The sequence below is a fragment of the Dryobates pubescens genome, chromosome 11, assembly GCF_014839835.1.
Source record: "Dryobates pubescens isolate bDryPub1 chromosome 11, bDryPub1.pri, whole genome shotgun sequence".
In the NCBI taxonomy this organism is placed as follows: domain Eukaryota; kingdom Metazoa; phylum Chordata; class Aves; order Piciformes; family Picidae; genus Dryobates; species Dryobates pubescens.
This window is the reverse complement of record NC_071622.1, coordinates 23,960,007-24,104,185: the sequence shown is the minus strand read 5'-3', so window position 1 is coordinate 24,104,185 and position 144,179 is coordinate 23,960,007.

The following is a 144,179-nucleotide window of genomic DNA, read 5'->3' as shown; positions in this document are numbered from 1 at the left end:
TCTGCTTAAACATGTCCCACCTGCTTGGAATATCTCCATTCTTGTTCTTAAAATGCTTTTCAGATTACCCTATTTTTCACCTCCCTTATTTTCATCATTTGCTCCTTAAAGAGGCAAGGGTTGAATCTACCTGAGTCTCTGTCAGGGTTAAATGTTAGCATCTACTTAGCTGAAGGCTCATTCCTTATCTTGATTTGATGGTAGAAATGGAACAATGGGATAATCCAATCTACTCACTATTCTAAATAATTCAAGTCACTTTATTCAGATTCCTAAGCAGGGGCTGTCAGCAGTCTAGGATTTGAAATGGCAAGTATTGCTTCGTGCTGAACAAAACTCAGATAACCGACAGCCCCTTCAAATAGGGAATGCTTCATTTTGTGATGCAAAACAGATAGCTTGGTTGGGAATAATATTGTGTATCTGTATGCAGGATTAAATCCCAGACAGAAAGTGTAAGCAGATGAAAAGATTGTATTGCTGGTCTCTTCTTCTTACAGTAGAACTGAGTATTTCACAGCTCTCAAGAGAGTAAAGCAAGTGACTAGTTAATGCACAGGCTGTGTTTGATATGCTCAATAACAATTTTCAAACTTTCAGCCTCCTTTTTAAAACACAAGCAGATTTTTTTTTTCTGTGATTAAATAGCTTTCCCTAGTAAGAATATTGTGATAAGAGATTTACATATCAGAGAAAAGTATACCTCCAGCATAAAGAAACAATATTCCTGACATTGTCAATAATCAAATTGCTCAAGAACTCAGGAGTTGTGCTGGGTTAACCCTGGTTGGACACCAGGTGCCCACTGAAGCAACTCTATTACTCTTCCTCCCTCTTCTCAGCTGGACAATAATAAAAGGCTCATGGGTGAGGATAAGGACAGGGAGATCTCTCACAATTACCATCATGGGCAAAACAGACTTGACTTTCGAAAGTAGTTTTAATTTATCACCAAACAAATCAGAGAAAGGTAATAAGAAACAAAATAAAATCTTAAAACAGCTTCCCTCCAACCCTCCCTTCTTCTTGGGTGTAAATACTTCTGATTAACTACTCCTCCCTCCTCAGCAGTGCAGGGGATGGAGAATGGGGTTTTTGGACAGTTCTCTGCTGCTCCTTCTCAGGGAGTGGACTCCCCATGCTCTTCCCCTGTTCCATTGTGAGATTTCTCTCACAGGAGACAGACCTCCATGAACTTCAGCAATGCCAGTTCTTCCTGAAGGCTACAGTTTATCAGGAGATTTCTCTGATAGCTAAAGTAATAAGATGGTGCTTGGGAGCATGTTCAACTCTTTGCTGTCACACTGAATCACAATGGTGTGCTCTTCAGTTTCTGCCACAGTTATCCATTTTGTAACCCATACCTCTCACCTACACTAAGCTGGAAAGCTAACAAGGAGTAAAGGAGCCTTGCTTCGTGACTGCAACCTGGACTCAGGGAGTTATTAGATCATGCACAATATCTCTTTCTTACTTCAGTAGAACATTTCTTATTTCATATAGCTCCACATTAGGTGTTTGCATTTTCTTAGTTAAGCCTCTGTAAGTGACTCTCTCATAGCTGCATCAGGATCCCTAAATTCTTTATTAAAAAAAAAATAAAAATCCAACCTTCATTGGAGGGGAAAAAAGATGAGTATTAACTTACCTTACATTCTTACTTCCACTGGCTTTAACTTGCTTTCTTACTTGTCATGATAACTGTGACCCTGGGTCCTCTGTGATTAACAGCCTGTGTATAAAAACCTGATAAAAACATAGGATAAAATCTACATAACTGCTTACAGAAAGTACACTCTGGTGAACTGTGTTTCTGTGAGGGCAAAAAGTCAAAGGGAAGCTTGAATGCTTTTTCTGGTGGAGGAAAAACCTCACTTCTTGCTAATATTCACCCCTGTTGTCTCCTTGATGATACTCTCCAGCTCCTTAATATTCAAAGGTTTTTTTCCTTCCTCCACCTTTCTATATGTTCTAGTCTCCCTCCTGTCTCTGTCTGGGCACAAGCAGAGAGACATCCCAACTCTTGTACATGTGCCATTGGTGAAGCATCATGTTCAAATGCCAGCACCTGTACCACAGGCTTACAGTTGCTGCAGTAACAGCTTCTCAGCTGACTGACTTTTGCTCTTGGATTGCTGCAGGCTTTTCCATGAGCTTCAAGGAAAATGATTTTATATGTGTGGGTTTCTAACATGTTCTTCAGTGCATTATTCACATTAACTGAATAAAATGGGACAAGCGGTGAGATGTAGAGAAGCAGGTGTGTAAGCAAAGAATCACAGAATATTAGGTGTTGGAAGGCACCTTGAAGGATCATCCAGTCCAACCCCCCTGCCAGAGCAGGATCAGCCCGAGTAGGTCACACAGGAACACATTCAGGTGGATCTTGAGTATTTTCAGAGAAGACTCCACAACCTTTCTGGGCAGCCTGTTCAAGTGCTCTGTCACCCTCACAGAGAAAGCTTTTCCTTATGCTCATGTGCAACCTTCTCTGCTCTATGTTGTGCCCGCTGTTCCTTGTCCTGTCATTGGACATCACACTGAGGACAGCCTGGCTCCATCCTTCTGACACTCACCTTTCACATATTCGTAAACATGAATGAGGTCACCCCTTAGTTTCCCAGTTCCCTCAGCCTTTCCTCATAAGGGAGGTGTTCCATTCCCATCTTTGTCCATTGGACTTTGTCAAGCACTTCCCTGTCCTTCTTGAACTGAGGGGCTGAGAACTGGACACGATATTCCAGATGTTTTGCCTCACCAGGGCAGAGTAGAGGGGGAGGAGAACATCTCTCCACCTACAGGTCACACCTCTTCTAATCCACTCCAGGATGCCATTGGCCTTCTTAGCCACAAGGGCACATCCCCTTGGTGGGGGTGGCTGAAGACTCGCTCCCTCTTTCCTGTGGCAGCTGCATCACATTTGTGTCCAAGATAAATAAATGGGCTGGTGAGAATTAATTTGTTTGGAAAGACCTGTTGCTGTAGGATTTAGAAAGTGCGTAGTTTGAGGTATTATCATTTAATAAAATTCCCCATGAACAATCATTTTGGAGATATCAAAATAAGTGCATCTTGCTTATGTCCTTGGACAATACATACTTTATCATTCATTCCACCCAATTTATTTTAGTGATTAGCATCAAATAGAAGTTATATGGTCAGTGTAATTTCCACATTGGGCCTTTAGGTGCATTTTCTTTCAGCTTTCCTTTTTTTTTAGTTTCAAACTCTGAAACTTTTTTTTTTTTTTTTTTTTTTTTTGCTAATTAAAAAGTATGTTGAGACTAACCTGGAGTTGCGTAAATCAATAATGCTACACAGAAAAAGAGAACAAATTGTACCTCTTATTTGCATAATGGACAAGAGCTAAAATGAATTCCTCAGGTTAATGAGGGTCCTCAGGGTTGTTTCTGAGGATATACAGCCTCCTGTGACACCAATATGTTACGGATTGAAAAGTACTGCTTAAAGCCAAACAAAGGAGGTGAAAAAAACAGGAGCAAGCTGGTTGTGGGGGGACTCAGTATACTGAAGCTTTTAGCTTTAGTGCATTGATTTTTGGCTGCCTGTATTGAGCTCCAGCATAAGCTGAGGATACAAATTCAGATTCACCCTTGCTTTGAGGTTCAAACTCTTTTCTAATCTCAGCTGGGGATTTGGCTAAGGCAGAGCTGAGTTCCCAAGTTTCTGTCACACTGACACATTAGCTTTGTCTTTCTCAGAAAGAGAACAGTGCTTCCCAGAGGGAAGGAAATACAAACACCCAGAAACATGCGGGGGGTTATGCAACTCTGCTAGCTTAGAAGAGGTCTGAATCTTAGATGAGACAATCATGGGGCCAAAAAATGCTAGGAGCAGGCAGTTACTGCAGCATTAAAATGTATCATATTTCTTATTCTGTTTCTCCTCCATTATCCTTTTATTCCAGGCAGTTTGCTTCCTCTTTCTTTTATTACTTTGCTGCAAATTGGTAATGTGGCTGGAGGAGGCAGGGCACTGACACAGATGCCCATACATGCATGGAGAGGAAAAAGGGCAGGAGGAACCTTGCTTTAGCTGGCATGCAGAGTTGTAGCAGCTTTGTGCAAATGGGATTGATTTTGGAAGCTTGTAATATGATTGCTGTTGGCTACACTCCTATAAAGATGCCAAGAGGTGGATTCAAGACAAAAGGAGAACCTTTTCCCTCCCCACCCAGTATAAAATGTCCTGTTCTAAACCAGTGGAAAGCTGGTAGTATTAAAAGTTCAGCTGAGGAGAGCCAAAATAATTGGCTTTTTCCTAAGCCTTATTCTTCATAATGAACTGTATTAACTGAATTTTACTTACACTTTTCATCATGTAAAGGCCATAAACGATTGAAGAAGGGCTTCTAATGCAAATTTTAAATGATCTATTAGCACATTTCACCTAATGTCTGACAAAAATTATGATGCATATTAAATACAGCATCATGACTACTGCTTTTTTCCTGTTTAATAAGCATCTTGAGCATTGCAGCAGAAGAGATGATCTAATTTAGAGAGGTGTTCTGTAGGAGGGAAAGTCCAATGGTCAAGTGAAGTAGGAGTTTTCCAGTTTACAGTACTTGTGGAGACTGGAGCCACTCTCGCTTTCTAATGCTCCAAGACGCAGCTTGGAAAGGCATTTACTTGTAGCACAGTTGTTGCAGTCATTGATGTTCCTGTTGTTGGTTTTCTGATACCTCCTCTTTCATCAATGCAGCATATCTCTGGAAGTTTAGAAGTAACAACTGCTCTTCCAAACTTCCCGTGGGAGGTACAGCCCTCCTTACCTGCTATGACTCATCATGGAAAGGTTGTAAACTGATGATGATGGACATTTGGAGGGTAATGATTAAGCGACTTAAGAAATAAACCTGATCTTCAGAAATCCTCTATTTCAGCTTAGGGCAATAAAAAGCTGTATGGGAATCTACCTAAAAAAGGTAAGTGTTTTGTGCATGGAAGGCAGATATTTCAGTTAGCAGTGCTGAAATGTATAAACATCTGTATGATCACACTGGCCACCGGTTTTAAACTGACAGCTGTGGTTTTTTTCCATGGAAGGAATACTTTTCAGACCATGGATTGTGAAGTAAGGTGCTGTTCCAGAATTTACACATTTTCTCTTTACAGAAATATTAACTTTTTTTTTTTTTTTTAAACTGAAAGTAATGAACTTTTCTAAACAACTGAGTAACTTATTTTATATATATATATTTAATTCTGCATGGGTAAAGATTACATGTGGAACATAATTTTCAACCCAATAGTTGATTTTGATTAATTTTGATTGAGAACATGCAGTTCTGTAAATAATAGCTATCATTTCATGCCATCATTTGGTGTAACGTTTCCCCTGGGAGGAAGTCAAAAAATAATGGCCTTATTTGGCCCTTACAATTATTTCCTTCCCTTTCTATTGTGACACCATAATGCTGTAGGACAGTTTGCCTGTTGTGATTTCTTGCAGTCAGTGAACATGAGAAGTATTGTTATGCTAATGGTCCTTTCACCATAATTTCTCTGAAGATTACAGTTGCAAATGATACCCTCCTGCTACCTCCTTCTCTGAATGAATTACACCCTTAAAACAAGTGCTGCTTCCCCTTTTGACCATCTAACTTGCCCATAGCTATTTCTAAAGGGAGCAGTATAGTAATTATTCACTTTATTCATTATCATGAAAATCTGACTTGTCAAAAGAAACATGATTAGTACCTTTCTTTAAATGGCAAGAATTCTCATAAGATGCTGTGTAGATGAAATAGCACATAAAAACACATAAAACCCCTCAATAGTAGTCTAAAAATATCAGTGCATAGGAGCAGTGAGATGATGAAATGATGCATGCAATGAGATTCGAGTTACAAGGGATGCCTACACTGCACAGGTAACTTGGGCTGTCACATTGGTTTTAGTCTTACGCCCCCCCGAAGAACAGTGTGCTAGTTTAACACAGTCTTTTTCCCACAACACAGAAGTAAGGGAACATAACACATGCACAAGAACTCTCTGAGTTGAGATTAAGAGTTGAGGTAAGATAAGAGTTTAATATAAATGAGATCTTCAAAACCCACCTGGATGCCTTCCTGTGCAGACTACCCTAAGTGATCCTGCTCTGGCGGGGGGGTTGGACCCAATGATCTCTCAAGGTCCCTTCCAACCTCTAACGTACTATGATACTGTGAATGCTCAATTACCTTAGCCTATTTGCAAAAAGCAGCAGCAAGCAGAAGCCAGAGAGCTACAAGCACAATCCAGGTTGCTACTCCCCCATCCCTCCCTGTCTGACTGCCATCTCAGTGGAAAAGCCAACACTTCAAACCCCAGAACCCAAAGACAGGAACAAGAACAGGAAGCCTCTCCTGTTGCAATCTGAACTTCAAGCCCTATCATACTTTGCTGCAGCCAGCACTTCCATTCTGAAGCTGGCATGCGGCAGGATGGTATGAACAACAGTGGATGAAAATTCAACCTATCACATACAGTCTGTAGCTAGAGTCTGAGACCTTAAAAGCAGAGTGACTTACAGATGCAGGTTTTACTTCTACAAGACCTGGGCTCCAGCTCCTCCTCTGGTGGTGTCTGTTACCTGAGGAGTTTTGTTCTATGCCCCTTGTGGGGTGGCCAAACTCTGTGGGGTCTGGGGAAGATGGACAGAGTGCTTTGGTGGGAGAAGCTGGCAGATGTACTGCTGCACAAGCAGCTTTAATAATGGGGAGGATGCAGTGTTCAAGGAAGGGATTTCAGTAGAGATGTGCACTGGGAGAAGCCTAATATGGGTGTTTAAGCCCAAAGGTTGCTGTCTCAGCAGTGCCATGGCCTGCAAATAGTTGTGGACTGCTGGATTTATGCCTTGTTCAGTCAATCTGAGCACTAAATATAGCTGAAAGAGTAAGGATTATTAAGACCAGTCATACAAGTTTTAGTCAAATATGTATAGGCAATTAGATTCTGAAAATCTATTCAATGAAGGTGTATATTTCATGGTTGGAAATTTCCACCCATGCTTTTTGTTATTAAGCTGGTAATTTACAGCCAATAAAATCTCTAAATGTATCAGAAGAGGAATTGCTGATCTGAAAAAGGGAAGCTGGATGACATCTTTTTTCTGTTTCAGTGCTACAAACACAGCCTCTAAAGAAACCCCAGAATCTCAAAACATAAACCAAACTAACCTTGCCCAAAACAAACAAAACCCCTCACAGACAAGCCCAAGCAAACAGGAAAACAACTTCTAAACCATTCCTCCTCCCACAGTGTCAGCTTCTATCCCATATCTGCTGGTTTCTTATCCTGATGGCACTATTTCTGCCTACTTAAGTAGCATGGTATGTTTCTTCTTTTGGAGTGAATAACTCCAGACCAAATTTTAGATTGTGTCCAGGAAATGGACAACACAGGTGTGAAGTGAATCAGGGTGCCCTTGTCCATGCATGAGTGTAATCCCTAATTTACTGGGAAATAGGGCTTGCTATATCGAAAGTCAGCAGAGGTAGCATTCTAGTTTAAGAGGTCTAGTCTGTTCTTCAAGACAGAATATATATTAATATTAAATAAACATTTTCTTTCATAGAATATTTGCTTAGTTAAACTACGTGCACACAGGTATATCTCAGGTCAGGGAGTGGGTATTGTGTTTCTTATATGGACTGTGTAACAGCCTTCTTCATACTGTTCTTTGCATCTCGCCTGTCTTCTATAAAGCTAAGAATTATGGAACAATTCCTAGGGGTTTGCAGACTTCTGAAAACTGAGTCCTAGCAGAAACTAAGTAGAAACTTAGTGAATTAAATTGTCCTGATGCCTGTGGTTTTAGAGTTTGTAAGGCTTCATTCTACAGAAGGAAAAAATAAAAAGACACATTAAGTAAAGAGAATTCTGCAAGCTGGAGCCAGCAGAGCTTCTGCTGTGCTTTACCTATCATTTTTCAAAAGATGTTTGATCTTTAGATAAAACATTTGTTAATACTTTAAATATTTCAGCATATGATCTGTAAAGATATTCTTTTTTTTTTCCACAGTAAAAACCCAATAGTATGTCATAATTTTACTTAAGTCTTAAACTTCTTGCAGTATGTGAAGCTAAATGTTCACCCTAGGCATTCAATAACAACAATGGTAACACAGAGGAATCATGAAGTAAGAGGAAGAAATAAGTGTGGGAGAAATAAGATAAAGGTTTAGTATCATTTCAGAAATTGGATTTAACTCTGAGGTCTCTGACTTTCTGCTAGCAACATGAAAAAGATAATCTTTTTATGTCATTGATAGGGAAATGCTGAATGCAAGGCACAGAAACTAATTAGAAAAAGAATTAAAAGATGAAAAAATCCTTTCAGATATAAAATCATGTTATTGGATAAACCAAGGTTCTCTCTCTCTCTGTTTTTTTTTTTTTTTAATCAGTTTGCAGGAAATGGAGCAAAGCAGGGCAAACAGAAAAGAGTGGCAGGGTGTTAACTGAGACCTGATAATTAAAGTGAAGCACAGTGAAGGAATGGATATCCTTTCAGCCTTCAGCATGAAAATCATGATGGGTGCCACCTATGGACTCTCAGCGCATGTGATAACCCTGGGAAGCTGCAGTGACAGCCTCAGTGACACACAAGGCTGTGCCTGAGAACAACTGTTAGCAGGTGGGAAGTTTCATAAAACTGGTCTGTTGTCTTTTTTCTTTTTATAATTGATCTTTTTCTTTTTTTCTGTCGCTGTCTTGGAGCCTGGATTGTTGATGGGTACAAAATGGAAAGTATGATAGTCGGTGATAAAAGCATGGGTGAGCAAGCAGCAGTTGCAGGGAAATGGCAATGGTGCCTTGTGCTAGTCTCATCTGAGTGCTGAGAGATTAGGTAGATTAAATGAAATAGATGCAAGCTAATTGAATTCAGTGATATAGGAGATGAAATCAGAGCAGTACAAAATTAGGCCTAAGATGAGGATTGTACTTTTTATCAGTGCTCTCTTTGGATTGCCAGTCAGAAGCTCTTTCAGTCATTAGAAGTGAAGATAAAACACATGCTTCAAGACAAAGAGCCACTCTCACCATTTGTTTTTTTGCAGCTAAACAACTTTGCAAAAGATTTTCAGTATTTTGCAAAAATAATCATTTGAGAATCATCTTAGACTGAAGTTACTTGGATTTTATCTTTTTTTTTTTTTTTTTTTTAAAGTAAGATGAAAGTCTCTTAGGGAGTTAGAATGTTCAGCAGTGTAATGATGTCTGTGACAATGCAGTGGTGACTCATTCTCTAGATTTTGTTATCGGCTCAAACAGGAGGTGGTGGTTAAACTCCTCTTGCCACCCTACCTCCACCCCTTCAAATAAAGGTGTTTTGTGGAAGAACTTACATTTTAGATATGATGAGTTTCACATCCAGTCAGCAAGATAAACTACTAAACTAAAGAGATGGTACAGAAAATAAAGCAGATATGAAAGTTGGAAGGGCATAGTGGGGAGAGTGGAAGTTTTAAAATGAATACAGCAAATTGAAAGCAAAGCTGTAGGTATGTGTTGTGTTTTTCTGGGCTTTGGATTTAAGAGAACTGTGAACTGAAGTCAGAGAATGAAGGGTTTGATTTGAATATGAATGTCTGACAGGGTCTGAGCAGCATGAAAAGGATAATTTTAGCAGCGGCTTTTTGAATAGACTGGTTGGGTACAAGCTGAGATATAAGTAGGCTAGACAGACTACAGCTTGGATCAAGAATGATGAGGGGTTGGAAACCATGAAAGGCAGGTGAATTTCATCTAAGCACAGAAACTTTGAAAGAGGGCTGTGTGACTTTCAGCAATACCCCGTTTTGTAAATTTTGTTGGCAAATTGGGGTTTTTTTGGGGCGACAAACAGAAATACCACTCAGAAATACCAATAAGTATGTGGAGTCAGAGGATGTAGTAGAATATCCTAGATAAGACCAAAATATAGCCAACATTGTCTAGATCCAATCGCAGAATTATTGAGGCTGGAATACACCTCTGAGATCATCAAGTCCAGCCTATGACCTAACACCACCGTATCGATTAGATGGTGCCACTATGTGCCACACTCAATATTTTCTTAAACACATCCAGGGATGGTGACTCCACCACCTCCCTGGGCAGTCCTTTCCAGTGTCTGATAACCCTTTTCGTGAGGAAGTGCTTCCTAACATCCATCCTAAACCTGCCCTAGTGCAGCTTCAGTCCATACCTTCTTGTCTTGTCAGTAGTTGCCTGGGAGAAGAGCCTGACCCCCACTTTTAACGCCAGACTTAGAGCAAAGATTTTATTTTTTTTCCAGACCTAATCCCTGCTTGTGCTTTGCATGTAAAATGTCAAAACAAATGCAATGATTAGTGAACTAATTCAAATAGTAAGAAAAGCAATTTCTCCCCCTCCTACTTCTGCAGCAAATGCTTTTTAAATTCCACAGTGATAAATGACTTCAGAAGAAAATACCATACCAAAGTTTAGTAGGGGTAGGTGAACAATGGAAAGGGGACTGCACCACAAAAACTTCTGTGTTTCCAGCCAAACCATTTGGCAGATTAAATGCTTCTGTCTACCCCTTCAAAAATTTTCTGTCAGAGGCATTTCACTTGCTACACAGAAGTATTGTTTACCTTTTATTTAAAAGCAAACAAAACCTCTCTTTTAATTTATTCACTTTCAGATCCTACTTTCATTGTCAAAAAAATAAAAGTCTGCCACTGGCTTCACTAGAGGCATGAATTAAGTTTAGTTCACTCTCTCTAACTTCAGTTGGAACATCTGCAAGTTTAACAGTTGCTACAAATATGTCTAGGGTCTAAGGCCTTTGCATACAACAGATCTTGTACAATTCTACCAAAATCCTTATTTGATTTTCTGTTGTAGGATGATGCTGTAGAACGATTTTTATATTTTTTTAACCTAGTAACCACTGAAAATGGATATTTTTTTTCCTTTTTGACTGAGGAGACACAGGTATTAATGTAACCAAAAATGCAAGAGGCCAAATTCATTTATACTGTGATGTAATGAAATTAACATTGTTTTAGACTGTATTCAGTGTGTTTCAGTATACTGCCTTTAAATATCATTGACTGGGTGTTTTTTCTCACTTCTTCAGTACTCCAGCCAATGTTGATTAATTTTTTAATGCTTTGAAATGGAAACTATTCAGTGTTCCTCTACCTTATGATATTATTATATTAACTATCATGCCATGCACATATCACATGTGTACGGTCTCATGCTGCCTGCAAACATTAGGTAAAGTGCAGTCACATATTTAATTCTAAAAGCATAGATATGTTTTCAGCATAAAGTAAAATGAATAGGATAACAGTGTTGTCTCAGCAGTCCAGTTAGAACTTGTCTCCAAGAAATATACTTGAAACTCAGGAGAATTGTGTCATTTCTTTCCCCACTAAGAATAATGAGACCTAGTATGAGAATTCTAGCTAAAATTAAACTTTAGTAAATGCCAGGGAACAGTATAAGTTGCAGCTTCCCTCCTCCATTGCTTTTCAAACAGCACAAAGAAATTTGCCATTCATAATTTTAGTGCTCTCTACAGAAGGATCAGCATAAAGGGAGAAGCCTGATTACTGAGGGAGAGAAGGAACTGAGATGATGCCTGCTGTTTTTTTTTGGTTTCACTGATAAAGTAACTGTGGAGTGAGCTAAATGTTCTTAGGGACATAAATGTAGAACAAATCAACTTAGTACAGAGTAGCTTCAGGTCAAATGCAGTGTAAATATCAGCAGTTTGTATCCCAACAGAAGAAGGAAATGAAGCCTTAGGACATCAGTACCCTGTGCCTGAAGCACCATTTCTCTAAACTAGTTTTAGTCTAGGTAGCAGCCATGTGCTATACAGCTAAAAACACAGGCTATAGATAAAAACATAGCTATTATGTAGGAAATTGGGGGGTACAGAGGCTTCCCTAGTCTTTGATATGGAATAGAATTGCCTGAAGAAGAGCTTCATCAAATAGATCAATAGAACTGGTCTCATTTTTTAATCACAGTTTTTCTGAAGTGAACTGTTAGTTACACCTGAATGAAATCTTATGGTTACTTAAATCTGGGCTTTCTCCTTATTTGCATCACCACTCACAGAGAACAAGCTGAGTCCTTTGTCCCTCTTATGCTACTAAATTTCAGTGATTCAGCAAAGAGCTGGAAATGCTTTAAAAAATGACATTTCTTTGACAGAAAGCACAGCACCTGGCTCTGATACAGTCAAGATTGTCCTATTCCCAGGAATAAACAAGGGTATCTGAAAGTAACTGCAAAGTTATTAGTTGCCCTTTGAGATGCTATGAGGCCAAGAGACTCAAAAAGCACATTGAAAAATGGGAAGACTTGAGTTACAGACATAAGTTTAACACAACATGTTTCAGGAGTTGAATGTATAGTACCTGTGATTTTGTTTTATTTGTTATGACTTCTGGATTATTTATTTTGATGTGTTTGAACCAACCAGTATCACCACTTTTGGACCTTTTCCTGCAGAAGTGATAAAGAGGAAAAAATAAAGACAAGGAAGTGTTGGGTTTTTTTTTTCTTTTGGTCAAAATAAAGACTTAGAAGCCACTCGTTACTGGAGAGAATTTGTCCTCATCTGGCATCCCCTCAGAAACCGTTTGTGTGCCCTCACGCTTCTGCTTGTTTCAGAAATCTTTTGCTAGCTAACATCCATTGAGAACCTGGCAAAATTAGGAAGGTAGCTCTGAGACAGGGCTTTCTACCAATTCGTCTAATGAAAACAAGGCCCTGAACGTGTGAATTTAGTTTTAGTGTCTTTGGCCAGCAATAATAAAAACTGCTTTGAAACCTGTAAGGGTTGCAACTCCTGGGCTGAATGAATCAAAGGATAGGAAATACTTCTTAGAAGATAACAGCCTTAGACATGCTCAAAATGGAATTAATCATCCTGCTCCAAGAGAAGACTGAAATGATGACAGAAACAGCTGTTCAGGTGAACAACATCTGAGAACTGCTTTGTAGGCTAACTCCATTAAACTGGTGGAGCCTAATGGGAGCAATAAATTCTCAGCATTTGACAGAAGAGTAGTGCACGGTAAATCCAAGTATCTTATGTTTGTGCTTTCTTGTGGCTTTATTGCTGCATCTGAAAGGTGGACATCACCTGGTAAATCCTGAATCCTCAGATCACTTTTCCTCTTCGTTCAATCAACATGGAAAATTCACAAAAATGCAATGGATGAAGTTTTGCTTTTATGGTTATAAAGAAACAGGAGAGCATAATGACATGTAAAAGCCCACGTGCTATGCAAACAAAGGTGGGGAAAAGGCATTTCCAGTTTGCAGTAAGTTACTTCATTTTAGTGGTGAAATTTCAACATTTTTTAAGTTAAAGAAATGATAGACAAAACTGTAATAAATCACAGAACTGTCAGGGTTGTAAGGGACCTTGTGGATCATCCAGTTCCAAACCCCCTGCCATGGGCAAAGGACACTTTCCACTAGATCAGCCTGCCTAGAGCCACATCCAGCCTGGCCTTAAAAACCTCCAGGAATGGGGCTTCTACCACCTCCCTTGGCTACCTGTTCCAGTGTCTCACCAATCTTATGGTGAAGAACTTCTTCCTGACATCCAATCTGATCCTCTCCTCCTCTAGCCTGGAGGATACTACCTGATATCCTAAAAAATCCCTCACCAGCTTTCTTGTAGGCCCCCTTCAGATACTGGAAGGCCACAACAAAGTGTCCTCAGAGCCTTCTTTTCTCCAAACTGAACAATCCCAACTCTCTCAATCTATCCTCATAGGAGAGGAGCTCCAGCCCTCTGATCATCCTTGTAGTCCTTCTCTGGGCATTGTCCATTGCATCTGTATCTTTCTTATAATAGGGGCTCCAGGTGGGCTCTCATGAGAGAGTGGTGTAGAAGGGGGAGAAATAGTTGAAATATCTCAAACTAGTTTTACAGAGATTAATTCTACTGATACAGAACCTTTTGTTTTTCCAAGTTGAAGTAAGGGTAACCAGTTTTTTGCACTAAATATATTTCTTAATGGAATTGTCGTTCTGCTTGGTTAAAAACAGTGCAGTTGGAAGATACAACAACATATTGTTTACCAGCTGGGAATGTTTATCTTCACCTGATAACCTCCAGAGTTCTTATTTGTAGTAGGAAAATCTCCAGCATTTTCAGAGTAGTTCTTAAGTAGAACATCCTCCCTGTTAAAGGATGGAAAAGGGAACCTCTCCACATTATGAATTACTTTACAGGTATTTTCTAAGCCACACTTTTTTTTTTTAGGTACTAAATTCAAGAGATCTCTGTATTCTTCTACATTCAAAACTGTTATTATGAAAAAAAAAATCTGTTTTCTTGATGCAAGTTTTATGGATAAAATATACTGTTTAACAGCACCTTGTCTCTGACAAATTCCAATGTGTATGATGTTTGCAATGTGAGACTGGAGATGCCTGTTATATATGTTACACAACGATAAATGCTATTGTTACAAACTCTAGAAATCAGTGATTATTACTACTTTAAAAAGCAAAATGGAGTTATGAGCTCCAGTCTTTCTCTTAAGATTGAGTAAATACGCTTCTTTTCTAATTATTACACTGTGTTTTTGATGGCAGGACTGGAGAACCACCTTTTCCAATGCATAGTCTATTTGTACATTCCAACTAAAAAAAATACAGAGTTGAAACAAAACCACATCTTTTTCTGTTTTTCTAGTTATTTGTGAAAAGATCAAATAATCCAATCAAGGCAGAACAAACTTCCAATTACCTAATATAATTATATTAATTAACAAGTTTTTATTTTAAAAGTGTCATTTCCTCCTCTCTGCTTAGAAAAGAAACTCTGAAGTGCTATGTATTAGAAGAGAAGAGGACAGAGGCCAGGACAGCAACTGACATGTGAGTCTGACAATACTTCCTTGTACCTGAGTTTGGAGTTTGTCAAGTGTCCTAGGCAGCTTTTTAAAGCTATAATTGTAAAGGAGAAGTTGAGCCACTGTTCATGAGCATGAAATAAAAATGCTTCATTACTGATGCACATTGACCAATAGGTTTTGGAGCCATATGTTTTGTTTGACTTACAGAGACTAAGAAAAATCCATGCTACAGCCTAGCAAAACATTTACATTTCTCATTTTGCAATTAGGCCTCAGAAAGTTTTGGAGATGGAAGATGGTTCATACAACATAGTTTAGGTTTCACATACTTGTCATGTTTTGATGCCAAGTGTTAGGATCCTGTCACAGAATCCTCTGGCAATAAGATAGTCAGGTCTGCTGTCACTTCATACTATATAAATTTTCATTATAATTATTCTTTTATTAATGTTTGGTGAACTGAAAATTAGAGCAGCGTGACATTGGTTTCAAAAGAGTAAGACTACTTTCTTCAAGGTCTTTCATCACTATTTTAATAGCTTAAGATACTATGGAAGATGGTCAGATCTTATGCTGTAAGATGTGGATCATATGTGAGGGGAAACAAAGAATGTTTCATCTCTTACTTAAATCTCCTTGGCTTTGGTAACTTTGTGATACTGAACAAGAGCTTTGTAGCTATATTGTTTGATGCTATTTCCATAAATCTGTGGTTTTCCAACTTTGTTGTGGAATGAAAGCCAGGAAATCTGACTGAATGCATTGTTACCTTTCAGGAGCCTATGTTTTACTTCTGCAAAAGCCCTGCGACATTACTATCTTTAAGCATCCTTGTCATTAAACTGGGGCAGGAAAAGAAGGAACAGGAAAGGAACACAAAGTACAACTGTGATCTGAAGATCTCCCTGGAGAAGAAGAGCAAGGTACTATTTGGGCTGCCAGAAGGTGAAATCAGAGGAATGTCTGGTTTTAGCACATTGGACACAATTTAATTCTGTCATCATCAGCCAGATGGAAAATATGCTGACAGGCTTTGATCTACCCCTGACAGGATCAAAGGGCACTGGGGTCACAGTGTGATTAGTTGGCACAACAAGGGCACCTTTGATAAGCAGGCCTGTTGCTAGTTTAGTGTGTTCATTTGTGTGAAGAATTAATGGTGGTATTATTTATGGTATATTTTAATCTTTAAAAAAAACAACAAACCAAAACCAACAAACAAAAAAACCAAAACACAAACAGTGGCTTATGGCTAAAACACTGCTTTTAGTATTGTGTGTTAGGGTTGCTCTCTTTAGTGATGTGTTTTACAGTCACATTATGTTGTACAGCCAGCCAGCCAGAATTATTTGGCTTTTAATGCATGAAGGGAAGTCTACCAGAAAAATTACAGAATCCATGAAGCTTTCCTCAATGATTAAATATTGAGAAAAAGAAGAAAAAAAAAAAAGTTTAAAAAAATCAATGTAGCCTTTGGGCTTTTATATTTCTGTGAAGGAGGTGTTTTGTTTTCTGATGATATTTCAGATGTTCTCACTGTTTTGTAGACTGTGTGTGCGTGCGCTTCCTTGGCCATACTGTGGGAAAAAACATGCCTGCAATGTCATTGTAATGAGGTTGAGGTGTTCTTTGTAGATACTTTTTAGTGTTATGTCTGTGATGTGATATGCCCTAACAGAGAGAAGCAGGTAGTTAGCCATTTGCTAGCTGTCTATGTGAGCGCAGCAACATGCCACAGTCAGTCACTGCATTATTGAAACAGTTTCAACTGATCGTTTAAGCATTTTATTTGTGCATAAAAACAAGACTGGAGCAGTTACATCTATCCCTCCCTAGATATTCTTCTCGGGTCTCTCTTCTGGCAGGAAGCCCTTGGCTTATAGCTGTAATACTTCTGGCCAGTTCATCCCACCTTTCCTTATGGTGCTTTTGAAAAGCTGGTTCAAACATTTTGCCACCATTGTTAGTTTGCTTAACTAATCCTTTAATCCTGTTCATAGCTTCTGTTAGAGGGTGAGGTCCTGATAATCCCTTCAGGCAAATTTGCTTTCCTTTTATTATCTCGGCTGCTGTTCAGTCCATCCTGAGTGTTTGTTAGCCATAAAAACATGGTGAATTTTTATCTAATTACCAAGGGAGTAATTGAGGACTTTTCACTTCCAATTTTACTTCTGTCAGTAAATATGAACTCAACAAGTCATTCTGCATGCCTTTGTGGTTGGTCCCATGAAGCACATGCTACAGCTCCATTTAAAGGAGAGTAGTCTATAACTTTAATGAGGACCTGGAAATCTCTTCAGAGATAGAAAATGAAGCACAAGAGTTAGAGGATTTTGGAAGAGGCTGTGTTAACATGCAATACTAATACCTTGCTGGCAGTAGATCCAATTTAAGTACCAGTCCACAGTTTTTTAGAAAACATCTTCTCAGCTACTGTGTAATCTACATCTTGAAATTATCCTAACTTAATATAAGCAAACTTGTCTTTGGTTTGATTGTTTTTAATTATATCATTTCATACCTTAGAGGCATTGCCATGTGCATAGTTCAGTCACTACTACTCAGTGGAGGAGGACAGGAATGAAGAATCTAATGTAGTAACTTACATCAGGCCTGTTGCTGACAGAGTAACTGTGGCCTTGAGGGCTGTGGTATTCTTATGACAAACACTAAAATTACCTTCTGAGAGAAGCAAAAATCCTGTGGCCCTTGGTTAAAAATGCTTTCAAAAAGGATATCTCTTTGTGAGGTTGTCATTGTCTAAATGATTCCTTGAGGAGGGATTAAATGTTAAAACTAGCAGTTTAAGGCAACTGCTGAATAACATGCTGTCTGCAAATATCCTACTGAAGAAATTTCCCTTAGAAATATGTTTTCTATGGCAAGCACTGACTAGCCATTAAAAAAAACAACTAGGTTTGCTTTCCTGCAAGACAAGCTGGGAGGCCCCAGTCAGTCTCATTTTCTGCCAAGAGGGAGGAAGTGGAGCTGACAGGAGCTATCCTGACAGACTGCTGCTGGCCACCAGGACAGGTGCTGTTGGTCTCTCTAAATACAGCTTTTTTTTTTTGCCTTTTTTTCTTTTTTCCTGGGGAATGCATTGTAAAATTTTCAGCTTTGGTCTTTTTCCTCTTTCTAGCATGCAGGCTGTTGGCAGTGTTATATTTATTGCAATTTTGTTGTCTTGGCAAAGAATTGAAAAGTGTTTGCATGCCTCAGTAGACCAGTGATAGACTAAATGATATGTAGCAACAGCAAATGTTTGTGCTCTTTTTCTGCACTGCAATCATGTTTCACAGGTTCTATGCTACAAAATGAGATGAATATTTGAATCCACTACCATAGTTCAGTGCTGTTCTCCAGGAGGGCAGCTTGTACCTACAGTAAAGGGAGCCAAGGAATGGCCTGGCAGCTTTAGCATGACCATTCTCCCAAGGGACTTTTTCTATAGCCTGGAAAAATATCTTGAGCCGCAACTGTAATTAAAGAGGATTTCATTGCCAGGGCCTGTGCTGTGAGTGCTAGTGTGCTCCTCATTCCTCATACTCCAAGCTGTTTACATTCTGTGGTGATGGTCTGATAAAATGGTGTTGGAATTGTGCTGCAGAAGTCTCTTTGGCTTTTCAGCAGAGACTGGGGCTGTCCAGATATGCTGCATTCAGCACAGAAATATGCATTTCTTTAGCTGAATGTGCCCTGAAAAGAGTCTAAGTTTTCCTGATAGCACTATAGGAGGCAAAACACAAGGAGGAAAAAAATATAAAAAATTAAAAAAAAAAAAAGGGGGAGAAAAAACAGGAAAAAAAAAAGGAAAAAAAAAAAAGGAAAAAAAAAAAAAGCCAAAAGTTTACATGTGCAGAAATAGTTTCTACAAATGCCTGCCATGGTGCATTCTTTGCCTGTAAAAGCTTCACTTGTTAAAAAAAGCAGGTGGTTAATGTAGAGAGAAATGTATTTTTCCAACTGAACATTAATGACATTGCAAACCAGCATTTGTTCATTAGAAACAAAATTGCCAGTTGTTCTAGATATTTTTTGTTCAATACTGTGGCATCAGAAGAGCCAAAGAAGGAATACAGTGAATATGTGAAGCTGGCAAATTATGAAAATTAACTTTTCAAAAGCTATGAAGAATTATAGTTTCAATATTACCTGAAATACTTTTTTTTTTTACCTACCCTTTTCTCATAGCTTTCTTAATTTTCTTAGAGCTGTTTTCCCTTTTAACTCTGTGTAAAAAAAATATTATCAAAGAATATGAAAATATGGAATGGTACATTATATTTAGCTAATATACCTTTCTGATTTCAGATTATGGTTGATGAGTTTTGTAACTTAAAAACTTAAGGAATTTAACACAAACAACAATGACAAAAAAGTAGACAGTGAAATTGGAACCACCAAGGTGCATTTCTTCTGGCACAGAAGAGAGTGTAAAACACTGATACAAAACACTGATACATTGCAACTGATTTCATAACATTGTCTGCATTGAAAGTCCAAAAGCAGCAATTATTTCAGTTAACCAGATCTCCCTTGTCTGACTTGAGACTGCTTGGCACCAAATGAACCATCTGTCCAAGGAAATGAGACTGAATTCTCTGCATGTGGGTAAAGGCTTCATCTTTTCCGCTCCTGCCTCTCAGGTCAAAGGGACCAATGGAGCGTACATCCATACAAATATTGTAATTGTTGAGTATAGTGGTGTAAAACTATCTTAAGACTGTAACACAAGGAAGTTTCACATTTTGGAATGGGGAGGTGAAATATTTTAGCATATAGGTATATCTTCTAGTACAGTCAACCATACTATCAAATTACTATGATGCCATCACTGAGAATACTAGACTCCTGTATAATGTGGAGGAATGTGTTAATGTCCACTCAAGCTGAATGTTTTGTGAAAAAGCATTGAGTGTGTACGTAGGTCATACAAAGACCTGCATGTTTGGAGGGCATCCTCAGGTAATAGTGGGAGTAGATCAGGTACAGTGGTGTGAATTTTGTTGTTAACCATCTAACTTTCGTTAAATATTGATTTAACCAAGTTAAACTTCTGATTGACTTCATCAGCGGACAAAACCATATCACATGCCACCCCTGTTTTATAACTGCTGCACTTCTGGCATTGAAGAGGATGCGTGGATGAAAGATGGGAATGTATTTCGTTCATGTATTAGGCATAATCCTCAATCTTAAACACGTACTGCATGATAACATTGCATGGCATGTGACATCTTCACTGACATCCTGCTGAAGATGTGGAAAACGAGTGTCTTGGAGCATTACTCAGGGATGTCTCACTGTAATATGATCAGTTTGTGTTTTATTGTTCCGGGTTTATGTTTCAATTCACAGAGAGAACTGGAAAACTCTAGCTGCAGAGTATGGAACATCCTCCTGTAAGGAGGGAGCACAGATCTAAACACTGTTTACAGAGACACTTAAATACCTTGAGGAGGGGGAGAATAACTGCTTAATTATAGACACAATAACAAACACATCTGCAGGGAAATGCAGACTTTCTTGCACAGAAGCATCACTATGCTATAATCCACATACTCTTAATTGCTATGGAATAATTTTAAATTATGCAGATAGCTAAATGAAACACAAACATGCTGTTACCTTTTAATAAGGACATCTCATAGAAAATTCTAACACTATTTAGAAGTGATTGAGGCTATATGCTATATTTTTTTTCTCTTTTAATCTTTTTTTTTTTTTTTTTTTTTTTTTCCCTATTAGCAAAAGGTCCAAGGACACATAGGTCTTTGCTTTCTGGTGTTTAGTTTTCAGAAGCCTGCATTTAAATTTCTGCACGGTCAGTCCAAAATGCACACGAGATCTGTGATTATTCAGGTAAGCTCTTACATATATTGATTTTCAAAACTTTTAGTGATAAACTGTTTGATTTTTTTTTAAATATATGGTGGTTTAGTTTTGGGGCTGATTTTTTTTTTTCTTTTCTTCCCCCCCGGCCCCCGCCTTTTTTCCCCCCTTTTCTTTTTTTTTCCAGTTTTTCCCCTCTGATATGCTAATCTCCACTATACTTATGCTATATCCCAAGTACAAACATTATATGTTCTAACAGACACAGCACTGCTGGCAGTAGCCAATGTTTCCACCAGTTTAAGCTTCTGGATGCCTCTCAAATCTCATTTGATCAACCCATGGAAATCATCCTACAACTAACTATACCTTTTGGATGTGAATTGCTAAAGAAAAAAAAATGTTCTGTTTGAAACTTGGAGGGGAGGAGAGATAAGGAGAAAGAGAACAAAAGATAGAGGAAGACACCAAAAAACTTTGTGATCTGACTTCTTCCTTGTTCTATTTCATCAAATTTTATTTTTTTTTTTAATGTGCAGTAAATCCTTTTATTGGATGTTTCTTGTTCTTAAATGGCTTCACTACAGGGTTGCATGGGTTGGTAGGAATGCCTTCTCCAAAATCCATTAACATGATTCTTGACTGAATGCAGGCCAGGCATGTTAATCACCATTATTCTTCAAGAGTGTCAGACTATACCAGTCCTCTATATGCTAATTTCATGTCTAAGAATAAATGTGTTCCTTCTTTATATATAGGAGCAGATACCTCACTGGAAATCATGGCATATTGTTAGCTTAAAAATATGCTTTAGAAAATAAAGAAATTTCTCTACTGTTGTCAAAAGCTTACTGACAATATTATAAACACAAATTAAAATTGTAGTATCATCTGCATCTTTCTTATCTAGAGGATAGTACAATTCACAGAAACATCCACTACTTCCCGTACTGCTATGTCTTTTCTTCCTTAACACATGCATATTAAAGAGAAACTTCACATTTTTTGATGTGATTGCATCAGAAGAAAAGATATAGTCTGATTGATGCCAGTGGGGTTTGACAAATAGCAACTCTACAGAAATTATACAAAAAATTTCTTTCCATATTTCCTCTCAACTGTTCTGCTACTTTGATGAAATGGTAATCTCTCTAATCCATTTCTCCAGATAGAAAAGTGTTTCAGATACATACCCTTCCCTGCAGTTATTACCATGATGGAACATTTATTATCCAGCAAATGAGGCATCATATCCTCTGATAATTCTCCGTAAAAAAATAAATAAATAAAACCAGCTCAGGAATAATTCTCCTCTATTGTGTATACTGACAATTGATTAAAATCAGCTTAAAAAGTTTTGTATATTCTGCATAAGAGAGAATGCAAAATGTTTCATTGATCAATATCCAGAGCAGAAATATATTAAATCTTGTGTGGTGGCTTGACATACCACTTATGCCCTAAATTATTGAGGTTGCGGGTTGTGGAGTTGTGAATTATTGTTTTCAAGTACATGAACCCTGGTCAATTTTGCCTTGAAAAATATGTCTGTAATACACTAAATGATTGTGGCTTCTGGGCCTGTGTGTTCCCAGGCTGTTACAGAAGAGTGAGAAACAGCTGAAAAATAAAAAAGATCACCACTGGGCTTTGGACAAAATCAGTCCCTCTATAACTATTTGCTTTATTAAAACAAACAAACAAAACAAAATAAACCAAAACAACCCCCCAAAAACACAAACAAAAAAGAAACCAAACCAAACAAACAAAAAACCCAAACCAACCAAAAAACCCCAAACAAACAAACAAAACAAGGCAAAACCCCAACAACAACCCAAAATGAAAAACCAAACCAAAACCAAACTCAGGTAGATTACAAGGACAAGCCTAGATGGGAACTCTAAACCCCTAAAAATACACTGCTTTAATAATCTTTTCTATTCAGTCACTCATATTTTTGTTTAGTCAGCTTAAAAGGATGTAGGTGAAACTCAAGGTGCTCAGCAGAGAATAGAGAGGGAAGTTAATTTGACTGTGAGCTTTTCACTGTTTGAAATCAGTGGTTTTTACAAAATTGCTTGAGTAAGATGAGAAAATATTTGCTGGGTGTCATGGGTTGTTTGCTTGTCTTCCATCTCATTTGATGTGTGTACCTGCTATATGCAAATGTGTTCAAGTGTAGGGCAAGAACTGTTAGTTAACTTTGGCCATTTTTAAAATGGATTTCTTTAGAATATTATTTCCTCAGATCCATATTATTTCTGCCCTCCAGATGTAGCTTTAGAAATGTTTAGTTTTTGTGACGCTGTGTAACTAAAATAACCTCACTGAATTACTGCTCTTTTTAAGAGAAGTTTTCGAACATAGTTGACTATTACCTTGAAAATACAATTTTTGAGTAGTAATGATTCTTAAGTCATTGTTGCAGATTCCTTTCCTTCCTATGTCTGATCTTGGAAAATAAATTTCAATTATACAGACCACTACAAAACCATAATTGCATAATGAGAAAATTGAAGATATTAATATATTTTAACATTTTGCTTCTGCCTTTTGTTTGCTTAAAGCCAAAATGAATTATCAATTTTTTTGCTTTGTCTTTAGCTATGGCAATAGGTTACATATTTTGCACTATTACAGATTAATGTTGTAGCACTATTGTCACTGCCTCTTCAACCAGTACATTGGGGAACTTCCAAATATGTATTTATATTACAGAATACACTGTGGATGGAAGTATTACAGAATGAACTCTGGATGGAAGTAATACCTGTTCCTGAAGAAAACAAAACTTGCCCAACTTGAGCATTTTCCAGGTAAAGCATCTGCTTTAGTGATTCCTAAATTCAGATAATTTTTTGCTCAATGTTACCCATTTGTTTAGGCAGAGCAGAGTATGTGCCCTAAGAAAAGCCTGCTGACTCAAAAGAGCTTTACCTCAATGGCATTTGCAAGAAGTTAACAAAACCTAAAATAGTCAGTTTGGAATCAAGCTTACCTAATAAGGGTGAAAAAAACCCCAATCCAATGATCTCAAATCTAAATAGTTACCATAGTAACTCGTGCTATGTCGTATTATTCAAGGACAGATTGCAACATAGAGAGTGTTCATAATGTCTTCCTTTTTTCAGAACGTATGTTTCTGGTTGTTCACACAACATTTCCAGGGCTGAGTGAAAATGCCAGATCTTTTCATTTGCAGCAAGCTAACATTTCTCTGCACTCTCCAAAAGTGCAGAGTGACATATTTTTGAGATCACTGGAAAAAAATAGTTTTATTTTTATTGTATTCAGGTAATCAGCATAATGCTGTAAAATAGTGCTATTAGTTTCTCTTTTTCTCACTCTGCCTTCTTTTAGGGGGCAAAGGGCAGGGTGGTTACCCTCTGGACACAAAAAATAGTAGATTCCAGACCAGATAGAAGGATATGGGTCTCTATGAAACAAACAAGCATTTGAAACCACGGGGGGGGGGAAAAAAAAAAAGGCAAAGTATCAGCTGACTGGTTCTCCCACAGCTTTTCATATGTGTTTTTTTAATAGTGTTACTTATGCTAGGAATATGTAAATTAGCCAGTTCAACAGGAAGACTCATTTATTAGTCACTTTATGGGTTTTCAAACTCTTCTTAATTTTCGAGGATTATCTTCAGACACACATTTACCAAGCTAAATGTTTATGCTCTGGGTAAAAGTAACTTTCTCTTCTTTCTGCCCACATTTTGAGGCACAAAAATGCAGCTGGATACGCAACTACTAAGGAATATTAATGGAACTTGTGTCACCTGACTTTGAAAATCCCAGCCAGGGTTCAAATTAAGTTCTCTCTCTTTCTCTGCTCTCTTCCTTTGTTATACAAATATTGTCTTAAAAACATTAAGATAGATGTTGATATAACTGTGCAGAAGAATGATATTGAATAGAAGGAACAGTGAGGCAATCTGCAAATATAGGTAATTCTAATATGCTTTGTCTTTATAACTGATCTCATATGTGCACCGTATTGAATATTTGGATATCATCATATAGTAATTTTTGTTGATTAATTTTACATTACATGAAGTATTTTTCCATGTTATCTAATCTCCATGTTACAGATAGCAAATCTTTTTCAAATGAAGTATTCCTTCCAGCAAGTGCCACTCCACAAGCATGAACTTGGCTATCATTCCCCTTTGTTTGTCATTTTTATCATGGAAATACAATTTATGTCATTTACACATAGTGTGTATGACACCTGTATGTCATAAACCATGCATGTGTATCATTGCTGATGCAAACTTGCACCTTCATTTACACTTGTAAACATTATTATGAAAACTCGTTGAAGTCTGCCTGAAGAACATGACCCACATCACCCACCTTCTACATGCAAAAAATATTCTATCCCATAATTTTTCTGTTTGAAAGGTAATGAAAATGTTTTAAAAGAAAAATTAGGTAAATATCTACACTGATGAAAGAGAAATATTGCATGTGTAAGGAACATTTGTCAGATAACTTCTGTGCTGAATTTTATTTCAGCTGTGAGTGGACTTCTGTGGAAATATAATCATATTATATTGAAAACATCCCCATAAAATTCGCTACCTTGACCATGCAATTAGCCCACTAATGGGCAAAACCAGTTGTTTTCCCATATAGGTTTCATTTCCACTAGTAATAATTTAGATCCTGGTATATACTAATGATCAATATTCTTGTAGTTCTTCAGTTTTACACAGGAAAAGAAATTAGCAATAATTGCTACCCTTTACACTAAGGAACCTAAGGAACAGGAGAAAAATCTCTGTACAAAAAGCCTTCGAAACCAGTGACTGTTGTGGTACACATCTGTGATTTTCCCCCTGCACGTATGTATCAAAGGTAGACAAAGGAAGTTAAGTCAGAACTAGGGATATATTTTTGACCATCCAGTTTCTCTGACAGAAACTCTCATAATACCGAGAAAGGAGGCAGGGAGGGAAAACCTTATGTGTAAACCAGGATTCTTCTGTTAAATTGTGACAATATAGTAATTCAGTAGTAAACAATTATAGAGAATAGAGTTTTCTCACAATGGCTTAAGTAAATCTGATTTGGGTGTTGTGCGTGCAGTTGTGAGTTGCAATCTGAGAGTTCATGCAAATGTCACAGATTTTTAGTTTGAATATTTTGAAACATTCTCTACTGGGATCCTTGAAGTCAAAATGTTGCCTTGCTGGTGTTTATATCATTACTTTTTTACTGCTGCTTCTTCCTCCTTCACCTCCATTTTTGAAGCAGAATGTCTCTGTAGCCAGCTGATAGAGTTCATGGTGATTTTGAACTTGGAGCTACCTGTATTTATTTGGAATATATAGCTGGCAATAATGACTCTTGAATCTTAAAAGCCAGTTTTGAGCATGGCTGTCAACAGCTGGTGAGTTTTTCTCATGTACTGCTGGGCATTACTTGTTTTCAGCACAACTGTTTTCTGAATTCTAAGAGAAAAGAGAGAGAAATGACGAGGGTAACATTACTGACTTATTTGAAACTTTGTATTAGTAGAATATCAAAAATGGAAAAAAGAAAGGTGAGGAAAAGGATTTAAAGAGGAAAAAAAGAGCAAGGTAAAATCATTGATTACGTTGAAACAAAATCCATTCACTCTCTGCCTTATGACATCAGTGTTTAATACACTCCAAAAAATAAACAGAAAATTAAACACTAGGTTTACAATTCAACAAATAGAAATAAAGGTCTTAAGGAGGTGAGAAACTAAAGCAATATTTTGGCTGTACATATCTATCAATTTGCAGATGATTTCCAACACCTGACATGTTTGCTTCTGCACTCCCAAATAAGCCATCTGCCAAGATCTTTTGTTAAAGCCAGTTAACTTGTATGGCACTTGTGCTTTTAAATCATCCATAGGGATACTTTCTGGTGTCTTTTTATTTTCTTTCTTTTTTTAAAAAAAATTATTTTTAGTTATTATTTTTGGCATAGTACTTCTTGTGGTGGCCAATGTTTCAATCTTCAAATCAAATTGTTGAGCCTCACTGACAGGAATTTTTCTAAAGTGATCTTGTCCTCCTCACCACAAAAGGAGGTCTACTTGAACATTTAATTGCAGGAGCCTTAGCAGAGCTTATAGAGATCTTCCTGATGCCTCTTTGAAAGTGCTGTTTTGTCATGTTAAAAGGACTCTTACGTAAAAAAAAAAAAAAATCTGCAGAAGATATTCAAGAAAATACATTCATTCTGAAATGAAACTTTGTAGAATTGCTCAGCAGCTGGTGTACAATCTGAAAAAGGTTCTTTCTTTTATTAGAAACACATAATGTTGGCATTCCCATTACTGCCAGAAAAGGTTATGCCCATATGAAGCAAAGAGAGGGAAGGAAAGAAGATAGCAAATTTCTCAGCTTTCCATTCCTATGAAATACTGTGACTTGAAGAAAAACAACATTAATGTTCATTATATTAAGGGAAGCATCTTCTGTACCATCTATTTCCAAAATAGACTGGAATGATTTGTGAACTTGTGGTGGGCTTTTTTTGTGGCATTTTGAAACCTTGATCTGTTCGTTGAAATAAATTAGTTGAACATGGTCTTTGCTATGTTCAAAAAGATCTGCTGTGGCGGGGAGAGGGCAAGGAACAAACAAACCAAATGCTCAGAGCTTGAAGGTTCAATGTGTAGGTTTCATTTTAATTGGTTTAAGTTCCATTTTAATTGTTTGTATAGTTCTGCCTTTGTGGTCGTCTTGACTAATTTGGTAGGTAAAAACCAGTGTAGCTTCACTGACCTTAACTTTAATACCTATGACTCTGTTACCAAATATGAAGTTTGTAACGGCAAAAGTAAAAAAAAAAAAGAACATGTTTAAAATTCCAAATAAGCAGATAATTTTCTTACTTCTCCCCCCGCTAGCCCCCAATTTCCTTTATTTGCCATACAACTGATAAAACTCAAAGGGTAGGTCTTTCCTGTCATTAAATTAATGCCACGATCTTAATTTATCCACACTGAGTTGATTTTTGTGCTGTATGTCTAGCTATGCCATTATAAAATCTTGGAGAGTAGTTCTGGGGTGGCATTTCCCATTACATCCAGAACAGCTCATTTTATGGTCTTGATACTAAATGAGCAAACTGCAATACAGATAAAACCATGTTTATCTCATATAGACTTGTTTTCCACTGAGTTAACCAAACCCCATTACCCTCGTCACACATTTTCCTTATGTCAATTGAACTAACTACCACAAACATAAAGATTAGCATCAGTACCATTATTCGTAGGGGCTAAATTATATTTACATAGGAAACCCCTTTATTCTCTCTCTGTGGCAGACGAAGGCATCTAGACTTTCAACATGGGGAGCATAAACATGCTTCCCCACGAGGACTGGTCAAGACAGGATGAGTATGGAGCCATGAATCTGCCAGGCTGTATCCCAGGAAGGCTGTGATCAGTAGCAGACAAAGGGTGGTGAAGGGCATCCTTTCTTCAGGGCTGTCAGGCTCGCTCTGTGCCTCTCATCTGCCTAGTGTTATGCAGTCTCTGGATACATAATTGAATCCTTAAAGTTCAATTCTCTCTGCACATAATGTGAAGACAAATTATTTGAAATGCTACCACTATCTTCATTTTGCTCCAAAGCAGTCTCTTTAGTTGCAGCTATATCTTCCACTCTGTCATTTACTTTGTATTTAGATTTGGGTCCAATCCATTAAAATTCAAATATCTTCACTTAGTCACTTGGATCCAGTTTAACTGCCCAGAGAAGTCACTATTAAAATTAATTATTTAACTAATCAGCTTCTTTTTTGAGTGTCTGAATATGTATGGCAAATAGAATCTTCCTTCCTCAAGTCAGATGAGTTAGGGTATTTTGGTCAAGCATATAAAATCTCAAAATCATATTATCTTCATCAAGGTGCAATGATGCTGGTTTAAGAGAGGTGGGAGATGAAATTGTGTGACATTTTAAGAATAAGCAATGACAGTTTCTGGAAAACAAGCATATTCTTGTAGAATTGTATAACTACAACTATATGAATGGATTAACACTGATGCCACCATTCCACTGCATGTATATTTAGCAGGGACTAAATTTATTATAGATCTTCTATTATATTTTTTTTCATATCTGTGAAATCTGAATGATTTTAATCTTCTATTTTTAGTATAGGAAATGCAGTTAAATTAAAAAAAATGAAATATTTATTTTAAGCTGCTGGTGACAGTATCAACAGAAGAACTCACCCTAGGAACAACTGATTTCTGTTTCATCTTATTTAATGTGAATCTGAAGCAAGGCATTTAAAGGTAAGGGAGTATGTTAATACAGTTCAGTCAGTGTGAAACTGGCATGAAAAGAAGATGAAGGTGTAATACTGACTTGCTAGTTCAGAGAAAAATACAAACCCTGTTAAATGCAAACATTCTTATGGCTGTTGCATGGCACCTGCTTCCAGATGCAAGTCATTCCTGTGGTTTTGTTCAAACCAGCCACTGGGACATCCTTGTATTTTGTGTATCTTGAATATTCATGTCAGGGGACTGAAAATACTTGAGTGCTAGAAATTCAAAAGAGTTATCAGTTCTTAGGAGTTATCTCAGGAGTCCTGAAAGGTTGTGTAAACTTATCATGGCATTCCTAGTGTTCATATTTAGTTAGACAACTATACATGGCAATTTAATGTGACTATGCTCTCCTCTGCAGGACACAGCAAGAGAAAGTGCTAAATCTTTCAAACTGTGGGCATAGGTAGTTACAAAATTGGGAAACACATCTCAATATATTAAGATATGAATTAATAGATTTTTTTTTTTAAGGTAAGAAAAGGCAAGCTCTGACAAATCCAGCTGCATAATTGGTCCTTTTTTAGTCTGTCTATCTGGAAATGAATGTAGAAATATACATTAGGTCAAATCCCAGAATTAACATCTGTGTTGCAAGGTACTGATTTTCTGCAGGTTCTTCCTGCTGTGATGGACACCCCTATGCCTCTGCTGTATGTGTGGCTGGTGACAGCTTATCTTCATCTCTAGCTTTTGGACTGAGTGAGGCCAGAACTGTGTTCCTGTCTTCTGCTTGTGCCATGGCAAGGCTTCAGAAGGAGTCTGCTTTCTTCACGTCAAAATGGCTGCTATCGCTCCCTGTAACTGAAGCCCAAATGGAGGTCATAATACAGCACCTACATACAGTTTCTCAGATGTGAGCTATATATCCATGTGTCTGTTTGACACTTATCTAACCTGATGCAGAGTGTACTTGTTCCTCTGCTTGTTTAATAGGTTAATCTGGCTTGATTGCTAAAAAACACTTCATGATCATGTTGCGCAGCTTACATCTTTGTTTCCTGTTCTAGAGTATCATGATTATTATTCTAATTAGGTTATTTTAATCACAATCAATACACCAAGGAGAAGCATCAGACAGCTAATATGATTTATTACGTATTCCAAGAGCATTTGTCTTAGATTTGGCATTTCTGCTATCTATCTCTAGAATGCCCCTGCCTGCTTGACAGCAGCCTGTCAGTGCTGTTATGATTGCTGTATGCAGTGACTTTAACTGCCATCTTTTCAGGCAGACTTGGAGAGTGATCGGTCTGCACTATAATTACAGCGACATAGGAAATCTTAACACTTGCCTGTAGCCTTGTCAATTGCAAAGGGATGCAGTATCAATACATATTGCAGTCTGGTGCTGTGCAATTTAAGTCTCAATATTGAAGACAAAAAGTAAATAAGGGTGACCATCTTTATGTATGCCTTACTCACTTTGAAGTTTTCTTTTGTAACTGCTGTTTTACAAAGCACTCTGGAGGAAGATCAAGAGCTGTCTTCATAACATTAAGTATTCTTGAAGGTACCTTAAGTATCGAAGTAGTGGTAGAGAAATCCAGTAATGCTAAAGATTTTTATAAACTGTCTTTCAAATCTGTGAAGGCAAAGGTCAGGTGGGGTTGTGGTTTATTATTATTAATGAATATAGGAACAAGAGAAGATATTAAGCTTTCATTCAAAACATATAATATTTTACAGCTGAGTTTCAAGGCGTCTTTTTCTCTACCTCTAATATGGGTGACTTGACCCTGGTTTTATTGATTAAACTTTTATTCTTCCCCAATGAATAATTTAAGTTATGAGCAGTAGTCTGGCATGATTAACAGGAGCCTATGGGAGGATTTAAAATAATACACTCTATGGTTCTCCTACTGCACTGAATTTCTTCTGCATCATGCCAGGCTGATCAGGTTGAAAACTTTGTAGCATGTTTAGCTTCCTTGAAGAGACCCAATGGAATACCAAAACCTTGACTCTGATGCAGGAGAGCAGTTGTTTTGGTTCCCTGATCATCAACACAGTTTCCAGCATTGCTGGAGTTCTTTATTTGTGCCTATAGTTTAGCTGTTCTGATAGAGTTGTATCAGCTGTGCTACAGTGAAACACCACTATAACCTTTCACTATTACCCTGAATGCAATGTGTATCAGTTCTCTTGGAAGGCCCCTCATACTATCATGCTATTGAAATAAGGAGAGACATTATTTCACAGGGAATTTTTATACATCTGGCCTATAGGTAAACCTGTATTGTAATCTACACAGTGCTGAAGGACAATATTCTGACTTAAAATCTGGCCTTTAATGTAGTTCTGAGACTCTGTACTTGTGAAGCATTAATTTTATGTTGCTCATAGTGGTCACTGCACTCTTACTAAGGTTTTTTTGTTCTGGGATGTGTTTTTGTGTCATAGTGGTACACCACAGCATTGGTTTGTAAGTCCTGAAAAAAATTGTAGCTCACTAGTAACTGTGTGACTATATTTTATGTAAGAGACAGAAAGATACGTGCAGGTGGCACAGACTGAAAACCAATCTCAAACTGCAAATTATGTTTAGAGATGTGACTTGAAATATGCAAAAAAACCCACACCAAAACAAACTGAAAAGCAAAACAAAGCAAAACAAATCCCTTACCATTTAATCACAAACTGCAGCAAACCTGGGGAAAACCACCAGAAATAATTATACCAGCTCTATAGAAAACATCTGTTTTTAACTGCAGAGCTGTGTTAGCTGTCTTGATGCTAATAATCCTGATGTCCAGGTTGTGTGAAGGCAATCACTTACTGGCAGCTGCCGCTGCTGAATCTGTTGTGTCCCTCTACACAACAGTTCCTACAGCCTCAGTCTAAATGTTGTTCAAAACTCTCCTTGTGGTCCTGAAAAGAACTGTGAGCATACTCATGGCCTCTTTCATTCTCCTCCTTTTTTAACCTGCTTTTGATTTCCCCATCTTACCATGGCAGATACAATCCTCTTTGCTCTCTGCAGGATAGGAAGCTCCCAATCCCTTTAATGACACAGAACAGCAAATATTGCCATTAGTTCTACCAAAATGAAGCAGGTTTCTAGTGGTCATCTCATATGGGCACTGAAATCATAGAGCAAGGAAAGCAAGGAGCATGGTCTGCTGCCTCAGGTATGTTCACTCTCCTAGGTACAAGGAGGTCGAGGAAGAGGAGGAGAAGTATCTCCTCACAACCTAAGCACTGTTACTACAGGGAGCACTTCTGTATCTTTTTCCTTCCATTTAAAATAATGAATGCATTTTGCTTTGTTATTTACATCTAAATTACAGTCTCTGCCCTGTGGCAAACTCTGTATTTCTTAAATGCTTTGTGGAATGCCTCATTTAGGAAAACTTTTGAAATCTCTTTTTAGAAATGTTTTTTTCCTAAAGAAATAGAAGTATGTATTTAATAAAAGGCTATTTTTAAGGAAAATATGGCACATTTTCCCAGCAAGTTGTTTAATGCACAGGCATATTTCAAATATCAGAACTTGTCAGTTTCCAGACGGGTTCAGCAGCATCTTGTTAAATATTTTTAAGTGTTTTTTTGTTTGTTTATTTGTTTTTTAGATCTTGCAGTTAATTTGGGGTAAAATCTACCATAGCAGAAACCCATTTAAAAGGACAGTGTTCAGGGCTATCCCAGTCTGAAAATTTCAGAATTGATTTAAAGATCAAATTGGACAATATACTTCAACAAATCTCTCCTGGGAAGATGAAATGTTATTAATAAATAGAAATTGTATCACATGAAACTTTAGGATAATCCTGTCTCTATCAACCTAACAACTTAGAAGGCAAGAAAAAGAAAAGAAATGGCAGGTTCATATCTCCTAACCTTCATGGAGTATCACCAGTACCACACTTACAAGGTTATCACTTTAGAATAGTTTGTTTGTTTGTTTTTCCCATCACATTGTCAGTGTAATATGAAAGCAACAGCCATCTCAGATGCTTTTCTTCTTACTCATCAGAGATTAGATACACACACCAGACATTCCAGTGTATGCATACTGGGGAAGAGGATTATGCCTTACATGGATCATAATCACAGCTGATGCTAGACATTAAAACTGCAGGACTAATAAAATCTAAATTGCAGTTTTCTGGAGCAGTCTGCTGGCCACACTGTTGCTAGTAATGTTGCATAGAATGTTTAGGAGTAGCTCAGTCTCTTTACAAATCATGGTTTGTAGTTCAAGCCTTTATCTTAAGCCTTTCTGATAGCTTGAGTTTGGTGCTGTAAAACATTCTGACAATCATTATCCTTTAGTAATTTCTATAGAAATATCTACAGAGGAAGAATGTCTCTTTCCTGTATTTCAGAGCAGGCCAATTCTACATCTCAGCTGTGATAGAGAAGTTCTACATGTCTAAGAACTTTTAACAATACACATTTTAATGTTTCTTCCTAAACTCTGGCAGACCTATAGGGCAATTTATTAATCATCTAGGGAAATTTGGAGCCTGGAGGCTGTGAATTGATGTTCTTTTCCAGTGATCTGCAGCAGTCACTGTGAAAATACTTAAAGAACAGAAAATAAAATACCATGCAAAGATAAAAATGTGTTTTATGGATTGAATTTGCACTTGTGATATTGGTTGTTATGTATATATAGATTTTATTTTTTTTCATCTTTAGTGCTGTAATGGGCTATAAGTGCCTTTGTACATTGGAGCTGTAAAAAATAAATTGATCTCTTTTTACAATCATTTGGTGGTATTTTATTACATATGGAGCTATTCAGGCTACATAAGACAAGGGAACAAATTCTGTGCTACTCTTAGTTAATGCAGTTGTAGTACATGAGGTTGAGGGGCCAAATGCAGTTCAAATGAAAGCCACTGGAAAACATTTTCCTAGGAATTACATGGAATTGTATTTAAAATCATAACTTCAGCTATAGTTAACTTTACCTCTTCGCATATATTTGAGAATTTGAATGCAACAAGGAAAAGTGCATGGATTAAAGAAATGAACGGCAAAGGCAGTTAAATTTCAAGGATGAATGCTAATAACTAAAATGTGATGTTTTAATTTGTTTTTTTCTTTTTCAAGAAGGAATAATTTCTGGTGCAATGTTTCTCTGTATTTGTGGTAAAGGCGCCACTTTTTAATTAAAATGCTTGAAGTTAAAAATTTCAGCATTGCCTGTAGGTTCCCTACTGTGCCTGGGGACTTGTTCCACTTTTTGTGAACATGTGAATTTCTAGCTAGTGTCAGCTGAGATTAATGATCATTGTGTGCTATAGACAGTGTTAATTGGCATTAATTTCTCTGCCTTGTTTCCTTGTGTTAGTTACTTGGTGCAAGGTACCAAGTACTTTTCACAGACTGCAGTGTAAAAATGCCAGCTATACAATATCCTGTGTCTGAAATGTAATGTAATGGTACTGCTATGCATTTCATCGAGTTTTACTCTGATACTAATTTAGTTCACAAAAGTTATGGGTAAAATGCAGTTTGTTTGAACTGCAAGCTGTCGTGAAAGACACATTGCTTTCAGAGGCCCTCAAATAACAGAGTAAAGGTCTGGAATTACTTTAGGGGTTCTCTCTGGTTCTGTTTCATGTAATTCAAGCTGCTTTTTCTGCCATACCTTTTCCTTTCTCCTGTGAAGTAATAGATTAACAGAATAATTCACATATAAATATTTATTATTTCAGTTTCATCACTTAGCCATAAAATTGTTTAATTTCTGAAGCCAGGAAGAGTTTTCTCTTTCTTGTACTTGAGAAATAAAATCAGCAGAATTTTTATCTAAAATGACTTCATATCATTCTACCTTTTGAAAGCAGACTTTTAAAAAGAAATCCCCTTTTCAAAAGAACTTATTTGTAAATTTGAGTATTTGCTGAATTAGGTTAACAATTTCAATATATTGACAATTTTTTAATTTTGTTTTTTTTTTTTAGAGCAAATAAACAGAACATTTGTGACTTTATTATCAGGTAGTCATGTTCATTATTACTGTCTGCAGGCTTACTCAGCATGTCCTTATTGTAGTCACATAATGTTTTACTTCTGAATGAATCTTATCACATTAATAATGTTCCCAAAATCATGACATTGTCCTTGAAACTTGTCCTGTAAACCTAGCATGCTTTTCACATACATTTAGGCATTTGCACAACCTTTTGGACCTGTCCAGATTTTTACTGGGCCTCAGATTTTAGTCCACACTGAATGAAATCAGATTCCTTATGTGTGAGACTATGTAAATATATCAAAATGGTGAAACTGTTAAACTGGGTTATTTTAGTGCTGTCCCGGTCTGAGCTAGAACAGAACTAATTCTGCTCAGTGATTTCACTTTTCAGCTCATTCTCTGCGAAATAACTGCACTCCCTGAAATTACTGGCATGTTTTCACAGGCAGTGTCTGCTTCTAGTAGTGATGACCCTCGATAGTTACTGCCAGGGTCAGGTATGTACAGAGGCTCTTGCTTATACTTGCTCATACAGAAACCAAGGTGCCTGTTAAATCTTGTGTATCACATTTGGATGCTAGAATGTAAGAGTAGGGAGGAGCAGACAGGACAGTGACCCTAAACTTAGCAATAAGATATGTTATTCCATATAGGATATATTCAGTGTAAAAGTCAGAGATGATGAGGATCAAGTTCTCTTCTTCAATGGCCTGTGTTCAGGGAGGACTATGTCCAGTCTACCTTTGATCCTCCATGTGTTCCTGAACGTAGTTCCAGAATCCACCTACTAAATCTGGTTTTGGTTTACTTCCTGCTCCACAGTGATGGTGGTGGTGTAATTACCATCAAGGAGGCTGAGTTTGCTATTGGTTTTCTATATATTTTTATGTGTTTAATGTTATCATCTTTTGCTTTCATTCAAGGTAGTTTAGTTTCCTAATCCATAAGTTTCTTTCCCTTATTCCCTTCTAATGTAAGTTTCTGATTTCTGTCTGTGATTGCTTTGGTCTTCAGTCTGGACATGGGATACATGTAAAGACATTGACGGGGTGTGTTAGTGAAACCCTGCTCCAGGTTTCTGCCTGTTTGACATGGCTCCTATAGTGTGCTGGTAGACTGGCATTAATTAATGGCGTTGCAGCTGAGTGCATAGGAGACTGCACTTTTAAACTTTCTCGTTGAGCATAACTCCTTTGGGAAAAAACTTCTGGGGACTGTTCTTGTGAGAATTTTTTGGCAAAATCATTTCAGCAGCTTTCAGGCTTCTACAGAACTGATTATGCCCTTTGGGAGCAGAGTTTTCAGCATTATTTGTGTCTCGCCTTGAGAAATAAAGAGGACAAAATGAATGAGGAGAGACAATGACATTCAGAGCTTTCTTTTCTCACCATTAAGCCTTCTGTGAACCTTTTAGGAGGATTTGGGTGCCAATCAAAGAGCATCGACTTCAAGGGCAATTGTACAAATTTGCTTTGACTTTGATACCATCTGAGATATCAGTTGCTAGGTCATATTCACATTAGCCATGTAATCCCACTGCATGAACCTCCTTTTTCTTCCTCTCTACCTTACTTCCCCTTCTGTAAAATCCAGTCAGCCATTTGTTTCATACAAGATCAGTAAAAAAACCAAAGAGCTAGAACTCCTTAAATGAAGATGTACAGTGTTCTACTAAAGGACAAGTAATAGTTATGTACTTATCATTAAGAAATTTAAATATAGAGAATAGCTTTATAAGAAAGTAGTGAATATAGCATTGCAGAGTCAAAGATCATCGTTATCAAAATAGGAAACTGGGGTGGCATTTGAAACTAGTGCTCCTAGAGCTCATTATCAATATTTTGTTTTGTCTTCTCTGTTGTTCTGCCTGAATACTTTATAAAGGGAAGAAATGATGAACTTAGTATTTTTGAATGAGTAGCATAGAAAAATGAGAAGGTGCACGGCAGGGATGATTCTCTTAGTCTGTTATGTGGGAAAACATTCACAATATGTTGAAGAAAACGCAATAATAGAATTCATTTATTTTCTATATTGCCTGGATATCAGTGGAGCTTTCCAATGTTTAGTATATTTACTGTCAGACAGGAGTGTGTATTTTCTTTAGGAGAAAGAAAAGATATGTTCCTTTCAATAGGATAAAAAACAACTATGTCTCTCCAAATTCAGGATGTAGATTTTTTTCCCCTGCAATTTGATTATTAATTCTTTCTGAATGAAAGGTTTTGTTACCTCCAATAACCCACAGGGCACTGTGCCTGAATGGTGTCATCTCTGTTATCACTCTTGTGGAGCAAGGAATATAGACTCATAAACATCCCTGAAGCCAGCTGGGATTATGTGTCAGTTAGTTTTGAACTGTCTGTATCTGGAAATATTTTGATGCCTGATAGGATTGACAGTCATAAAATCTAATGAATGAAGTTTTTCTCTTACACAGTTACAAATTGGAAAGGTACTGATTGCTAAGGTTATTAGCAGGTTCAGATATTTTATTACTGTAGAGTGTACCCTCACAGTGGATAAATCCAACTTCACTACTACTTAGAAATCTGTGTAGACTGCATGATGCTATATGAAGGAAGTGGTTAGTAAATGTCTTTTTTATTGTAAGAAAGGGGCACATAAATAGTTTGTCATTCCTGTTAACTGAAAGATCATTTTCAGGGTATTCTTTGAGGCAATAGCAAAAAATGTGTCTGCTGTCTGTTATGTAAAACTCTGATATTCTTTCTTATGGTTACTTGTTTTGACTGAAGAGGAATTGCCAGAGCTGAGAGAGCATAAGATATGTTATTACAGAGAGGGGTTTAAGCACAAAGAAAAGAATAAAAAACGAAGTCCTTATGTGAGCCCTTAGTATGTGAGGTCTGCCTATTAATTCTACAACAGCTGAGTGAGCATACATGAGAGCCATTTATAATGTGTATTGCTGTGTGCCTTCTCTGATTGCACACTTTGATGATGGGTTAATTGAATGGTGTCAAGGAGGGCAGTCCTGGTCATGTAAAGAGACTGACAGGATGATGGTAGCGCTCAATACTTCATTACTTAGAAACAAAATCAGACATTCTTCATCGTAAAGGCAGTAACTACCGGGAAATTAAGAGCAAACAGTTTAACATGCAACAGTTTATGAGGTAAGGAGGTTTTATGCTAATGGAGCTCCACTTAACTGTGCTTTGCTTTTGATCCTTCTGTGTTATCAGAGAGACCAGTCGTACCATCACACGTCCAGAGGATTTTCCTGCTTTCCTTAAACCCAACCTTTGGACTTTTTCTATATAAATCCTTGCCCTCATGACACGGTGTTTGTGAAGGAGCCTTACACACTGGGTGCAGGCGACGGCAGCAGGGGGCTGCCGGAGAGGACACTGTGAGGAAAGGCTGGAGTTGCCCAGTGCTGGGCACAGCCGGTTCCAGGCAGTTCTGCAACAGCCTCGCGACAGGGCACAGCTGGGCCCCTCGGTCTGTATGGTGCCTCTGTGAAAGTATGTTTAAGAAATTATAAAATGCCACACAGGAAGTGAGAAATGAGGGAGAAAATATTGAGAAAGATGCCCATGAAGAGCAAGGTCAGAGAAGGAGGAGAGAAAGAGGAGGAGGCCATCTGTGCACTGGAGCAGATTCCTCACAGCCTGCACAGAACCCACGGAGAAGCAGGTTCTCCTGACAGGAACTGTGGTCTGTGGAAGACCCATGCACTTGCTTGGTGCTTCTGATACCATTCCTCAGGTAATCTTGGCTCCATACAGTATTCCTGACACAGTCATGCAGATTCTTTTTGCCATGCAAGATTTTGCTTCCCAAAGCATCCCCAGTACTCCCTTTCAGTCACCTGTAAAGTTTGGCCATCTCAAACTCCACCTAAACCACCAGTGAAATGCTGCCATCTGTAAATTTTGTGAGCTTCTCATCCTATGATCTCTCATGCCCAGTAATTTCTCATGGCATGTGCAGTACCGCCTCATTATGCTTAGGTGTGCTCAGGCCTGGGCATGGGTAGCAGCCCTAACTGAACACCAGCCAGGTGGTGACCATCACTACCCAGACGTGAAAGGTATTACAGTTCTGTTTCTAGCCTGTTAGCCTCTTTGAACTACCTAGGGGCCCTACAAGAAGGATGGAGAGAGACTGTTTACAAAGGGCTGTAGTGATAGGACAAAGGGTAATCAAAGGGCTTCAAACTAGGGACTTTGGATGTTAGGAATAAGTTCTGCACCATGAGGGTGGTGGAACACTGGAACAGGTTGCCTGGGGAGGTGGTTGGGGCCACATCCCTGGAGATATTCAAGGTGATGCTCTGGGCAACCTGATCTAGTTGAGGATGCCCCTGCTTACTGAAGAGAGGGGCTTGGACGAGATGACCGTTGGAAATCACTTCCAACCTAGACCATTCTGTGAGTCTATGATTCTACCACCAGCTTCCAAAGATGTGTATGCCCAAAATAATTCTATGATTCCCTGATAGAAAAAGGAAGAGAGGCTATTGTACATTTTTAATGACATAAAATATTGGATGGACAGACTGCTGTTAGACGATATCACACTCTGATGTTAAGGTAAGCAAAAAAACTGAGCAAGGGCAAATTATCTCAAATTTTAAATTTGAAATGTTCAGCAAAATGAATAGGAACAAATTTGCAGCAATAATGAATCATAATTCCAGTATATATATGGAAGGCCAAATTGCAAGACAGGAGTTGTCCCCTAGCACAGGAATTGTTTGATAAAATTTACTACTTATTTTACTACTTTCATACTTGCTGGGTTCTTCTGATCTGGTCTTTGGAATATCCTCTGTAATCCATAGGTTGTGAAATAGGAAACTTCTAGGCCGAGAGTTTGAAAAGACTGGGTTTGCTATCATTTTGGTAGTAGTAGTGAACGTCAGTGTTCAATCTTGGCTTCCTCTAGGTGGCCAATGGCAGTTTAGTTTCTTATCAGCTTTACCATTTTTATAACTTATTGGATTTAAGATTGCATGTGAGTTTTTCAATTTGACTGTGCATTCAAGAAACCATTTGATATTTTATTTATTTCATTTTTTTAACCTGTCCAGTTGCTAGGGATTTTGCATTGAATTGGGCCTTTGGAAACTACAGCTCATGTAAAGATGAAAGGATGGAATAAATCAAATCAGAAGCAGCATTAAAGATTTTGGAAAACTTAGTTTTAACTCTCAAATCCCTCTATCTGCTGTCTATTGGTGGTGATTTTTGCTTCTTATTTGCTTGTTTGTTTAAGATTTCATTTTAGATCTGAAGCCCAGATCCAAATGAATTTTCTTTTAGCAGTCCCCAAATTTTCAGCCTTAAGAGGGTGGAATTACAAAGAGAACAGTTCTGGTAGTATTTGCTTAGGTTGCTTTTTCCTCATCTGCCACTTACCGGCTTTTACCACTGTTTAAGGCACTACTTAAATCACTGATGTATGAAGAAAGAACGTGCCTAAGTTTTGATATTATATTCAGCCTATTCTTTTATCAGTCTAACATCTCTTTATTCTATGAATTCTTTACATGTTGGATGGAAATTTTCACTGAGCACTTTACAGTGGTACTTTTTTTGTTTCTTTTTTTTTTTGCTAGAGAATTCTAATTGGTGTAAAATGGTTTAAAATTTTTCTCTCTTTAATTCTGCGTTCCTGCACTTGCAGTTTTCACTTTTATTGTGTGGTCTTCCCAGGAAAATCAGGAGTCTTTGATATCAAAACATTTCTTAAGATTACAGAGACTACATCAAAACATTTGTTGGAATCCAGGTCTGGCAGGAAAGCTGGCCAGATTGCATAGTTTCTGGCCAGCCTTTTTGGTTGTGACAGTGCCAGGTTCGCGAGATACTGTGTAGCTCTTCCCAGACTTTTCAGGCTATTTTGATCCTATGGACCTTTCCTTTGGACTGGATGTTGCAAGTTCTGCTGTCCCAGATCACTCAGTTTGACAGTCCCATCTGCAAGCTGAGATGACAGCCCCCTTATGGACCTGCTTCTTATGTTGCCATATGGTGGAGAGTGGCTGCTGGGCTGCCTAACACTGTGCCCACCAAACAACGCATCTTGCAGTGTGTCCAGGAAGCAATATCCCAACACCACTAATTCAATCCTCCTTTCTCTCCTAGCTCCAATGTTAATTGCTGATTGTTTTTTAAAGGATATTTTGAAGTAAGAGACCAACCACTTCAAAGTGTTAAACAGTCCTTTGAAAAACAGCAGGTCTTCAATGTTGCTGCAATACACATATTCACTTGGTGGAGGCATGTGCCTCTTAGAAGTGTTTCAAATGGCCTGGTTTGGGTCTGGAGTAGAAAAGTACTTGCAAACAGTTTAAATAATTGTTTGGCCTGCTCTTGTGTTAATAGAAAAAGAACTTTGGTTTTGATTGTTGTGGGCTTTTTTGGGTTGTTTTTTTGGTTGTGGGTTTTTTTGGTGGGTTTTTGTTTGTTTGCTTGTTTGTTTTTTGAAAACTAGCTTCATGGTAAAATCTTTGACACTTTCAGAGATTTTTTTCTGGAAGGCTTAGTCTGGAAGATAACTTGATTCTCTGTAATGCTGTGTTTTATGTCCTAAAAATCTAGGGTACAAATAAGTAAAATAGTTTCAGTAACTTTATTGGATTACAATGGATGGTGAAGGAACATTTTGCAGTTTTAAGGATGAAAACGAGAAAGTTGGGAAGTTAGAGGACTGCTGAGCCCCTGGAGATGTAATTCATTGGATAGGACTCTCAAGCTGAATGAAAGCAAGGAAAAGGTTTGCTTAAGGAGAATGCTATAGTAATGTTTGTGAGCCTTATGGGAATAAGTGGACTGGACCTTAATGTTCTGATGGGTTTCTTGCCTATTGCAAAGGTACTTTATGTATTTCATTGTGTAAAAGGCTATGGTATTGTTCCCGGAGAACATCTATTTAAGGAACAGGTAATTGTCATCTACAAAAAATATTAGCAAATGGGCCAGCTGCTATTTCTCTCTTGCTATGGCAGGAAGGTATAGAAATGCATCAGCCCTAGCAGACTTGTGATAATATTCCAGAGTATTCAAATATCCTTAGAGCCATTTGGTGTTTATCTCGAATTCTAGAGGTGTAGACAGTACTCTGAATTTGTAGTTTTCAGATGACTGGGATACTGTGAAGAAAAGTTATGAAATTTTGCAGGCGAAATGCTGGAATTTTTAGTGGTATTTTAATCCCAGGAATCTCATTTTATTAAAGTGAATTGTTTTTGACCTCTGCTCTCCCTGCTTTGACTTCACACTGTCAGGTTACAGAATTCAGCATGATATATCATGCTAGCAGCAATGCAAATAGCAAGAAACCCCTACTTTAAGGAAACTTCAGGAAATCACTGGATAAGTGGTGAGTCAGCTACTTTCAGATTAGATTTAGATTAATATAATTAACTGCACTGTCATATCTTTCACAAATGATTTTCTAGGGTTTTGAACTAACAGAAAAGAAGAAAAAAAGCAAAACAAAACAAAAAAAACACCCCAACCAAACCACCCAAAACCAGCAAGCAAAGAATCTATTACATTTCATATTACCTTGAAAATCAGACTTAACAGTTTCAATGTGAACTAGTAGTATAGCTAGGTCTTAATATTCTCCAACCATCACATATTTTAACTGATTTGACTTTTTTGTAGATGATGTCTTGGGTTACATATAGCACAAAACATAACACAATGTAATGACGTTCATAAAGGATCTTTTTTAAATTGCTTATCACTCATGGCTGTGCATAAAAGAAACAATAAAAGAACTAATGAAAAAATATTCAAGCTGAATAATGTTATCAAATAGTATTTTGGCTGCTTATGAAATGTTGATTTTTGTGGGGTTTTTTGGTCGCTTTTTTTCCCCCCTCTTGCATTATGTCCAGATCTGAACTTTCAGAAGACATCAGTCTCTTTGGGAGTGCATTAGGAACAGTGGGGTAGAATTGATCAAGAGCTTACTTTCCACAGATTTAAAATCAATAGTGGGGACTTGAAGGAAGACAACTGCTGTCCCGTGCATAGAGTATAAGCTTCTTCTCTTTGTGCCTGGAGCAACATCATCATATTTAACAAATAGATTCTTACTTTGACTCAGTAAAAAACAAGATGTAATGTAGGGAGTAACAGTTACAAATAAATTTTTCAAATACATAATCTATAAATGGTGTATCTTAAGAATCAGGTAAATAGAAGCTAATTTGAAAAAAATCAATGTCATATTTCTTGTGCAGATCCCAAAATTCAACACAGTTCTTCAGGTGCAGTTTTATGAATGCTAAATACAAGAAAATAATCACTTCTCATGATCCTCTGACTACAACCTTGCTCACAGGGTGTATGTTTGGTCGCCTTTGGCATGTGACCAGCTCATGTTCATTTTCTTATCCATCAAATTCCCCAGATCCTTTTCTTCTTCCCCAGACTATCCTATTTATGGAGTTATCTAGTCCTTGGTGGAGGAGCTTTGCATTTGCTTTTGCTGGATTTCATGAGAGTCCTGTTAGTTCATCTCTGAAATTTACTGAGATCCCTATGACTGGCAGTCCTGTCTGCCCTTTGCTGTGCTGAGTACTCCCTCAAATTGGTGTCATCCTTGAAATTACTCAGAGTGTATTCTGTCCCAGTGTCCAGCTGGTTATAAAGACATGATGCAGTGTCCCACTCAGGGGTGATCACTGAGGAATGCCACCAGAAACTGGTTGCCAGTTACCAATTTCCAAAGCTGACACTCTTCAGAAAACTCCTGTGCTAACAGCATGAGTAGCTTGCCTGATATGCCCATAGTCTGACAAAGTTCTGAAGAACTGGATTTATTCACCTGAAGGATGAATCTCCTCCTTTGATGTCATTTAGCTTATTTTTGATTTTCCCAATAACAATCACAGAATCACAGAATTGTTAGGGGTGGAAGGGACCTCAAAGATCATCCAGTTCCAACCCCCTGCTGTGGGCAGGGACACCTCACACAGTGGCAGGATGCAATTTGTCTTACTACTTCCAGTACTTGAAATGGGTTCTTTACATTGACAGATATTTAGCATCATAGTTCGAAATGGCAAGAGAGTTGTCAATTCTGACCCCAAGATGCAGGGTATCTTTAAACAAATGTTCAGTGTCTGTGAACATCTGAAGACAATATTCCATATTGCAACCTGGTGAATGTTTACACCAGCATGTTTTAAATGGTTTTGTGGTTGGTTTGTTGTTTTGTTTATTTGTTGTTCATTTGTTTATCTTGTGTTTTTCTGGCTGTGTAAGATGTCTAGATTACTATCATGTTAAGGCTTACCTAATGCCTCTTCATGGGACATTAATTTCTACCTTGGGGACCCACTTCACCATGGCTTTCAAGACCTGCAGGCATCCTTAATATTGGAATGTGGTGTTTTTAAGAGTTAAAATAGTGAAACCATGATCACCTGCTGTCACCTGACCCCTCTTCATGTGCCTGGGGCACAAGAACTCGTATATGTCACTTGACTTCTGCTTCTGGTCTCAGTTATAAATACCATCTGTTATCTCTTCTAAGGCCTCCAGGCTTTCTTTAAATAAGGGTGAGTGCAGAGTCTTGGGTACTCCAGAGTGATTTCCAATTCCTAAATCTTAACTGAGAAATACGGCTAAGATCTTAACTAATTCATATTAGCTACAGCTTAATTTAGATTTTTATAGTCAGTGTTTTAAATTGGTCTCTGAATTACTAAAAGGAGGGAAGAAAAGAGTTCAAATGTTATAAGTGAGATTTTGTCCAGATGATACATACAATAGCTGATAAAAGAAACACATCAGTATACTATTGGACCTTCTTGTTGCTTACTGTGGTAAAGTCTCATTTTCTTTAATGTTTGACACGGTATAGTTCTTATTATTCTTTAACCACAAGACAGTTGGTCTCCTTTCCTCTGTTGTTTTGGAGACTGCTTTTTCAAGGATATTGACTGCTTGTAATCTTTGCCTTTTTTTTAAGGACAAGTTAATGAAAAGTTTAGACTCACCTAGCTTCTCATTTTGTTGGAATTAGTTTGCCTATTTGCATTCTAAGAGCAGACCTAGTAGGGTGTTTTTTTCTGCTGTTTCCTTTGCTCTTGTTAATTCTATTGCTTTGGGCCATGTTAAATTTGCTTTTGCCAGGAATCATCTTTGAAATCTCTCATTATTAACAGAGCATTTGTTCTCTCCATATGTCCTCTAGGACATTTCTAAATGGGCAATACTCTGTTAGTCTTTTAGGCTGTCACATATACAATTACAGTATCATGCAGCTACAGTATCATATTGCTTTTTACTATCACAAAATATTTTACAGTCATGTTGGTTTTGATACGTATTACTCTTATAATCCTTTGTAGGTCTTCTAAGGTTTTATCACCTGGTTTGTGGAGCTGTTCCAAACTGCTTAAGACAGAGTAATTTTAACATCTTATATGTTTTAAAAGATGGATTAACTTTTCTCTGTTATCTTATGTGGGATAAAACATCATCCCAGAGTTTGAATGTAATGCTGCCAATCCTCACTTTCTGCATTGAGCTGTTCATTTTTCCTACAAATTGCCACTTTTCTATTTTTTAAACTAGTACTAGTATTTTTATTAAAGAACAATTTAGTTTCAAAAGCAACCAGTGACAAGAAATTCCTGATGTATTTCTACATTTTCAGCATCATGAAAAATACAGTAAGGGAAAATCTCCCTGTAATTAAACAGCAAATGAAGGTGGAATGGAGAATGACTCCCTTATGTCTTGTTCTTGGTTCATTTCCTGAGACACTATCTGTTAACTCTGTGGAATATTTTGCTCTGAGTGCCACAGGGCAGTCAGCCAGCTTGCCTTTGGAGGAAGTGTACTTACAATAATTTGTGTAATGACCATTTTCAATCACCAATTGCAGTTTGGAGGAGCCAGCATATAATTAACTTGTTTTCAAAATTATTGCTCTTGTAGATCCTTTGGTAGCTTACATGTATTTTGTGTATCTTTTTTTCCCCTGCAAGTACTAGAAGCTTTCTGTTTGGGGCTTTTATGTATATATATATATTATTTTTTTTTTTCATTTTTTCTTTTGCAAAGTCATTGAAAGAGATTTCAGATTTTCTTAGGCAGCTGATAGTTTCTTTCTATTTTGCGTGTGACATATTAGTTTGCTTGGAGTTACGAATATCCGTACTTTTATTTCACGGGACAGTATCAAGCAAGAACTGTTCAGTGTGCTGCCTTTAGGTCTGCCAACTGGTAGGCTTTAGAGAAGATAAACGATTAACAAAGCCTCCAGTCTGGTGGCTAAATGCAATCCTGCAAATGACTGCAGCTGAGACTGAAATACAACTCTTACGGTCTCTAGGCAGCAGCTGAAGACCAAGAGTGCCAAAATCAAGTTCTTATGTCACTTAGAATTCTTTCATAATTCAAATCTCATTTTTGGTGTATCTTTTATCTAGTCATAGATAATATATACTGCCCAAATATGGTAGGAAACACTCAGCTCATATTTATTATTTATTAGAAAGAAAGATTTAGCTATTTGAATGATAGCATTGAAAATGGACAAATGTAAGACAAAGCCAGCTAGTGGTTTATCAGCTTGCATGGAGAAAATCTTTTAATGTTATTTATATTTTATATTGCTCTACTCAGCATTTTTTGAGGGTTAAATGTTTTGGTGATTTACGTGCAATAAACCTGGGCTCTATTCCAGGATCTCCCAAAGGCCTTTTTAGTGACCTTGGGCAAGTTCATGGCACATAAATAATGGAATTGAACCTTATTTCTTCTTAGGAAGGACAGCAGTGTAGCTATATGTATAAATGTTTATATTCTCTTTTGAGATACTGCCAGAAAAGAGTCCTGTCGACCACAAAACAGCATTGTTTATTGGAGTGGATAAGACTGAATGATGAAGATGCTAACGCTATCTACTCTATCTGCATACTTGTTACTGTGACATAAACACAACACTTCCCATCAAATACACTCCTCATGATATGAATCAAGCTCTTCTATTACACTGTTCTACGCTATTCATCAATCTGCCTTCCTGGTCTTGACTGCCAAATACAAAATGCTTGCTGATTTTCAGGGTTGTCACTTGACAGCAATCTGCTCTTGGTTTAAGTAATAGGCTATCAGCAAAGCACACAAATAATTACAGACATTTAGAACTGAATTCTGGGTGTATACTTTGTACCAGAAGTGCTATCCTGGTATACACTTCTGCAGTCAGTGAGGTTGCACTGAGTACATGCATAGCATTTGGACCTTCATTTGTCATTAGAAATTAACTGAAATGTTCCTAGAGAATCACTATGTGGACAAAGTTAGTTTCACTATCGTGCACAGGAGGGTCTATTGCACTTGAGGATTTTTACCTATCCTTGTACAGTGTATGAGGTTTGTAATTTCTTTTTATTCTGTTTAAAATGTTGAGTGGTTAGGCACTCCATACCAATACAGGAAGTCTTCATTGTGTACAGTGTGGTGGAGATGCTGTCCCTGGAGATGTTTAAGGAGAAATTGGATGTGGCACTTAGTGATGTGGTCCGGTTGATGTGGTGGTGTTAGATCATAGGCTGGACTTGATGATCTCAGAGGTCTGTTCCAGCTTCAATAATTCTGTGATTCTGTGTATAGGTTAACATGGATTTGGATTCTAAATGATCAGCAAATGCTATTGATGAGAAAGATCAATTTGTCTGGCTAACATTTTTGTCTCAAGATGGGCAGTGTGGAGGTTTTAGTACTGGAACCATGACTGTTTGACACTGAAAAAAAAAAAAATCATTCTTTTTTTCTCTCATAGAATTCTATCAGAAAACAAAGCTGAAACCTCCTCTGTTTTGTTGGCTTGGTTACTGTCTTTCTAGGTTGATTAACCCATGTGTCAGTCCCGTGATCTGCTAAGGGACTACGTCTAGCAGTGAGCAATCAGTCATCTGGGCCTCATGTGAAAAATCACAAAGAGCCTGTTATGTGTTGGAGGTGCAAAAAGTCAAGGTTTGAAGTACAGAAACAGCTGTAAACATCACACTTTCCTAGGTGTTTTGTGATGATAGGAAACACGATGTACTGTGAGATTGTTTGCTACACATGTACAGTACCCTGCAAAGCCTGTGTATGTTTATTGCAGATGTTTAATTGGACACACTGGAAGAAAAATAAAAGGAACAAATGTGAGAATCATTGTATATTTTGTGCACATATTGAAGGGAAAATGATGCTACAAAATTTAAGTTACTATTTTGGAAGAAATTTCTGTTTTCTTGAATGACATAATGACTCTTTTGAGTCAGAGACACTTGGTTCTCCTCTGAAACTAACGTTATGTAACATTAAAAGGGTGGTCTTTTCCTCTTGGTAGCAAAGCAGGACTGTGAAGATACATAAACAATTTTGGAATTTCCTAGTGATTGACTGGGAGTGAATTGCTGACAATCCCTGTGCCTGTTTCACTTGACTAGGAGGAAAATATTAATTTTCCTATCTTCTAATATTGTGAACTTCATCAGTTGAAAAGGATGTTTATTATTATATGTGTAGTAAGACGGGACTGAACCACTTGTTGGGGACTATGCTGCTGCAACACACCAGGAAGAAAGAAAAGAAGTGGCTAGGAAAACCCAAAAAGGATAAGATTTAATTTAGGGGCTTTAAATCTCATGTTTTCACATTTCCTCATTCTCCTTCCTCAACCTGAATCTATGCCTGTAGAGTAACTTAATAATGTTTTGTTTAGTACTTCAGAGACCACTGAGAACAAAGAGTTCCCCACTAACTGTTCAGTTCCAATGCTGATCTGTAACCACACTAGAGGCAGCAGTCCTGCTGCTACCAAAAGGGTATTTTGAAAAAGCTCTATGGCTGAAATGTGTTTGTTTTTCTTCTTTCTTACATTCTCTCTTTCTTTCTTTCTTTCTCTTTCTTTCTCTCTTTCTCTTTCTCTTTCTCTCTTTCTCTTTCTCTCTTTCTCTTTCTCTCTTTCTTTCTTTCTCTTTCTCTCTTTCTTTCTTTCTCTTTCTTTCTCTCTCTTTCTTTCTTTCTCTTTCTTTCTCTCTCTTTCTCTCTCTCTTTCTCTCTCTCTTTCTCTCTTTCTCTCTTTCTCTCTCTTTCTTTCTCTCTCTTTCTCTCTTTCTTTCTCTCTCTCTTTCTCTCTCTCTCTCTCTCTTTCTCTCTCTCTCTCTTTCTCTCTTTCTCTCTCTCTTTCTCTCTTTCTCTCTCTCTTTCTCTCTTTCTCTCTCTCTCTCTCTTTCTCTCTCTCTTTCTCTCTCTCTCTCTTTCTCCCTTTCTCTCCCTTTCTCTCTTTCTTTCCCCTCCCTAATAACCAGTTCTGGAGAAAATACAACAAATCTTAATATTTAACAGTTAATGCTAATCACCCAATACTTGTTCTGCCTGACAACTCCATCTTCAGAATTTCACATTACTGGTGGTCAGCTTTGAAACTGAGATGTTGTTGTTCTCTAACTCATGTGCTGAAATGTGCTTTATTCTCGCTGAGAAGCTGGGCCAATAACATCAGATAGGAGCAGGAGAGCACAATGAAAAAAAAAAAAAAAGTAATTATATTTTCATTCCATTTCCTACTTTAGGTAATTTTCACATGATCTCCTTATGTGTGGCTTCATGTTCCACTCTCATCTGAAAAATACCCAAGATTTCAAACTGCATTTGAGTTGATCTGTCTCTCTGCTTCTTTGATAATGTAGTTTAAAGGATTTGGTCTGGAAATACTTACATTACTCTTGTTTCATCATGGCACTATGTAAGGCAATAATTATCTTTACCTCAATTTCCAATCTGTAAAATGGGCATCATAGTATCTGTTTTATAGAGCAGGCTGTTTGGGTTAACTAATGAACTCTGGAAAAATGAATACTGAGTTTTTGAGTAAAAATGCTATTTGTACAATAAATGAAGAAATGGTATATGTTAGCTGCAGTCTTAAATCCCAGACTGTTTGAGGTTTGACAAAAAATAAAAAGACAGATTATTTTAGCATTTCAAACTTGTCCTAAATGAGAGGGCCCAGAGTGATCAGGGAGGTGTCCAATTTTTAGTAAAAAGATGGTCATAGAGTTGTGCAGCATCAAAGTTACTATGGTGTGCATGAAAACCGATTTTCTGATTAGTTTAGGAAAAGTTGAGATAATTCAGTAGGAAGTGAATAAAAGTGTAAATTGGTGACAAATGAACAAAATGAAGGACTTTCATGTCAGTATTGTAGCTGGTTTTATTCCTGCATTGTTGCAAACAAAACCTGTTCAGCTGTTTGCATTCATTTCCTAGAAGACTAGAGACCTGAAGGATTTGATTTTAAAACACCCTTTAGATGGGAATTATCTGTGGTTTTAAGGTTGTAGCTTTTGGGTTTAGTTTTCTCCATAGGGAAAACAGAACATTGATGACCAATGAATAAAGATCTGTTCTTCCATTTAGAGAAGAGCTGCTCTGACTTTGCTGTGAGTTCAATAACTTGACTGTGTTTGTTTTATTATATATATATTTCTATTTAATCACTGGGCTCAATTTTAATCTTTTATTGGTTCTTTTCTATGCAGTGCTTTGGAACTGCTTATTAGCTCTATCCTTGTAATCCTAGATTTTTGCTGTTAAACTGTTAAATGGGAATTTAGCTTTAAGACTTGTGGGAATTCATGCTGGCTACAATTGTGTTATCTGTACAGCTGGCTTTATATGATCCTTGAGCCTAGTGGAGAATTGAGAGTTGAGAAAGGTGGATTAGGAGACATGCTGGACAGCTAGTGTTGTTCACAGCTGGCAAAGTGAACATTTTATTTTAAATGCGGTTCTAATGGCCACTGAGTGCATCTGATGTCAGGACAGCATGCAGGAGGGGCAACATACAGCAGACACTGAAACTCCAGCTGCTGGATGGAATTGGAGTCATTCTGGGAATTTCTTAACATACTGTTGCTTTTTTCTATCACTGAATTGAAATTCTGCCATAAACATTCTTAGATTAGTTAACATTTTAATTCAGATCACTAGTGAAAACAATCCTACCGCTTTTAAAGCTTAATGATAAAGGATCTAACTGTTAGAAGTTACAGTTACATGTTGAATAGATGAATTGCACTGGGAAGAAGGAAAAATTATTCCCCAAGAGTTTCTGCCATAAGAAGTCTTTAACAGGAAAAGGCATGTAAGATCAAAAGCAGATCTGGGTGACTTCGAAGGTGACTTTATCAAGTGCTGGCAGGAGACTCTGGTGTGGTGTGGAGAAGCAAAATAGCACTTCTTGTGATGTTAGTATAGACAGCATGGTGCTAACTAACCAAGTTCACCTGACTAGCAGGTGGGCAGTTCTTACTACCTGCAAGGCATTAAGTTTCAACATTGGTGTGAAACATCTCAGGACAAACATTGTCCCATGAAGGTAGATACTTATCTACAAGACTACAAGCTCTAGCTCTGTGATTATAGCAGCTGATAACCAGATAAGGTCACAGGTTCTGTGTTCAAGAGCTAGGGCTGACTCTAATGGTTTTATGGGTCTTTTGGTGGAGTAGACTCTCACAGGTGACTGATGCAGCAGTTTAGAGCCAAAAGAGCATGCAATTTACCATGGGACCAGGACTGACACATGTATGTACCCTTGGGACTGGGACTGACACATGTATCTAAGTGTGGTACTGGGGTTGACACATATATCTAGTAATGCGACCAGTTCTGACACCAGTTGAATGTATTGTAACCATGGCAATGCAATGAGGAACTGTGGCCATGTATGAGATTGGAAAAGGTATAAAACCTTGAAGGTAACAGGGAAGTTTAAAACTTCCCCACTGACCACGGTCTTCAGGACTGGTGAGATTTCATTTGGATCTGTGGTGGTAATTATGCTTTTGCAGTTTCTAACTTTTCCCCCTGTACATGTAAGCAAAACAAGATTCAAGTGCTTTTCCCAGCCAACTACTTGGTTCCTTCTTGATTTCCTTTGGGAGATCCATAAAAGAACCATCTTTTCTACAGAAGCAGGCACTAGCAGGAGCAGTTTTCATCTTAGGGACAGAGGGTCCACCCCTGTCAGACTTTGTACCTTTACATAAATTTCAGTCCTATTTAGCTCAGCACTAAACATAAATATGTACCAAACTGAACACCACAATACCCTGGGGTAGGAAGTGTTTCTGCCAGTGAAGAAGTACAAAAGCCACCATTCAGTGTACTCATGCAGAGATCAGGCAGTATTGTCACCATTGGCTCTATTAAAATATCAGACTTTGAAGAATTTGAGCTTTTTCGCTGCTGTGCACTTAGTTAATACATATTTTTTCTACTGATGCTATTTATTGTTCTTCCCAATAAAAAGGCAATTCTTGAAATATGGATGCTTTGGATCTGCTAATGAGATATCTTACTAAGGGTATTTAGCTTGTGCTGCAGTACAGACATGTGTGTGACTACAGAAACTGCTAAGAAAGCTGGATACTACCAGGATGATATTAGGCTGTACAGGACAGATTTATCCTTACTGAATTCTGTGTTGTCATGGATACATTGCCATTGGTACCTGAGTGAGCTAGTTTAAAACTAGCTCAGTTATGTCAGTCATATACCAGATTCTGCAAAGTTTTGGTCTAGACTGAAAATGAAGGAAATAAGGACCTTATTTCAAGCACAAATATAGACTGCATGAGGAGCAGCTTGTTAGAAGGCTTGAGAAGGTCTTATGGATGTCAGTTGATGAGAAACTTGATGTGAGCCAGCAATATGCCCTTGCAGCCCAGAATGCCAACCATATCCTGGGCTGCATCAAAAGAAGTACGACCAGCAGGATGAGGGAGGCGATTCACCCCTTCTACTCTGTTCTTGTTAGATCCCACCTGAAGTACTGTGTCCAGTTCTGGGGCCCTTGACACAAGAAGGATACTGAACTGTTGGAATGGGTCCAGAGGAGGGCTGGAGCACCTCCTCTATGGGGACAGGCTGTGCAGCCTGGAGAAGTGAAAATTCTGGAGAGACCTTATAGTGTTCTTCCAGTACAACAAAGAGGCCTATAAGAAAGCTGGGGAGGGACTTTTCACAAGGGCTTGTAGTGATAGGATGAGGGGGAATGGCTTTAAGCTGGAAGAAGGTAGATTTAGACTAAATATTAGGAAGAAGTTCTTTACAGTGAGGGTGATGAGACACTGGAACAGGTGCCCCCTCCCTGAATGTGTTCAAAGCTGAGTTGGACAGGGCCTTGAGCAACCTGGTCTAGTGGAAGGTGTCCCTGCTGATTGACAGCTGTCTAAACATGAGCCAGCAGTGTGGCCAGGTGGCCAAGAAGGCCAATGGCATCCTGGCCTGCATTAGGAATAGTGTGGCCAGCAGGAGCAGGGAAGTCATTGTGCCTCTGTACTCTGCATTGGTTAGGCCACACCTTGAGTCCTGTGTCCAGTTCTGGGCCCCTCAGTTTAAGAAGGACATCGAGACACTTGAATATGTCCAGAGAAGGGCAACAAGGCTGGTGGGAGGCCTTCAGCACAAGCCCTGTGAGGAGAGGCTGAGGGAGCTGGGATTGTTTAGCCTGGAGAAGAGGAGGCTCAGGGGTGACCTCATTGCCCTCTACAACTACCTGAAAGGTGGTTGTAGCTAGGAAGGGGTTGGTCTCTTCTCCCAGGCAACCAGCACCAGAACAAGGGGACACAGTCTCAAGCTGTGCCAGGGGAGGTTTAGACTTGAGGAGAGGAGAAAGTTCTTCACCGAGCGAGTTGTTCGTCATTGGAATGGGCTGCCCAGGGAGGTGGTGGAGTCACCATCCCTGGAGGTGTTGAAGAGGGGATTGGATGTGGCACTTGTTGCCATGGTCTAGTCATGAGGTCTGTGGTGACAGGTTGGACTCGATGATCCTCAAGGTCTCTTCCAACCTTGGTGATACTGTGCTCATGGTGGGGGGATTGGAACTAGATGATCTTTAAGGTTCCCTTCAATCCAAAGCATTCTGAGTCTATGATCTTGTATAGTGCAAGAAGTGTTGGTTCACAAGTACCAAGAAGTCCTGCTTTCCTCCTCTCATTACCTCTGATTTTTCTGGTTTCATACAGAGAAATACTTATCTTGTAAAGCACTGTAGGACAGTCTTAGGCTAAGATCTTTCAAGTAAGACATTTATTTACATTAGGTATTTGACAATATTCTTGTTGAGAAGGTACTTTTTGGTAGTTTCTTCCCCATGACTCTCTTATTCTGCCAAATCTCATAATAAATATTCTGGGGGAAATATACTGTAAATATTTGTATTTGTTAATGGAAATTGAAACCACGCAGCTAAATCTGCTGCTGAATTGGACTAAATATTTACCCTTCTGTGTAGATTTTAGGTGTTTTCCAGGACAGAATAACCATTCTTAGTGTTCAGAAATAGTAAAAAGTGCCAATCAAGAGCTGTGGACACTTCCTTATTATTGCATGAGAAAGTTTGAAATTAATATGCAAGATAAGAGTGGTTTCTAAAATGTAAAATTTTTCTGCCTGAAAGTATTTTAGTAATTATGATACAATGGTATCAATTTCTTGGTTATCTGTTAATTCAGCAAACCTCTAGGTATCTCTTTATACCACATTTTGAAAAGAACATTCAATTTACTGGAACAGGCCCAGCTTAAAGAGTCTAAAGAGGCCAAATGGACAAAAAGTAGGAGAAAAACTAAATGTAAAGAGAACTAAAGTTTACTTCTAAGGCCAAAGAACTAGTCAGCTGACCCAGAAATATACCTATTGCTTCCTAATCCTCAGTTAGCACCTAGCACATAGACAGACATAGTTTAAACTGGAAATACTGACAGCCATTCAGGTGGACCACATGAAGCTGGCTGGCAGCAGAATCACAGTGACAGGGTGACATGGTTCCTAGCTTTACTGTGACTCTGCTTCTGGTTTCCCAAATGGTGCAGGAAGGCTCATACTTTTCACTGTCTCCAGACCCCTCTCAGGTGTCTGGAAATATCTCCGCACCAGCCCAGCAGCTAAGGCCCAAAAACGAGGGGTCTGGTTTCAACTCTGCATACATCACAGAGGAAAGACTGACATGCCCATCTACCAGGAAGTGGGATAGTAGGCACATCAGGTCACCTCTGTAGGAGCGCCTGCAATGCAAATCTAACTTGTACAGGGGACTTCTTTCCCTTTGGTGGAATTTTGAAAGTGACAACGGGGAAAGCATCAAACTTTCCCCAAAGTGAGGCTGTAATCCCCTCTGTTATAGTCTATGCTGCTTGCTCTTGACAGGGCAAATCAGCGCTATTGTGCTTAAATATAAATGGCATAGCTTTGCATATACCTGTGCTAGTGAATTTGTCTGCTGCACCTTTTATAGAAGTAGTGACAAAAGGACAAGTAATGACATGACTGCTGTAGATTAAATGTGGAATAACTTGCTGAGCTACAGCTCACTAAAACCAAAGACCCTGTCTTTGATTTACTCACCCAGGAAATAACTTAGAGTTTAGAATTGCTTTTCTCTTCTTTTTGGGACACAGAAAGGCTAATATTTTTATAATAACCATTTATTGAATGTCTGACTTCATAATCCTGACCTAAGCACTGAACAGGAGACCACTACAAAAAATTTATGCTTCAAACCAGCATAGTATCTCAAACTATTATTGAATTGTAGCTCTACAATATAGATCACAATAAAGCTTGTAACATCAGTGAGTTCTTTGCAGCTCCTTCTCTTTAAAATCTCCTGTTACACTTTTAAATCAATTTCTAACGGGAAAACCTTTTTCCCATGGTAGTAAATAAAATGTTTATGGAGAGGAGAATCCTTTCCTGCCCCAGTGTGCCTGAGCAATCTAGGAATTGCAGTAGATCAGGCCTCTGTCACTTCCACTTTGAAGGAAAGGATGATTTGGTGTATGCTCGAAGGTGGCCCCATCCACCACACAAATCCTCTCCAGGCTAGATGACCCAGGCTTGAAGTCCACACAAATACTCTCAGAATTGCCCTTAAAATCCATCCTGACATGGGCAGTAGAGCTATGTTTTGTGCTGCTGGTGTTTCTCCTACCTACAATATAAAGAAAAAACATGTTGTAGTTAATAAAGCTTTAGTTTTATGGTTGCAGTGGGATTTTTGATATAAAAAGCCAGTCATAAAACCTACTATATATATCTGGCATTCTGGTCCTATGTTTTAAATAAACAATAGTTTTATATCAGCATTGTATCTGAAGCTAAAAAAAACCCACCAACAACATAAATAAACCCCAGAAATTCATACAGAACCTGTACATCTGCAGTAACAGTTGAGTTAATTTGTTAATAAAAATAGCTTGCAGGGTTTGGAGAGGCAAATTATATTGCTGAGTAAGTAAAAAGTGTCAGCACCTACTTTTATTACCTGCTTTGCTCTGGATCAGGGTAAACTTCTGCTCTGTTTTTAACAAGCTAGACCACAAACATTATCTACATAAGTTACACTTCCTATTCATGGAAGGTTCTTTTTCAGTGAGATGTTTAAAAGCCCTATTTCTCTGGTGTTCTTATATAGTGTCTGCTTACCCTATACTAAAAAAAAAAAAAGAATAAATTATAGTTAGGCACATTTAGTAAAGGAAAGAGGCTGCTCAGTACAGATTACATTTTTAAGGGATGTTTTGTGTCCCCCTTTAAGAGCATGCACAGATAAAAATTCAGGACCTTGCAGTCCTATCAATAATGGTTGGTAGAAAGCATATCCCACCTCCAACACGGTATTGTAAAAATCCATTTGCTACTGAACTTTACAAAATCCTGTTGTGAATCAGGAACTTGTGAAAACTTCTCATAACCTATTTAGTTTTCACATTTGAAAAATGTCCCTTTGTCAATATGAGATGAATTATTTTTTCTAAAACTATTTTTAAAATGACATTTGGAAGGAGAATTTAATCTCAGATATTTAAAGTGTTGTATAATGACAGCAACTGCAAGATACTTACATTGAGAAGTGCTTTGTAATATTGAGTATAGATATTGCTGTGAGCTCTATCTATATTGAAAATGACATAAGTAAGAAAGGAAATTTCATTCTCTCTCTCTCTTTTTTTTTTTTTTTTTTTAATCTAAAAATGCTCCTTCAAATAAGATTAATTTGTTTCTATAAGAAAACTTTACTGGGCTCTCAGGCTTGTGATTTAATGGGCAAATTTCTGTTTTAAAAGATTCATTTTACCCTGGGACTTCTCTATAGACTCTGGCTCATTGTGCTCTGCAATAGTAGTAAATTTCATCGCCATGGGTTTTGATGGAGAGCAGCCTGCCCTCTGCTCTGGAGAATGCCTCTCGGGGGAATGTTCACCAGAGTACTTTAGATGATAACCACTTACAGAAAGTGTAATGGATGAGAAAGCAAATGCTGAGATAGTTTGACCCATGCCAGTTTGTAGGCTTTAAAATTGCTGACCTACAGCTGGATTTTTTTTTTTTTTTTCACTCCCCCGTGTAGGAAATGGAACACAGATGTGCTGTGATTTTACCAGAAAGGCTTGCAGCTAAGTGTCCTATACCTTCTGTGGAAGCTGAAGTACCTACAAAATGTGTCTTGGTGAAAACAGAATTGCAGATCCCTCTCATGGAGTTAGGTGAGAGATTGTGTGGCAGAGAAATTGTTCTGGTTGTGGATGGTTATAAAGTTTTGGGTTCTGTTATCATCTGGACAGCAAAGTATGACAAGAAGTCTCATGTGGTGTCCCACACTTTTGTTGCTACTTTGTGTTTGTCTAGAAAAGTTGTCATGTCTGCTTAGTAACAGACACAGAAGTGACTACAGTATTGATAATTCTTTTGGGTTTTTCTTGGTGCACAATATATAGAGAGAATTATGAAAGGTTCATACATCTGCTTTACAACAGTACTAAGAAATTTGCTGAACTAGACATAAATCATACTTACCTGTCTTTAGTAAGATGCCACTGTCAGAAAAGTGGCATTTTGCTTGTGCATAAAAAACATGAAGAAGTCAGGCTTTGCAACATAATTGCCATCTAACCTGAAAGGGTAAAAATTGTTGTTGTATTTGTAGATTACAAAGCATTTCAATAGCAAAGAATTATCAAGCAAGCAGCAATAATCAAATTTATCCAATTCTGCCAAAATTCCTGTAACACTCTTTACTGGCATTGTATAGATCACGTGAAAGACAATTAATTTTTGGGCTTCAATACAGAATTAATGAGGTTGTTCTAAATTTGTGCTGACAAAATCCTTATACCACCTCATGCCTTATATAATACGCAGAGAGGTGGATGTATGTACAGACGTCAATTCAGTTTATTTAGTTACTTTTAGACTTACGAGTCATAAAGCTTAAGACATAGTATTTTAAATACTTAATAGTCCTAAAATGTCCATAACTATAAAGGTAAATGGCTTTTGAAATGATATGCTTAGCATCTTTAAAGGAATAATATGTTTAGAGACCAAATTAAATAAAGATCAAAACTGTCAACATAAGACCTACTTTAGAGAATGTGTTTTCCATGAAGTTTATTTTCTGCAGATGATCAGAAAAGCTGGTACTCGGATTAAAAAAGTATTATTGGAGACATGGAGAGTGAGGGAGGGGTGGGGGTGGGGAAGGTGAGATTTAATTATTTGAATTAAAGGTAGTGAAAATAGATTCCATTTGGCCAGGCCAGACAATATTTCATGCGATATAAGTTAACTGACTAAATTCACAGCAAGGAAAATAAAGTTGGGATTTTTGTGTCTAAATATAGAAGTTGCATAAATGCTTCTTTGAAAGAAAAAAAAACAATCCACAAAACATTCAGGGAGACTTTAAGTTTGCATAAATAAGCTGTTACTTCATTTTATTTTGTGCTTGCTTTTATTGCTTAATTTGTTTCAAAGCATTTTAAAATTCAGGAATTGGTGGGGAAAAATGTCATCTGTTTTGTGAACAATAGTAAAAGTGTTAGTTGTCTAAGATATTGGTATGAAAGAAAATCTTATAGTAATTTGAATAGTAATATGGCAAACAGCAATGAAACACCGTATATATATACTATAATACATAAAGTCAGCTTGTTCTTAAGCATAGAGATATCACTTCTACCAGAAGCAGTCTCTGAGATGCAAATTTTAGAGCCGGGAAAAAGCTAGGAAAGTAATTTCTAGGTCTGTTCTGTTCTTAAGTTTTTCCTTTGGCATCATTTGTTGACCACCTGCCAAGACAGGACAGGCTATGCAGGCAACTGGCTTAATCCTGAGGTCACTACTCTATCAGCTTCTGTTATTGCTCTAAGCCTGAAATATTTTCACCAAAACAATTAAGTACTAGGAAATTCCACCACACCAGATATGTTTCCAGTACTTAAAGCTAAACATGCTCTTGGTAGCCGTGACAAAGAAAGGACATAAAGTACAAGATTGTATTACTTGAGTTAGAGTAATTGACCTCCTGGTCCTGTGTTCTCAGCAGATTTTAGTACTTTTTTATACATAAGCCACTCCAGAGAGACATGGCCATCCATTTTGGGACAGTAAGTACAGAAGTATTTCTTTTAAGACTAATATTTGAGAATTAAATACCAGATCCAGTTCAATGGTATATTCAATTCCAAATATGAACATACCCTCAGAGAGTGAAAATAAAGGGAAAGGTCAGATGGTGCCATTAGTATTGCTAAAAACAGCTATGGGGTTTGAGAAGTAGGCTGAAGAGAAGGAACATCACTTTTGATAGGAAGAAGTCTACAGTATGGTGAAAATTGTTTCTTTAGGTTCAAAGTACACTATTTACATTTCCATTTGACAAAGAATTTTGAGGATTACACTATCCAGCTTTCAGGGGTTAAAAGCACCATAAGTCTCAAGAATCTTGTTTACCCAGACTTCTGATAGTGATAAATAGTGGTGTTGGGCTTCAAAGCAATAAGACTTATAAAGACATGATCAAATAGTTAATTAAGATGTATGTTTGCTGTCAGCTTTCATTTAGAATATGAAAGCATTCTAGTGGGATGTATCTTTTGAATGATGGTAGCTATTATTGTCATCTCTAATTAGGTATTGTGATTTGATATTTCAGGTCTTTTCAGATGCCTTTCTGTTGTTTGTTTGTTTGTTTGTTTTATACAAAAGAAGTTGAGTGTCTCAACGTATCTAACAAAGCAAATTTCTTGAGATGACATGTTGAAGATTAGAAAACTAAATCTTGGTATTATTACAGGCATAAAACATGCTATGTATAAAACTGCAAAGTATTTTATAGAATGATTTAGCACCTTTGGTAGTAAGTGGAAAGAAAGAAATGAGATTGGTCCTAATGGATTTTCCTTGAAGATCAAGGAAGTCAAAGTGAGTTACAAAATTAGTATGAACAGGGCACATAACAGCTTTAAGCCTCTTAATATGTCTATAATGCAATGCAGATGCTTGCAAGCATTTCTGGGGCAAAACTGGCAAAGCAAGCTCTTGAATGTGCAAGCTGTGTATCGGCATATGGCTGTGTCTAAGCTAACCAGCCCACCAAAAGACACGCTGTTAAGTCAAGTGTCACGTTTTGCTAAAGCAAGCAGTTAACTGCAGAGCATCAGCTAGCATCTCTATAGAATACATAGAATACATAGAATAAACCAGGTTGGAAGAGACCTTCAAGATCATCACGTCCAACCCATCAACCAATCCAACACCACCCAAACAACTAACCCACGGCACCAAGCACCCCATCAAGTCTTCTCCTAAAAACCTCCAATGATGGCGACTCCACCACCTCCCCAGGCAGCCCATTCCAATGGCCAATCACTCTTTCTGTATAGAACTTTTTTCTAACATCCAGCCTGAACCTCCCCTGGCGCAGCCTGAGACTGTGTCCTCTTGTTCTGGTACTGCTTGCCTGGGAGAAGAGACCAACATCCATCTGTCTACAACCTCCCTTCAGGTAGGACTCTCTACTTCAGTTCTGTGGACAGGCCAGCTTGGACATCACCATATGCCTCTCCAGCCTGCAATGACAGATATTCCCCTGGTATCCAAGTTTTATACAAAATTCCAAAGCATGAAAAAAGCTATATATTCTGCACAGTGTTTATTCATATCACATAGTAGCTGTCACTACTCTCACTGCCATCCCTCTTTCCAAAAATGTTCCTTAAAAAAATGCAACCTACTCAATTGCCATCTTTCATTATAACCCAAAATTGATAAATAAAAGAAAATGACTGCTTAAAAATGCAAAGCATTTGGCTGACTATGGGGATGTGTTATTACAAATCTCTTTGTTTGCTGTGAAAGAGCTTGTCTTTCCCTTCTAACTGCTAGACTAATTTTCATAATAAGGACTTTAGCTCTCCTTTACTTTTTTTTTTTTTTCTTTTTTCCTAAAGCAGCATTAAATGAAAAAATGAATATATTCCAACAGTCAAATCTACTGGTGAAAAACATGCTTATTTTTTTATGGGAGTATAACCTTGCTGAAGACTGAGTGAAAACTAAATGGTATCATTACAAAGACAGAAGCAACGCATAAATATTGGTGGAAAAAAGTGTAAGCTGTAAACAAATCTGTGCAATAGAGGCAAGCTTAGTGTCTAACAGGATAACTGTCTTGTATAAAGGAATGACTGCATGAATAGTGGCTGATAGAAGGAAATGATTGGCAGAATAGAGGCTACTGGAGTGACTCTTGAGAAAGCAGGTTTTTTCCTCAGAGTCTGTGCTCTTCAGTATCCTTGACTGAGGAAATAAATCAACACACATTACCTAAAATGTATAACCACAGCTTTTCTAAATGGAAACTCAGCTTCTGTATATCCTTTATTCACAGTAGGTAGAAGCTTTCTGTTGCTAGTGAATCACACACAGCTGAAAATTCTGCAGACTTGATTCTTAGGTGGTGGAAAAGGGACTTTTGCTGGAACTATATTGATTTACATGAGCTGACAATCAACACTTAAACTTCTGCAGCATCAGGAAATAGTAATAGATTTTTCAGAAAATGCTTGGCTGCTCCTCTGCAATGATGAGAATCACAGTAATTTCAAATTACCTATCTAAAGATAAAATAAGTACATAAGAGAACAGTGAGCTCAAAATATTTATTTGCCATAGAATTAAAAATGAGCTTAAATGGGGTCGGGCTGGTTTATATATTGAATGGGAAAGAGAAATAATGTGAATGTGGAACGACTTTTTAAATGAATACTTTTACTGATATTTCTGTCTTTAAAGAAAAGAGGGGTGGTGTGTCAAAATGATGTATATGGGCACCCAAACAAGTAACCCTTGTATTTAAACATAAAATCTAAGTTGACTAAACTGCAGATGAATTCTAGCTATGGATCTTTTTTCTTTCTTTTTAATTTTATTCCTGGAGGTTCAGATGGTGATTATTAGCAAAAATTTGTATTGCTTCCACAAATTCCTATACAATAGTAGGTGGCTCACAATTGCACTGTGAGTCAGCAGTGGGATGGGGAGGGATGCTGGGCCATACTACTTGCAGATCTGCTTTGGACATTTCTCTGATCTGAACTTGAAGTTGTGCTGCTGAACCATCCAACAAGCAGCACCTAATCATGCTTGACTGTGGAAGATTTTCACGATGAGGCTAGAGAGTAAGAAATGTAATGTGTGAAAAGTAAACCTCCAAAAGAAATATTATTTTTTTTTGGTGAGCTGTGATCAAGCATGCAGAAACTCAGGGTTTAAATGAACAGTTATATCAGTATCTAAGGAAATACTCCGTACAATAGGATGTAATCATTGCTATGGCAACAATTTTGTTTTCCAAATCAGTGGATAAGATGCTGGTTTCAAACCTGTAACTTTTCAGTAGACTTATTTATCTTCTGTTTTATTTCCTCCTGTGTTTTCAGTCACTACAATGCAGCTTGTAAAAGAGCACTTGTAAAGAGCACAGTACAACAATTGATGAAGCACATGGTTCAATGATTCATATATTGACACAATGAATTCAATAGAAAAGTAATTAATAATGATAATAATAAAAAAAACCAGTTTGCCCTCTATGGTTTCTTTCATCAGAGAAGTTCAGAGAGCTTTGTAAATATTAATTAAGCCTCAGAACACCCTGATAAGCATCTCTCTCTTCTCTCTGCAACTCATATTAATTTCTGGGTTACAGTGAATCAGAACAGCAAATCAAGAACTGGAAAGGAGAAAAACATCTTTGTACTGTTTTAAGGTTACCCACAGAATCACAGCCTACATGAGTGAAAACAAATGCTCCATATGATGCTCTGCAGAGTAATCTGTGCACCTGTTCCTGCACCCTTATTTTCATGAAATGTTTCTTTGGTCCACAGTATATGCAGCCATGTAATCAGACTGTTTTATCAACATGTGATCCTTTCCTTATCATAAGGTGTATTGATTGTTCTCATTCTAATACACAGATTTAGTCAAAGTGTTTATTATTATTATTATTGTTCTTATTAGTTTTATTCTTATTTTAAGAAAATATTTCTTGAAGCTTAATAAAGAGTTCATAAATTCTAGTGGTCAGAAGTCTGATCTAAGATCTTGAGATCTAATCCTGTTTGTGAATGGCTTTGAATTGTAGCTTTGGAAAAAATATTTTAATCTCATTACTTCAATTTCTTGCTTTGGAGAAAAAAAAAAAAGTACTTGTTTATTCTCAAGGATTCTAGAAGGGTTGTTCTAAATGGTTTGCAGACAGTACAGCTGAGGGCTACATGAATGGTTTCAGAACAGAAATTAGGCAATTATCTCTTTATCAAGGTATTTATTTATTATTCCCTAATTTTTTTAACTTGGCCAGCCTGATCCAGGGTACTCTATACATGGTGAGATTTTGATGACCTCCCTTTCAGAAACTTGTCATCTGCTTCAACTTCCTAGCCTTGCTTTAATCAACTAGAAGATTGCTATAATCTCAAGTATTTTCCAGTGTAAAGTCAAATCTTTTCAGGCTTATGGCAAGTACACAGCATAATTTGACAAGTGCTCTTGTCTTCAGTTCTTGGAATACCAATTTCTCCTCTCCTCATTGTTCATTTGTATTTTTGGGCCCCATACAATTCCTTCAATCTAGTAACTTAACTGCTAGCTCTAATGAGACATACTAATTTTTCAAATGCAAAAATGAGTTAGGAATCATCTCTGCAGTCTGACCTAGCAAAAGGAAGAATGTCTGAACTGAAATTATTCACAGAATGCTGTCTCTTCTGTTTTGTGCTGTTACTTCAGACAATCAAATGATTTCTCCTCAAGCAAAGACAACAATATGTACCACTGGACAAGCTCTATGTGCTTGTTCAGAGCTGTGTGAAAACCATTGATTTGGTAAACAGTCTCTCTGGCTTCAGTCACATTTGTTCTTATCTTCTGTGTTTTATGCAGAATTTTATTTTTACACTGCACTTGAAGATCTTACACTAAAACTCTCCTGAACAGGAAAGAAAATGTGAGGGAGAGGAAAGCGAGTTGAGTTTAAGCCGCCTATTTCTCTGACAAATACTTGTCACTCATTGGAAAGTTACTCCAAGCTGACTGTGGCATAAGTTCTGACACAGTTATTTGCAGCAGCTCTTGACAAGCAATAAGGGATGTAAACATGTTTGTCCTGGTTCTCCTGTGGACAATTTTAGAGAAACATGTTATTGCTTAATTCTAATGAATTATACTCAAATATTTGATTAGCCTGCAAAATGAAATAGCAGATGGTCTTTTTCAATGTGGGAAAACATTTGAAGTTGTTTTCTTACCTGTCTACAAGCATAGAATGAAGACTGTTCAGGACAGATGCCCTTCAAGTGTCTGAGCACAGGCCATAGCCTCCTAAAATTTCTTGCTAATATGAACAATTAGGAGTTTGACTTGAAAACTGCAGTTTAGTAGGAAACATGATAATGACTGCTCAAGCTACTTGGTTTATTTACCACCTTTGGGGTACTCAGATTGTCTCACTTTAAATATCTGGCCCTTGGTATTCCAAACTGGAGGTCTCTCTTTCCAATGCTATTTTGGGAAATTGGGCTCCCTGACAATGCTCTGAACTCTGCATAAACTGTCTGTCTAAAGCAGATGGTCTGGATATAACTCTCGGGCCTAATTCCCTCAGATATGCTAGCAAGAGAGAAATGTGATATAGTCAAAACTAAACTGCAATCTATTCTGGTTGTCAGGGCAGAAAACTAAAGGGTTTTACTTCAACACTGAAAGTCTTATTAAAGCCTTGATGTGTTGTTAGAAAAGATTAAGTCTTAAAAAGTACTATCAAGAACAAGAAAAAAGGCAAATAAAAGCATTCAGAATCAATTTTCTAAAATATTAAGATTAATAAGGTAGACTTTTTGTGTTGCTTTAGATTCCCAAATTAAGTAACTTTTCAGATGGAAATTTTCATTTGCTATTACTCAACTGTGTAAAATTAATGACCTTTGTCATCCTTTCCAAGTTTGTGTCCCAAATCTGTGATATTTGCAGATATTTTAAGCATGTGTGAACATATTTTAATTTGTATTTCACAAACATCATATAAGGTGTAGTTCCAACAGTTATTCACCGCTACAAGTTATCAAAGAGCAAATTAACAATTATGTTTAGTCAGAACTCGCATACTTCATAAAGCTGTAAACCAAAGCCAGAAGCTTGTATGAGGTTTGTGTTCTCTTGAAATGGGTCTTGCAATTTATAATTTTTAAAAAAGAATCTTTTGACTTTAGAGGATGAAATAAAAATTTCTTCATCAGTTTAATTTCCCATTAAAACTGATGTGTCCTACAGAGATCAGCGCTGTATCACAAGCACCATGCCAAATCTGCACATTTAGCAGCCACTTATAAATCTAATATCCAGCTAATGATTTAGTAATCTAATTCCCATAATTTTGTTGATCCTATAGGATAACATAGAATTTATTTGTAGGACATATAGAAAATTTTTGCCTGAGCATCTCAGCAGAGCGATCTTTCAGCATTTCCTTCAGGGTTCAGGTTTCATCACTTTGCTATTACTGTGGACTAATTAGCCTTTCCCAAAAGAATGCTGGTGCTAGAATATGAATGAAGTCCTGCAGCATTCCCTTTCAAGTCTGGGATCACTGGGTTAATCTCTACATGAAACAATTTGGTTACTGAATGGAAGAGCTACTGTGTGAGCTAAAACTGGCAGTCAATATATTTTAAGAGATTTAGTCAGACACACTATTCAGAAGTAGCTTCATAAGAACTAGGTGGTCTGCAATAATTTAATAAATCTAAATTACTTTTGTATCTAATTATAGTGCAGCTTTAATTTCCATCCTTTCCATTTACTGGATAACAAAGACTTAAAGTAATTGAGCACAATCCTTCTGGGCTGTCAGCCTGGGAGCTGTCAGGGCAGGAATGGTGCTACTTGAGGAGTTTTCCATATATATTGCAGCTACTACAGAAACATTAAATGAACTCTAAGTCATTAACCTGTAGTTTTACTATCTCTGACAGAGAACAGCAGGCTCTCTTCACAGGGAGCTTCCCAAGAGCACCTGAATTCAACAGCTGTAGGGCCTGGGTTTCATTTGGGAGCTGAATTTAACCTGGGGAGGAGCCTAAATCACCTGACACTGGTGATAGGTTCAGCAAAGGAGGCATACTTGGCTTCCTCTGTGTGCTTGCTGTCGCTTGTTCACTGTCAAGATTTTTGGCATCCTACAAAGTACTGGTAATACAATTCTTCCCAAAATTACCATGTATCAAGTGCCCTAATGCAAAGATCCTCATGTGAATGGCTTTAATTTGCTGAATGTCCCAGACTTGCAAAAAGGCTGGCATCTCTGTGCATGGCACCTGGGAATGGTGACAAAGGAAAAGGCACATCAATTTTGCAAGCACTTTCCTTAGGGAGAGCAGACCTTTCCTTTGAGGAGAACTGGATGCATGACTTTTGGCTGGAATGAAAGATGGCTCCGTAGCCCTCATGTTGGAAAGGAGGTGAGTGTTTCTTGCTGGACAAGTATTCTCACTGGTGGCTTGCTGGATACTGTTTCTCAGAAATGAATAGAATAGTCATTACTATGTTTATTTTTCTATTAAATGGTCATTGGCCTACCCAGCCATCCACAACCCTTATTGCCAGAAGGAGAAAACTGTAAGGTCATTGTTTCATTTTAAATAATACTGTTTGTTCTTATCCTTGTCCACGCTGAAATAATAGATTCAACAGCAATGACTAAAGTGTGTTTTGCCTGATTTCCAAGTATATTTAACAAAGTGGATTCAAACATCTAACTCAAACATTACTTGGCTTACCTTCCACTTATAGTGGGCCATGAAAGAAGTACAGTTAGAAAAGGAAAAACCTGTGAAAAATAAATAGGGGTGGGAAAGACAAGGAGGAGTGTTTAGTACCTGCCTGCCTTTCCATTGATGCACGGGCTCAAAGCAATCACTAGCTATCCATTAGGTAGCCTAATGAATCATTTTGAGCCAGAAGGCATCTATCTGCCAGGGCATCTATCTGCCTGTAGATGATATTTAGTGTTCAAGATTTATTTTATTTTTTTTTGTGGTGCCAAACAGACTGAAAATAAGCATTAACTGTAAGGAGAAAGTTGGCAATAAGTAGTAAACCTGGCTATGTTCCTACTACCAAATTTTCATCTGCCCATGTCCTGCTTTTGCAGCTAAGCAGGAGTAATAGTACTGCTTTCTAGTAACATTGCCAGTTCTGTTGTTGTTCTTCCACCATCTCTAAACAATGTGTTTTAAAAAGTGACAGACTTTTACTAAGCAGTGTTTTAGCCCTACTAGATCTGGTGAAAGAGTACTGGTATTTGATGATGCTTTTCATAATTTGTCTTTAGTTTCTTGACTACTGTGCTGAAAGCAGTCTACAGACTTAAAATTTGAGAGATAAAATGGTATAGCTGCAGAGGCAGAAGGTGTCCAGAAGGCTGGGGGCTTGCAAATAGGTCTATTAACTTGCTGTGTTAAATGACTGAACATCAGCCAGCATTACAGGTCTGTGTCTAGTGAGCTGGCAAACTGGTGTTCCTTACATTGTTATGAGATGGGAGGGGCTTGCTGGGAAATATAATTGTACTATCAATCAGAAGATGTTACTGCAATAGATCTAGTGTCTGTTCTTTGGAGATATAAATAGGAGGATTTAATTGTTCCAGTTTAATTCATGTCATGCTTCAGCCTAACTTATAGAATTTGGAGAGAATAAGAATGGATGAATCAAGTTTTATTATCTTCTTCTACACTGCTAGGTTTCCTATGATGGAATTTTTATTTCATGTTTTCAAGGACTTCTAATCTAAACATGATTTTAAATGTTTTCATTAGGTGAAAAAGTAATTGATAGAGGCAAAAGGCTGTCTTAAGGAAAGTTAAGAAAGACTTCTGAAAAAAAAACTAGTGCTGTAAGTAGAAGGAAAAAGCTGCAAAACTCTAGTGGGACTATTTCTTAGAGATAATGATATCATATGTCAAAAGGAAATGCTTTAAAAAGAAATCTTCAAACACTTAATTTCCAAGTGCTGACTTCACGCAAGGGAATACAAGGAGAGGAGCTTTGCAACTTTTGCCTCCCTTGGAAAAATAACTTTATCAGATGTTTACCATTTTTAATCTGTAGAACTTGATCTTTAATTTTTGTCTTAGAATACCATGAGAACCACAGAGACATTGTCTTGATCACTTTTGTAGTTTTTATCATGAGTCACTGTTACAATGAGATTGAGAGAGAGAATGGAAAATCACTGACTACATGCCATACTAAATGCTGTTTTGGCAAATGATCTATGAATCATGGTGTAGAATGAAATGGAAATGAGTGATTTCTGCCTGCAAATAGCAGGCAGTTGCTATTGTATATAGGAGAAGGAAATACTTCTGAGGTTCTCCAACTTAATTTTTCTGAAACTCTGGCATTCTGGCAGGCTGATGAGCCAAGAGAGAATCAAACTACAGACACTGCCGAAGGGACAGACTTGTGCAGTTCCTTTGATGGTGTGCTGAGAGAGTACTTTGGCTAAATATTGGAAACATGTCACGTAAGGGCTAAACTCTCTTGACATAAGGGAACTTTGTCAGCCTATACAAGCAGTGCATTTGACCATAACTACTTTTTCCTGATTCTTCAGGTATGCATTCAGTTTCATCTAATCTCTGTTTAGAACAAGATAATTTTCACACAGTAAGGAGAATGAAAAGGCCCTTCAAATATCTTATACTGGGCCCTATGCTTGGCAGATTGCAAGGGCCATTTTCTCCAGAGAAATTCAATTCACTAATTACATCATTAACCATTACCTCTGTCTCACACTATTGCTACAAAATCTGTTGTAAGATCCAGATGATCAGTTGTGCATACAAAAATGTGCAATACACAAAGCAATGCTAATTCACAGTTTGGTTAAAAATGTCTGATTGAATTTTTATTTAAAACAAAACAACAACAACAAACCCCAAACCTTCCAATGAATATTGAGTGAATTCTGTTAAAAACACACTGGCAAAATAACAGAATAATGTCTCCTCATGGGAAGAAGTCACTATAGTCTTGCATTATAGCGCTATGGATGCAATCTCTCATTCTGACACACCTGCCCAAGTGTAGCACTGAGTGAGCCTGTGAGGTCTGTGACCTCATGGTTAAGTGTGTGTGACACAGGCTGTGTGCTGGAGCCTCTGTACATATTATTGACAAAAATGAAGGAAGCTGTTGCTTGCACATGCGTAATGCAGATGATTCTTTGCTTAATGAAGCTAAATAGTCTGGTAAAACAGGAGATTAGAGATGACAAAGAAACTGGAAGGTGATTGTATTTCCTACAAGGTGGGCCCTTTATAATGTAATCTAAATATAAATTCTTGTCTTTTAAAGAATGTCTGATATCTATATCTATGTGCTCTTTGGCTTTTTGTCTCAGTGGGTAACTTTCATCTGACTTTTGGTATATTTTGGTTGATAGTTACATTTTCTAGTGTGCAGTAAAAAACTGTAGCACAATGACTTTATGGAGGCTTTGAAATACATATCTTATTATTTCAAAAGGCTGCTCATCATTAAAGATCTTCTTAGGGCCTTACAGCAGAGAGCTCAGGACATGAAACACGAGGTTTTAAGATGACGTTGCTGTGCTATAGAAAGTCTTTAAAGAAGTGCAGGTGTAAGAAAAATTTGATCTGTGGTTACCCTAACCAGTCACATTTGTCTGCTATCTTTAAAGCTTCTTTTAATCACAGGTCATAGTCTTTGATGTGCATGGCTACCTTTCATGCCTTTTCCAAAATTATTTTCTCTGTCTTCCTTACGTGCCAAAACCATAATTCTCAGGGCTGCTAAAGTCCACACATCAGACATTTTTGTGTACTCAGAAATAGTTTTACATTTTAAACATTAAATTATTTAATTTCATTTCTAATCTTCATACAAGCAGTCTTGCTTTTAACCTTTGTCTTTAAAATGTCTTCCTAATATCCCCAAGGTGTTTTGTTGTTTTGTTGCTTTTTTTTTTTTTAATTGCTCATTGAGCAATTTTGTGTAATCTTCTCATTACAGTTCTAAAAAAGTTGGCACTTTTACTGACTTTATAAGCAACATTCAAAACTTTGTGAAAGACCTGTATATGATCTAAATTCTGCCATTTGGACTAGTGTGCTGTGCATAGATCTTATGTCATGCTGATGCCTTTTCTTCTCCTTGTAAAAGTTACATTTGTCATAGCTGACAAAGTTAATCATATGCATATGCATGGGATTACTTTTAGTTTGAAATGCAATCTAGCATAAGGTAAACCAGTGTAATCTCATCTCTCACTCTCTAAGGATACATTCAGGAAGCATTTTCTGTGAATCAGCATTACAGAACTTGAAGTCTGTATCACAAACCTGCTGGGTCTTGTGATCAAAGAAGGGGCTTGACTTGATTTTGGAATGTGTGCAATAAAGGGCAACATCCTAGATTGCTAGTGTGTATCACAGAACCACAGAATGGTAGGGGTTAGAGAGACCTCTGGAGATCATCTAGTCCATTCCCCCTGCTAAAGCAGGTTCACCTAGATCAGGAATGCATTCAGGTGGATTTTGAAAGTCTTCAGAGAAGGAGACTCCACTGCTTCTCTGGACATCCTATTCCAGTGCTCCGTCACCCTCAAATGTAGAAGTTTTTCCTTATGTTTAAGTGGAACTTCCTGCATTCTAGTTTGTGCCTGTTGCCTCTTGTCCTATCACTGGGCAGCATCCCAGTCTGGCCCCATCCTCTTAATACTCACTCTTTAGAGATTTGTAACTATTGAAAATATACCCCCTCAGTCTTCTCTTCTGCAGGCTAGAGATCCCCAGATACAGAAAGTCATGCTGTTATGTCTTTTACACCTACATTATATCTGAATTTGTCCTTCATTGTGAGACATGGACCTACTGAGGGTTTACTACAGCTTATATAAACACTGAGCTCTTAGTCTGCCAGTCCGTACCATTTATATGTTAATCTCTATGTTGTAATCATCCTGAATAATATGAGCCTTAGACACTAACTGTCCATTAAGTCTTTATTGTAACAGGGCAGAAGTTATGTATTTCATTACAAGTATCACAACCTGGGCCTAAATTTGGAAAACGTACCTGCTCGGCCGATGTCTCATTTATTCACTCGGAAGTATTTGGTAGCAGGGATCAACTAATGGAAATTAGAGAAACAACAGGGGACTATGAGCTTTTTCATTTCCTTTTTTTCTACCCAGTTGACATCAAAATCCTACAATAATAGTGTGAGCTACAATGGCATGCAATGATTTTCTGGGAAGCAGGGAATATACTTCAGCAGGGAACCAGAAGCCATGTCACACAGCTGCTTAATGTGCTAAAGTTTAAAATCCAAGAACACAGCAGTCAGTGACTAAGGCATGCTGAGTAAGAAAGAAGTAGCCCTGCACTTATTGACCAACTCATATTTTACTGAAGTTTGTGAAATCCCACTTTCCAAATGCTGACTCACCATGTAGAGATGTGGAGATTTTAATGCCAATTTCAATCCAAATGAGGATTGCAGCCTGCACAAAGTCATTTCTTGGATGCTATGTCATATGTCTTCGGCTACTCAAGTTTTCTGGCTTGTTATTTTCAGTAATTTTAAATGAAAAAGACTTCTTTAGTCTTTTTTATACAAAAGATATTATTTCACATGACCAATTACCAAAGAACCTATGGAGGAAAAACGTAGCAGAAATATTAGCCCTTTCACTCAGCTGCGCTTCCCAGGATGCATAGAGGCTGAGGGCAGGCTGTGTTCTCACCTCTGCCAGCTGTGGCTTCACCTTCAGCCTTTAGATACAAAGAGTCATTCCTTATGGCATGCAATGGCAGGCACTTGCTTAAACTAGTAGCTTGTTAGGTGGCTTTGGTATCCAGGTTACCTGCAGAGGGCTGGCAAATATAACACAGGTCACAGAAGATGTTGTGCCCCTCTGGAGAGGAAGTGGGAATCAGGAGATCTTAATTTATAGCACCCAAAATGATGCTAGATGCCTATGTTTTGGCTGCCAGGAAAACACCAGAAAAAGTATACTTTGTGTGATACAATTTAGCTCATGTTACCTGTTGAAAGCCTAAGCTTCATTCTATTACCTTCTGCTAGGAGGAGGTCAGGCCCAAAATATTTACCAGCGACCTTGTATATTTACTTCTTCCTTCCAGGGGGAAAAAAATAAAATAAAAATATCTTTCCTGTCTAGATATTTATATGCCTTTGGAAAATGTCACATTCCCCCAGTGCATTCCTACATTTATTCACACCAAAGTTCTCCATCTGTATATCAGTACCACTACTGGGAGATACGTTTCTCTGGGTAGAAGACAGACATCTTTGAATGTATACTGTAAATCCAGAGTGGATTTTTTTTGCCTCCTCTCTTGTACCTCCAGAGCTTAAACAAAGCACATAGCCATTAAAAAGATGTGACCCCTATGCAGTACCTGCAAAAAAAGTTTGTATTTTTATTAGAATGGAATGATATATTGAATTATTAAAATATATTCATGCATTTTGATACATACAGATATAAAATGACTATGAGTACATACCCTTTAATATTCAAAAGTTTAGGGTGGTTCTTCCTTGGCAGTTGCCAAATACACATCATAAGAGACCTGTCTACAGCAAGAGTTTAATCTCTTAAAATAGATGGGTTTGTACCTGCTATTGTAAATGTTGTTATCCATTGTATTAATTGCTCACTTTTAGGCATGGAAATAGCAGTTACAATATCATGTTGAAAAAAACATGTTTCTGTTTCATTTGTTTGGCCACTCTGTGAAATGTATCTTCTTTACTACTTTTCAAGCTTAGAGCAAGAAGTCTGGAAAATACACGGAGCATTAGGTACATAAGATTGCCATGTTGACTATAATTTGTAATATTTTAATATTCTTATAGGTATTTAATCATTTTGAAGTGCAGGAATTTGTATGCATAACTCTTTATACATGATGCTGATAATATATTCCTAAATTTTAGTGGCAGATGGATTGATCCAATTTGGATGATGATGTGCTAATTTGCATAAAATGACAGGTGTACTTCATGCATGATGCAGAAAGAGTGTGTTATATTTATTGCTGAAAGGAAATAGTCATATGTTATCTCAAATACATTTCTCATACAAGAGTATACTTGATGTGGTGAAAATCTGTAGCAATGACAACATGCTGGTATGTAAGAGTTCTGTTAACTCTTTCATAGCTCTTATGTGTACCTTGTGTGAGCAATATGTATCTTGTGTGAGCAAATCTTTTGCCCCATTCCTTTTCTTTTGCAAAAAAATATACCTAATTTTTCAGTCACATAATCAGAATAGCAAAGTGCAAATGCAACATTAATTTAAATACCTTGTGATTAAACAATTAAGTATTTGGGGTTTGATGCCAATAAAAAGGACAAATCATGACATCAAAACTTTAGCTATTTTGTTTCTACCTGTGGGCCTTCTTTCCTTGTCCCAGTCTCCTTTCTTTGCTGGGGAGGAGTCATCAGGTAATAGAGCAAATGCTGCAGTTTAGCCCCTAGATGTGGGCTAAATGTAAGAACTGAATATATTTGATTTCTGATTAAGCCTTTTGTAACTACTGAAGCACATCACTGGCATGAAGATTTATTCCATTGCTTAATTTCTGAATGTCTGGTGACATAACAAAATACACAGAGAGGAAGGAACCATAGGTAATCCATGGGGAGTAGTTGAGATGCTTGCCTGGCATGTGGGAGACCTGTGCTCTGTGACTTTTGTCATTCCTGTGAATCCCAAATGAGCACCCTGCCCACCAGTGACTGATATCTTTGGAGCTATTCTACTTCCCAGGTTAATCCTAATCTCTCATGTTTCAACCAGCATTGCATTTTATTTCTTTGAGAAGAGAAAATAAGAATCTTCAGTCTCTGCACAAGTGGGGAAGATTAAAAAAAAAAAAAAAGGCATAAAGCTCTGATTCCTTCAACAGGATTAGAGCTGATTCCTTTTTTTCATGACTGGTGCTTGTGATCTAGGAACAAAAGCTCCTTTGTATTTAATCTGTTAGATGTTTCTTGTGCCACAGTTGCAAACCTGTAGGTGAGGGAATAAAGCTAACCATACAATATCTGCACCCATCAGAAGCACCTATTAACACCAAGGAACACTAACAAAGTGTAAAATGGAGGATGTGAATGTTTGTAAATTGAGAAGTTGCTGCAGGTTTTAATGTTGACCGCTTTCATCTTTCTGTCTTTTCCTTGTAGCCAACAAGGGAGCAGTAAAATGTATTTAAGAAATATGAATGAAGATAAATAAATAGTAAATACGGAGTGGAAATAATGTTATAAAACCCAGAAATGCTATTAAACATTGGGACACATCTACCTGAGATCACTTACAAGTGCTGATCTTGGAAGAAGCAAACTTTTTTAATCCTAAAGCATTATACATGCTTATGTTTCTCCTTTTAAAATGTCTTTAAAAGCTTATGGGGAGACCTAAGCTTGTGTTGAAGTTAATCTGAAAGATCTTCACATTGTACTTGAATGTTGCATCAAAGTTGGTAATACTGCAAATTTAACCACTGTGTCTTCTCACATAGGAATTTTATTTAGTCATATGATCTTTTCTGACAGAAAATAGTAGATTTCAGCTAATGAAAGAAATGTCCCAAAATGTTCACTTAACAAAAGTCCCAACAGAGGTAAAAAATACATATGCAAGGAGCCCATTCCGTGTTATTTGGGATAGTGTGTATGGACAAAACCATAGGAAATGTATTTTTCAGATGTCCATGAAAAGTGGCTCATCTTCTCCAATAGTTAGTACACTGGTTTCCCATTGCAAACATGTGGATTACAATCCTGTTTCTGTTGACAAGTGAAAATTATATGCTGATGATATCAATCTTTTTTGGCTCCTGTATGGAAAGCAAATTTCTTAGACCTTTTGGTATGGGCAAGTGGTTATGGTACATGTGCAGGATGAAGTGTATTTTCTGAGCTGTGTGGAAGATCATGCTTCTGCTTACAGTCTAATGTTTGCTGACTTTGCTGATCACCAAAATATTTGTTCGTGGGGAAAGAAAAATGAAAAGCCAGTTGCCTTAAACTGAATTTCAGTAGTGAAGGTGACAGGATCAGGAGGTTTTCCTCTCACAAAAATGAAGGTTTAAACTGGCTTGGAAAGAGGAAAGGTTAATGCTTGAAAATGAAAGGAAAAATAGCAGGAGACATGGTTTGCTTTTCATTTGTGTAATATGTTTGTTTAGGTCTCACAAGCTGTTCTGTTTCTGCTGAGATAGACTGTTTCACACACAGGCTTAACAGGACCAAAAGGAGGACAAAGAAATAATGTTTTCTGAGTGCATTTCCCAATGGAAGAGTGCTTCTGATCCTACCAAAATGAATGTGACTTGACTTGATGTGGCAGAAATTGTACTTTCAAGTTGTAAGGGTTTCCCTGTGCACCTAATCTGCGTTTCACAAAGTTAGAGAGCAGGAACTCCATTTAATACTACTTGCAGCAGGCAATGGTATAATTTTAATTGTGATTACTTTGATCATGAACAGCTAATTTCAAAATTAATAAGATCCTATGATCCTCCTTCCAACCTTTGAAAACCCTGTGACTACATGAAAGACATTCAGCACATTAGCATAGATTTTCTGAAAGCCAGTATTTTCACTAAGCAAATTGTTTCGGTCTAGATATATATTCAATGCAAACAAACACAAGATGAGCACAATAAAGTAATTCAGAATTATGATAACATAACTAATTAATAGGTCAGCTTTTGAGTAACTATAGTGGGAAGTGTCAGTAAAACTAATCATCCATGTAGAACCTAGCATATGTCCATGCATTTTCCTAGGATTTATATGTTTATTTCCTTTTTGGTATAGTATCAGACATATTATTTGTTATGTTGTACAATTAAAATAAAAAAGGGAAACAGATATTCAATATTCAGCTAATATATGAACACTGACCTCTATTCTAGTGAATTTTTTATTCTCTCTCTTCTCAGGATGCAGTATGAAGCTTCTCTAAACAGCTTGACCTAAAAGAGAAAAAAAACCAAGCTTAAAATAACTCCTGAAGTAATTTCATATTATTCTCAAATTACCAATAACCCTCTAATCCCTGTTTTATGACTGCTGTGCACAATTACTGTTGCAGCTGTGAAGTCTATTTTCTACCTTCGTTTCAATTTCACAATTAAAAAAAAAGTAATTCTGTGATTAGTCAAGACACACTAATCAATCTATTATTATATCTTGTTTTACTGGAAGCTTTAAAAGTGTTTTTAAGCATTTGATTAAGTTATCCAATCAGAGTGTTTCTGCATCAGTGCCATATCAATACCTCGTAAAGCATTATGGCTTCATTGTTTGAACTAGCAACTAAATTGCAACAGAAATTTATTTCCTTTTAGTTTCCAAGTACATGGAGAAGGGCTGCAACTATTAGCCAATTAACTCACCTCACCTTCTTAGTTCTTTCAAGTTTGAATACAAGCAGATTTTTTCCTCTCATTTGACAGAGAAGATAGCAGATAGATATGACGTGGTCAGATGTCTGAAGGAACAGTAATTATCCTGCCAGTATTGTATTGCACAGATTATTTTCCAGCCTGATAGCAGAAAAAGAAACCTGTTCTCATTATATTTTCATCACTAGTTTGAAAAGCTCATCTCTTGCATTTCTCTGCATAAAACCACCAAGCATTTTAAAATGTTAATAGGTCTTAAAGGGGATAATTTGATATAGCCTATTTGTGGTTTCTCTGAAAATTAGCTGTTGTTGGGTTCTGTAGAGCACCTGCATTGTTTACTTACAAGTGCTTTATAACAAGCATACTACTACTAATGCTACTTTATACCATTGCTAGCAGATTTTTGTGATATTGACTTAAATCTACATCATTGCCAGGTGGCAAAAATTACTTTGTGCTCCTTGTCTGTCTCTCATTACAGATCTTAGAATTTGTTTGGTAAATTTGCACATTGCACTTTTACTCCTTTGATATTTGATGACTTGATCACCTCTCTGTTAGAGGAGAAATATGCAAATTCTCTCAATGTATTTACTACTCCACTAGATAGGTCTTTATGAACATGTGATCTTCTTTCCCCTCTTGGTCATGATTCTAAGCAAGCTTGTCAGATTCCCTAACTCTTTTTCTGGTGTTAAGACAGACTTGTGTTTTCTGTCAAGGAAAGTACTATACATTGATGCTGTTATGAGTATCAAACTCTCTCTTCTGTATTAAAATGCTTGTCAAGGAAAGAAGAGAAGTTACTGCAAATCATGATGAAAAGGCTTTTCTGCTGTTATGTCTCTGGCACAGTGTCTTTGCTGTCTACTTTGGATGCATTCTTTTGGGCATATACTGTTACACGAAGTGTTAACATTTGGTAGAGTTGTGTGAATTTAATCTAGTTTTCATGTGGGATGTGGAAATCAATAGGAAAATATATCTGTATTTTCCTAAAATAACATCAAATAACAAATGTCTATTGATATGGCAAATCCAGGACAAATTCAATAAGAAATTCAAGTGTGTAGCATGAGGATTTGAAAATGTTCTCATGTTGCACAATGTTGTGTTAAATCATATTTCATAATGAGAAAATAATGCAATGATGACTGCAGATGTCCCACAGGGTAGCTGATTTGGGAAAAGTTTTGGCCAGACTGTCTTGTCAATACTATTTTGTCCTAACACCAGTTCTGAGAAGAAAATATAAGACAGCTTATGATGTATGCATGCTTGTTGTTTGATAAAAGAGTATTTTTTTCTAGAAATCAGATGACTCCTCTGTTACGTGCTACCTTATCTTACAGTTGTCTCATTTCTGTATTTGATAGAAGGACTGTAGAAAATTACAGATTTGCCATGTTGTCATCAACAATGTGCTTTGTTTTCTGTGTCAATTTGAATGACTGAAGGTAGTGTTTATATGCATCCTAAGGATGCACAGATGTGAACAGGGGCAAATGAGACCTCAATTGCATCACGTGCTAGTCTTCTGATTTAAATAGCAGAACTGTTTCATGAAAGTAAAATCAAACTATTTTGTGAAAGTGCTTGGAATTACCATGACCCTCTTGGATCCAGGCTGGGAACAAAACTACACGTTGTTGGCAGAGCTCTTCACTTCTTGTACTTCCTTTATTTGGTTTACTTTTTAGTTCCTTTTATTTGTGTTTTGTTATGCTGAAAATTAATTTCAATATTGAGCAACTACGTTTCTAGCAACCTGTACTAATAATGCAAATCTTGTATGTTATGTAATACATTTGATTTAGTATGTTCCCAAAGTACTTTGGTAACCAAACTTTTAAATGGGGTAAGTTCAGCATTTTCTGGAGGAAACTTCCACTTCAAATAAATAATATTCTTACTTGTTTAGGATAAAAAAGGAAAACTTATTTTATCCATAAGGGAACTTAGAAGTGAATGTAGGAAAGAAGGAGAATTTATTTCCTCATTTAATGGTCAAGAATGACATTGCACTTAACTGGACATATTCTGAAAATGCTGCAGACGATTTTTAGTGATCATGGAAGTGCATGCTGTCACATGCTGTCTTTTACAACAGAGACTTTCTGCTGCACAGAACATGTGTCCCAGCCATAGGGTATCCAACTGCTTGGTTTCTGGGATCAGAGAGAACTGCATTCCTCCTGATCAATGCTTCTCATCAGTCTTTTAAGTGAGTCTTTTAAATGAGCTGCATAAAAATCTACGTAGAGGTTGAGCATCAGCTTTAAAATATAGATGCTCAAGGTGATATGGATTGAACTGAGAAGCGTAACAGAAGCAAAGCTGGAAGGTATTACAAAAGTGCTAATGCTTAAGTATATAGAGGAGATGCCAGTCTAAAATTAAGCTGGGTTATTTAAAAAAAGAATAAATCAAGCCTTTCTAAAGCTTTAAATAGAGTATTTTTAAATTCCTCACTCTTTCAGAACTGAAGACTGTACTATGGCCAGATGCCCAGCTTGACCTGCTATTATTTCCTTAGCAGCCTTTGTATGAACACAACATCCTTCAACCATTCAACAGAAGACCTTGAACTCTGCTTCTGCTCATAGCAGAGGTTATACTGAGAATACTTTTGATAACACTTCTTTTCTTCTAAGGATGCTTCTAGAATATATATACTACTAGTTTCCTTGGAGACTGACATGCAGTCAGTACAATGGCTCTACAGCACCTGTAAATCAAACTTCAAAAGAAGACACTGTCCTTGTTAGTGGAATTGGTATGCATGATGGTGAAGGAAAAGTGTTTTGCTTTCTAATTTTATTCCAGAGAATGAGATGGCTGTAGTCCCACACAGAGACTGAAGACTGTGAGACAATGTCAGATGTTGAAATCTGGGCAGACTATCTGTGTAGCAGAGTTCAGACTGCCTGGAGATTTTATCAAAATATATCATAGGGCTGCTTTTAATCAGTAGACATTAAGACCTTGATTTGTAAATGGCTTTGCAGATTCAGTAGTTACGAAGAAAATGGCCTAAGTGTCATTAACTGATTCGATAGGAAAAGATATTCTGATCAGCTTGAGCATCCCGTTAGTGACTTGTTCCATACTATTGAAGACCTTGTAAACTTTTCACATCTCTCTTATTTATCCTTCCTGCATGTAGAGATAGGGCCTCACTGTTAGGAGATGAGCTTGGATCCATTTTCTGCAAGTCAAACACTTTATGTTTCTCTTCTGTCCTTTACAGCATGATTAAGGGACATGTCCTGATGGATTCCTATTACTTTCCCTTATGCTGATGTTTTAAAATGTTATTAGTTTGTGGCAGTTAGAAATTTGGTCAACATTTAGCTTTCCAGCTCTCACACAGAAACAACATTAAAGGATATATTTGCTTTTAGATTAGCCACAGATTCAGAAAGGGCTGAAAATAAATAGTTGGAGTCTCAACTTGAGAACAAGTGATGTACTACAAGTGAGAGGAAAAAAGATTCCCATTGGAACAGACACATGGGAATTCAGTCTGACAACACTTTGCCAAATCACAATAATAGATACAATCCTTATTATTCCTGCTTTAGAAATGCTTCTGTTCCTGCCAGTGTCAACATACAAATTTCCTGTGACTTCACTTTTTTAGGGACAAGTTCCCTAGAATAAGTCAACAGTTAAAAATTGCCAGCTGCAGATAGAAACAGTTCAATAAATATATCAAATATATGTCACAGTCTGTGTAAATTTTAAGGCTATGATGCTCAAATGTTTGATTAGGCAGTGCTGTGGGCTGCTCATTGGTTGAGGATATCCAATTAACTGCTTACCCCTTTCTTTGCATATAGGTGGGCAGGAGTACTCCCACAGTGACAGTAAATGGTTATTCCATTTTATCAAGACATTTCCAAGTAAAATCAGAGTGATGCAGTCACCTATGGTGTGATTTTATAATCCATAGCTTCAGAACCTGATATATTAACATCCACAACAATGAGCAAAGCTGGAGTTGAATCAGATTTTATGTGTAGCCACAGGGCAATCCTAAATCTTGTGCTGTTTCCTGTGGCCTTCCAATGTACTTCCATGACCATCTTCTCTTTCCTGCTTTCATACCTCCATCAGCCACTCCTTAAAGGCTTGTAGGAGTTCTGCAAAATTAATTTGTTTCATCCAGTAAGAGCTGCACAATTGAAAAGTGAATTAATCCTCATTTTGCATTTCCTCCCCCACACTGCAGTTTTCAAAATATATCAGTCTAGTTTGTTATCAGTGAGTGGGTGCAGGTATCAGATCTTTTGCTACCAGGTTAGCATTATCCCCCTGTCTAGCCTAGCAACTGTCTGTCCAGCTTGTTTTTGCACAGAGTACTATCCAAATAGCAGTACCTCCCATGAGTTACACAAAGTGTGCTGTGAGTTGCAATATACTACGAAAGACCATCCATGTCACCTACACAGAGGACTACACAGCCAGTCTTCCAATACATACTCTACATTTCTTGTAACGTGGCTCGGGAACACCTGAACATAGGTGGCAGCTGTACATTTGTGTAGATGCTTAGGCAGATCTTTCAATGCCTTTAGGATAAAAGCCAAAAGGAGGTGATCGTGGTCTCCAGAGAATCTCAAATGTCATAAACTTCCTGCAGTCCATATAAGAGGTAACAGCAGGACGTAGGATATGTCAGATGTTTCTCACACTGATTTTGGCATGCTTAGTGGTAGCTATCCTAGCCTCAGAAAAACACACCAAGCACAGTTCAGCTCCTATTGAATTGGCAAGCTTTCCCTCCTCAATTGTCATCTTGATATCATTCAGACCTACATACTTACTTCCACTGTTTTGGTTGTTGTTGTTGTTTTGTTGGTTTTGGTTTTTTTTTTTTTCACTGTTGCTCACTATAACACTCTAAGTGTGTACACAGTTACTAAGAACCAGGCCTGGTATGTCATACTTACCAGGTTATAGCATTCTTCAAGAAAAAAATTACAGGTGCCCATCACAAACAAGTCATTGACATAGGCGGAAAACATAGAGCCCCAAACACAGCTTCTCTGTGAGATGGAAATTGGACATAACTGATGGTTTGGAGAGCCTATACTGGGTGTTGCACTGATGGAATGTAAAAAGCTTTCTAGAAATTAATTACGATTATATTGGACCCTGTGTACTGATTTTGCAGCTGGATGCATCTAAACCATTTGCAAACATGCATGCACACTCTAATAAGTAATCCCCTCCAAGATTTTCAGTTGTTGCATATGAAAATCCTTAGCACGTTATAGCACATATGCAACTTTTAAATAGACCTTTAATTAAGCGTTCAACATAAAAGGGCTTTGTTTTGCCTTGATGTACAGACTAAACTCCCATTAGCATTAATAGAACTTACATGTGTTCAATGAAAGAAAAAGGCACCACAGTTTGTAGGGGGGAAACTTGAAAGAATGTCCTTTAATTATAAATAAGGTTTACATTAAGAGATGTTACTGATATTCCATGAAATAATAATAATCTGAAACTCACAGTTTATGCTAAGTAAACAAATTATTTTAAAGTAATTGCTTAGACAATAGTAACTTGTTTCTAATATATTTAGTTTTAACGTTTTCATATATTTTGCAACACCCACAGATCTTATCTAGATGGAGTCTTTGTTATATTTGGTGCTGTATACATATGTAATGCAATTACTGCCCCAAAGGTTTTGCAGTATTAATTATATTTATAGCCCAAGAAATCCCTGGAGATGTCTAGAACATTGAGTTCCTACACAAGTAAAGCATTTGCTATTGATTCCCTATGAGCTTCAGTGAAACAGTAAACAAACTACTTTTCTTTACTGGGTCTGATTATATGGGTTAACCACTATCATTTGTCCCTGTTTATTAATTAGTATCACTAATGTACCCTTGGAGAATCATGTATGGAGGGAATAGCTTCTATCACTTAGCTCAAGGGTGTATATTACATGTTAAAAGTTAAAGTTGACAGGACAAATCTAGTTAGCTCTAATCGCTGGTTAATAAACATTTCAATTCCTGCAATTTTTCTACTCTATCCTGCCAGCTGATCAGGACAGGGTATAACAAAACAAAATTCCATCCCTGAATAATTCTAAACCAGCAGTTACTAAAATTTGAAAATATTTTTTCCCCATGCTTGGAATAAAAATCTTGTAGAGATGCAATATTTATGAATATTAAAAAAAAAAATAATGATTTTCAATAGGTGATGGCTAAAATAAACTTTTATTACAGTAGTAAAAGGAATACTTTTCAATACCTTATAGAAGAACAATTCTTTAATATTTCAAATGTGATTGTTTTAATGCTGCTTTGGTGAATGTTGTTGTTCATGTGTGTATGTGCTGATTTACAGAATCCCTGCAAGAATATCAACCTGGATCCATAATCTGGATAAAATAACATATCCATTAACAACATTGTTTACCACAATGGGAAATAAATGTATGATTCAACTTTGATGTTTTATATCAAAGGATTTTGTGGCAGGTTGATCCCTTTAGTGTGGCTTATTAATTAATATCAAGTGTGTGAAATGCAAGTAAGTGCAGTTTCAAACTAGGTAGCTTTGACTCTTTGGAGGCACTGAGGAAGCACCAGATTTCTTGGGGAGTACTTTCAGGGACAGGACAAGGACAGCTTGTGATCTTGGAGCTGGGTCATTTGTCACAGATAGAAAGACTGTGTAATTGTGAAAGACCAGGTAGTAACAGCAAAAAGAGGCAGATTTTGCAATTATTCTCTAGCAGGTATTGCCCTATTGCAAAATTGTGGTTCATCTGCTTAACTGCTGGACTAGATGCAAATTATGAGGAAGCCTTCAGAGACCATATCTTCCATTCTTAAAAATTCCTGCTCAGCAATTGCTAACTTCCTGTTTACATCTCAGGGTCTTCTAAGGAGCTTGATGTGTCTTGAGTGATTCATGCATGCCTTCAGGTACCTCATTTGACATACATAACAGAACCTCATGGCTAAGTTCCCCTTTCTGCGCTACAGCCACTTGGTGCTTTCTGGAGGAATCTCTTGCACAGCAGTGGTTATAAGCATATTTATACCTCCTATGTTTTATTGGCAAAATACTTGTACTAGGGTGATGCTGCTGGCACACATCTGCTATTGAATTGCTCCAATTGTCCTCAACACCCTTCCTTGTTTCTACTTGTTCCTTACAGCAAGAGGTTGTAAAAGTGGCATCAGAGAGTCATTTTAGCAATTCTCTACCATGCAAGTCCTATTAAACCCGTCATATAACACACCATAACACCTCTGGGTTTTTTATGGATTACAGAGCTGGGACAAAACACCAACACTCACCCCCTACGCTCCTGAGGAACAACAAAGATTCCTTTACAGCCACTGGATTAAGCAATGACTGGATGTTCACTTCTGAGCGATTCTATCCTGTAGAAACCCCCTTCCTATTTTACAAAAGCTCTCAATATGAGCAGTAAGACAGCTAAAAAAGAGGCCTCTTTAAAAGTGCTCATAGAACTGAGCTTCTAAAATATTTGTATTCATGCCCTCCCTGCTGCTGGTAGTTCACCAGAATCAAGACAAGGTAATTTGCTGGAGACAGAAACTAATACATGTCAGGTATGAAGTTTGAAAAAACCATTGCTGATTTGCAAACAGATTAGATATTTTTTTGCATCTTGTTTATGCTATTAATTGCAATGCCAATTAATTGAACTGAAAAAATTCATTTTGATGCTGATGTAACTAATGTTCTCTCCTGCAGGTATGCATATCTCAGTGTTGTGAGCATTGGCCATTGTTTTTTGGTTTGTTTTTTTTTTTTCCTTTTTAAAAAAAAGTTCTTATTTCATTGGATGACTTGCATGTTTATTTAACACTTGTTTGGTTTGGTTTGGGTTTTTTCTCACACTGTGAACATATTTGTGTTTAAATAGATACAGAGGTGGTGAAGTGCAAGTTAAGTGGAGCTTTTTTTTTTTTTCTTTTAATAAATTGGGCCTAAATAATTGGGGTGTAAAGATTTCCTTTCAGTGCCATATGGTTAATGAATCCATATAGCTGTCAGTTTTCAGTATAGCCATTGAAGTCAAAGCTCACTAGCTGACCTGCTTACAAGAACTTCCTCTTAAAAGACAAAGCTTCAAAAACTGAATCAAAGGATGAACAAAAAGGATTTCAAACCCATTTTTTTCCCCACATGGATTCATGACCAGAGGTACTACAGTGACCTCTTACACTTTTAGAAAAAGAGGTACTTAAATAATATTAATAAGAAAACAAGCTGAAATAAACACAAAGAAAGAAACAAGAATGAAAGAAGAAAAGAAAGGAAGAGGAAATGTGAGGGGGATAAGGTGGGTGGTGAAGACACAGTATTATCTAATTTTCTTGCTTTTCTAACCATGGCTGCTGGAATGGGCAGTGTGATTTTTACCCTCTTCACAAAGCAGCAATTGCAGAGTAAATTAGTCTCCAATGTTAGCGAGTGGGTGGCATTTACTTTTATAATAATAGGACTGTCTCTGAAATGGAGGCCACACAGCTCATGATTGTGTGCCTTACCTTTTGAGGCAGGAACAGTAAAGACTCCCTAAATGCGCTTAAGCAGAAAGTTAACTGAAAACATGTGGCTGTGTCCCGAGTATGTCGTTTGTTCTAATTATGGAATGGCAAATACCAAGCAGAAAAGATGCTGTGCCGGGGTGGTGGTGACTCAATGTTCACCAGTCACTGTAGAGCAGGCTGTCAGAAAGCATTTCTTCTTAATCATATTCTGGTGCTACTTTTCTGACTCACTACATCTTGTAAATGAAGACAGAAACATGAGCTGTATTCATAACTGTCACGTTATTTAATTCCAGCAATGTCTGGAGTATTTTCTCAGTTACTGAGCCTGTTAAGGTGTTAGGCTCTTGCTTAGTAGTAATGGTAGTAATGCATAATGAAGTTCCTGGTCTTTTAGATATAGCTGTGGAATCAAGTGCTGTCCTTGAGCAATAATAATAGCAAAGGTAGTGGTTTATTATAACAGAAATGAAATCTCCTCTATGTCTCCTTTACATGGGTTTCAAAGAAATAGAGGCACATATACATCATCAGAAAGAGCTTTAGTAGATTTACTGTAGAAATAATTTTGATGCGGTTCCATTGTAAATGCTCGGCTAACTGAACAGGGGCACATAACTAGTCACTGAGCGAGCGGACATTAAATATTTATTCATTTTAAGGAGTGCCATTTGTTTCAGAACCAGCATTAGGGCTTTTTCTAAAGAAATTTGATTGTTACCTATTTTTCTTTTTATATCAGAAGAAGACTTATGTGACAGCAATGGTATAATGCAGTGCAAGTTATAGGCATCTAATTTGGCTTTCATATATAAAAAGTTTTATTTGTGGCTATCATTTCAATGTTTGTTCTCACCTGTGGTATGATGGGCAAGACAAGACTCAAATGAAGCAGGGAGAGAATGCTGAGCTTCTTCAAAGGAATATCTGGGCCTGTAGAAATGAACTTCCTAATAGCTTTACAGTTGCCTACTTAAAGTAACAGAGAACTTTTTTGCTTTAATTTTCAGAAACTACTGATTGTTTTGCCATGGAATTGTTAGAGATAACATAAAATTCCACTTAACTCTGCTTTTGAAAACTGGCTGGCTTTTTACACTGATGTTTTAAACCAAACAGCTTTGTTAGCTAACTAATATAGTGAGGAGAAGCTGTTATTTCTTTAGAATTTTCTCTTGAGAACCCTCTCAGCATTTCTTGAGTGTCTTTTTTGGTTGTTGTTGTTTAGTTTTGTTTTGTTTTGTTTGGTTTTTTTGTTGGTGGTGGTGTTTTGTTTTGGTTTTCCCTCATACAAATTGTCCCTTTTGCTTTACTTTATTATTCTTGTCCAAATTTTAGGGTATTGTCCATAATAGCCAATATGCTTCAAGACCTCTTTGGAAGAGGTCTTTGGAACAAATCTGTAAGAAATGTATTTCATTTTTTAAAATTGAGTTGGTAGATGGAAACTGCAGAACAGATGGAAGAAATGTTACTACAGATTTGTAAACAGTGCAGTCAAAGACAGCTAGTTAGTGCCTGGCAAGATTTTGGCTATGTTTTTTGTCATTTGAGAGATCTCCTACTAAGGATGGGTGAACTGGTTTTAAAAGTGAGAGAACTAGCTTACATAAGATCCTTTGTAATTCGCATTGAATTATTTTCTTGTTTTGTTGCCTATTGTCCATTTTATCCTCTTGAAGTTCAGTGTAATGATTTAGTAACAAGACAGCAGTATGCCAAAATACAGACAAACTCAGTGAATGAAATAATTTAGCAGAGCTTGTTTACTACAACTGAGGATGCAGCTCTGAGGACCTTTGGTCTGTTTTCATTTGTTTTTTTGTTGCCCTGGTTGTGAACTGGGCTCCAAACTGAATATTTAAGAGGCTGAACTTTTCAACCTCGTTTTTTGCACTATGGATAGTTGGGATTTTTTTTTTTTTAAACTTTGTTTTCCAGTAATTTAAGACAAATTTTCAATCAGTAACTTCCAGATACAGTATACTCCATTTATAGTTAAAGCATATTGTTGGTTTTTAGCTTCCAGGTTCTTTAGAGTCACTTTAGAACCAAAAATTCAATCTATATAATTCTGCTTTTATAAATTATTTTCAATAATAATCATATCCCAGTTTAACTGTGGAGCTATGCTATCTTCTGATCTCAGTCATTTCTTATCAGTCTATTCTCTTTAATGGAAAAGCACAGATAAAATTAACAGGGATTTGGGAAAAAGAATTATACGGGTCACGCATACAGACACAAGGCTAGCTCTCAGCAAAATTGGTTCGACAGGCATAAAGGCAACAATATGTAGCAATCAGCAGTTTCAGGCTGAGCAGTAAATATGAGAGATAAGGAGTTGATCCCAATTCCTGACAAACCCAGGGAAAGGTTAACAATGGTTTTGATGGTGGCAGATCAGGGCAGAGAGAAAATTCTATGTGCATGGGAAGGTAACTTTTGTGTATTTCAATTTGCAAACAGATACTCAATCATTAATCATAACTTAGCATTTGAAATAATATACTATATGCTATCACCTTAACAAACATAGCATTTCACAGTGCTATGTAGTGTTTTGTCTAAGATAAAGTTATGTGCATTTTGATGTTACAATGATGTGTGGCTAGCATGAAGTTTTGTCACAGAAAAAAAAAAGGTTTTATTTCTTCTTTCTAGCAGTACTTTAATTTCATAGTTTTTCTGCTGTGCATATGATTGTCAATACTGAAAGAACAATAAGTGGCATTTAATGTTGGCACTACCATATGATGATAGGCTGGAGGCTACAAATATAAGATGCCTGAAGAACTAGGTTGAGCTGTGACAGCTATGCAGTTTACAAAACACACTGCTAGTCGAGGGTGTTGTGGTCAGTGCTGGTCAATGAAGGATGTTTAATGGTGGCAGTGCTGGTCAGCTGGCAAGTTGACTTACCAGTTCTGATATTTATTCCAAAGGAATTGTGAGTGTAATGTATCTGAAGCAAATACATGCTTGTGGATGAAAAGTTTTCCAGTTTGTTAGCTAGAAAAGAGCTGAAGCTTAGTTCAAAAGAGCTGGGATTTAGGTATCATTTTTAAACCTTAGAACTATGAAAATATTCCACTGACTGATAAATATATGGACAGAAGAAGCAGAGGGTTTGGGTTTTTACAACCTCTGCTCTATACTTTTAACCATAGTCTGTAGCTTTACTGCATAACTTGACATCTTTTTCCATTTGAAATTGAATTTCTCCATGAAGAGATGAAGATGTTGCAGATTGAGAAGGAATTTAGATCAGGAGAAGAACTTGTTCTTTTCAGTTTCCTTATTAATTTATTTTTATGGTGTGAATAACTATACATTGAATGTAGTTTTGAAAATCATGCTAGATCTTATGCCATTGAAAAGTGAAGTTTTTGTTTTGGTTTTGACAGTGCTTGGACAGAGGCTAAAGTTGCACTGGTGCATTAATAGCTTTATTTTCTGAGGAAATTTTGGTTCTCAGTTTACGATAGAACACCAGAAATAAAACAAACAAACACAAACCCCCCCCACCAAAGCCCACAAACCAACAAAAAACAACCAAAACAAACCTTCTGTGCCAAAACATCTCTGTTTCTGCTTTTGCTGTGTGCCACCCTTGCCCACCACTCAGCCCTCAGTGCCTCTGATCTGTGCCTCTGTTCCAGGGCTGCTCTTTCCCTTCTTCTTTATGTGAGAGAAAACAGGGACAAAGCAGGGAATCAGGCTGAGCCACAACCTACTATCAACTTCTGGGGACACCATCTAGATAAAGAATGGGCTGTGCACCTGACAGAGGGCAGATTCAGAAACTTCTACTGTTTTTTCTAGATGGTATTTGCAGCTGTTTAGAGTGGTTATGTAAGGTCTTAAGGCAATAGAAAGTATTAGAGGGAAACTGAGTTCAGATTGCTGAAATTACTTTGCACTCTTTTCAAGAAAAACATGTTGCTTTCAAAATATATGTTGTTATCTTGTCTATTAGATCTCTTCTGCTCATTTTTACTTGTAGAGCTGGGTTCATTATAGCTTTTGGAATACAGCCATCATATTTCAAAAACACATCATATGATTCAAAGGAAAACAAAGAAAAAAAATTCCCACTATTTTTTCCTTTCTTTTTTACAGCAGATTTGCTTTCCTTCATTGTTAAGTTTATTCAGTACCATGGTGTGCTGCAAATTGAGTGTTAGTCTATGCATTGTATGAAAGCTGTTCACTTCTGTTAATTTTGGACTTGACATGTCATCTATGTTGTATAGTAGTTCGCTTCCACAGGGAGTGAGATTTCTTGAAGTTTATAAAGCTGAGTAAATTGTGTTATCCTTACACTTGCATAATCTCAGAGGGCTAAATTTAGAGTATTTCCTAGTAATTATTGTTAATGTCTTGGTATCACTCAAGTTAGCTGATAAATCCCTCCCCCTCGCCCCCCCAGTTTTTCCTATTCCGCACTGCATTCTGCTCTTAAATTTCTTTTTTGATTTTCAATCTCCAGATTTAGTCTGTGCCTATTGCATTGAAAGGACCAAGTAGCAGGCACAGTAGTGCCCACAGTGACTGATTAATTATGATTAGTGAAAGGTCTCCTAAGTAAGCTCAAGTTACAGAGAAGTCCTACAGTGATTTGTATGCTTTTTGAAAAACAACTATATAGGACTAGGAAAGGTGACAGGCAATAAAATGCATAGATCCTTTTCCTAACATTCTGTGAGTGTTTTTGTCGCACCAATTGTAAAAGTTTCAGCTTCTTTTTAGTAAGCCAACAATGACAAGTTCTTTCACTCCCCAGCCCTACCTCCCTGTTTTTACTGGAATTAAAACACGCGTGATCTTTGTAAACCTTACTGGTATAAATTTCATGCATAAGCCAGCTGATTCTGTTGCCTAAATGTCAATACAGTTCTCTTAAACAGAATGCCAGAGGATGGATTTCTGCTTTAAGCTCTCAGCAATCAAGCACTAATATGCATTTTGCAAGCTCTGGCAGACAAATACATAGATTGAACTATATTTCCATGCCAGTACCTGAGTGTGGTGCTTCTGGCTTTGATGACTTAATAGTTTAACACTATTATTTTAATTGTGTTTGGAGGCTTTTATCAAGATTATATTGACATTGATGGAAACTTTTCTTGCTGATATTGTCTTCTGGTACTTTGTTAACAAAGCTTTTCCACTTTATGCTAATGAAAGGAATTTCTGAATGGAAAAGGAAAAGAACGCAGGCTTTACTAGTCTTTCTTCAGCAGTTCTCTTAAGATCTTTGGCCTGGGTCATCTTCTTCTGTGATTGTTAAAGCTCCACTTATATCAGCTGTGGTGCTCTGACATGCATCACCTACAGAAGAGGCTTGCTTATTACAAATTTTCACCAGAAGACAGTGTATTCCTTTAGGAAAGCAATGCTTCACTAATCTTGCTGTTGATTCAATATTTATGTTGAAATATGTTCCCAATGTACCTCAGCTCCTCAGAACTTTATACTCTATTAATAAAATCTCATAACTGCATTACATTTAATGGCTACGATCACACTTGTGGGTTTTTTTTTCCCTCTTTATATGGATGCCTGACAACCTGATTAAATAATACAATAATTTGATTTATACCACTGCTTAAATCCTGTATTTAGAAACAGGTACAGATTTTTTGCTAGTCTGTTACATATTAGCTGAAATGTTCATGGAACTTTTGTTAAATCGAGAATTTGGTTTTAGCTTGAAAATGGCTAACAAATTCTATTGTTCAGTTAAATGAAAGTGGGGAAAAGGATTTGTGAAGTAGTTAACTCCTAGATATCCTTCCTTTCAAACTCTCTTCCCATTAAAATTGGATGTAAGCAGACATATATGTGTTTTTCCTGAATAAAACCAACCCAATGATACCTTAAACATGTGGATTTTGATTACCCTTGCAGTCATGCTGACAGCCTGCAGGAGGCCTGCCGGCAGAACAGTGGACTGCTCAGTTGGCGGCAGCAGAATTCACTTCTACAGCTGCTTGCAACTAGTATGGAGAAATAAATTATTTCCAGCAAAGGCAATGGGAGGCAGAAAGCTAATGGCTGTCTCTACTCCTCACCACAAGTACTGAAGGTGCGTATGACTGTGGCGATTGCTCAAAGATGTTCTGCCTACGTAAAACATCAAATAAAACAATGGGAGTTTTGAATTCACTTAACTTTTTCTGCCTTTTCTGTCTTTTTGTAAATTCTCGAAGGAAAAGTTTATGTCTGCAACAGAAATAGTATAAATTTTGAATAACTATTACAGCACAGTTCTTTGTAACTGCAGTCTAGAATGTCAATGCTAATATCTTTGAATATAATGAACTTTTGTCTGTTATTTTACTACCAGATTGATGCTTAGTTGCAGGTATCCAGTAGGGCAGAAAAATAACTTATCAGCATTCATTAGATACATGAAAGTCACTGGAATATTTTGTGTTATCTATGAAAGTTGCTTTCTAAACTAGCATAGGATGCATGAAATGAGAGAAGGCAAAACAGACTTGAAATTGGCTAGTGTTTCACATAGGGATTGTTAGTTATCAGAAGCTATTCTTATATGATGTCTGGCTGGTATTCTGAATCTAATACCATATGTGGGTGATCTCATCATTGCTTCTTATTTAATAATTTAACATCAGCCATGTCCCTTACTTTTAAAACAGCTACCACTAGTGGGTCCTTGGTTTATTTCTTGTGGGGTTTGGTGTTTTAGGTTGGTGGTTTTTTGGTCAAATATTTCACCAAACAGAAGAAACTTTTCTTCATAAAGCTTATGAGAAGGGCTAGGTTGCAGAGGATGAACAACACCTCAAGAAAGAAAGTGAATGAAGAGTTTATGCTTTTATTACCTCCTAGTATCTAGTGGTACAGTGCCACGTTAATTTCTGGTTTGCTTCAGAGATGTTCATAAGTATAGGTGAGCTGCCACCCCTCCTCTCACTCTGCAGTTATGCTTTGTTATAATTTTTTTTCACCTAGGGTAGTGTAGATTTGGTTGATCTGAGTCAGAATGGACTTTTTGTCATTATGGCATCAGTGGCAGGTGCTCTACATTTTCTTCTTCCCCTTCGTCAGAATAGGACCATAGCAAAATTAAAATCAATAAGTGCAGCAATCTAAATAATACATAGAATACATATACATACATAGAATAATAATTGTTTAGAAAGAAGAAAAACTGAATAAACGAAAACCAGATGTCAGAACTGGGTCAGGCTTTCATTTTTAGACCTTGACCCATGATTCATACTTTCTTAAAGGTCAAAATCAAGAATTTTATGCACAAAGATTACTTGTAAGGGGTACAAAGTTGTTCCAAAGATGTAATATCTTGCAGACATCCAGAGAGTAACATCTACATTTTCTCTAACAAAGCTCAACTATTTTCCTTGGCAGCTAAACAACTGAAATAACACCCTGACCTCCAAGCATCCTCCATCCCCCATGTCTATCTTTGAAGTGTGCAATTCAGACAGATGTAAAAGAGGAAGGATGTTATTGTTTTGCAGGATAATACTTCAGTAATAGTTAAATAAAATTCCCTCTCTCTATTGATCTGTTCATGAAAACAAACACTGAGATGGCTTTGTTAACTTAATGTACAAATTTACTGTATGAATTCAATTAACAATGTTATAAAGAGCCAGGGAAGGTTTAGCTCACCCTCATTTCTAGGTTACAGATGTGAAGAGTGAAGATGAAAGACTTAAGAGGAATCTAATTTTTGTCCTTGCCATACTTAGGCAAGGTTAGGGGACTTATAAATATGCTGAGGAATGGTCCTGTTAGAGGACTTCTAAACTTCAGGCAGTTGACTGTATTTAGACTTCTGAAATACTAATGTTTGTAAGGAATTTCAGAGTTCTGATTTTTTTAGAGACCTCTGATTCTCAGAAATGAAGTACAAAACTGTCCATGCTCCTCCTGACTGCTGAAGTGGTGCTCTAAACTGCTATTTGCTTAAACTGAAAACTTCTTAAATTGAAAAAAACATGACTGAGCTGACATGCTAAACTGCTGTTAATTTCTGAGGTAATCTTGTAATTTCAACCAATTATCTTCATTAGATTTTAAGTATCAGAAATAAATTAAAAGCTACTTACTTATTAGAGCTTTTCATATGAGAAATCCTCTGAAATTATAGCTATGATTTCACAGATACAGTTTAAATTTTAGAATTACTTTGATTTCCTGGACTAAAACGGACATTGCAGGTTGCAATGTGCTGTTTCAAATAATTTTAGGAAGGGACATGGAGCTGTCTTTTTGGTTTTGCATGTTGAATGGAGCTTTTCAATAAGCTGTCCATAACAGTATTCAACTGTGCTGCCTAAATGTTTACAGTACACTTAATTTGTGTAAAAGTAGATTACATTATTGCCTCCCAGATTGTTATTCTTTTACAAAAGCATTACCTGGCATCTACAAACTTTAACCAGCCGAGTTCTACTGTTTTCTAACTCTTAGCCTATTTATTTCATGTCAAAATATCCACCTTTATCTGAAACTGAGTCACAAAAGAATAATTTGCTGCTAGTACACTGTGAGGTCTAGAAACTGTATCACAGTGTGGAGTTGTGGGTCACTTCCCACAACACTTAATGCCATTTTCTTCATGCCATTCTCAGTATTTCCATTTTTAAAATATCTCCTTTAAGGAAGGAAGAAAAGGCAAACCACAAACCCAGAGGTAGAATCTCAACCAATGCTCTATTTAAGAAGGTTTAGACTATTTTGCCATCCTGGGATGCATATCATACCATATTTTGCCTTATTTCCTTTTCATGATATTAGCCAGGTCCTGATTTCTCTGAAATGTTGACTGTGTTAACATTGTGTTATGACTATATTATGAGTTATGTTGTGAGCTGTGACTATGTTAACAAATGAGATCTGTTAACACTGTAAAGTTAAATAATGTTACAGAAAAACAATATGGTGTGACTGCATCCTACAATGAGGGGAGGTGTCCCCTATCGCAATGCAGAAGAAAGCAATATTAGCTTTGTTATGCCACATCCTGTGCTGGTTCACTCTTCTGCATTCAGGATAAGCAGTGCTGCAATGAGAACAGTCAAACCATCTCTTCAAAGCAACTGATGGAGTCTGTGAATTTCTGTTCTGTCAGTGGACTGAAAACAGCTGAGTAGAATCTCTGCTGTAATCTTGGCTCTGTGCTTCTTTTCTGCAGGCATGTAATCACTGTTAGCTCAGAGATCCACCTAAATCTAGCTGCCTATTGTATTTTTGTGATTAAACCCCACAGTTTTCTGTAACAAATGCACAGAGTGGTGCAATCAGTAAACACCTTCACTCCATTTGACTGAATAGCTCTTTGCTGTTAGGTTGATAGGTTTCTGGCACAAGCCTAAAATCAGGTTGATTTCAGGAAACTATAGCAAGATGCTTTCAAGTGTCCTGCCTTCCGTCCTTCTCCTTCATTATCTGATGTTTTTTTGCACTTGATGTACTAGACAACATGCATGTATGTGGGTATTTCATACCACTTGAGCACTTACACTAAAACATTCCCATTCCATGCCTAGATGATAGTGTTTCTTAATTTTCTCTATATTCAAATAATTTTTATACTGACAATTAAAAATATTCCCCTAAAAATAGATTTACTATTTATTACCTCAGAGGAGTATTTACCCAGAACTTCAAAGTTCAGGTTCAAAATGGAAATGCAAAGTTCATGATCATAATCATGCACTAGCAAATAGCCCTGATGCCTGACAGAAGGGAAACTTTAATGCTGCTGTACCAGCATTCTCTGCTTTTTGTCTGTAGCCTGGTATTTTGCAATTGCCAATGCTTTTCATGTAAGCCCATTTTATCTGAGGGATTTCATTACAGCAAATCTTTAGTAGTGTCTATGATAGGAATCCTAGATTTTCTTCTATTTCAGCTCCAATTTCTTTATCAAATGCTTTGCTCCTTTAAAAAGGTTATTTTATGAAGCTGCTCTGTTGGTCATATGGTATCAGTTGAATGGTGTAAGGAAATCCTGCAAATAGAGGCTGCACATTTGTGTCCAGAGATGGAAAAGGAAAAATAATTGCAAATTCTAAATGCCAATATCCCACTGTGCATCCTATGACCAGGAAATCTTAATAGTTCATTGCTGAGCATGTTTTCATCTCCTAGCAATGTGGAAATTATTGTACACAAGGATCCTACTTTGCTTCCTGTTTTGGGAAATGTCAGAACATAACTGAAGAAAAAAGTTGAAAACTCTTTGGTCCTGCTAGGAGATTTCTCAGGTCTTTATATTCTGAAGGTTTGAGGTTAATTGACAGTCTGAAACTCAACTTCTGCAAATTGCAGACTAGAAGCTTGTTTTTAAAATGTGTAAATTAGGAAAAAAAAGCTTAACTCAATGACCCAACCTTGCCTACTTCAGTAGAAGAAAAGCCTACTGATTGTACCACCAATGTACCCAGGGATCTATAAAAATATGTGTTGGTAACAGGAGTCTGACTTAATCATATGTTTAGGATTCCTGAGCTGAAATTCTTTAACAAATCACTGTGCTGCAGTGAGCAAACTGATGCTGTTTCCTTATTACCAGATAAGATTTTGTAATCTTTGAAAGATGAGGCTTTCCAGAAGTGCCTATTTAAGGTATTTAAGTGATTCTGAAAACCATTGAGGTTTTTGTAAAAGTACATATGGGTCTTTCACATTAGCTAAACAGTTGTTAAACTAAAACCACGTAGTACAAACAGTACATGTTGGATTTAGTTCTGTTGTAGACAGTCCTGTCTGTTAACATCGTACCTGTTGGCAGCCACAGGCTAAGGCAATCTGCTTACTTACTTGCACTGAGTGTCTCTTTTGACTGTGCAGCTGAATAGCCCATTTGCACAGCAGAGATATTGTAGGTAGCACCTTCATCCTGTCCCATTAGGCTGAAGATACATGCTTAATCCCAACCTGAGATGGTTGTATGTATTTTTTAAAAATATAACTCCATGGTCCTTATCTTTTTGTTCTTTTAATTTTACTTTGTTTTCTGGTAACTATCTGCACTTTGAGCACTGTTTGCAGCTTTCTGACTCCTGAAGAGTGGGATTAATTCTCCCAGAACCCACATGACCTGCAGGCAGAAAGACAGCCTGCCAGGACACTGCTGCAAAAATGGAAATGGAATTACTATGTTCCTTCTAAACAATAAACTCTGGAGAATTAAAACAAAAACTAAAGAAGAAAAAAAAGGGAAAAAAAAATGGCTAAGGAGTTAGAGAGACACAAACATAAAGTTCCCAGAAACTGAGAACTAAACCAAGTATTTTCAACAGGCTTTTCTGGGGTATATGAGAGTATAGATTTGTGTGTGGTATGTGTATCTTTTATCACTTTATGTTATTCATAAAGACTTCCATGTCATCACAGATCTTCAGATCTGGTCTTTCCTACCCTGATTTGATCAAACAAATGGAAGACCTTAACAACACAGACTATAAAGATGCTGCTGCTGCCCATTTTGCAATATGTTTGTAATCCAAAAGCGTCATAGTAAATGTGTGGAGGTATTAGCTGTTTCCTGGAACTCTTCCACCTTGTATGTAACACTTATGCAAGTATTTCTAGGATGAATTACAATTTTGTGTGACCTATGTTTTCTAGCTGTGATATTCTTTGCATCCATTCCTCCTCCATAGAAGCTCCTATGGCTGTTTAATGATGGGATAGGAATTTTCAAACTAGAAAGCACAAAAAAATTTCATCTAATATGTTCTGCTTTGTCTGCCACTAAGCAACCCCTTTCTCCAACAAGTCATTGTGTAGGGTTGGAATTTGATATCCGATAAGAGATCAAGCAACGGTAATCTTATGACAGCACAGGAGATTGGGAACAATGAAGAGATTAATTTGATGAGGTTTTGTTTATATCTTCTCTCTAAAACCTTTTCTGGGAAATTCTGAAGGTTTGTGTTGTAGGTTTTTGGTGGTGTTTTTTGTTTGTTTTTTTTTTTAATCCATGATTACATGACAATATATTTCCCACTAAGCTCCTACCTCATATTTTCAGTTTACTTAAATGAAGTGCATTTTATCTAATAGCCATATTTCCTTCTTTCTTTAACCTAAAACATTTCTGTAGAAAGAAACACATTTTGGTAACATTGAGGCTTTGCCTGCATATACTGTTTTATAATTTGCCTTTCTAAAATTTTTACTTTACTTTGGGGAAAATCAGAGTGCTGTGACACTAAGCCCCAATGACCTTCCTGTATCATCACTGCAAATTCCAAACAAGAGTTCAGCAGCTCTGTGTCCATCAGCAGTACTGAACTGTACTGGGTGACATGCTGAAACTCTGTATCTGCTGCATACACTTCCCTTGGTGTTTCAAGACTGTAGGTTTTCACAAGGATCTCATATAGTAGCCAAAGCATCTCTCTCCCTGTAATGTGTCTATATAACTCTATTTCCACAAGCACTGAAAAGGCTGAGCTGTCCTACATGTGAGCTGCATCAAATATTTGGGCATGCAGCAGCAGAAATGCTCCCAGACAAGATAACTTTGCTGAAAATGATCTGCTTTCAGTTCACTTGGTAAAACCTTTCTCTTTGCTCAACCGTATGCAAAAGACCCAAAATCCTTATATGAGAAAAAAAAGAATAATTAGAGAAAGGAGGAGAAAATAAACTGATGGCGGGTTTTTTGTGAGAGATATTTAGGTAATCAATGAAAAAATTAGTTTGTAAAATTCGTGTGCCCTCATAGTAGGTCTGACATACATAGAAATTACTAAATGACGACTGCTGAGGTATAACTTCAGACAACCAAGTAGATACCTACTTCTGTAGGTTATCTTGGAACATCATATTAAATAGCAAATAATTCTAAAATATGCATCTGTCAGTGCATTAGATTTTATTTTTGCACTTTAAAAAAAAAAATCTGAAATAAGAGAAAACAAATTTTATAGAAAACAACAAAGAAACCCACAGTTCATTTTTTATTACTGCTATCAATGGGCAAAAGCTCTGGCCAGGAACACTAATTGAATGTTTTAAGTCCAGTGGAAAGGGGAACAAGATGTGACATTAATTAAATTCATGAATTTTAAAAGAATGAGCTGATTCAAACATCAATTTGCAGAATGACATCACAAAAGAGGCTGAAAACACTTCCTTGCAGGGGTGCATAAGCATTCAATGGAGACTGCCACTGTGCCTGCTAAAGAAAAAGGAAGTAAGGGGGAGGATGGGCAGGGGGAGTAAGAATGGTGTAATAGATGTTAAATGAAGTGTGACTTTCATGTGGTTGTGGCCTCTGGTCCTTTAGTGTTTGAATGCAATACGTTTCTCTAGATGACAAATGTTAGAAAGTTGTTTATTGCCCAGGGTGTTTTAGGTGCCAAAAGGCTTGCAAATGAAAGATGGCAAAGAAAGCAGCAGCGTGAACACAAAACTATTAAAGGAATGTCAGTCCACACATACAAGTGCAGAAATGAAAACAAAATTATCTTAATATCTTCCTTATTATTTTCCCTGGAAATAGACCTTTACTCATCTGTCTCTTCTACTGTGTGTTTTAATTAAATGTGTTTAAAAAAATAAAAAATGCTTCAAGCATATGTTAAGATTAATTGCTCTAATGTCATTTTTTCAGTAGCAATCATAGCTGAATTGCTAGGACATATTCACCACGTCCTTGTTCACCAGCTCTTGTGAAAAAGGGCTGAACTGATTTACTACATTGATTGAATGAATACTACAGCACTTTGCAGGTAACAGCACTCTGTGCATGTGTGTAGATGAATACCCTTTAAAAAATATTACCCCCCCCCAAAAAACAACAATGCAAGTATTTTAGAAAAAAATATTTTATGTGATATTTTCTAATATGTAATTTAAGACAAATGGCTAGCAAAGTTTTCATGTATATCAAGGCCTACACTAATATTGATATGTTTTTAATTACCTGCTTACTCTCTGCTAAAATGTGCCTTCCTCTGTTTCTGATTCTGTTACATAAGATTATTTAGTTCTGAGCAACAATAAAAAAAACAACACATTTGGTGGAGTAAAATTGTCTGCTTATTGGAACAAAATGTAACAAAATGGATCTAATTTTACTTTATTGTACCCAACCTCTTAATTCCAAGAATAAAACATAAAATGCATTAGTTGACTGTAAGACATTATAGTTGCAGCAGATGCTAGCTTTTGTAAAATCTTTGCTACTTGCACCTAGTTTCTCCATAACACTCAAGGCTAAAAGCTTTTGTATTATGACAAATGATACCTTATATTTTCATGAAATTAAAAAAAAAAAAAAAAGAAAAGAAAAAAGATGAGAAGGAACCACTTGAGCTGATGTTGAGCTACTTTCTGCAATCCAAACAACTTTCGGGGAGTTTATTAACTCTTGCAGTGCCTGCGACAGGCTACGTTACCTGCTGTGTTATGACTTCATTATAGATTTTAACTTCCTTCATTGCAGTCAGAGTGCAACTGTTTTATTCTGTGCTTAAGAATTTAGCTGTTAACTGTCATGGCTCTCACTTGTCAAAGCATAGAACACGGAATGCATTCAGTAATATGCTAAGAAATCTCCATTAGCATGCATTAGGATCATTAACATAGCACAACAAGTTTAACTAATAAAGGTGACAATAACTAATAAATCTATATTTCTGCATATGTACTGTGACATTCATTAAAAATTAAGCAGAGAGATACAATCAGAGATAATCATGCATGCTTCTCATTACCGAGAATATGATGCTTTGTTAATTCATAGGAACTGAAAGCCTAATTACTTCTATTGCTGTAATTGATGGACTTTCTATGTGCTGCTTCATCATATAAATTAATGTGAAACAAAATTTCCTCTAATTTATTGGCACTTCTGAAATAAAAGAATACAAGCTAAATATTCACAGAGCTGCTAAGTATTTTGTGGGAAATTTGAGTATTGATTTCTACAGTCTTGTTTTCAGCATAGTTATATATGTATATAGTAATTAGCCTATTACCTAATTATCTAATATGTTATTGGCCATGTAATAAAATTAATAATTCATTGGTAAGTATGTTCACTGATCATAGATTCCGTGGTTCAGGTGTGAGCAGCTCATGCTATTAAACTATCCTTTACTATTCAAAATACTTTATAAAAGACCCAGCAAATATTATTAATTTCCTTATGCCTCTAGGGTTACTGAAATGTCTTCTTTACTCTGTCAGGTACACTGAAGGTAAAGATGAAGGTACCTTCCATGCCTATTGTACTCATTTTCTCTAGTTCCTGTGTCTTGAGCACTATTGGCTGAGTTAATCTGATGGCAGCATGACTGGTAAAATTCTTCTGTCTTGGTACTGTGGTTGTAGAATACATTTCAGATTAGTTTACTGGAGTGAGTGGCTCATATTATATATTAGTTTACTCATAGATCACTGGTGTGGATTTTTTAAATGTATGTTTTCTCCTTTGACCCAAATATTTGCTCTGTTCCTTAAGGTTCTCTTGCTGGAACAAATTAAACTTTTCCTAGAGTATTAGAGTACTTGTGGAGTATTTATGCTTTACAGGCAGCAAAACTGACAATTGGAAATAAAACATCTTGTTTGGGGTGAAAAATGAATCAAGTTAATTTTGAACTTATGTTTGAGAGCAAAACTGTTCCCCATTTTCAGGCTAGGCAAAATGTCTTTGAGCTAGGACATGCAGCGTGGAATGAATTAAGGATTGTTTTTGTTGTTGTAAAGCAGATTTCTAAACATAAAAATGTGCTTTTGATGAGATGGAGTTGCTTCTCTTGGCCTTCTAGTTATACTATCTAATCTATCTGCTTTCCAGCTTTGCTTCTTATTCCTGTAGGTGAGGAAACACATATGTTGCAGTCACTTTTATAGTTATATCCATTCTTCAGAAAGAAAGAATTTAACTAGAATGTATTTAATTGCTTGATAACTGCTAAAAATGAGTCACCTCTTTTTTAAACAAATAAAGGACTGTGATGATTGCCAATTTTTCAAAAGCATGTCTCATACATTTTGTAGCTGATTAATGAGTTCCTGTAGTTGTATATTAGAGTACAGTGGTGCAGGCATTTGCTGCTATGGTACCATTTTCTTGAATCCTTTTAGAGCAATAGAGTAAGTTTAGAGTAGTGTTTACAGGAAACCGATTGACTCTTTGTTCCTTAAGTTACTTCCAACAGAGCTGCAGAAGAGAAAGTGCTGGGGACAGCAGCTCACTCTCAGTTGATGAGAGCAAAACTGAATATTAAATGGGGGGAGAGGGGGGAATGCAGGCATCCACAGGCTCAGAAGAGTTTCAATGGTTTTGATTGTTTGCTTATTTGGTCTTCAGATTGTTTAAAAAAGAAAAAAAAAAAAGAAAAGAAAAAGAAAGGAAAAAAAAAAGAAAGAAAAAAAGACACCCCCCCCCCCAAATTAGTTGTGTTCATCTACAAGCCCAAAAATGTATCTGTGTCTAAGAATATGTTTTAACTCAATTGTTATTTTCACAGATAGTTGCGAAGACAATGAAAAGGAACTGAGATCTCTTCCCTCAACAGTATTTAAAAACTATCTTTGACCTGTGGAATTTCATCCCTTGGAACAAATAGTTAACTGGTACTGTTCTACTTGGACAACAATTTTACTTGGAACAAGAAGATATTGCTGTGAGTACATATTTAATTTATTTGAGTTTAACAAACTGATAAAAAATGTAAAATATCAGACATTATCCTCTAGAGAAACTATCAGGAGGAGTTACAGTAAAAGCCCATAAATACTTGCAAATGGAAATATATTTTTTAAATGCTGGAGCTCTGTGAAAGGATTGAAATGGATGGAATATCTTTGAGAAGACCTACTGGTGACTTGGCTTTCTAAAATGTATTACTTTCAGTTTTGAGCAAAGATGCTTTTTAGTTTAGGGAGGATATCACCAATTGCAAGGCCATTAATCATTGTAACTATATTAGCAATAATAAACTTTAGATTCTACTTTTTTTTTTGTTTCTAGAACATCTTTATTACACATTGCAGTTTTAGAATATGTTTATTTCCTCCAATCTTTAAAGATTTTAGTGAGATTGCAGAAAATTTCTTGAAATTATGGTATTGCTCCTTCACACCGCTTGAATGTTTCACTAAGTCAGATATGGCCTTCCTCTGCTGGCAGTACATTCAGTGTGCTGTTATCTACGGAAAATAAGTTTGCTTATGAAGAGAAAGTCTTGGTGAAACTAGACTCAGCATTTTTTACTAAGCCTACAATCTGACCAAAGGACAGTTTATTTCCACTGTAGCTCAAACTAATTCAAGACAGTGCAATTCTGGAAGGAGTTTTGAAATCTTTTCAAATAATTGGTTACCATACAATGAACACATCTCTAAAAATGCTATGCATTTGTGTGAAAATTCTTTTAAATGGGATTTTCTAATCTTGCAGCCTCAATCAGAAATTTGACAGGATTAGCAACAAAAGTCTTCCAGCTCCTCATAGAGATGCTAAGTTGCTGACAGATATTACAGCTATTGTTAGGTACCAAGGCAGTAACAACATCATGTTGATAAATATCCATTTTAGTATAGCAAATGAAACACTTTCCTGGAGCCAAGACAAAAGCAGAACTTCTGTACTACTGTAACTGGAAATCTGTCAAAAACCCAGTTGCTCTGAAGAGAAGGAGGTGTTCATGAGAATTTCTGTTCTTCATTCATTACAGCCCTGGAAAGTTAGATTTTCTTGGGCTGCATTCCAGCCTGGCTGGATTCAAAAGTTAAATAATCACCCCACGAAGACCTGTTTCACCAGAATCTCTGTCTCCCCATTATAGTAATATATCTGGCTAACGGTTATTTTTTAAAAGGGCAATGTATTATTTCTGTATAACAAACTGCTGAATCTTCCCTTTTGCTGTCAAAGCCTTTCTCAAGCCTTCTAACTGCTCCCTGTGATGTTTATTTAAATATCATGGCCTCTCATTTAATACGTCAGAGTGCTAATCTTCCTGTTTTCATGGCTCTCTTCTAAAAGTTTCCTCTCTCAGAGCTCTGCTTGGCACTTAGTTGATAACATCCATAAATCTGCATGTAGCTGTGTAACAAAGTTTTTGAGCCTGTGGTTCTTCAAAGTATTACCTGAACAAAAGCATTTTATTTGCATTTACTTGGAACATCAATCTTCCTTGACAAGAATACTAAGTAGGCTAAATGACTGTGGTTTTATGTACAAAATCAGTGACTGTATGCTAATTTCCATCAATTTATTGAAAGTCAGTACCTTTAAAGTTGAGATTGAAGAGTAAAGGATTTCTGAGTCCTCTTCCTTTCACACCCCCATCATTCCTGATTGTGTATCTTCTTTAATGTCATTCTAGAATATTAACCTACACAACTAAAAATGTTATTGACATTTCTTTCTGAATTTTTTTTTTAAAGAAACTTCACACTGTAACTTAGAGAATCTTATTTTCTCCTAATTGCCATTGATAATTACAGATGTGTGCACCAGTATCCATTCCAGCCGCCACTGTAGATGTATAAAGATATATGACTTAGAGAGTCATATTATTAGGAAGTGTTTAACTTAAGATGTAATTTCAGAAATATTTACAGAGTGATATTTATTTACATGTTGGCATATTTTCATATGCATCTTTCTAAAAATCCTTAGTTGGTAAATGTTTTAACACTATGCCACACAAAGGTCATGAAAAAGGGCACAGATCTGAATCAAAATGAAACCTGAAGAGCAGTGAAGAAGGAGGAGAATCAAAAACAGATTTATTTTTTTTCACCTTGAAGAAATGATAGAACAAGCTTGAGACTGTATTAAGAAGCAGTACATGCACTTTGCTGATTACCAGCATGGCTGTACCATATGCAAATGCAGGAGATTTTGCTTGATAAGGCTTTGCCACGTGACCTGATTAGGATGCAGGAAAACCTGGCAGCAATGCAGGAGTCATCAGTGCGAATTGCAGCTGGAATGAAAAATCAGGCTGACATTGGAGAGGGCATAATACAAAGTTGTTCATCTCTACCATGTGGCTTTGCAGTCAAGACTGGTCATAGGTCAGTGCAAAATTGTGGCAAATACTCTACATAGATCTAGTCATGAGACAAGTTTCATGCTGATGGCACATTTTACAGCTTATTGCTGTATCAGTTCTCAGTGGCATTGATATTTGCCATCTGCCAGCTGAGGGCTGATAAAAATAGGGCTCAATATATGGATCAATCATCCATCAGAGCAAGGTAAAATTGTACTTGGAGATTAAAGAGTTCTTCATGGAAAACATTCTAGAACTGAGATCATTACTGAGATGAAGTATTTATATTGATCTGCATATTGGATCTTGTCCCAGCTTTGACTTCCATACTTTTTATTACCTGTAGCCCAGAATGTCCAATCTAACCTTAATACAACTGGGAAAAGCTCTGAGGCTAAGCCAGGTATTTTAAGCATTACCAAGAATGGTGATGTTGACTTATTAAAAAAAAAAAAGAAAAAAAAAAATCCTTTCAGAAACTCAGTATTGGTCTGACCTGAAACATCAGTGCTGCTGCACTTTGGTTAAAAGGACACAAAGGAAGACTCCAGCACATGGAGTCCAGAAGAAAGATGTTGCACAAGGAAAAGTGAGGTAAATTGTAAATAAGAACTTCAAAAAAGTTAAAATACATCTCTGTGTTCAACAGAAAATCCCAGATGGATAATATTAATGAGGTTGTGAAAAAGTTTAAAGCATCGATTCAAATCACAACTTGAAGACAGAATTTCTAAGGTGTCATGTCCTAACTTTTTTTCTTTAAAGTGCTTTTACTTTCTGGTCTGCAATGTCTGACTTTAAATGCAAACAATGATTTTTTTTATAAAGGGGTAAACCCTGTGAATGCCTGCCAGTGCCCAGATACAACAGGCATGCCTATTCTCATGTGGCCATCATCATTTTTTTGCAAAGTTGTACCTTGGCAATCTAAAAACACACTTCAAAATACCATACTAGCATATAATTTTGGCTTCCTTGCATTGAATGCAAGGACACACCTTGAGACCTGTGTCCAGTTCTGGACCCCTCAATTCAAGAAAGATGTTGAAATGTTTGAATGTGTCCAGAGAAAGGCAACAAAGCTGGTGAGGGGTCTGGACCACAAGCCCTATGAGGAGTGGCTGAGCTGGGGTTGTTTAGCCTGGAGAAGAGGAGGTCCGGAGGAGACTTACTTCTCTCTACAACTACCTGAAAGGAGGTTGTAGCCAGGTGGGGGTAGGTCTCTTCTCCCAGGCAATCAGTGACAACAAGAGGACCCAGTCTCAAGCTGCGGCAGGGGAAATTTAGTCTGGATGTGAGGACAAACTTCTTCAGAAAAAGAGTGATTGGTCGTTGGAATGGTGCTGGTTCATAGGTTGGACTTGATAATCTCAAAGGTCTTTTCCAGTCTGATTAATTCTGTGATTCTGTGAGTGTCTAGACACAGAGGACCATGTACTTCCCTGAGCACATGTGGCTGAATGACTATGAATACTGTTATATATTAAAAAGAAAGGGAAATAAAGTGCAGACAATAGAAAGTCCATGATAAAAATGACTCCAGGGAAACAGCACTGATGTGGCTACTGAGAAGTACCAAGCTCTGCAAACTTCTCTCTTACAGCTCTTGATTTTCAAAGAAGATGTAGTGCACTGAATTTTGGTAACATTTTGTCTTTTTTTTCTGATGGACATCACTCCATCCTACTAAAAAAAAAATTGGAATATTTTTAATTTATGAGTTCCAGTGCAAGACTAGACTTGTTAGAGTAAAAAGCAGTGTTTCAGAAAATTTTGAATTTTTTTTTTCATATCACTATGAGGTTTATCCCAGTTTAAAGTCAGAAGAATCTGTTAACAGCCCCTAACCATTCTGTTATTTTTCATCACAAATTAACAGAGGCTGAACTTAAAAAAAATATTTCTGCAACAACTCAGCAGGAAGCCATAGAAGCCTACCTTAGAGCTGCAGGCTTGTGGAGAATAAAGCACTGTGCACAGAGTCTATTCATGTTTGAAATGTGTTCCTTGGGAATTAATTGGAAAGTACATCCAATGTTCAATAATGACAATTGCAACTGTTCTTATGTGATATTGTGTGAATTCCCCTGATATGAAGCACGACGTCATGCTTCATCACTGGGAGTTATGCAAGTACATCTGTGCAACTGAGACCATAATACAACCCTGACAACATATTTGTGTATAGCAAAATGAAATTGTGAAACATATCTACATCCTAAAAGGCTCAGAAATGTTTCTGAGGCTCCTTTAATATGTCAGCCTCTTCATTATTAGTGACAATTACAGTCAAGAGAGATTATTTTCTTTCTGCTGCATGCTTTTCTCCTTTTAATCTTGCATGAATTTTAATGCATGTAATACTGACCAAATTAGACACAATAGAGGCAATCAGTATTTTTCTTCAGAGGGCTCTCTAATTATGGCCTGTTTTTCAGTATCAATAAATGAGAATGTTATAATGAAGTAATATTTTGACATCTAATAATGGTGTTTACAATGTAAAAAACCCAAACAATCAGCACCCTCCCACAAACCCCGAATAACTAAAAAGACAGACAAAAGAACCCTACCAGTGTAACAAATGGATAAAAAATTTATTTCTTTATATATATATATATATTAATCCAAAAGTAAACTAATCATGAATTTGCTCCCAGAAAGTCTTGTTAAAATCAAGGACACTTCTTATATCTGTGCTGAACACACCTGTAACCTTTGTAAACCTGGTGTCAAGGCACAAGGGATCATATCACTCTTTTGGTCAACTCACATTCTAATATTGAGAAGCTAATTCATAATCTGCACCCTCGAAGAGCTATTGACAAGGAAGTTTTGATAGCAGAATGCTTTGGGAATATCTTCCCTGCATATCTTAAGCTGGATTTAATTTTTAACCTTCTTATACTGCTGAATGTTAGAGTGGCAAAAGTGGCAGCCATTCTGTATTTTGAGCGATCAAATCCTTTATAATGGTATTCATCTGATAAATAAAATATCAAAGGGGGAAAAAAAGAGATTATTACTTTGCACTTAATTTTAGCTCAACTAGTTTTAGGTTTTGTTCTCCAATATTTGGGTGCTAGTAAATACGTAGCTTGTTGATACTATATGAGCAGCAAATAAAACACAAAGGGGGCTTGTGCTGGTTTCTGCCTTATGAAGTGGTTTGCCTTTTGCATGAGAATGGCTTCAGTTTCCTTAGCAATACTCTTAGGAAAGCTCTTTCCCTCAGGACTACAAGAGCATTCAGATACATTTTAAGCCAACTCATTTTGCTGCTTAGAAATTTCTCCATGATAAATGAAAGGAACTATTTGTCCTACAGAGGAGGAGAGAAAAGGGACTGTGTAGGCTGGACGACTGTCTTTCATGGGGATTTTTGGTTTCCAGAAATACTTCGTCTGTATATTACTATGCATTCCAAAGTCTTTTCAGTACCATTACAAGGAGGACCCACAGCTCCTCTGTCAGGTGTCTTGCCATCTTGCTGAGGTAAATGCAGAGAGAGGCCCATGGTCAGCTGTTCCCACTCCCACGTCATTATTGGGAGGTGAAGGTGCCTTGCTGAGAAAAGATGAAAAGCCTACTTGTTCCCACTGAGCCCAAATGGACATACTGGAGAAATCGTGGCTCAGTCCAAACATTTTTCTGTCCTGTTCAAAGGGGAAAATGTCAGTGCTGCAGTTTAAAGCAGATTATAAAGTAGTGATGTGCTTCAAAATAAGAGAAGGGACTACACAGCTCCTCACATTTCCTTCCCATGTGGCCTTCAGTGGGCAAAATGTACTTTAATTTTAGGTATGATGTGTCACCTTAACACAGGATCTGAGCTCTGTGAAGTATTTCTGGCAAGTACTGCACCAAATCAGTTTCACACATGCAGATGCTTTGTTGCACTGTGCACAAAATAAGTACAGATCTTCACAGTATCATCTATTTAACTCTCTTAACTTCATTAGTTATGGGTAATTAAACTATGGATTATCAGTGTGCACACTTTAAATACTTATTGTCTCACATTGTTTACAGATTGGACACCTCTGGATGTGATGGATGCTACTGACAATGTATAGCTTGTACTTTGCTTCTATCTTTAAAATTTGCAGTCCCTTTTTCTCTGAGGCATGGGAAATATCTAATGTAAAGGCCATTTTGGGCTTTGGACAAAGAATTACTTTCTAAAATAATGCTTTAAACATGAGTTAAAATTCTGTTCCACCTTAAACCCCAAACACATCATTTCATCTTTCCTCAAAACTGCACTAATTGTACGTCAAATATACCTAAATATTAGTAGCAAAGAGTTTTGCATAGCACTAATTTTGAACAATAAAATAGAAAAAGGTCCACTTTTTGTTATATTCCATTTGTGCAGAAAGCAAAATCCATCTAGCAGCAGAATGAAATTAGAATCATAGAATCAATAAGGTTGGAAAAGACCTCAAAGATCATCAATTCCAATCTGTCACCCAAGACCTCATGACTACTAAACCATGGCACCAAGTGCCACGTCCAATCTGCTCTTGAACACTTCCAGGGGACTCCACCACCTCCCTGGGCAGCACATTCCAATGGCTAACAACTCTCTCTGTGAAGAACTTTCTCCTCACCTCGAGCCTAAACTTCCCCTGGCACAGCTTGAGACTGTGTCCTTTAAATTCCAGAGGAAAAAACACCACCACCATAATTAAAATAAATGTAACCATCCAGTAATTCAGCAGTGGATTGTGTTGGCTTTGGACTGAACCTGACAAGGAAGAATGTGACATATTGAAATCATAGAAACTGTAATTATTAATACTATGATAGATAATAATCTGTTTCCAAGTCTTGTTAAGAGTGGATCATATTTAAATATTATTATTATTTTTAATGTAGATAATTATACTGTTCATGTGGTAATAAACTTTTCCTTATAGCCTGTTAATACAGACTTAGTCCATGACTGTATGTAGGAAGATTATGAATATCAAAACATTGGTTAGGGAAAACCAAATCTTGCAACTTTGAGACACAGAAAAGATAAAATGTGGGGGGTTTGTTTGTTTTCAGTTTTGACTGGGCCAATTGTTTTCTTTTTGTTGTTGTTGGGGATTTTATTTATATTATTTTTTTTTGCCTTTGGACATTAAGCTGTGAGAATTCTGCATCTCTTGAATTACGATTACGTGATTATAATACTTGGAAGCATACCCTGGCATGGGGAATAAAGGTATTTAGAGAAAGAAGCAATGCAGATGCAGATGAGATCAGCTCTCTAAATTGCCAGAAATAGGCTTTTTCTGCCTTTTCTTCTAACTGTGTAGGAAAACTAAGTAAATAGGTACTGTAGAGAATGCTTAATGTGTAATTATCAGCTGGAAAGAAACTGTACAAATATGTTTCCTAATTTTTGCTTGGGTCTCATTTTTGTACCACGTAAGCCAAAATGAGTGTTCCCATTTCCTTTGGTGGAAAATATATCAAGCCAGGAATTTCAGGTCTATTAAACCATTTTAGAAAAAAACATTGAGGATGAGGCATCAGGTTCCATCTGTGCTACTCAGCACAGAGAAGTAATATAATGTAAAGATTCAGGGACCAGAAACATTTTAATCTATGTCGTTAGTACAAACACTAGTGGGGGCATGAAATCAAGTACCTGAAAGCTTGGAAATGACAAAAGGAAAACTGCCATCTTAAAAATTTTCTCATTTTTCTACCTGCTTGGCATATCTCCATAGTAAGGGCTTCCCTATTTACATGAGTGCTTACAATTTCCCCCAACAAGACACTCAGTGTGATCAGTATTTTATTACATGACTAAGATACAAAGACATGTTTTAGAATTATAATTGAGAGATCTGAGGTTTTATCAGAAACTCACTGCTCATGGATCCTCATTTTATATGAAAAGATGAATTTCTTCACCTCAAAGCTCTGATTTTGAATGCACATTATATATTAATAACTGCCTTATTCTTAATAAAACTTTTCTTATATTCAAATGTAAGTATGAGTGGAAGTGTTTAAATGTTTAAAATAGGATTATTTGCAGTAGTGTTTGCCAACTATTAACCTGTTAATTCAGTGTTGCAGAATGTTCTTTGATGGATTTTTTTAGAACATTTCCATTTATGTTTTACTAGAGTAGCAGAATTTAAATATTTGTAATATATTCTTGTGGAAATATTGATATTTTTATTTTTCCCAGAGACAAACAGATAGATGGGTACATCCAAGATAAAAAGCACAGGAGCTTTTGGCATCATAATAAAAGTTTAAAATTAAAATCCTGAAGTAGAGAGATAAAATCACACCCCACCCTGCACATACCCCCACAAAACCAGCTGTCATTTCCAAATGCACATTTTTCATTCAAAGGAGAGGGAGAAACTGTATTTATTTTTTTTAAATCCTTATTATTATTCTCCTATGGAACTACTTCATCAAAAGAAGTCCATTAAAAAGTTATTGTTTAGTGTGAACAAGTTTTCAGTTTTTCAGGCAGCTTTATGAACTGTTTTTTAAAACTAGAATTATAGTCTAGCACAGAGTAGGTAAATAACATTTTCTGGCTTGAAAATAGCTGTTGAATTGCAAATCAAGCATGGAGAGCTGCTGACAGGTGAGTGAGAGCCTGACCTCTATGACTAGAATCTCTTTTTACAGTTTTGTTGAGGAAGGAGTTCCCTCAAATTTTGTTACAAATATTTTACAAAATGGTCTTCTTAAAAAAAAAAAAAATAGTGTATATTTGCGTTGGCATTATTTGTGACTGGAAGGATTTAGCCGAAAGCAGAAATGTGTTTTGATTGAAGCACACCTTGGCAAAGGCTTCCTTTTCACTTTCAGAATTTTTGATAGTTCATGAAGAATTCCTGAGCTTAGTTAAGTATGAATTTTCACAGTATAATATCAACACAGCAGTGTGTGTAACTCGGGGTATTGACTTGAAAGGCTCTGCAGAGGGACCTCGACCGACTGGACAAATGGCGGAGTCCAATGGGATGGCATTTAACAAGTCCAAGTGCCGGGTGCTGCACTTCAGCCACAACAACCCCATGCAGAGCTACAGGCTGGGGTCAGAGTGGCTGCAGAGCTCCCAGACAGAGAGGGACCTGGGGGTGCTGATCGACAGCTGCCTAAACATGAGCCAGCAGTGTGCCCAGGTGGCCAAGAAGGCCAATGGCATCCTGGCCTGCATTAGGAATAGTGTGGCCAGCAGAAGCAGGGAGGTCATTGTGCCCCTGTACTCTGCATTGGTTAGGCTGCACCTTGAGTACTGTGTCCATTTCTGGGCCCCTCAGTTTAAGAAGGACATTGAGACACTTGAACGTATCCAGAGAAGGGCAACGAGGCTGGTGAGAGGCCTTGAGCACAAGGCCTCTATGAGGACAGGCTGAGGGAGCTGGGGTTGTTTAGCCTGGAGAAGAGGAGGCTCAGGGGTGACCTCATTGCCCTCTACAACTACCTGAAAGGTGGTTGTAGCCAGGAAGGGCTTGGTCTCTTCTCCCAGGCAACCAGCACCAGAACAAGGGGACACAGTCTCAAGCTGCGCCAGGGGAGGTTTAGACTCGAGGTGAGGAGAAAATTCTTCACTGAGCGAGTCATTCGTCATTGGAAAGGGCTGCCCAGGGAGGTGGTGGAGTCACCGTCCCTGGAGGTGTTCAAGAGGGGATTGGACGTGGCACTTGTTGTCATGGTCTAGTCGTGAGGTTTGTGGTGACAAGTTGGACTCAATGATCCTTGAGGTCTCTTCCAACCTTGGCGATACTGTGATACTGTGCCTATGCTGGTTAGAGCGGTAGCGTGTGGTTTCTGTACTGCTCATATGATAGGACTACTCATATTGAGGGGAGAAAGCCTATTTGTTGATCAGTCCTCATAAGCAATAACAGCAAATGTTGATGTTATTTTTATTGACTGTTTTATGACGGTAACATGGAAATATCCAAACAGGATTGTGAGTCCATTAAGGAAAGGAATTGCCATGGAATTCTGTTGTAGCATAGTTAAGTAGCATAAAGAGTCATTCTTTTCTGAAACTTAATTTGATGGTCCATTTCTGATCTTATTGAAGTTTCTTTATTTTTGTTTCTTCTTCTTCTTTTTCAATCTATTTCCCCTAAGCACAGTTCCGAAAAAGAAAAAAATTGGAATCTGCCTAACTTCAGATGAAAATTTCATTTGGCATACCTTCTCAGACTAAAATGTAACTCTTAGAAGATATCAGATCAATCCTTGAAGATAATATAGGACATTATCTGTAAGGTCTACTTTAAAAGGCACATTACTGTGAAACCCTGTCCTACTGCATCAGCAGGGAAATATCCACATGTGGAGATATTTACAGAGAAAGTTATTCTACAGCTTCTTAACTGGTTCAATGAAATACAGGTTCTAGACTCTTACTGTAGCATAGGCCGCAAGTTATAGACTGTTACTGTATTAAAGGCTGTAAGAGGGCTTTTTATGATGTGAATAGTTTTATATATAGTAATCTTTAACAGTTTGCAATTTTTGGAACAAAGGCATAAGGATGAAGTGATGATATTACATTGGAGATGAGGATTTCATCAAATGTTCACAATTTGATTATTGTCATAGGTTGAGTCTTAATCTGCTGCTGTTATTCAAAACTGTCCTGCCTCATGCCAGCCTTAGAATGAAGTGCTGGATGCAGCAGACTATTATGGGGCTTAAAGTTCAGATTGTAATGTGAGAGGCTTCCTGTTCCGGTTGCTGCTTTAGGGTTCTGGGGTTTGGGTGTTGGCTCTCTTCTGCTGTGATAGCAGAAGGACAGGGAGGCTTGGGTTTTTAGCTCACTGGCTTTCTGCTGCTTTCTGCTGTGCTTTTTCTGCAAATAGGTTAAGGTAATTGTGCATCTGTACTATATCTGAATTGATCAGTAAACTCTTACCTCAATCCTTTTGTCTCACAATCTTTTTGTGTGTTGGTTTTGCCTCACTTCTGTGTCAGGGGAGGCAGACAGGTTAACCTGCATGGGTTGGTTTAACCCAGTACAATTATACAAAACAAAACTGTCCCTACTTATTTAAAGTACTTGGAAGATTAGGAAGGCTAAAGTCACTTATTATAAAATTGCACTTAAAAATATCCTGCCACTCATAAAATTAAGATTTCAGCTTTCACTGAAGAAATAGAGGCTGTTCTAGTGAACGACCAAGAATACTCTTGTAATTCATAGAGCAACTGTCCAGAGCTGGAAGGTCAGCTGCAAAAAATCCATACCAAGATTACAGTGAAGCTAAGGTGGAAAGTCATTGTCCATTAATTAGTCTTCAGCCTGTTCCTCAGAATCAGCCAGTGGAATAACTCATCTGATCAGCTGCTGGAATTCATTTGGTAATTAAAATAGCCTCTCTGCTGCCTTTCTGAGAAGACATGATAACTGAGGAGACATCTTGACAAAAAAGGTGTTAGGTTGTCTAAACCAAGTTATTTCTGTTAGGGAAACCTTATGCTATTGAGAAACAAAACATGGCAAGATCCGGGCCAAGTTTATTCACTATTTAGGTCCCACACACTGTCTGTGATTCAAATAATTTTATTTTAGAATGTAACAACTTTGTGGACTCAGATGACCACCATGACTGAAAATACCCAGAGATCCCTGAGAAGAAGCAGGACTATAGCACATGAATTCTTTGTGAATTTTACCCCCATAAAGACCAATTTTGAGGGATTTGTGAAGTTCCAGAACTGATCTTTAAGCCTCTAAGAATTGCTTTTCATCATGATAAGAGATTGCAAATAAGAATAATCCAATGAAGTTTTCATCTGAAGTTTGGCAGACTTCCAATTCTTACAGGATATTCTTCAGATTTTGTAGTATCCTAACCAACAAGAAGGAAAAGGCAATTTTTTTCAGTGTCTAGGATGGATCAAGCTTCCAACAGGGATATAAATATTTTGGGAGTGGCTGTAGAATTCAAGGCTTTTGAGTAATGGTGATTGGTAAATAACTATAATCTGGGGAGTCTAATTGGTCAATATTGAAAGTTATTGCATTTAATATTATATAAGTAAAAATGAAATTTTTTGATGTGTCTTTAGAGTCCTTTTCTTAATATTGATATAGACACAGATTCATCCAACATGCATTGTAAATAACAGCATTAAAAGATATAGAATTACTGACAAGGTTCTTTTTCATTCAATTTTTTTTTTTTCACTTCCTTCTGTTTGTCTAAGTAAAAGAATAGCAGAAAACTGTGCTTTTCTTTTTGAAAATTAATAGAAACCAAAGGCTCATCATATCCCTGTATGGGTCTCAGAGTAGCACTTTGACTACAGTTTGTAAACCAACTTTAATATTTTCATAGCGTTTATGGAACTGGGATATTTAATATCTAGACAATAACGGCATACAATCATCATTTTTTCCCCATTATATAAAATCATTGCAAAAGCAAATGGAAAAAAAACTCCCAAACTTAGTTTTTCTCTTGCAGTGAGCTGCACAGTTAATTTTTTTAGCAAGCTGCCCACTACTCAGCTCAGACAGAGCATAATGACGTAATAATTCAAAACTACATTCTACAGCTCGTTCATAGTGGGTTGTTTTGATATGCCACGTTAAGATTTAATTTATGTGCGTGGAATAAGGAAGTATGTATAGGTATATAGGCTTGCTTGCCTCATTTCATGGCTGAAAAAATAAGATAACAAAAAGATTGTTGGAAGTAGGAAAAAAAAGCAATATTCACATAGGCTGGATTTTTATTCTTATCTAATTTTGCACCCAAAATTCAGTAATACAGTAACAGAGAATGCTTTCTACAAGCCTACCAAAATGTCCTCTTTCTCTCTTTATTGTTTATAAGTATGTTCATACATATCCAGGAAAAATAATGTAATCACAGAAAACCAGCAGCCATTTCCCAAACTTCCAGTGTTTGACAACCTAGGAAGACATCTGTTTTCTGTAACAGGTACTTTTTCTTAATTTCTTTTGCTTAAGGATCTTATGCTGCATTTTATTTTTTCCTTTAGTTGCATTCCTCACTCTCCTAGGTTCTGTTTCCACAGCCTCTTCAGCCAATTAGTGTCTTGCCTACTTTGTGGCAGAAGTACAAAAAGAGAAAGGACAATGCTCTTCTTGTCATGGCTTAGATGGGCTAGAAATGTTTTACTCCCATCTATTTATTCACAGCTCTTTATGAAGACACTCTGGCTGTGATTTGCTAGAGTGCATAGGTTCTTAAGCCTATTCAGCAGAAAACTTGGAATATAACAAAGTTAAAAGTCCTATGTGTTTTGTATTGGGTAGGCAGCAGAAGGGTAAACAGTACCTATTTGTATAGTGCTTCTCATATTTGCATAATAGTAATATAAATAATGACAGCAACAGCAAACTGTGTTGGTTTATGAAATAAAATTAAATATTCTAAAAATAAAATATGACAAGAAATAACCTACCATCTGCAGGACTTTTCAGTCTAGCTGCTTATGTCTAAACACTACATAGCTGTGTTTTATTGACATCTATGGCTTGAAAACAGCTTTATTGTAGATTATGACTTTCAGAGATATGATGACAACTAATTGATTTCATTCTGCATCCTGATTTTATCAATAAAGAGTATTGTGCTCTGGAATAAGTAATTAGTGCAAATAGTACCATCAGAGGGAACTGAACTAATGCTATCATTTTTTTTAACTTCAGGAATGATTTTTTGTACAAGTAATCTAAGAGTGTGGATGCTAGGAAGTATTTCATCACAGAGAGGATTCTCAGATGTTGGAATGGTCTGCTCAGGGCAGAAGTGGAGTCACCATCCCTGGAGGATCCCTGTGGAGATGCTTAGGGACATGGTTTAGGATTGACCCCAAACTGGGTTGAAGGTTGGACTGTATGATCTTTGAGGTCTCTTCCAACCAGATGTTTCCTGTGATTCTGTGTTTTGTATACATTTACATATGCCGTGGGTTAGTTGTTTGGGTGGTGTTGGGTTGGTTGATGGGTTGGATGTGATGACCTTGAAGGTCTCTTCCAACCTGGTTTATTCTATGTATATCACAAGGCATAGTGAGAAAAATCTTTTTGCCTAAGTACAGCTACCACCTAAATGAATTAAATTCAGTCTTGACATTCCTGACAGTCAGTGCAGGATTCAATTCATCCAAGAAGTTTCTAGCTGGTAATGACCTGCTATGATTGTTCTTCTAAGACTGGGAAAAAAAAAAGAAAAAAAAGCCTTTAAAAAAATTACTTGATTATATGAAGTCCCTATTTAGACATCCCATGCATCTCTGAGGCATTTGAAATTGTTGATTCCTTGTCACAGATATTTTAAAGATAACAAACCGCAGTATGTTGTCTCTGCCACAGCACCATGGCAAGCAAATATTAAACTTTTAAAATTATACTCAAGATTAGATTATGTGTTTGGCATGTAGAATCTATAGTGATGGAGAGGGAGGTAGATACTGAGTATAACTTTACTGTTGTCCTCCATGCTATGATATAATACTACTACAGAATTTCAAGAAAATTACTTGACAATAAATAAGACCAATGTGTGCCCTGGAATCCATATAGCTAAAATTTATACTGTGTCAGGTACTTCCTAGGATTTGGATTATGCATAACCTTCTACTAAACAAGAGCTGTGTGAAATCCCTTTTGCTCTCAAGTTTATTCCAAACTTGTTTATAGCATTAAAAAAAAAAAAAGAAGAAATTTCACAGTTCTCCTTGGTTCAAATGCCAACTCTGTCCAGTACAACATGGCACTTGATTTGATTTGACACTTTTCTGGAAGCCTGGGTTTTTTGGTGTGTTTGTTTGATTTTTTCTTGCTTCAAAAAAATTTGTGAATGCTTCACTTTGGTAAAACTGGAGACTGTTGATTCACAATTTTAGGATGCAGTAGTCGCATTTTTAGTTGCTTCTCGGTTGTTCTCCCATAATTCCTGTGGATTTCACCATTTATTGTGACTTTTTTCATTGATAATTTTCATTAAATTTTCCTACATGTTATTTTAAATTCTGTATGTACTTTTCTTACTCCTTTTTCATGTTGGTGGCCAGCACACCTGTGCTGCTGCATTGACTGTTTCTGAGGCTGCATTAAGCCAATGCAGATAAAAAGCTATACCTCTTTCTTCCTAAATATTTTGTATTCTATTCTGTCATAGGACAATGGAATTGAGTTTATTGTGAATTAATCAAACAGTCCCATTAAAGGTAAATCTTTCCAATTTCATAAGCAAGAAAGTCAAAGATTTGGAGTCACTAAGGGGTGATCCAGTAGTGCTGAATGCACTATCAGTTCACTAAGTTCTTCCTCTCCGAGTCCTGACACACTTCCTCTATATCAAATATAATGCAGACCACTTTTTTGTTTAGTAAACATGTAAAAATGAACTCAAACCTCTCTTTTCTTTACTTAAGATGATTCTTCGTGTTTGAGAGAATCACGTGCCTAAAAATTTCTGCTCAAGATTCTGCTAAGAATTCATCAGTCTTCGTTTTGTTCTGAAGTATTTGTGTGAGGCCATTGTCTGTGGCAGGATATTAAAGTAAATATTGATTGATCTGGTTTGCTGCATGAAAGCATGTGTTTTCATTTCTGGTCTGTAGGAATTAGTAGCTTCAATGCTTTGAGAATCTGACCCTTTCAGAGTGGTTTATAAAGCCGACCAGATGAATTCATACATTTCAATCTTGACAGACATCAAGTTTGTAGCAACATTCTGTTGTCAGCATATGTCCACACTGACCATTTTATTAATCCATTTCCAGGAAGGATTCTTTTCTTCAAAAGTAAAATCTATTTCCAACACATTACTATGTTTACTCTAGCTCTCTTATGAGAGAACAAGGCTGACATATTAGTTCACCAATATCTGTATTTTCAAACAGAAAATAAGGATTGAATAAAAGAAAGCAAGTGACACTATAGGTCTCATTGCAAGATAAAGTTATGTGAAAACCAATATAATTTTGATGTTGTGTCTTCTACCACTGGGACAGAAAACCTCATTGAGGTATGGCTCTTTTTTTGGGAAGGGGCTTTCTTTTTTTTTAAAGCAGCTTCTTCTATGTGCAAACTCTGATCATTTATTGAAGGTTCCTTTGTGCGATATTAGTTTTATAGAATATATATACAATTAGAAAATGTTATGCTCTGAGTAGAATACAAAAAGTCATTAGAAGTAGCCTGAGAATAAACATTAATCTCAGGTCAGCATGCAATTGTTTATGACAAACGCCCTTAGTAACCTGGAAGGGTAGACCATTTCCCAGCTGGTCTAAGTTCCATATTGGAAACTGATTTAGTGAACTTGGTGTATATCTTTTTTCCTTATGTATTCACTTATCCCTCATTATGCTGTATCACTGAGTGACTTGAACATTGACTTCAGGAGCCATTAGCTGTATTTTTTCATATTGCCTGGTTCAGTGATGTAAGCTTTTTGTGACCTTCAATGGGAAAGGGCAAAAAGAATTATTTTACTTTAGATTATTTCATGCTTTTTATCTAATAGTGGTCCTGACTGTAGTTTAAAACTAAAGCAATGTTATTTACAGTCTCATTAATACAATATTTTGTTTCCTGTCTAGAGATTAGACATCTTTTGTTATAGCATGCTAGGTATTACCTGGCACAGGGAAGACTGTATTTTCATAATCAGTGTATATCTTGGCTTATGAGGAACTCGTAAGTAACACAAGTAATTTTAGCCATGTAAAAAGTGTAGTAACTCCCAAAAAAATGCTGTCAATAATATCTTGTGGCTATTAGCAAGCAGATTTTTTTAATTTATTGATCCCTGTGTTATGGATGGTCTGCTGCATTACCTATGTGAACTGTGTCACATCGGTAAGGCTGCTAAGAAACTTGTATATGGAAGGATAAAGATATCTCATAACTTAGAGAATTGTACTACGGTATGTGCTTTAAAAAGAAAAATAATGTATTTTAAGTGAATGTCTTTTATATTCTGAAGATTTTATACTTCAGTATTTTACCTGTGTATGTTGACATTTTTAAATGTGCTTTTCTCTATTGTGCACATTTTAAAGAATCAGTTACTCCTATTATAGAAAGAAGAGGAATGCATTCTTGCTTTTACCTACTACTCGGTGTATTTTCTTGCTGTCTGGCTTACGTACAGAAATTTGTAAATAAATGTTTGTCCTTAGTATATTAAACACATAAACAGCAAAGTTTGTGATATTTGAATGTGATTAGCTCTTGAAAAATTCATCAAATGTCCTGAGATCTCCACTGCTTTTTAAAAATTCATAAAAAGTTTTGACGAGTGAAAATGGTTTGACAAGTAGGCAGGCCACAAAGAAACTGACACATCAAGGGAAGAAGATCAAACACGAATGTAGCAGGCATATTCATACTGTAGGCTGCAGCGCCTGGCTGCACTCCAAGGAGGTTGAAAGAACAAGCAGACATGAAATACAGAGAAAGAATAGAGACAGGAATCTCAGGGTGGGAAAATGAAAGACCATTTGACATTCAGAAATGATTTTTTAAACATCTTTGACATGCATTCAATAAATTCACCTCTGCTTTGCTTATTTAACTAGATGCAAAAGTTTTCTTACAATGGAAATGTATACTGTGTGAATTTTTCAGGAAAATATGTCCTACTGGGGAAGAAAATATTCAAGGAATCTGGAAAGGATCTCAAATTAATCACTGTGGCTTTGATATGAGGTTCTGAGTTGAACAGGCTGTACGACAAAGCTATCCCCAATAACCCAACAGCTATGATCTGACCTTAAGCTTCTAATGATTTAGGTCTACTACACTAAATGTGAGTTGTATCACTTACATACTGGTTATTAAGTGATTTCCTTTTTTCCCTAAATATTAAATGTTCTGTCATATTTATGCAAAACCAACCAACCAAAAAGTTATATGTGAATGAATATTCCTAAATATGAAATTAAAGGAAAATTAGACAATGTTTTATTCTTAATAAGTAATTTACTTTTATATTAAGCAAACATTTAGCAGTGTGTCATACTAGAGAGATGTATGTTAACAACATGTAAAATATAGTGAATGCCATTGAACAGTGTTCTAATCCATGGCTATACTTGCCAAGTTGCAGGGTTATTCATCCATTCATAGCATTCACCTATATGTGGCATGTGAGTAGGATAGAAAATAGTTCTTCTGCCTTCTACTCTCATCTCCTACATATTTGTTATGCCATTGATGCCAACCATCAAGGAATTTCAAAGACAATTGGTAAAAGAAAACATAAGACATTCATTGAGGGAGACCTTAGATTCTCCCTAGGTTTTCCTAAGCTTTGAAGCAGAGATAGCAGCAAGGGATCAAGCAGTAAAAGCCTTTTAAAACCTCAGCCTCCTCTCCAGCTGGGTTTCAAATCAATTCTTGTTTCAGCTGGGCCAGCAGTGGGGCTGTATAAGATGAGTGTAGGATGCACTGTAGTATTAAAAACTTGTTAAAAATTAGCTCCTCATTTCTTATCTCAGGAACACTTTTCTGGGGCAGCAGAGCAGAGAAAGTAAGAGATAACAAGTGCTGGGTTTGTTTTGAGGAATTGTGTGCAGGAATCTGGAAGAATATTCAAAATCTTTTATTTGTGAAGGTGAATCACCCCAAGTTCTTGCTGATTCTTATGCTCTAGTGCCCACCTTCTCTCTCCTAGGCAGTTCCTCATGCATACACTAGGATGGAGATTAATCATTTTCTCCATTTGAAAACTCTAAGAATCTTTGTATGAAATATTTTTGAAGTTCATTTCTATAGAAGCTTTAAATGAGTCAAACAATTCCTAAGACCCTCATAAATATGGAATGAGGTGTGGAAGATTTTGATTCTTTCCTGTGTAAATCTCCATAGTACTGTCTCCAAAACCAAGCCAGCCTGCAGTTACAGAAGGTGCATCCAGAGAAAATATATTCTGGGTAGGTGGCACAGTTTAAACTTTGGCCCAGCTGCTGGGTTTGGTTGTGTGCCTCAGGTGTGTGCTGGGTACACTGACATACGATGGATTTTGGTGAATTATTCCTCAGCTGTACTGGGTGATCCAGTGGCCATACCCTCAGCAGCAAGCTGAGGTGATTGAACAGCCCTGCTGCAGCAAGGCACAATTACCTGCCTGCTTAATAGCCTGCAGCTGGGAAGGGGGTGGGAAAATGCCTGATCCTTCATAATAGAAGGAGATCGCTCTAGAAGGGAACTGGTGTGGTTGAGGCTTGATGTTACTTTTCAGGTGGACTTTGATGCTTACATTCAGGTAATTTCTTAATTTTAGTTTTCTGTCCTTTAGAGAGTTGCTCATTGTTGGTCATAGAGGAGCATTGCTTTCTGCAGCTCTTGGGAAGCTGGTGTGAGCATAGGTTTCTACATCTGAGTTTGGAGCTTTAACTTCTTCACTTTGTATCCCGTCACAAGTCCAAGCTGCTCTCTCATGTGCCATGATGAAGCTGGGCCATGGTGAGTCTGCTAGCCAGGCTCCTTTGGCTTCATTATCCACAGAGAATGCACTTCAGCCCACCACTGATTCTTCCCTGGAGGCTTTTGGTTTTCTCTGTTTTGTTGTTTGTTTGGGTTTTTTTGTTTGTTTTGATTTGTTTTGTTGTTTTTGTTTTTTTTTTTTTCAATATGGAAGCAGCTTTCCTGTAATTTCTCTTGGAGAGGTTGGCATGTCTCAGCTCCTGTTAGGTGTGCCTGCTTTTGTAACTCTCTGCATGATGCTGGGATACTAGCTGCTAGCACCACTCTGCACAAACACCTAGGGTGGGCTGGTGAGTCCATGGGACTGTAGGGAGAGTGGACTCAGCTCAGGCAGGAGCAGTGGTCCTGTGGCCTGGAAGCACCCCAAGCCCAAGAAGTTGTTGAATTTGAGACTGGTTTCCTTGCTGGATCATTAATTGCTGTTCATATCCTTTTTCTTAGAAAACTGCCTGGTCATTATTTCCCTCCTGGTTACAGTTTGTAGCTCCTGGATTTTTGTCCTAGATAGGTTTTTCCTGCAAACCACATCTGCTAATGTGTCATTATTAGCCACTCAAGAGAGCCACATCCCAGTAGGTTATCTGAACCTTTGGGAGCCTTTTCTTTGCAATTAACTCAGCTGTCTGCCAGGTTTTCATTGGATCCCAATCCCTGGTAAACTAAAGTGTTGTGGGGTGCTGAAATATTTTTATTGCTTGTGATTTATTTTCCTCCAAAGTGGCAGTCCTGTTGTGTAGGTTATTTCTTTCTGGAATGACATAGAAGCTGTGCTAAAGCAAAGTGATTTACCACAGTTACAATCATGTGTGTAATATACTTCTAGCCTCATTGTCATGTATGCTACATGTCATGAAATATTACTGTCAAGTGTTTAATACACCAGTGCATAGCAGGAGATGATATCAGATTAATTACACTTGTAGAGTATATAAATCATGGCTCTGAAGCTGCAGTTGTTCAAGTGCAGATGCTACTTTATATGCAACTTCTCAGAGTGTCAGGTTAGTTGCTTCCTGCACTGCTCAGGTTTGTTACTTTCTGCAGAGACAAAGCACTCCCATTTCCCAGTTTTACTGAGGCTTCTCAGCTTTATGGTCTTTGGGATAAAAACAGTCCAACCTTGTTCTAGTAAAATACGGTGTTAGGCCTTTACAAAGCTGAAAACAAGGCTGACGTTAACATGCAGTTGTGGAAGTTCATGTGTGCAAAGAGCATGAAGTGTGTGTGGTGGTAGTGTTCTCCCCTTCCAATGAGTTATGCTTGTTCTCACTGCTATAGCCCTCTGCTGCATTTACAAGTCTCTGTTCTAGTTGCTTTCTTCATTTCCTATATCTGACCTGCACGTTTAATGTCTTGAGGGACACTGTTTGGCTGTACTTTTCCACCAGAATCTGTTCTTCCAACCAATGACCTTGGGGTAAGCACCTCCCACTGCAGTTCCTTTTATTTTTTTTTTCTACTCCTTGAGACTTTGAACAAAGCTGTATTCCTGTAAGCTCTGAACTTCAAAACACCTGTGTATCACCCTTTCCCTCCTTGTTTTATCCCTTCAAGGATTACATTAATATTCCAGCCTCTCTAGTACTTCTTTGATACTGAATTTAAACCACTCAAAGGGCCAGATAATGGGATTTAGGTCTGAGCTAGTGTTTGCCAAAAAAATCAGTGACAAATTTTTCACTGGAGCAGGAGGGATGATTGGGAAGTGAGAAAGAAGCAAGGCCTCGTCATTAGTGCTTTGTTACATTTGTTAGCTGATCTTGGGCACACGCCAGAAATTGATGGTCATATCAGTTGTTTTTCTTAACAGCATTTCTACTTTGTTACCAACTGGATCATATGTAGAAGAATTTGTAGGTATAATATGTATTTCATGTTTGATGCAGGGAATGCACAGCCTTCCACTTACAGTTACCCCTTGCTAACAAAAAGCTTTAACTTGCTTTTACACGAACTAGTCAATAATCAAACTAGAACATTTTAAGTATGCATGCATACCTAAGCCATGTGCTTAGGAAATATTTGCAATTCAGTGCTCGTTTGCATCTAATCACAACAGATATTCTGTAGTGCACGTGCACAGACACCCTCAGGAAGACCTCTGAAAAGTAGGGGTGATAATTTCACACTTACCAGCAAGCAAGATGTTGGCCATTTTGTAATCTGTGTGCACCTTTGAGACCATTCCTTTGCACCTCATTTCAACTCCTTTTCTTCCTTATTTTAATTTTTGGTTTGTAACATGTGATTCTCTCCCAATACACCTCCCACCCCATGCTTAAGAAAAGATTGTTGTCATTCATTGCAAAAGTAACATAGCTCCTTATTTGTATAAACTACCCTTTTTCAGTGCAAAAACTACACAAACGGGATGTCTTGCAGCCTCTTGTCTCTAGAATGACCTTGGTTTTGCTCATGTATTTGGGCTCAAATCAGGTCTTTGACAAGATGCTATCTGGTAGTTTTGTGCAGCATTGTGTTTAACTACCTTGTTTTGGATTTTTCTAGGTAAAACTCCTCTCTTGTTTGTTGTGACCTTTTCTGTTTCATCCAGTTAGCTTGCTTTCCAATTTCCACTCTTCTGGTGGAAATGTCTGTTCTCCAGTGCTACTGCTTCATCCCAGTGTTGCTAATTACAAAAGTCCTTTCATCTGTCAGTGTATACTGTATCTATTATATCCTTGGCAGGGTGAATTTCACCTCCTGATTTTTTTTCTATTGATGATGACTTTGTCTTTGTAACGATGTTGCTTGGTTTGCTGTTGTTAGCTGTTACTCAGCCTGCAAACCATTTCAGATGTGCCTTCTTTCTTTGAACTGGGGAACTGAATATGTTACAGGGAGTTTGCATCTTCTTGCAGGCAAGGCTGTGATGGCTAATATGCTTAACCTGTGATCAGTGCAGTTTTTCAGGTTTAATTTTTCAGACTTTTCTAAAGTGGTATTTTTATTAACTTAAATGCTTTTATAGTCTGCTAACAACTTATGCTTGTATAAAAAAGTCAACTTAGAACTGGTTTATGTATCTAATTATAAATCTTCATACATGGAGAGAAAGGCCAGCTGTTCTTTTCTCATCAAAATATATTACTCAATATTACATTCTTAGTAAGGTGGTGCCCCTAAACCCTACTAGTAATAAGAAAATGATAAATAATGATTTCTTTTACAAAGGAAGCACAGTAATTTGACTGTTGCTAGACTCTAGTATCATGTGCTCTTAGCAGAATGGAAGTCTTTCCTGAGGATAGCTGATGGTAACAGCAGCTGTGGAATAATCATTCCACAAAGATGTTTTGGAAGAGTAAAAGTAAGATTCCTAGAGGTAAAATGCTCTTTGGCAGTTTGTCTCCCATGTTCACAAAAAACTGTTTACACGTTTAAGTTTTTCAGTTTAACATTGGAGGTTGCTTTATTTTCTTAATACTTAGAGAAAAAATACTTTCTACAGATCACTTTTCATGTACACTGAAGTACAAAGAAGTTGCTTTTATGCTTAAGTAGTGCAAAAGCAAAGTTACACTTGTGCTTTAGAGTAACAGAATCATAAAACATTTGGAGTTGGTAGGGACCTTAAAGATCATCGAGTTCCAACCCCTTGACCATGGGCATGGACAATTCTCACTAGGCCAGGTTGCTTCAAAGCCTCATCCAGTCTGGTCTTAAACACTTATATACTTAAATACTGTGATACTGTGATACTTCCAGGGATGAGGCATCCACAACTTCTCTGGGCAACCTGTTCTATTGTTTCACCACCTTCATAGTGGCTATTGAGTGGGAATTTGTGCCAAGTGACATGAAATAAATTGCTTGAGTGGAACCAGGTCAAAACTTTGTGTGTGTGTGTATATATATCTTTAACCTTCTGCAAGGTTAACCATTCTTGTCTGTTCTACAGTGTAAGCGCCTGTCATTTGGGAAATCTGTTCAATATAGTGCAGAAAAATTTTAATGAATAGATCTTTTTTTTCCCCTGCCTTCCTAGAATAACTACTTTAGCATATTGCATTTGTAGAATGATAATGTTGTCTTCAAAGTTAGCTTTCAATGTCCTTTGAATTTTCTTTTATCATATTTTTCTTATTCTTTGTACTGGAAAATTCTAGAGTATAAATTCAGAATCCTGTTGAGAGAGAAAAACATTGATATAATTTACGGTTAGGTAACAACCAGCAGTCAATGAACACAGTGATGGTACTTAATGTCACTCCATAGAGCAAATTCTCATAGACTGGGTTATTGCAGGCATGTTGTGTCTGTAGAAGGTCTTTTACAAAGAATGTTAGTTGTATGCTTCGACTGAAGTGACATAAACACATCACTAAAGTTTGTAGGTAACAGTGGTTGAGATGATAATAAAGAATGGGAAAATCACTGCCTCAAAATTCTGCATCATTTTGTTGCAGTTATGTGCATGATACTCTGTGTTGGTTTCTTATGCTACAGCAGTGTGTTTGTGGGTACTTAGGGGCCAGGCTTTGTGTCTAGATTTGTCAACACCCTTATTCTGCTTATAAATGTTACATTCCTGGTACATGTCCATCTGAAGATACAGTACAAAACAATTACCCAGAGAGATTTTAAGCCCCCCCCAGTGATGCATTATCAGTATTGTTTTCGTGGCTGAGGATTCTTTATTTTAGGTCAAAGATCGTGTTAGTCTGTCTCAGTCAATGGTTAGTTAGTCAATTTTTGACAGCAAAAATGATTACTCAGACCAGAGGTCAATAGTACAGAAGTATTATGGATCACATTTCCCTGTCCTAATCAATTGAACTGTATTAGACAATTCAAGGTTGTAATAATACTATACTCAAGTATGTTAAAGATGTAAAGAAAGTAGTAATTGGGAATTAGGCTACATGACTGTGATGGGATAGATTATTTTGTGTTTTATTCAGAGGCACCAAGAATGTGTAAATAGACTGCACCCACATCCTGCTCTAGACTATAATTGCACAAAGATATTGGCCAAGGACTGAGAGTCTTGCCAATATGTCAGTGTGTCACCAGGGACTGCAGGGAAATTCCTACTAATTTGCAGTGGCATGAGTAAAGGGGAATTTGACCCATGTTTTTTGGTTAGTTAACCGGTCTGTTACTTACATGCACTTAGCTGCCCTGTGGAATTCATTGCTGCTCACAACAATAATAGCTGTTGTTATTTTTTGTTGTTATTTTTTGTTCTTTAATGACAAGCTGCTTGTTACTACTCGTGGGTGTTAATCAAAAATGGGCCTCAGTTAACTTCACAGCTGGCAAAAGAAAATAGTGCTTCCAAAAAATCCACACCAAGATTCTGTGAAGGTAGAGAAGGGCACTGATAACTAAACTTTGTTTAAATATATTTCAACCTTAATTTCAATGGAATGATACCAGCTTGCTTCAGATGAGAATTTGACTTGTTGTTTTGTAAAATTAGTATACAATCAGAATTGGTTCTGTAATGCTTGCATGTAATATTCCTTGAAATATTGTAAGATTGTTTCTACTGTTCTGTTCTTCAAGAACCATATGTTTCAAACAGCTCTCTAAATTTTCCAGTCTCCTTACACACTCAATCTTTGTAGTGCTTCACTTGACTTTTATGTGTAAGAGTAACTTAAAGCATATAAAAATAGAGAATTTTGTTGTTGCTGTTCAGGATCTTTTGTTTCACCAGTTTTCCTATGGTCTATGCAACACTGTTTATCTCTCACAGCTGACTCTTGCAGATACTGTGCTGCAGAAATATGTAGATTACTTAAGCTTTTCTCTGTTAGTATTTTCTTCTATTTTTTTAAAAATATTCACTGAGAAGTCTGACTTGGATTCAAATCTAATAATTACAAGAGTCGAAGTCATCAACTGACTGTCAGTTTTACATGTGTATTTGTTGAGGCTCATTGAAAATGCAAAACAAATTCTTTTCCAGATATCTTGCTTGATAGTCATTTGCAGAGAAATAAAACTAGATACCCTGTTTAGAACTGAAATAGTTCCAAAGTGTGGCCTGGCTTTGCAGACCGACATGCATGTGAAGAATCTTTAAGGAAATGGAATCACTTTAGCAAATGTGACTTCTTTGGGTGAAGTTTACAAGATCGAATTAATTATAACCACAATGGGATTTAAATATTTGCTGTTGTGCCTGGCTTGCTGTTATCCAGAGACCCACTTGTGTTGCTTTGTCAAGTGTTTTCGCCTTTGAACCAACCCTACAGTGTGTACTCTGGTAATATATGAGGCATTGTATTATATACTTCTTTCCCTGAAAGAGTAAATATATTAAAATTGGTGCCAAATTTGGCCTTTGATGGGTTACTTAAGATGTTTGAATTCTGCAAATGGAGGTGATACACCAAATAAGCAAGCTATTGAATACTGTGTCCAGTTTTGGGCCCCTCAGTTTAAGAAGGACATTGAGATACTTGAATGTGTCCAGAGAAGGGCAACGAGGCTGGTGAGAGGCCTTGAGCACAAGCCCTATGAGGAGAGGATGAGGGAGCTGGGATTGTTTAGCCTGGAGAAGAGGAGGCTCAGGGGAGACCTTATTGCAATCTACAACTACCTGAAGGGAGGTTGCAGCCAGGAGGGGGTTGATCTCTTCTCCCAGGCTACCAGCACCAGAACAGGAGGACAGAGTCTCAAGCTGCACCAGGGGAAGTTTAGGCTCGAGGTGAGGAGAAAGCTCTTCACTGAGAGAGTCATTCGTCATTGGAATGGGCTGCCCAAGGAGGTGGTGGAGTCACCATCCCTGGAGGTGCTCAAGAGGGGATTGGACGTGGCACCTGGTGCCATGGTTTAGTCATGAGGTCTATGGTGACAGGTTGGACTTGATGATCTTTGAGGTCTCTTCCAACCTTAGTGATTCTGTGAGTTACCCTATTCTTTGTTGCCTGCTGTGTGGCTGGGGTTTTGGTATCTATCAGAAGAATCTGAGGTCTCTTAATCGGGCTCCTCCCATCTACTTTTTGTAATGTTTGCTGATATGAGTTTCATATAGCATGTATCTTCAAAGGTAATTTTGAGCTGTATGGGAAACACATTAAAGGGGAATAATGGCTTGTGAAATTGATGAGAGTCTTTAAGTGCACAATAATCCTGTGGAGCCTGGTTTTCTTGGATTTGGTTTGCTTCAATATGGACTGGAGCTGGAGTGATAAATATCTCCTTAGTATCAGGTTTTAGAACAAAAGCAAATGGCCTGAAATTGCACCAAGGAAGGTTTAGATTGGAGATTAGGAAAGATTTCTTTCCTGAAAGAGAGGCCAGGCACTGAAAGAGAGATCCAGGGAGGTGGTGGAGTCAGTGTCCCTGGAGGTGTTCAGAAAATGTGTGGGCATGGCACTTGGGGACATGGTTTAGTTGGACCCAATGATCTTAGATGTGTCTTCCCACTGAAACAATTCCATGATTCTATGATATGAAGTCATCTGTTGTTGGGGAAGGTGATAATCATGTTCCCTTGAAACTATGTTCCTGCTTAGAATTTAAATTCTAGAAGAAAGTTTTTATTTCTGTATCTATGATCTATGCTTGTTCCTCCTATGGATTCAGCACATGAAGTATCTTGACAAATTCCAGCAGACTTTTTGGGCTCCAGTGAAAATGTGTAGCCTAATTAGCAGTGAGAGGGTTTGCTTACTTGGATTATTTGTATTTTCCATTTACGGTATAGACGTAAGCATAAAAGCTTTAAAGCCTAACATCTCTGTAATAAAAGGTTCTGATGTGAGTAATATTTTCAAGACATTTGCCTCAAGTTCCTTTATAACTATATACAGGCTGACTTGCAGATTCTTCTCTGTTTCAACAAAATATCTAGTAAATTTTTTTTCTTTTTGAAAGAGTTAAGTATAACCATGCAGGCAAATGCAGAGTATGCTGGCATGTACATAAAGAACGCATTTACTGCGTCACTGTCATTTTAACAGTAGGGAACTTGACTCCCTGAGGTGTCTCTAAAGCATTGCAGTCTCACTGAGTCAGGACTAAATAACACCCAGCTGGGTAAGAACAAACACCTGTCAGATAATCCAGCTAATAGCTGGTTTAGTTATCAGTGCCCTTCTCTACCTGCCTCCTCCTCTCCATGCCTTTCTGAATGTATGATGCATTTCCCCCAGTATCATGTTTAAAAGCTTCAATAATCCTGTAATGGCAGCTGATGGAGACCTTTATATGTTGATTCCTTTTTTTCCTTGATTTCAGAAGGATGGTGCAAGTTTACATGATGAAAACTTGGTTAGAATGGATATTTTTGTGTGCAGATGTGTTTCAGGTAGGATTTCTACCCTGGAGGAGCATAATTCTAACAGTCAGTGTAATTGTTTCTGGAATAAATGTCATCTTTTTCCTCAGTGAGACTACAACTATGCAAACTAAATTTTTCTGTGAGTATGCCTATTTTATAAATAAGGCTTTTCACTTGGACCTCTAGGTTCAGTGATACAAAGATTGACAAGTGAAAGTTGCAAAGCATGAGTATGACCAATGTAGACTTGTAAATATTTGTGTAGCACTTTATAAGTGTGTCTCTATCAATAACCTAGCCTGGTGTTAAGGGTCTGCTTCCATAAGGAAGTAGTTCTGCTGATTTTAATGGGAGTTGGACCAAATCTTCAGTGTTTGTTAGCTGCATTGTTCCTTATTTGTTAACACTGGCATAGTGTTTTAAAATAGACATGTAGTTACATAAATATAAACATTTTTATTACATGATTCTTTACTCCAGATCAATTTTCTTCCTCTTGAAAATAATTATGCCTTTAAAAGAGAAAAAAATACCAAGTTCAGGGGTAGAGTATAAACTTGTAGATATAACCAAGAAGGTCTAGAGTGAACATACTTCTACACATAATTAACTTAAAAAAATGCCACATAAATTCAGGCAAAGGTTTTTTATTTCTTCCTTTTTTCACTTGGCCTGTTGTGTTGCTTGGTTGCCTTGGAGAGTTTGACAGGCTATGCTTCGGTGGAAGGTAATATTGATACTGAATTCCATATAGCATATTCTGTAATATAGGCAAAAAACACCCCAAAACACTAATGAAATGTTCAAATAACTGATGTTATAAGGGGACTTGCCATATTTCTACTGATCTAAAGGTGATGAGACTGTGCTTTATAAGCAGTGCTTATTTTGAAATCTTTGAAGTACTTCTTGGACCCCTTGGAGACCAAAGAGTGTCTGGATATGCTGTGGTAAGGTAACAACACTGGATCACAAACTAGTTTAAGATATTTATGTTCAAGCAATACTGACTTTTGGCTTACTCTTTCTTTCAGCATTTTTCAAAAGCCTCAAATACTGATGATGTCCAATTTATTAGTCCCTTTAACCCCTTTGCAATTAAGGTGACTTTGCATCATTGCCAATGTTACTGGCAAAACAGCATATGATGCTGTGGGGTTTTTTTAAGTTGCCTTAAGGGTGTTTCCTCTTTTTTAGGTAAATAGGCAGCCATTAATTCCTGTGCTTGCCAAGTTTTGAGTTAGTTTGCAATCCTCCTGCTGTCCTAGCATAGTTCTGTGTAATACTTTTATCTTTCCAGTACATTTTACATCCTACTGTGTCTGAGTGCAAGAGTACTGTCAGCTTTCTCAGTTTGTTCTTTGGTGGTGTTATGAAACACTTAATTCTTAGCTAATTCAATTTCTTAATTAGCTGGATATTCTTAACCTGGTAAATTCAAATAGAGGGTTTGCACCCATAAACCATAAAAAAACTGGCTTTATTTCAGTCTTTCTTACCAAAACTTTATCTAGGCTGAAAACCTGTTGAGGTTTGGCCTAAATCAAATCAACACAGTTAGTGGTTAGGCTAGGCTATTTGTTTGCTCTGTTGTGATATAATATTGAAAGCAATTCTTGAAGTTGGAGCCTGATTTGCAGTGCAGAAAGTGGCTTTAATAAACCACTGGCAAATGCATGCAACTTTTGAAGGGAAATTATACTTTGCTGTCATTCTGTAGAAATACTCTGGGAAATAAGAAAGTGGCATTAATGGATTCCAAGAGACATGATCAAACCATATTGTTCTGCTGGCAGAAAGGAGGTGGCAGTAGGAAAGATCAGACAGTGGGTGTAAGTTAAAAGGTATCACATGACATTCAACAGAGTGGAAGACATATGTTGTAAGCTCATGAAAGCCAAGAGAGGAAAAAGTAGTCAGGAATTTATTGTGTGTATATATAATATTTTAGCAGTCTATGGTGATTCCATTGCAATGCTTGATCTTCTGTATCAAGATTTCTGTTGCAGTTTCTACTAGTATCCCATCAGAAACAGGGCTTTTCCTCCTTTGGCACTTTGCAGTACCAAAGTCCCAACAACTGTTTTGCTACCTGGCCTCTTCATAGCTGAATTCAAGACTAATGCTGGTTTTGTCTAATACTTGTTGGTTACGTCTCAGCTCCTCAGAGGTATTTACATGTCTGCCCTGCAGCTGGGCTCCGTTCCATATCTCTTCCTTCAAATACATGCCAATAAGAGGCTTTATACAGTTGTGTTTTGCTTACTGAAATCTGCCTCTAAATTTAAATCTTCCACAGAGGCTTATGCTGTAACAGCAGTAATGCAAAAGAGAATAAATGCATCTCTGTGGCAAACTCTGAAATCTGATAGGCAATCCTCTGGGAAAATGTCTTATTAGTGCTTCTGGAATAAAATGTTGCCTTTACTGTGACATAGCTGTGAACTTAGAATTGTTAAGCAGAAATCAGCTGAGTTCCTAGGACCTGGGAATATAATTTCTTAACTTGCGGTGACAAAAGAAGCAAGTCTGGGCTTTCTGGGAGCCAGTGTGTCGTGACCATCTATGTGTCATTATTAATAAAATGGCCTAAAAGAGGCAGCCTGCAGGAAATAAGGCAGATAGGCAAGTGACTTTCATTTCCAGTATCATGGGGAATCTAATTGGATGGTTTGGGGAAATCAGGCCAATAGTTATGCCTGTGATCATCTGTAGCTAATCTGTAGACCCTGTGATACTTTGGAGTTCTAAAAATTTACTCTGTTGGAATTAAAGTGAAAAGATCCCTCTTGTGAGGATGAGTCTGGTTGGTTAGCTGTTATAGGACATTTTACCTTGTCCTGGCTCTGCTTCAGGTCATATTATAATGATGTATCGGTAGATAAGAAGGTATGAGTGTTGTGGAATGTGAGTGAAGTCTCTTTGATAATCCCACAGACAAAATGTCCCTTTTATAAAAAGTGAATCCTAATGCAAGTTACCTGGCATCTGCTGTGGCTGGCTGGGCACTCAAGTGAACACTGACTCATGCTGCACCTTCTTACTTGCGCAAAAGTACTTGCATTACTGTCAGACCAATAAAAGAGTTCATGTTGTGGAAATCAATTTGTTCAGCATGTGCACCTTGAGTTCTCCTGAGTGGTACAAACTGAAGATATCATCAGCTCTAGAAAGCTACAAGTTAAAGATGAAGACATTATGTAAAAAGTGAGGCAAGAAATTAACCTGGGTCAAAGCTCTGGGGTCCTGTCATCTGCTGTCTCCAGGATTTAAAGATGTATAGTAAATCTGAAGAAGTAGAAAAAGAGAGTTGAAAGATGCACTTATATCAAACTTTGCATTTCAATAGTTAGTAATGATTTACCTGAATTTCACTTCCTAATAAGAGGCTGGCGCATGGCTATAGGCCACAGCTTATTCTGAAGTATGATTGTGCTTTTGGAATAGTGATGTTTAAGGTATGACACTATCTTACTCTGCTCCTTAAACAGATGAAGACCCTGAAGTGGTGCACAGTTCTTATTTAATAGATTTGCAGGAAAAATTAGAAGCAGGCTCTGAAAGTGTCTGTTCATTAGGGAGTTTTCTGCTTCACAAATAAAATAGTGATTGTATTGTGCTGTGCCTAGGTGATGGTCAGAAGAAATAGGGGCAGTTCCCTGCTAATATGGTGGGTTTGCACAGGAGTTTGAAAGGGTGGAAGTGTCCTGTTATTTCCAGGCAGTTACTGTATTATCTTTGTAGATCAACTTTGAGTTTTGCTCAGTCTTCTAGAGAAGCTGGATTTTATTGTTTTGCCCCAATGACTTATGTTGCTTTGTAATTGGAGAACAATTAAAGCTAAGAATTTAATTCTATGATTATTTTCTCATTAAGAACATGATATTTTATTGGTTTAGTTGAGTATGAATTTTCAGGGAGATAATAAGTCAGTAATATCTGTTCTACAGTGGGGTAGAAACCCATGCAAATGGCTCTCATTTCACCCTCCATTACTACTAACCATAGGGTAACTTTGAAAGCTTCAACCTCTCCTTGCACTTTTTGTAATCTTACATCAAAGTCTATTTCCAGCTGTGCTAAGTAATACTTTGTTTTATCCAGATATGAATCAGGCTTGTTCATTGCCCTTATTCTCTATTCTTTCTTGACTTCTTTTGGTTTTAGTCAGCAGCAAAACGATTGCCTACATGCTGGTAGCTCTGTTGTCATTTTGCAATTGATTTTTTTTTTGTTAATTATTTTTACTGAAGAAGACCCAACCCAGTCTTTTGTAATAAATTTCATTTTAGAACTTTGGAGTATTTCCACAGGAAGATTTTATTTTAAAAAAAAAAATATTTGCAGGCTTTCTTTATACAAAACCAAAACTAAGGACTGGGCGTTGGGGTCTGCTGCTGCATCGATACACAAGTGGATTCACTCAAATCTTTGACAGCTCTATAACAACTCTTCCATGAGCACAGAGACCAGGATATTATGTAGGATCTTTCAGATTCACAAAATAAGAGCCTGGATATCCAGGCTAGTGTTCTGAATGTGTCCACCATACCTTTGCAGAATCCAGTGAAGATGTTGGCAGATGTCTTGGAAACTTGTTTTACTGTAATAGAACACAAGCCTACCCAGATGCTCCCTTAACTCTCCACTGTCCATTCAGGAGCTGAAATCAGTTCTATTTTCCAGCTTAGATATCCTAAAATCTTATAATTTTTTTGGGCTTTCTTATTTCAAAGTGGTGGTAAATTAGATTTTTGATACCAGAGAACTTTCTTTGTGTGCAGTAGAGATTGCTTTTCTAATTTTCTCATCTTTGCAATCGAAGGCTGTTTGGCATTGCTGCTGTTGGCCTCTAAGAAGCAGTCAAGGGTTGAAGCCTCTGTACGTGAGGCTTGCAGATATGTTGTCACAGCAGTGTGTGGTATAGGCTGCTAGATGTTTGGAGTGTGTTTGGGTATTTTTCCTCTTACCAGTGGAAGGCCTTACATAGTCATCCTGTAGTACAAAGCTCTGAAAGCTCTCTGGGCTTGGCTCTGTGTCTCAGCCCTGAGCAGTTGGTAAGTGACAACCAGAAACATGGCATGGGCTGAAGCTAGAGGAGGTATGGGGGAACCTGCCTAGCTGTAGCTCACATCCTGTGAGAAGGAAGGAGAGTGTAATAAGAAAGTTGTGAAAACAATCCCTGCATAGCCCAGACTGACCAAGAAGATGCATTCCCCACAAGTTCTGCCTTAAGCAATCCAAAATGGGAAGTCAAAATGCTCGATTCCTTTATTTTCCTTTTTTCTTTGCTTTATATTTTCTTTTGTGAAACAAATTCTACAGTTTAACTTTCTTTCTAATAGCTTTTTTTTTGGAAAGTTAGTAGTTACCAGAGGAGTACCAGTTGTATGCTGTCTCTTCAGGCTGTATTTTGAGATCTCTTTACACAATGCTGAGCACTTCATCGTTCATTAAAACTTCTTATGATTATATAAAATGTATTTTAAAATATATTTTTTTCTATTTCATTTATCATCATGCAACTGTAGATTTGAGGAAAGAATGTTAGCATTGCTGTTAAACTAAGTCTTTCTTAACCCTAAACCCCAAATGAATTCTTGAAGGATTTAAAGATTTGGATTATCAGAATACAAAAGGATGAAAGACAGGGTGACAAATACTAAGGATAATAACAAAGAACTGCCACTATAGCTTTCTCATCCAAGTCTGTTTTTAAGTACTTTATACATCCTGCTGTGAGAAAGATGCTGCTAGTGTATAATAAGTGCATTTAAAGAAAGGCCCACAAACCATTAGTTTCCTATGTATCAAAAAAATTTAAATCATCTACATTTTTAAATATGGGCATAAGAATTTTGAGTCAGTTGCTGTGACTGGAAATTACTAAACCAAACTCAGCCTTGAAATGTGGTATTTCATTGTATGGGTGGATTCCTTTGTAGGACAGGTCTGTTCCTCTAGCTTTGAGCAGGAAGTCTAGATGGGCTGGTGGACATCATGGAGATTTTCAAGACCCATATAGATGCATTCCTGCATTTCACCATCCCCCACAGCAAACTCCTGGCCAAGCTGTCAGCCCATGGCTTGGATAGCAGCACTCTGCGCTGGGTTAGGAACTGGCTGGAGGGCTGAGCCCAGAGAGTGGTGGTGAATGGTGCCACATCCAGCTGGCAGCCAGTCACTAGTGGTGTGCCCCAGGGGTCAGTGCTGGGCCCCATCCTGTTCAATATCTTTATCAATGATCTGGATGAGGGGATTGAGTCCATCATCAGTAAATTTGCAGATGACACCAAGCTAGGGGCAGGAGTTGATCTGTTAGAGGGTCGGAGAGCTCTGCAGAGGGACCTTAACAGGCTGGACAGATGGGCAGAGTCCAAGGGTGTGAGATTTAACACATCTAAGTGCCAGGTTCTACACATTGGCCACAACAACCCGACGCAGTGCTACAGGCTGGGGTCAGAGTGGCTGGAGAGCAGTCAGGCAGAAAGAAACCTGGGGGTACTGGCTGATAGTAGGCTGAACATGAGCCAGCAATGTGCCCAGGTGGCCAAGAAGGCAAATGGCATCCTGGCCTGGATCAGGAATAGTGTGGCCAGCAGGAGCAGGGAAGTCATTGTGCTCCTGTACTCAGCACTGGTTAGGCCACACCTTGAGTCCTGTGTCCAGTTCTGGGCCCCTCAGTTTAGGAAGGATGTTGACTTGCTGGAACGTGTCCCAAGAAGGGCAACAAAACTGGTGTTTAAGAAGAGACTGGATGAGGCAATTGGTTTAGTTGATCAGATGGTGTTGGGTGATAGGCTGGACTTGATGATCTCAAAGGTCTTTTCCAACCTGGTTTGTTCTGTTCTATTCATCTCAGATCACACGACAGAGTAGGTCCTAGTTACCGCTTTCCATTATTGATCATTCTTTTTATTTGTAAATATTTATATTATTTGAGAGTCTGGTGCCATGTGCAGACATGTTGGAAGTTGCCAAAGCACTGATATTTTTGTTTGTTTGTTTTTATTTGGGAGTCACTGCTTTGGAAGTGAAATCTACCCTCACTTGTAAGCAATCTCCAGTGATGTTTTTATTTTGTCTCAAAGTTTATTAATACCTTCACTGTATTTTAGAGGCTAACAGCAGCACAGTCTATGCTGTGTACTGCTGTTCCCTACATTATCTTATCACTCTGGAGCTTGAATTTTAAAAAAGCTACTGCAGGAGAGCCAGCATCAATGCTGTGAAATTGTTCTGTAGTAATTGCACACTGTAATAGAATTCTGCTGGGAGGCCTGAAAATGAGAAGGGCAGAGCTCTATCTTTGTGGCAGAATATGATCCTGAGTGGGGCTCTCTGCAGTGGAAATCCCTTGTTCATTTCATGTAGGAGCAAATTACCCAAATCACTTTGTGAAGCTTAGACTTGTATGTTGATCTTATTATCTAAAAACAAATTAGCAGAAAAGGACAAATATATTCTGATTAACAGTGTGCACTTCAATATATGCTCCATATTCCTTTGTTTTTTTTAAAAAGCCTTGGGGTGACTGTTCTTACTCTGAAAGGAGTAGCAGACCTGGTGTTTGTTACTGTTTATATTTTCTTTTTCCATTTTTAGTTTGGACAGTGCATGTCAGTCCCCCTTCATTGGTTACATAACTTTGTCTAGCTAAACATAACAATTAAAAAACCCCAACCATTTATCAGCATCTAACAAAGACATAAATGAGATTTAATATCTCTTCTGTATGCATATATGCAGGCTGGACTGCAGACTGTGGTCTGACCTTACTAAGCTCAACAAAATATGTAAAGTTCTGCACCCAGGAGGGAACAATCCCATGCACCAATGAATGCTGGGGGCCATGCAGCTGGAAAGCAACTTGGCAGAAAAGGAGCTGAGTGTCCTGGTAGACACCAAGTTGAACATCAGCCAGCAGCGTGCTCTTGCTCCAAAGGTGAAGGATGACATGGGTTGCACTATGCAAAGCATTGCCAGCAAGTCAAGAGAGGTGATTCTTCCCTTCCCTGCAGTACTGATGAGCACCTGGAGCTATCTGAGCTCCTCAGTACAAGAGATGGACATACTGGGTGCTCCCTGAAAGTCCAGAAAGAAGAGGAAAGGGCTGAAGCACCTTGTATATAAGAAAGATCTGGTAAGAGCTGCAGCTATAGAGACCCTTTAGGCTTTGGGCTTGTGGTGGGTTGAAATCCTGCCACCCCCTGCCCCCAACTTTGTCAGACCAGCTCAGTTAGAAGCAAATGAAAGCTGTATTTACAAGCAAGACTATACTCTACAATGGAATACAATGAATATGTACAAAATATACAGTATTTACAATATTATGCAGATATTTACAACTGGCAAACAACACACAATTCCCTATGGTCAGAGACCACTGCCCCTCTCTGTCCCAAGAGAGAAAAGCAGAGAGAAAAGCAATGGGTTAGACTTAACTAAACAATGCAACCAGAATAGCCAGAAGCAGATTAATCTCTCCCGGGCAAAGCAAGCAGAGAGAGAAAAGAAAAAGAATTGTTTTGGTTCAGCTTGTTTTATAGCAGATGTCCCTCCAATGAATTTGTTTAGAATAATCTTTAGTTTCCTTTTTTACACCCAAAGGTGATATAATTATATTTTTCCGCTTTTCTACTCAAAATTTGTAACTAAATTTTAAAGGTATAGCCTAAAACCACAGCAGGCTCTAGAGGCTCTTTAGACTTAAGGAGGATCTCACTGATTGTATATAAATACCTGAAGGGAGAGTGTAAAGAAAATGGAGACAGACACTTGTCAGTGGTGCCTAGTGATGGGATCAGAGGCAAGTGCACAAAATAAAACATGGTGGGCTCCATATGAACATCAGGAGGCACTTTTTTAAGCTGCAAGGGTGACTCAACATTCAAACAGGCTTCCCAAGAGAGTTTACAGAATCTCCATCCATGGATGCTTGAAAACTCGCTGGACATAGTCATAGACAGCCTGCTCCAGGTGACTAGGTAACTGAGCAGGGTGGTTGGACCAGATGAGCCCTAGAGGTCCCTGCCTACCTAAGCATTATGAGATTGTGTGATATTGAAGCTGTTTAACAAGTGATAGGCAGAGATTTTCACTGTTACTCAATTTCTAGAAACAGGTAACTAATTTGGTAAATGTTCTGATCAAATGTTATTTGTCATTGTAATTGAATGTTGATGTCAAATTTATGTAAACATTATTAATGGTCTGCATGTTTAACTTTCTGACTGTGTATTTTAGTTTTCAAACAAATGCTACATATGGTGCAAATACGTGACTTTTTTGGTTAATTTTGGTAGTGTCTGAATCTCCAGATGATATTAATGATTCCAGTTCCCTCAGAGCAAGTTAAGTATTAAGCATGAGCAATAATAAATGCTCTTAATGTGTGTAACTAAGCTGAAAAAATTACTGCAAGATATTCTTGCCTTCAGATGACAAGACTTCAGATTTAGCTTAACTAAATCAATACTGCTAGTTGCAGCACTGCAGGTTCTCCTGCAGACACTTAGTCTGCAGTTCAAGCTGTTGTGATTATACTACCATCAGGAGTTCAACTGGCAGCAACACCTTCTTGAGACCATGCATGTTATGTTTCCAGCCACCTCAAATTCCAGGGTGAGCTGTCTGATAGATTGATTTGAAACAGCTCAAAATAACCAAGAGGAATGTAGAAATTGAACAAGAGACAATTTATAAACAAATTCCAGAAGAGATTTAGAAGCTGAACTCTAAGATGAGCTTGAATCCACTAGGAAATCCCAGTTACTTCTCATCCCAGTTATCCTCTGTTTGCCAAGCTTTTCTTTCTTTAGGTGTATTTCATGAATGGAAAGACCTATAGGGGATAATATGGTAGTAGTTTAAAGGCTTATCTGCTCTGCAGACAGTCTGAAGAAACATGTAAATTGTTTCCTTAAAACTTTGCATGGGGCAGAACATAGTAGGTATCAGGTTAGCTGCAAGTAACTTTAGATGTACCAATACTGCAAGGCAAACCCTTAAGTCCCCATTAACTGCTATTTTTGATTCAATGTATTCAACCTTAGGATACAGTTAATCAAGGAAAGGTTTTACAACCCTGAGAAAAATTATATCAATTGGATATTTATTTCCTAGGTTTAATTTCCATTTTGGAGTTAAACAGTGCACAACTAAAGCTTCACATTATGCATCATTAAATATTTATGTTACAGTTTACATACCTGCATAAAAATAACAAATGAAAGCAGCCTTCCTCTGGCTTAGTCAGTAAGCTCTTATCTACCAAGTCAGCATCCACGGGGGTTGAGGGGAAGGTTTGTTGCAGCTTTGTCCACTAAATAGGACTTTTTGCACTATCACCTGATGATAGGACTAACAAGGGTTAAACAATACAACTGGTACCATTAGTGTTGGTGTGCATTGTCCTGGCAGAGCAGAATCTGAGAAAGCAGAGAAGAAAATGTGTAAGAACAAATTCCTGTGTAGCCCAGGCTGATCAGGAAGAGATGTTTTCCACTGCCTCTGCTTAAAGATAGCTGAGACTATCAAACCTTTAAACATGGGTGAGGTGTAAAGGAGTGTAGCACCAGAGAATGATGTAGATGTTAGGAAATTTTCTGAATAAGTTATCTGTATTAAAAGTTAGACTTTTAAATATTCGTATTATATTGACAGTGAGGTTAGCAAGATTTCTGTAACAAGACTGTAGTTTGGACTGGTAAAACACCGAACTACCACCCTGTTGTTGGTTCTAGTTAAACAATGTGTTGCCTGTTACATGGTTTGGAGTGTAGTAAAGCACAAGATGTATGTGACAACATACTGGGAAAACTTGCTCCTGACTTGTACTCAGTGAAACTTAGTATTTGTGCCTAATTTTTGCAGCATTTACAAAAGCATGTGGAATAGCTAGCTTGTACTTCAAAGGTCAGTCTGCCCAGTTGCCAGGTAAATTTTTAAGCTGAATCTTTTTGTTTATGGTTCCTTTCGACTTACACTGGGAAATAAATAAAAACAAATGGCCTATCAGCTTTTATTATAAAATTGAGCAATAATTTTGGTAAGTAATTAACAGCAGTCATCAGTTGAGGGTTATTTGAAATTGCTATTTAGTCTTTACATTTTTAATAGCTTTGTTTCTTACTCTGTAGCAATATATAGAATCATAGAATGGTCCAGGCCAGAAGGGACCTCTGAAGGTCATCCAGTCCAACAACCCCGAAGTCAGCAGGGACATCCCCAACTAGATCAGGTTGCCCAAGGCCTCATTGAGTCTTACCTTGAATATATCCACCTCCCTGGGCAACCTGTTTTTTGTGTTCCACCACCCTCATATTGAAAACTTTTTCCTGGTGTCACGTTGCAAACTTTTTAACATTTTAAGCCATATTTTAAGCTTTCAACATCTAAAAATCTCTTGTGTAGGAAATCCAAAGAGATTACTTAGGTCCTGGTTCAGTGTGACAACAAAATATGTGCCTGTTTGTAAGACAGCACAGCAATTTCTACTTTGTGAAGTTGTTATAATGTGGTTTGAGAATTGGTGTTTAGCTAAACATAGCACTATTTTAAAAAAGTCTTAGAAACTATGTATTTGAGCACTGCATTATCAACCTATCACATCTTTGCTTGACCTTCTTTTTACAAATAGAGAATGGCTGATGGGAGATGTGGTGGTTGGAGGCTGTCTGGGGTCCAGTGACCATGAAATAACTGAGTTTTCAATATGCAGTTAAGCTAAGAGGGGCAGCAACCAAACCTCCACTCTGGACTTCTAGAGGACAGACTTCATGTTACATAAGGAACTAAACTCAGAAGGTACCTTGGGAAACAGCCCTTAAAAACAAAGGGGTCCAGGAGGGCTGGACCTACTTCTAGAAAGAAATCTTGAAGGTTCAGGAACAGTCTGTACAACTACCTGAAGGGAGGTTGTAGCCAGGTGGGGGTTGGTCTCTTCTCCCAGGAAACCTAGGACACAGTCTCAAGCTGTGCCAGGGGAGCTTTAGGCTGGATGTTAGGAAGAAATTCTTCACAGAAAGAGTGATTGGTCATTGGAATGGGTTGCCTGTGGAGGTGTTGGAGTCACCATCACTGAAAGTGTTTAAGAAGAGACTGGATGAGTCCCTTAGTGCCATGGTTTAGTTGATTAGATGGTGGTGTGTGATAGGTTGGACTCGATGGTCTCAAAGTTCTTTTCCAACCTGGTTAATTTTGTTTTCTGTATTCTACATGGTTCAGCTGTTAAATTTCACTTAAGGAACATCTAATAACAGCTTGCTGAGAAGAGATTTAATGTTTGTAAAGCTCATTATTGCGAAAATGAACCGAGGTTCTGTCACTGCTTATTTCCACTTGTCATTCTCATCTAAGGAACGCCATCCAGTCAGGGCTTCCAGTATAGTTTGCAAACGACAGCAAAAGAACAGCAGCAATCTCTTACACTACTTTAACCTTTACTATGTATTTGTTTGGCATAGGCAACTATTCAATTTCTCTGTTGCTTGCAGAATATGAAGGTTACAGGCAGAGAAAATAAAGCGAATGGGCAACAACTAAGATTTGAAAATTTTGAAAAGGTCAGAGTAGCATGACTTAGGAGTGTGTGTATGTCTTCATTTCAGGGAATGACAAGTAACCAAGTGCTAATAAACTGTTAGCTATAAATATATTTTTAAATATCAATAAAAAAAAATATTTCAATGGTCAGTTAAAATGACACTGTCTTTCTGCTCAGTTTTCGCTTGTTGATACTCAGGAGTTATTAAATTGAATAAAGGCATTTTGATTTCTTTACTGCCATAGGGTTTATTATTTCATTCTCTTGGACATTTGTGGTTTTCTATGGCAAGTGTAGCAAAGCCTTTTGGGGATTATTCTTAACAAAGAAGTTATATTTTACAAAAGGAGTTATATTTAACAAAGGAGTTATATTTTACAGAAAACAGAGGGGAATTGCATCTTATGTTTACAGAGCATTGATTCTCATAACAGTAAATCGTCATCAGATCACCTGCCCATTCAGTTACTGTACTTAAGAAGACTGTTCATTTGAATCTGTACACCAAGTGCTTATTTCCTATGGATCAATCTTACCTGAGATGTGTTTAAAAAAAAAAAAAGTTTTCATAAAACTGATGGAAAATGAAATCATACTGAAGAAATCCCTCTTCAGCAGGCTAAGGCCAGTTATATCTAATGGATACTCAAAAAGCTCCAAGGCTGTGGATGCTGTAATACCAGTCTGTCAGGTTACTGATCTGTTTACTAAGATCAGTGGATTTTGCTTTGATATCCAATAGAATTCTTTTGCAACACCAAAATATTTCTTGGTCTCTCATTGTGGTCTGCAAAGGCAATTTCAATTCATCTTGGCAATTATCTTTTGTCTCATTTCCCTGTGGTCTTCTCTGCTCTTGGTAATATCCATCTAGGAGCTCTATGCATTTTTATTTTTAGTGATTAAAGTGTGACTTCACCAAAAATTAGCATTTGGAACTTAAACTTGAATGTTAGTCTGTCTTCCAGCGTGGTCTTTTTAACAGAAAGATATGGATGCCTTCAGGAGGAAATTTGCTGCATTTCACTGTGGTTTCTGTCTTCATTGTCTGCAAAGGTGGTTAAACCAGAGGTGACTTAATTCTCAGATCTTTTGAATGATTATCCTGGTATGGGAGGAATTCATATAGTGGAGCTGCATGTGTATGGAGCTGGCATAGTAAGTGTAGCAGTTTGGGCTGGGTGCCCTCTGCTACGGGGGGTGCTTCCTGTGTCCAGAAGTCCAGCCCAGTGGGTGGACACAGGAAACCAGGTATTTCATACCATAATTCTCTGCGCCACTATAAGATCCAGTGTGGGGTCTGGCACTCTCTCTTTTCTTCCCTTGCCATCACCCAGTAACTTGGGGGAGGTTTCTCCCAGCCTTGGGACTTGCTAGGCCCAAGGCTGAGGGGATGGACAGTCTCAGATCTGGCCAGTTGAGACTAGCCTAGTAGTGGGGGGGGGGAAGAAAGAGCCCT